Source organism: Cyprinodon tularosa, unplaced genomic scaffold, assembly GCF_016077235.1.
Source record: "Cyprinodon tularosa strain WSP-4 unplaced genomic scaffold, ASM1607723v1 ctg291, whole genome shotgun sequence".
In the NCBI taxonomy this organism is placed as follows: Eukaryota; Metazoa; Chordata; class Actinopteri; order Cyprinodontiformes; family Cyprinodontidae; genus Cyprinodon; species Cyprinodon tularosa.
The window spans coordinates 257,564-392,927 of NW_024038998.1; the positions used below are offsets into that span (position 1 = coordinate 257,564).

At 39.0% G+C, this 135,364-nt stretch overlaps 8 protein-coding genes across 11 annotated transcripts; 3 read left to right on the plus strand and 5 right to left on the minus strand.

Moving 5' to 3' along the window:
• Positions 1-2,531: 2,531 nt before the first annotated feature.
• Positions 2,532-14,344, minus strand: pdp1 (pyruvate dehyrogenase phosphatase catalytic subunit 1). The gene is made up of 9 exons (XM_038291030.1): positions 14,251-14,344; positions 11,763-12,054; positions 11,513-11,680; positions 10,893-11,104; positions 6,499-6,580; positions 6,020-6,114; positions 5,761-5,929; positions 5,445-5,663; positions 2,532-4,707 (listed from the first exon to the last, which is right to left on the minus strand). The coding sequence occupies exons 2-9, from the start codon at positions 12,003-12,005 to the stop codon at positions 4,330-4,332; spliced, it is 1,566 nt and encodes a 521-aa protein (XP_038146958.1). The 5' UTR covers positions 12,006-12,054; positions 14,251-14,344; the 3' UTR covers positions 2,532-4,329.
• Positions 14,345-20,498: 6,154 nt separating this feature from the next.
• tmem67 (transmembrane protein 67) lies at positions 20,499-29,196 on the minus strand. Of its 2 annotated transcripts, XM_038291007.1 has the most exons (29): positions 28,866-29,196; positions 27,806-27,900; positions 27,601-27,691; positions 27,352-27,451; positions 26,980-27,043; positions 26,808-26,879; positions 26,661-26,723; positions 26,418-26,572; positions 26,191-26,299; positions 25,988-26,074; positions 25,508-25,573; positions 25,249-25,402; positions 25,046-25,166; positions 24,870-24,975; positions 24,491-24,547; positions 24,284-24,382; positions 24,108-24,206; positions 23,909-23,917; positions 23,709-23,795; positions 23,488-23,587; positions 23,265-23,404; positions 23,035-23,175; positions 22,856-22,936; positions 22,653-22,769; positions 21,469-21,585; positions 21,269-21,376; positions 21,018-21,120; positions 20,790-20,932; positions 20,499-20,704 (listed from the first exon to the last, which is right to left on the minus strand). In XM_038291007.1, exons 1-29 carry the CDS (start codon positions 29,068-29,070, stop codon positions 20,624-20,626), a joined length of 2,970 nt encoding a protein of 989 aa, XP_038146935.1. In that variant the 5' UTR covers positions 29,071-29,196; the 3' UTR covers positions 20,499-20,623. The 2 variants fall into 2 exon arrangements, with proteins under 2 accessions (XP_038146935.1, XP_038146936.1); XM_038291008.1 differs by lacking the exon at positions 23,909-23,917 and having other exon boundaries at positions 28,866-29,194.
• Positions 29,197-33,956: 4,760 nt separating this feature from the next.
• rbm12ba (RNA binding motif protein 12Ba) lies at positions 33,957-40,586 on the plus strand. The gene is made up of 2 exons (XM_038291060.1): positions 33,957-34,258; positions 34,411-40,586. Exon 2 carries the CDS (start codon positions 34,460-34,462, stop codon positions 36,284-36,286), a length of 1,827 nt encoding a protein of 608 aa, XP_038146988.1. The 5' UTR covers positions 33,957-34,258; positions 34,411-34,459; the 3' UTR covers positions 36,287-40,586.
• On the minus strand, positions 36,895-48,662 carry si:ch211-197h24.6. Of its 2 annotated transcripts, XM_038291061.1 has the most exons (12): positions 48,518-48,662; positions 47,696-48,122; positions 46,728-46,755; positions 45,944-46,021; positions 43,946-44,085; positions 43,732-43,857; positions 40,489-40,534; positions 40,292-40,357; positions 37,808-38,154; positions 37,622-37,726; positions 37,393-37,492; positions 36,895-37,198 (listed from the first exon to the last, which is right to left on the minus strand). In XM_038291061.1, the coding sequence occupies exons 2-12, from the start codon at positions 48,110-48,112 to the stop codon at positions 37,155-37,157; spliced, it is 1,497 nt and encodes a 498-aa protein (XP_038146989.1). In that variant the 5' UTR covers positions 48,113-48,122; positions 48,518-48,662; the 3' UTR covers positions 36,895-37,154. The 2 variants fall into 2 exon arrangements, with proteins under 2 accessions (XP_038146989.1, XP_038146990.1); XM_038291062.1 differs by lacking the exons at positions 46,728-46,755; positions 48,518-48,662 and having other exon boundaries at positions 47,696-47,835.
• Positions 48,663-48,977: 315 nt separating this feature from the next.
• On the plus strand, positions 48,978-71,056 carry tex10 (testis expressed 10). 2 transcript variants are annotated; one of them, XM_038291058.1, is made up of 16 exons: positions 48,978-49,221; positions 49,400-49,605; positions 51,938-52,125; positions 52,205-52,531; positions 56,501-56,713; positions 56,804-57,056; positions 57,152-57,264; positions 60,777-61,024; positions 62,565-62,697; positions 62,847-63,016; positions 64,733-64,910; positions 67,723-67,939; positions 69,620-69,700; positions 69,817-70,001; positions 70,467-70,677; positions 70,769-71,056. In XM_038291058.1, exons 2-16 carry the CDS (start codon positions 49,423-49,425, stop codon positions 70,889-70,891), a joined length of 2,823 nt encoding a protein of 940 aa, XP_038146986.1. In that variant the 5' UTR covers positions 48,978-49,221; positions 49,400-49,422; the 3' UTR covers positions 70,892-71,056. The 2 variants fall into 2 exon arrangements, with proteins under 2 accessions (XP_038146986.1, XP_038146984.1); XM_038291056.1 differs by having other exon boundaries at positions 48,997-49,221; positions 62,562-62,697.
• Positions 71,057-72,472: 1,416 nt separating this feature from the next.
• invs (inversin) lies at positions 72,473-100,443 on the minus strand. The gene is made up of 19 exons (XM_038291059.1): positions 100,296-100,443; positions 97,947-98,099; positions 88,780-88,879; positions 87,487-87,653; positions 86,238-86,411; positions 84,511-84,678; positions 84,215-84,395; positions 82,859-82,968; positions 82,499-82,670; positions 81,967-82,122; positions 80,345-80,466; positions 78,777-78,884; positions 78,564-78,670; positions 78,273-78,482; positions 77,561-77,742; positions 75,591-76,098; positions 74,934-75,085; positions 73,162-73,248; positions 72,473-73,086 (listed from the first exon to the last, which is right to left on the minus strand). Exons 2-19 carry the CDS (start codon positions 97,947-97,949, stop codon positions 72,971-72,973), a joined length of 2,823 nt encoding a protein of 940 aa, XP_038146987.1. The 5' UTR covers positions 97,950-98,099; positions 100,296-100,443; the 3' UTR covers positions 72,473-72,970.
• Positions 100,444-100,525: 82 nt separating this feature from the next.
• Positions 100,526-113,609, plus strand: erp44 (endoplasmic reticulum protein 44). Its single transcript, XM_038291063.1, has 11 exons — positions 100,526-100,684; positions 104,560-104,632; positions 105,717-105,756; positions 105,989-106,104; positions 107,900-108,084; positions 108,195-108,310; positions 108,402-108,576; positions 108,756-108,867; positions 108,985-109,126; positions 111,786-111,888; positions 111,993-113,609. Exons 1-11 carry the CDS (start codon positions 100,625-100,627, stop codon positions 112,101-112,103), a joined length of 1,233 nt encoding a protein of 410 aa, XP_038146991.1. The 5' UTR covers positions 100,526-100,624; the 3' UTR covers positions 112,104-113,609.
• A 3,435-nt stretch (positions 113,610-117,044) lies between these two features.
• On the minus strand, positions 117,045-130,977 carry stx17 (syntaxin 17). Its single transcript, XM_038291064.1, has 8 exons — positions 130,800-130,977; positions 130,545-130,604; positions 127,197-127,428; positions 127,041-127,106; positions 122,958-123,281; positions 121,891-121,941; positions 120,330-120,416; positions 117,045-117,528 (listed from the first exon to the last, which is right to left on the minus strand). The coding sequence occupies exons 3-8, from the start codon at positions 127,317-127,319 to the stop codon at positions 117,286-117,288; spliced, it is 894 nt and encodes a 297-aa protein (XP_038146992.1). The 5' UTR covers positions 127,320-127,428; positions 130,545-130,604; positions 130,800-130,977; the 3' UTR covers positions 117,045-117,285.
• Positions 130,978-135,364: the final 4,387 nt, after the last annotated feature.

Consider the following 135,364-nt stretch of genomic DNA (forward strand, 5'->3'; position numbering starts at 1 on the left):
CCATAATAAACACATTTTTATTGTTAACTTTTAATTTCTAATTTTCTTTTAAATACTGTCATTTTCAAATTTCTATAAATGCTAAAATGTCCTACATGAGTACTATGATGAAATTATATAAATGATTAAAAAGAAGAGCAACAGAATAAAATAAAGTTTAAAACTTATCCTGCTGGTGAGTTTATTTTCATAAAACATTGAGGGCACCCCATGTGGTCCTTGAGGGCCCCTTGGTGCCCACGGGCACCGAGTTGGTAACAGCTGATCTAGAGTAATGGTCTTAAACTTAAATCCTGGAGGTTCGCTCTCCTACAACATTCAGATGTGCCCCTTTATCCTACATACTTTCATTAAATGGCTGAACTGCCTCACTAGCCTGCAGTCAAAGTATTTCAAACCATTCTGTATATTTATCATTTTATTTTTCCCACATCGCTAAGATTTATTTGAAACTCAATTTTAAAGTTAAAGTGGTTCTAAAATTCAATTCATAATAGAGTAATAAAGCAGTATAAGTTCTGCCAGATTATGATTGAGATAAATGTAATTTTAACTCTGCTGGAATATTTTTGGTCAGGTGAGTCATCTTATTAAGTGGGATGGTTCATTGTTTTTACTACAGAAGCTATATCTTATTTCCACAGAGACGTTTAAGTACGTAAGAAAGAACGTCACTCAGCCATTCTTCTCACAAACTCTTCCTGAAAACGTCGGAGTGCCTGCGTAACCGGGGCCTGTAAAATTACAAAGCGGAGGTGTTTATTTTCAGTAAACCAAACTGAATGTCATCTAAACACAGCAGCGCTGGGTGGTTTTGACAGGATGTCAGTGCAAAGATGATTAACAATCCAAAGAATGGAGAAAACTGGAATGACGTTTCTAAGAGCCACAGTCAACCTTTACCAATCAGTCTTCTTTTAATTTTATTTTTAACCTGGAAGCATTATAAAGGCATTTTAAACTGAAAGATGGTCTAAGGCAGCACCTCCTATAAGTAAAACCAGCTGAAGGTTTCTGAAAGAACTGATATCTAAATAATAATCACAGAGCGTTACGTAACAGAAATATGTAGCAATCACTTGTTTTTGAATTGAGATGATGATAGGAACTGACCTCTGTTTCGTCAGTATAACCTTAAAAAAGGCGTTGCAGAATGTACAAGGGAAGGAGAACAGGGCCAAGCACTCGGCCTTGAGGAGCTCCTTGAAAGGATCTGGTGCAATGCCCTTCACACACACTGCCCCCTGATGTTAAAGATATGTGAAAACCTTTGCCATTATCTAATACAAAAAATGCTGAAAATATCTACCTTTACCGTAATTAGATTTGTTTGGAGAGTTATTTAGTGGCTCGCATCGATTGCAGTTTGAGTAAAATTAATAAGACAGAATCAGACATTCAAGAAACATTCAACTGATAATCTATCCAGTTTTATAAGGTAAAAATCTGAACTGAGTAAGGCCCCATTTACTATACTACTACTATCCTAAAATGTGGAAGACCAGTGAGGAGGCTATTTAAATAAGACAAATCTGTGCTACTCTGGTCAGGACAGGGTTGCAGAACATTCCAGCTCACTTAAACCTGTTAAAAATGTTTTTAAAAACAGGAAGTGTCTAATAAAGATATGTGAAAAATGTGTGGGCACACAGCAAACAGGGTAGAAGGGGTCTTTAAAAAAGTCTCTAGAAGAAATATCTCCAAAGCAACTTGGTTTGAGAGATGTATTTTAGGGTTTATGTTCCAATATAACACAGGACATGCTTGTGGATTCCATAGTATCTTTGGAAAGCACATCACTATCATAATCAGCTAGAAATAAAACAACTGTGGATGTATGATCTCAGAGACTTTAAGCAGCAGACTGTACCAGAACCAAGGGTTTGATCCTTGTGCCGGGATGGTTTAGGTCACTGTCTTATTTCCCTCACTCTTTAAAAGTAGTTCTGCTTCAAAACACATGAATAAAATGATAATCGCATTTAGATATCATTGACTAGAGATGCATTTAAATGTTGCAGGACACACCAACGAAAACTGGAGTTTAAGACGCCACCTTCAGTTTAACTTTAAACAAATTCGCCCCAGAATCTGATCGTTTAGAACAGAACTTCATTTAGGTTTGATTGGACCCGTTTATTACTAATACTTGGATAACAGTTGCTTTTATTTGGTCCCCTATACATTTAAGTTGTGTACTTTTTTGAATGATAAATTAAAGGTAATTAGGTAGGTAAGACATTTTGAAATATGTTAACATTAGTTGGCGATATGAACTGCCGTAATATATACTGGCTATAAATATTTCACTGAATGATTACAAAATAGAGCATTTTTATTGTTTAGATTTGATTATTTTTTATAGGGGGCTTGCGGCTGTTGTTAGGTCCAGCGGCACCATCTTGTGGTGAGAATGATCTCCAAATACACCCTGGATCCTGACACAACATGACCTTTAGGGGGTTTCTGGGGCAGCTGGATGTCCTGCAAACACCAAGGGAATAAAAATAATAGAAACCTTCACAGGAAGATGTCTGTTCAGCATTTTATTCCCCATTCAAAACCCAACCCCCATAAGTTACAATTTATACATACAACAGAGAAGATGTGTAACATGCTGCTGAGGCACAATAAATATTTGATGTTGAAACAGCCTCCTTTTAAAAACACACGTCCATCATAAATACCAACGTTATACACAGCAGCAACCATTGATTAAGAGTAAGTGAAAAATCCAGGAGTAAAATAAACTCGTAATAAGCTGTCGAAAGAAATAACTAATGCAGCTCCTTGACCCTTATGTTTAGAAAGAAGCAGGGGAGTGGAGCTTAGCGACTGCATCTGCTTGGTTATATGAACACACCCTCTGCTCTTACATAAGAGGAAAATAACTCCCCTCATAGCGCCTCTCCAAGTAAAGAAATGCAGCCGTCAGAGAAAATAAAGCTGCAGATATCAGAGGAAAACAAGTTTTGTGCTTTGCTCTCTTCAGATTATGTAAATATCAAGTTGTGAGCTAAAATATTAGACTACTTCATGTTTAAACCAGTAAAGTATTTTGTGCAACCTCTCCCAGTTTCTAATGCCCAAGGTGCTGCCCAATAAACTGAAAGTTCATTATCCTGAACAGACAAATTCGTTTTCCACCTAAAGAGCAGCAGCCATGAACATCCCATCAACATCCAACCAGCTACATGGACTAAAACATCTCTGAAAGTCTTTGTAACAAAAATAATGTAACTTAGCTTTGAGGTGAAAAGAGAAGCAAAAAAAAAGTGCTATAAACCAGTAAATCAAGCATGGAGCAGTTAATGGTTTAAAGGAACCAAGGAATTAAACGCCCTGGTTACAAAACTGCAAACATTCTCCTTAAGCCTTCCTGTGGTTCTTAAAGACACCAGAGGAGCTGGAGTGACCAAAACTAGCAGACTGCTAAAGTTGGTCAGGTGGCTGACAGAGTCACTAAGCTTCACTAAACATCACTTATAATCAAGACACCACGGTTTTATAACTACAGCTAACAAGCTAAAAGCAGTGTGTCTTACAGCCCGACTAGCTAGCTAACTTTAGCTTGTTATATGTTGTAAGTCGATTAAGAAGAGAAAAGTGTAACATTTGGCCCAAAGAACATCAGAAAACTAGTATGTTTAAAACCATAAATAAGCTGTATGTACATCACTATGATTGTAACAGTTAAAGTTATGTCATTTATGCAGCTGTGAAAATAACAGTTGTAGTTGCTAGTCTGCCGGTCAAACCTTAAAGAAAAATGAAAACCGGAATCTGCCAAGAAAAAAAGTCACCTCAGTGCGTCTGTTATTAGATCATGTGGAGCGTCTTAGCATTAAATTTGGGAGTCAGTCATGTGATACCATAAAAACTGAGATGTTGGTAACTAGTTTGCCCTGAGAATCTCAAACCAGCAGCTTCCTGGTTCAAAGTCGGACCTGTTGACCAGAACTGCTTAGTTGTTCTCCCCCAGAGGAGTTTCGGCAGACAGAAAGGATAAAGCTATTTTGGTTCTAAAGTGAAAATAAAACCAATAGACACCGATGTGTATAAAAATGGCTGCTTAACAAGACTTGCAGGGATATAAAAAAACAAAACAAAAAAACGGCAAGTTGATCTGATTACCTGTTGACTAGTTTAAAACCATAAAAAGCTGTCAGTTTTGCTGCATGCCATAAATAGTGTTTAAAAAAAACTTGGGCAGATATATTATATGGCCTGTTGTGTTAGCATCCTGTGTTCTCCGTTTTTAAATCTGTGGTGCACAACTGAAAAACAGTCAGTAGAAAAGAAATAATCAGGAAATAACTTTGGAGTAGCTCATGACTCCTCCTGTCTCTGTGCTCCAATCACATGAGGATTGAACTGAGTGATGATGATGGTGATGTCATCGCGGTACATTCGAGCCAGCTCCTCGGGCAACGACAGCATCTTCGACAACCTCTCGTGGTCCACCGTGCCAAACTCGTTGTTTCCCACCGCGTGCCGTATCAGGTGCGTCGCCGAGTTCTGGTCTTCGAAGGCTGAGGACATCCGGGCCTTTCGCTCTTCTAGCAGACCCTGCATCTGTCCCAGAGTCACCTTGTAGCCTCCCACTTTGAGTGGCTGACGCTGGTGAACCCCTGTCAAATACTCGCCGACGATACGGACCACTTCCTGCCGGTGGAGGGTCTCCCAGAGACCATCTGAGCCAATTACCTGCCAAGGGAGGAAGATCACAGTATTAGATTTACAGGGTTTGGTTTGATCAGCAAGATACTGAAACTGAAAAACTGTTTCCTTATTTTTTCCTCTCACCAAAAAACACATCAGAAAGGCTTTTGCAAACCAGTTCAATTAAAAGAAAATCTGCAATGGGCCAAACATGAATGACTCCAGGTTACACTTTACTTGTATTCTTCTTCTTCAAAAAAAGGATCATGACATTTTTCCATAAAAAAACTTTTTTTAAAAATGGTAACGCTACACACTTGACCAAAAAAATGAATAAATGTCGAGGATCTCATACCTCTGAATAACATTCAAAATTTCGGACTCATTCCATAGATCCAAATTATGCCAACTGTAACGTTACATTTTTCATTAGTTTGCAAACTCTTTTTGTTTTCCTGTGCATTATATAAATACAATTACTATCATTGGGATAATGGAGGGTCACCTTCCTTGTTAAAATGATAATAAGTAACAATACTTTTCACTTAGAGCAAGTATGCATAGGTTGGTCCACCTTAAAAAAGGAATAAATTAATGACTAAAGGAAGGCATGATCCATGAAATGCATAACTGGATGCATAAATAAAGGTGTAATGAATTCATGATTGAATATATGCATGGATGAATTAAACGGTCTCATGAAGGAATGAATGCAGGAAGATCTTAGCGAATGCCTAAATCCCAACTGGCCTGTGCTCCAACTCTAGTAGTTGTCCTCTTACCAAGAAGCGGTCCTGCGGCCGCAGCCTGTGGTATGTGATCTCTGGCTCGGCGGTCAGGTAGGGGGGTGTGTGGTAGTTAGGAGGGATGAACTTTGTGTGCTCGTTCTCGTGAAGTTGATCAGGTCCAGACTCCAGAACGCGCTTCTGTAGTTCGATGCTCCACTTGAACTTAACGTCCCCAAATGCACGGAACGGCATGAGCAAACCAAGCAATCTGTCCTAAAGTGGACGGAAGTAAATGAAAGGCAGGAGTTTAAATTGATTATTTTTACTATTCTTTTAAACCAGGACAGAGAGTATTATTTCAACGAATTACCTGACGAATGACGGTCTTCCTCTCAGAATGAGGGTGCTCACTTCGTATACGTGCAACCTCCTTCTCGTTCTGAGCGCTGTGGTCGTAAGAGAGCGTGTGAGCGCTGAACGAACCGTCCTCCTCCTGCACCCCCAACACAGCTCGAGCATCCCCTGCATTGGCTATATAGCTTAAACAATAGGCAGAGAGGAAGGGTATAGATTTAAGCTATATAGGAATAACTGCCTGCACAATTTGTTGTAATGTCTATTCTCCGTACAGGTCAGGTCCATCGATGTGAGCCACGCAGGCTGTAGCTCCAGAAAAGGCCACTCTCAGAACCCAGTAGTGCAGAAACGCATTTGAGTCTCCAACCTGTAAGAGAGGAAAAATCCTGAATCAAAAATAGGACATCTTGGCAAGTTTATCTCACATGGAGATGAAAGTGACACCTCTGGTCTATTTAAGTTTAAATGCGGATGATTTCATTCCTAACATTGCTGCTCCTGACAGATAGATGCTTTAATGACTTTTAATGATGGAGGTTTTCCTAGAATTTGACACTCTAGACTTATGACATAACCTGTAACTAGAGTTTCTATGAATGCTGCTTGGCAGCAGTGGTCAGCAAAACAGGTGATCTTAAGCAGCCGATGTTGTTCAGTTCAGTTCGGTTCAAAAATACTTATTAATCCCAAAGGGAAATTAAATAAATATAAAAAGGAAAAGCGTCCAACTTGGTTCTTTTATTGTTCTTACCTGTGCTTCCAGAGAAATGTCATTGTCCAGCCTCTTGAAGGCGTTCAGAAGGGCCTCACGAGTGTCTGGAACCTCACCTGGGCTAAAAACAGACGGACAGAGATTGATCTGTGTGAAATAGATGCAGAGGAAGCAGAGAGGTCAAGCAAACCCAACAGCAGAAGGGTCAGTGTTGCTCTGGGCATGTTGCTGCTACAAAGAGCAGGACGAGAAACTGGTGGGTCCTGTTTGAAAGATTTTACCCAGAACAATGGAAACATGCACTTCCACTAATCTGTCTGATGAGGACGGCCAAAAATTATTGGTAAATCAATGTACTGCAAAAATATAGATATGTTACAACCACAAATGTAGATCTATTTAAATTCAACCACACAGTCAACATTTTGTTAAAATACCTTAGACTGCAGTTACAGCAGCAAGTCTTCACACATCCCCCTTCAGGACTTCTGCAAATTGTTCAATTAAAACTGACAAAACCAACCACCTATCAAAACATGGCAGCCATCCATTGACAGGAAGGAGAAGATAAGTGCTGATCAGGGAAGCAGTCAAGAGTGGCAACTCTGCCACAGCTGCAGTGACTGACCATTTGTTAAAAGTTTGTTAAAATGGCAACAACTCGTTTTGGACAGCACATATGTGGCCTTTAAGGAATACAGAAGGAAGAAATGATTGAAGGAAAGCCATAAGGAGTTGGAGAGGTCTCCAACACACATCCCAGGAGTCATGAACCTGTAAGTTTGGGCGTATTACCTGCTGTCAACACCCAATTCAACTAAATGGGGATTTAAATCCGTTCTGCTCAATGGAGGAGACATCAGAAACATGTAGGACTGGAAGGCCTTTGGACCAGGGTAGGGGAACCAATGAAGAAAGGGAATAGTGAACATGTGGAGTACGGTTCTCTTGGCCAGACAAGACCATAGCTAAAGGTTCAGCCCTGCATGTAAAACGCTGTATGGCAGCAGCATTATGCTACGTTCATACCTGACATGTTTTGAGCAGCAAAAAGCACCTGCTGCTTCATATTTGATGCTTGTACAAGTAAAGGTGTGTTAAACGAGGAAGTTATGTCCCCTAAAAAGGCCGTTGCGCCTCGGGGGCTTCCTCACAGTTTTTTTCCTGGGAGCAAGTTATTCACTACTCTTAACTCAAACTGGGTAAAAACATATAAAAAAGGACTATAAAACAGGAGTAAAAGTAACAGAGTTTATTCCAGATCAGGTCGTTACAGGACAGAGAAAATGCTTGGAGCTTGCACAGCTGTGGACTCAAAAATCACATCCACGAGCGTCCGGCAAAGATTGAGCCCCGAACAAGGTCATCCCCTGCTTCTTATAGCTCATGAGTCTATGTGTTGCATCATGTTGATGTTTAGCTGTCCGTATCAGAAACTGACACGCCATCCATGTCTTGAACTTCATGCAGCTTGCCTCTATGCCTCAGGGTTACAGATAGCTCTCCTCTATCAGACCGGCTCCAAGAAGTGCCCATATCCTGTGTATTTTTAAAGACAAGAAGGCTGTCCTGATTAGATGACCTCCGTACACACAGTGACATCCACAATGTGACGGAAGGCCTTCTACTCTGTCTAATCTGGCTAACAGAATAACAATGCACATGATGTATAAATATTAACCTAACAGGTGAGACGAGCCTCAAGAGCATCTGATACTCCTGAATTGCGTCCAGTAAAGTATGCACAGCTGCGTCTGATGCTCCAGAGTTCAATAGCAGGGAGCGGCTTTGCTATATTTGCTGTGAAAAGCTGGTAAAAAGTAGTTTTAATATAATTTTAAGTGAGAAACTATACCTGAAAACATCGTCTGTGCATTCAGTTCATTAAGATTATGATCCTGCCTTAAAATATTTTTTCTCTGTCGGAGACGCTCCGTGCTCCGTCACTGGAAATCCCCAGCAGCTGCTGCCTCTTGGGGGTTTTCCCTACAGTTCGTGGCAGCTGGAAGTACAATAGGGGGTTTTCAGGTGACGTCACGCTCACGTGACTACTCAGCGCGTCCGCCATATTGGGTGGCAGCCTTAGGCAGTATTGACAGTGAAAAATGGTGAAAACGTGTGTAATTGTTGGTTGCACGGCCCGTGGAGGTGGAGATCAACGCTCTTTCTATCGCATACCAGCCGTAATCGTGAATCAATGTGAAAAAACAAAACAGCTATCTGAACAACGCCGTCACCTATGGCTGACACGGATATCCAGGTCCGATTTGGACGGTGTTAAGCTGGAATACGCCAGAGTCTGCAGTGCTCACTTTGTCACAGGTAATTAACTGTCAAGCATTTAAAACATGTAAGAATATATTAATAATAGGGCTTGGGCGTCATGACGTATTACTTTCCGTGGCCGCAATGTTGACTGCCTCCGCCGCCGCTACTCAGCCTACTGCCTATGACTACCGTGTATTGGACTCCCTCTCTCAGCCGTGTTTTAATTTGATTAATTTCACCTTAACTTGATTTCAACCAACGGGAAAAGGCTCAAATATGTGAGAAACCCGGAGGGTTTAGGGAGGTTTGGCAGTTAACGTTACTAACAAAACCTTTGAAACACATAGCAGCTAGTTAAAAGTACATTACATGCCTGAGTGGTTGTTAGCACTAACGGTTAGCACTGTTTGCTGGCTTTATGAGCTGCAGCTTCTGAACCCATCCATTCGTAAACTGCACATGAGACTCCAAGGACTTGTAGCTTTGGAACTGTTCGCGCACCGCCGGCCGTTAGCCACATAGCATAGCGAGCCCTGCGTCGGATTGTTTACATTATTACCATCTTATTAAAACTCACCCGTCCACGTATGATGGCGATTTCCTTCATGTACATCCCTTCGACATCTCGTACCCAACCAGATGTGAACTGGTTGTGAGCCTCTAGACCCTTGTACGCTCTCATTTCCTCAAGAGTGTGCAGAGGGTTTTCACTGAACACCAGGTAATGAACTATGTCACCGTGCTCTACATTTGGCCAATCATCTGGATTAGTGCTAAACAAGGCACCGTGGAGGGCATAGGGGTCCATATGGTCGATCACGGAACATTTCCTCAGATATGTTCCATGATCTGGTGGCTCTAGCGTGCTGGCTTACTTATCCATTCGCGACATGATATATATGATATACGATAATATGCCACCCAAGATGGCAGACCGGAAGCTGGCCAGTGAGGTCACTGAAAACCCCCTATTGTACAAACTTCGGACAACAGCATAATTAAAGTGAACATATTTTTAAAGGCAATTTTGGAATTAATAAACTGTTTCAAGGGAGAGATCATAGCAATCTGCATCAGCAGCACTGTGTCTGTCTCCCTGCCAGCCTCAGATCCGCTTCTCTGATTGGTTGATGTGGCGCGTCGAGCAGCAAAAGTTAAATTTTCCAACTCCAGCAGCTGCTGCTAGTGAAGCGCCTCACACACCTCAGATGGTTAAGCTTCAGCTCCGTCAAGATGCCTCAAAATGTAATGCTCTAGACGTGCTGCATGACCTGTTGATGCGCGCCAACCATAAACTTTGCATGTAAATCGGCTACTTGAACATGGCATTAGGCTTTATGCTGCCCTCCTACAGGAGGATCAGCGAGGCTGAACCGAGTTTATAGAAATAAAACCTGGATAATGTTGTAAGACTGCCGTTTAGAGGCTAGAAAGGCTAGACACTAAGGATGTAGGGGTCACTGTCACTTTTTTTTTTTTCCAAAACAGACAACAGAAGAGGCATATTTGATGACTTCACTTCTGAATCTGGATGTTAAACGCTCACAACCAATACGCCTCAGAAGGAAAAAAAAACTAAAAACATTAGAAATAAAAGAAAAACTAGTGATTGGACAGTTAGTCCAGCAGGCGCTCACAGTCTTCCTCCACAAGGAGGGTAAACCCCTGCCAGTCAATACTTGACGCCTGAATTGAATTACTGGAATCTGCGGACATTAATGGAGGCTTTATAGGAAACAAATATGACCAAAACTAAATGAAAACAAATCAAGGTTTAGGTGATTTTTCTAATGCACCGAGAAGCACACATGCCCTTGACAAGCTTTGAGATAGCTGAGAGGATGCTTTAAATAAAAACAAATGGGCATTATACCTTATGTGTTACATTTTGGTCTAAATACTGAAACATTTTACTAAAGGTTACATTATAAACGTCACATTGGCTCATGCCATGGCAACATCTTAAATTTAATGTTATTGGTGTACCCTATAATACTGCCATAGTAAAACTAACTGAAGTCTGTGCTTGAATCATGATAAAATGTGGAAATGTTTAAGGGGTAATAATGCATCCCAGTGCATATATTTGAGAAAAGCCTTCACTGAGATTAAAAATATTGTTATTTGATACAATATCATAAGGGTGTGTTAAGGTGAATTCTCACCTGGTTAGGTCAATCAGCTCCTGCCAGTAGGTTCTCAGGCTGTTCAAGTAGAGACTCTGAGCCTCCCGGCTGAAGTAGTCATTGGGGTGTTTATGCCACTGCAGGATGGGAGTGAGGGCTCTGCCGGCCTCCATCGCAGCCTCTAGTTCACACAAGGTGTCATGGGGGAGCAGTGAAACCGCTATATAGTAAAACAACCTCTCACTCAGTGCCTGGAGTGAGAAATGACGAAATTAGTTCTTAGGGGAAATTTTAGGCAAAAGTTTCCAAGAGGTGAGAGGTAAACAAAACAACACAAATCAATTAAATTTAGTCTCTGGGATTCCTAAACATTCAATGTCAAATTTCCAGATGTTTACAGAACAATTTTATGTATAAGTAAAACAGTTCACTCTGAGATTGAAGCAGAATTGTTAACGATGATCAGACTGTGATAAACTGAGCCTGGAAAATAAACAGATTGAAAGGAAAGATAAATAAGACCTGTTTTGGAAAATGTCCATATTAGCTTTAAACTAAAGACATCATCATACAAATAGTTATCAATGTGTGAATAACCCTTTGAAAAAGAAAATGGGATTTAACTCCCAAACTACAGCAGTAAAGCTGCAGAGATCTACCTGTGCGCAGGCACAGCCGGCGTGTCCATCAAACACACCCAGGAGCATTCCACGAGTCTGGAGGCAAGTAGCTGCACTCCTGCGATCCTCGATGGGTGCGTTGGCCGGAAGTTGGTTGCTTTCAAAACCCATCACAGATGACACATTTTTCCCGTCAAACTCTGGTACCTGGAACCAGATCAGAAGAAACAAAGGGACAAATGAGAATGTAAACATACGGATGATGAAGCATAACCCCACCCACACTAACCTTGAAGCTGTACTCATTGGCTTTGAGAATGGAGTTGACCTGTGGGGGGGACAGGATGTAATTGTGGGACACAGAGGACGTCTGATAGCATCTTCCTGCCCGATGTGTAAGCCACGTGTGAGACGGCCCTGTCAGGGCTGGAAGGGAACCAATGTGGGACTGGTGATGTTGGCATGGTAACAGACTGGTGGCAAAGACCTTGGCACGGGGCAAAGCCCTGAGCAACTGGGATGTAACAGGCATCGCTGACCATGCACCGCAGGTAATCAAAACACCCCCGATGTGCACACACCTGATGAAGAAGCACATTACGAGCTCAGGCATATGCACCCATAGTGAACAGGGTGTTCTATGTTTGCACCATTGAGCAAATGCTGTGCAAACAAGCAGATCTTCTCCGATAAGGTTGAGGTAATACGAACAGCGTCAACAAAACAACCAACTTTGAGCCTGAAATTCAGAAATCTTCAAATGCACCAACTGAATAATTGTGTCTATAGATGTACTGATCAGACCTTTATGGCCGATATTGTTATCTTTTCAGTCGGATCGGCTAATTTTTGTCTGGGACTGAAACCAAGGAGTACAAAAAAGGAAGGTTATCTGAAATTTTGAAAACATTTATGCAAATTCCCTGAACTTTTATATGATTTCCATCAAACTATGACATTGACTGATATATTTTTAAATCAAAGTGGTAGGGGGTAGTTTTTACCTCATGAAAACCAAAAAAAAACACACAAAAAAAAACAAATCAGATTATTAAGTATCAGGGCCAGTCAAAGAAAAATGAGCTGATTGATTTGTGTATGAAAACTATTTGTTGTTCGTCAATTCCTAAAACTACACCCACTCGTAAACATTAGATCATATCAGGTTAATGGTTTGAAAAGGCTGTTGATTAACCACATTTTCGTTTCCTGGATACAAGCAATCCCGCATGTAAAAAAAATAAAAAATAAATAATGAGTCATAGGGATAATATTTTACAGCTGATACAGCTCAGAATATTTCTGATCATTAAAACAGTTTAAGGTCGAAACCATACTAAAGGGAAATCTAACACCAGAGATGAAAAATGCGATGAAGGGGAGATGAAGGGTATATCTGAGCTATCCATAGATGTTTTATCTAGTATAGATCTTTTTATCTAGCATACACACAATGCTCATACACCCCGTTCTGTTTGCAGCAATTTCAAAAATGTGATCTATTCATGTAACCTGTTTTGGAAAACAAAACAAACAGATTTAAATACAAATTTATAACATCGATACTACAGTTCTAACACTTTACAACTGTTATCTAAAATTTAAATAATCAGTGATGAAGAGAATATAGCAAAACATATAAAAGATCTCACTATGCAATAAGTTTTTTTAATGCATTTAGTTGGGCTATCTGCCCGAACAGTGGGCCTACAGTAGTATTTAAATTTTTTAACATGAAGGTCTCACTTCTTTAGGTTCCTCATCACAACTTCTTATTTTCAAGAAAAGGAAACAATTCCAAGATGTTGGATTGGTATTTACAAAATCAATGGGAAAGCATTGAATTCTTTTAGCCAGCTGACGGGAAGTGTGCTGCTACATGTGTAAGCTGCGTGTGATACAAGCAAAGACAACTCTGGTCAGATATACCTCAAAACTACAGAAAAAAAAGAAAAAGAAAAAAAAAAACTGTTTTGTAACTCTAACCCAGGATAACATAGTTAGAGTGAGGGGAAGGTCTATATAGTATTTACAAATAGGCATTTTTGGTAACCAAAATTAAAACTTTGAATTGGAGGAGCAGTAGCTGTTATAGCGGCAGCCGTGCAGACTTCTGCATATATAGGTCAGCTGTGGGTGTTAAAAATAACCCAGTACTGGCATTTGTTCCTCTGGAAGTTAGGGCTACCTCTGGCCAAGAAAACTCAAGCCTAACCATGACTTTGAAATACCTTGCTCCCATGTGTCAAAGCAGCTGACTAAAAAGAAAACACCCAATGCAGCAAGGCTACTTAATTGTTTTTGTTTTCATCTGGGCCATTTTAGTAGATGTTGCTACATCAGTCATCTATAGATGGCCCCGTTTTGTTAATGTAAACAATTATAGCTAATAACCACCGTAAAATATCAATCTCCATGAGTCAAACAGAACACACAGGACCGTGTCCCATCTCTGCAACTTGTTTGTTGATATCGTTAGCTTCTTTAGCTAATTACAAAACAGACAGAGAGGAGGCACTGACCAACGTCATATAAGCAACAGCAGCATTACACTTTGACACGACATGATATAAAACGATGTTTAAATAAACTCTTACAGATTAAAACCTACTCAGTCACATAACCACATAAATGAACGCTATGCTAGCAGGTTACACCCACCAACGTTCGACTAAAACTACTCCTCTTAAACGACACGTAAATATCTCAGGTACATTAAATACTACTTTATAGAGGTCAGGGTGAAAAGAACAAAGTCGGAAAAAATATACTCTTACCTTAACTGAAAGATGTGAAGTATGTATTTAAGTTCATGACTTAAACCCAACCCCGTCAGTTTGTTACTCCAAAGCGCCGCACCTCAAACTGAATCCTGATTGGTTGTGCGCGAATCTACGCCGTGACGTCAGGCCTCCCGCGCTCACTACGTGTCAAAAGCTACGCTATTATGGCAAGCCGTTTTAACATAAATTCGGCTGCTCCACCTTTACATTCAAGATATCTCAAATTGTTTTATGACTAGACGTTTTAGTAATTTAAGATATCTCTAAATATATTTTGACTAGTCAAAATTCCTATTCGGGATATCTCTAATTACATTCTGACTAGTCGAAATGACGTCAGATTTACCATTAACTTGTATGGAGACGTCAATTTAAGATATCTAGAATTAATTACTGACTATCTGAAATACACATTTCAGATATCTACAATTAAATTACGACTAGTCATAAAGGAAATTGAAGATATCTCGATTTTAGTTTTGACTAGTCATAATTCTAATTAAAGATATCTCAAATGCCACCATATTTCAAGATATCTTAAATGTATTTTGGGATAGGAGATATGCAGTTTTGACTAGTGAAAACTCAATTATAGATATCTTAAAAGCAAATAATGACTAGACAAAACAAATTTAAAGATATCTTGAATTGTAATTTCGACTATTCGAAATTCCTTTTAAGATATCTCTAAATGAATTAAAGATATCTTGAATTATTCAGCTTTTCCATTAAAGATATCTTAAATTGACATTCTGACTAGTCAAAATGACATCAGTGATATCTTGCCATAAATCAAAAACGTCAGAGATTTGCGTAGCGTTTTGGCGGACAGGTGTTAGCCTTGCTAGCTAATTGATTGTGCTATTCAGTGGTCCACAATAGCTGCGTCTCAATTTGCAGGCTGTGTTCTTCGAAGGACCCAGCCTACCCAGCCTTAGGAGGACCCAGGAGGATGCTCCGATGGCTGTGATATGGAAATTTTTATTTTATTTTATTTTTTATTTACTTATTATTGGAGGAGGAGAGTCGGCTTTGACGGCTTCGGCGGCAGCAAAACCGTCGACGGATTTTTCTCAGGCTGGGAGAGCGCAGTGGAGAGGTAACATCTAGGCTACATGTTATTATTTTCCCCCACAGGGGCCTGCTAATGATCAGAATATACCAGCTATTAAACAAACGTTTGTCAGCAGATTGACGAATATGTTTATCAAATTTTAGATTCATTTGTATGACTTGGTATAAGCTTGTTTGTAACTTTAGTAATTTGAATTGCATAGTTAAATGTGTACAAACCCTGTAAATAACTGACTTAAATCACTACTTTCACCATTACTAATGTTGTGTTGAGAACCCAAACGGTGTTAGATTGAGAAATAAATCATTATTTGTCTAAATTATCCCCTTACTGCCTGATTTTATTTGCAATTATATAACAAAAACAGAAAACAGGAAAAAAAAATTCTAAATCTAAAAACGAAAGAAAAAAAAAAGTTAAATAGTGGATCTAGATTAGGTAAAATAAAATTTCTAATAATTCATGTAGCAAAGATAATGAAAAAAGATAGATGACTGAATAAAAAAAAAAAATTTTGTCTCCTTTTTTCTACAGGTCATAATGGCATGTGCTGTCCTGCACAACATCTGCCTGGGAGCCCGTGACCCCCCAGATGATGTCCCACTCGCAGTCAGAAGACTCCAAGCTCATCTGTGTGGCATCGCATCCCATCCAGTCCAGCAGCACCACCAGGGACTCCTGCTCAGTGACAATTGTGTATATATATATATGTTCTCAAGTAATAATTATTGTATATCTTCCGTAAATAGTAGTAGTTAATTTTAAAATCTAATGTAGTTAAAAATGTTTTTAATAGTTTATTGTAAATACTTGCTTCTCTAAAAAATAAACTGATGTTGTCACTGAGAAGTTGTTCTAAGTTTACTTAACTTCTTACACCCTCGGGGGGAATAAATAAATTTCCGCCTGACAAAAACACACAAAAGTAAATCACTTATAGCCTCACAGCTATTAGATTTAAGAAGAAACTTTTGGTACCTCTGTAAAGGTAAGATGTCATAGAATGGTTTTCTGGTGTCAGCACCATTGTAGCTTTGACCCTGCCTGAAATATTAGGGACAAAATATTTTGCATTTTTTGAACCTCGCCAAAATTTTCTTTGAAATAAACATTGCAAAACACTACCAAAATATTATTTATAGCACAAAAAAGTAGTACAGACTTTTAAATCTAAATGTTGTGTAAAAATATACCAAATTTGGACTCAATCAGATGAATCATATTTATTTTAGAATGGTATTAGTGAGAAATTTCTTAGGCGGAGAGGCCATTTTGGCACATTTATCCATAAATGTCACCAAACTGTGCCAAATGTGTTTTTTACATCAATACTGGGGGTTTGGTAAAATTACGAGGTCATGTAGCAGCTGGACCCGCCGGTGGGTCCGTAGGGTTCAAGGGGTTAAATTGTAAAGAAGTGATGAAACAGATAATGTAAAAAGGTTAAAAGACACACCGATAACAATAACTTTTATAAACAATTTAATAATTTAATTTAACAATAACAGCAACACAGAACCTCCACTTGTAAAAGACAAAACAAAACAAAAAATCAACATCTGTCCACCATCCTCTCCAATAAATGAAATAATCTGTCCATCCTTTCCCGCCTCCCTCTGCCATCTCATATCCTCCCTCATTAAATCAACCAACTCGTCACTCCTTCTTCTCTTCCTCCTTTCCCTCCTCTCTCATCCTCATTCTCTTCCTCATCTTCACCCTGATGCTGCTCAGCCTCTGCAGCACCTGGCCCTGTTGTGTCCTCAGGGATGGAGGCAATTAGGACAGGTGGGTTTAACAGAGGGCCTCTGTCCTAATACCTCATCCATGAGGACAAACCAGGGCCAGGTGGTAGCAGTAGGATTCCCACTGACCCCCTGCTCTGTCTCTGGATCTTTGCATTACTAAAGTGGAGGAAAACAATTTGTGTCAACAGATGCTTTTTTCTGTAGTGTTTCTTTAAAGCTATAGGAGTGTTTCATGAACTGGATGGATTGATGAAATTCTACAGAAAAAGACTACTTTGGAATGATAACCTGGAGAGGAATTTTTTCAAGCTTACTAAAAGTGTTTTAATGTAATATTATATTCATTATTGGAAAATGGTTTATTCTCAAGTGAAGATTCTTTAAAATGTCTCCCAATTTCCAAGCAAAACGTTTTCATGACTTAAGTTACTGTAAAATAAAGAATCCTTCAGGTCTTCAGATTTTATAGCAGTATACTTTAGCTAAACCTGTGTTACTTGTTTTATTTTGTTTTTCTTTTTTTCTATTTTTTCCTTTTGATTCTTTAAAATTTTTTGTCTGTTTAAGTTTATAGTTTTTTATCTTATAAAAACCATTATGGATTGCATCTGTTCAATTGTACCTTTCTGCTGTTTGAAATAGTATTTTGAATTTGTTTTTCAATAAAATAAAATCTAAGTGTGAATCAGACATGAAGCGGAGGTGCGCTTTTATTTTCAGAGGAGCTGAAGGAGGGTGCTGTAATGCTTTGTGCCGTCTAGCAAGTCAAAATCAAAAGCTAGTTGGCTTTACTATAATTTCCGAAGAGGCAGAAAGCTTTACCACAGTATTAAAAACTGCATCTGGTTATTACCTGAACCGGCCTGGGCTGCCGAATATTCATTGTTTCCAGATCGGACATGGGTCGATATTAACACTTTCAGCTCCTCTAAGCCGTTTTTAAGTGCGTTGTGTGTGTCGGCAGAAAGTTGATCGGAAATTCTTTGCAAATTCCGCAAGCATTCTTCAAGAATGCTTTTTTCTCGCTCTCCACATAACCCAGAATGAAAAACTCTTTCGATATTGTGGCATTTTCTCACAATTTTGTCCAAAACTGCCAGCACCATTGAATCTTCAGGCAATTGTTTGAACAGCTTAGTACAGCCAATAAGAGGCTTACACGCAATCTCTTACTTCAGATATCTAAAATTGTAATACTGACTAGGCATAATTACGTTCGAGATATCTTAAATTATAATTACCGATGTGTGACGCTTTAAATGAGGAATCCGGTGACGTAATTTGAGATATCTTGAAAGGAATTTTGACTAGTCAAAATGTGATTGAAGATATCTTGAATTATTATTCTTCCTAATCAGATTGTAAATAGAGATATCTTAAATTACTGTTCCGGATAGTCAAAATGTGGTTTTGTCTAGTCAAAAAGTATTTTAAGATATCTGGAACGTAATTATGGATAGTCAGACGAAACCGAATTTATGTTAAAACGGCTTGCCATAGGTTTTGTCTAGTCAAAAAGTATTTTAAGATATCTGGAACGTAATTATGGATAGTCAGACGAAACCGAATTTATGTTAAAACGGCTTGCCATAACGCTATAAGTGAAACTCCTATAATATATTTAGAACTTAACCTTTATACGGAAGAGAATTAGGGCCACAGAAAACAACAAAAAAAGTTTACTGATTTTTAAATTTCATTTTAGTATATTATGAGAAAAAGGTCAAAATTCTGACTTTTTCTCAGAACTCTGACATTTTTCTCAGAATTCTGACTTTAATCTCAGAATTTTGGATGTTAATGTAGATGGCACCAAGAAGGAAGAGAAAAAACAAAAAAATTAACAGATTTTTTAATTTTATATCAGTATAATATGAGAAAAAGATCAAAATTCTGACTTTAATCTCAGAATTCTGACTTTAATCTCAGAATTCTGACTTTAATCTCAGAATTCTGACCTTTTTTATCAGAATTCTAACTTTAATCTTAGAATTTTAGATCTTAATATAGATGGGAACCATGAAGGAAGAGGTGTGTGAGCCATATGGATATCTATGGTGTGAGCACTCAGCTTCACTGAAAAAGAATTGAGTTGTTTGGGAGAGCCAGTAACACATTGGTGAAAAATTACAAAAATAGGTGACTTTTTTCATGCCTGAGGGATCCTCAGTGATGCTATTTCATCAGTGGAAGAACAGAAGGTGATTAAAACAAGAGAGCTAGTCTCTAAAACAGACATGGCTACAGCTTGATGCTTACATGCAGAGATGGGAAGTAACGAAGTACAAATACTTCGTTACTGTACTCAAGTAGATTTTTCTGATATTTTTACTTTACTTTACTACTTATTTTTATGGCGACTTTTTACTTCTACTCCTTACATTTTTACACAAATATCTGTACTTTCTACTCCTTACTTTTTAAAAAATTGGCTCGTTACTTTAGTTTTGAATCATTTCAATGGAGTTACCGTTATTATTTTTCACGACATCAATACCAAATTCAATCTAATTGGATGGGAATCTACGTTGCATTTGACGCACCACTACAAGATGAATCGACAGATTATTCATTCGCGGCAAATCATTGCAGCTTGGTGGTGGTGGCGTTAGCATAGTAGCATGGACGACGAGATGATTGAAAATGAACACAACGGAGATCTAGTCCTATTGGCAGACACCCATTTAAAATGTAGGCAACGGCATGAAAAAAGTGGTTTCTACTTTTACTTTTATACTTTAAGTAGATTTACAAGCCTGTACTTTGTTACTTTTACTTGAGTAAAGAAGTTTAATCAGTACTTCCACTTTTACCAGGGTATTTTTTAACACAACTATCTGTACTTTTACTCAAGTACGGAAAGTGAGTACTTTTGCCATCTCTGCTTACATGTTTGTTAGCTGTCAAGATTCAGTCAGAATTCTGAGAAAAAAGTCAGAATTCTGAGAGTAAATTCGGACTTTTTTCCCAATATTAAACTGAAATATTTAAAAATCAGTTAACTTTTTTTATTTTTTCAGTGGCCCCAATCCTCTTCCGTACCTTTATGACAATTGTACTATAAAATAATGCTTTAAAAAAATGCTTTTAAGGTGACACTATCTTTGAATTATAAAATATGGAGCATATTTCAAACACAAACATCCCTGAATTATTCGACTAAAAGTAAATAGTTATTTTATGCATAAAAACTTTGAGCCCTAATTTGATGATTATACACCTAGTAATGTTTTATTAACATTTATTTATAAGTTACAGTACTTGCTCATGGATGTGTCATTCTCTTGTAAATGTGTGTCTACATCATACCTGTAGAGGGTTTTCATTTGATGTAAGTCTCTAGTGAGCTTTATAGTAACATAAGGAAATAGTTTGAAAGAGTTTTACATTTATTTGTGATTTAAAAACAGAAGTTGAGATTGATTTTGTATTAAAACACTTTATTCAGTATAAAAGCATGTAAATATTTCCAAATACATTACTTTAAGAAAAGAAGCACAAGTGAACAATAAACATCTTCTTAACCAAGAACAGACACAGGAGCTCATATCAGAAATCTTTGATCCACCAGTGTTTTGTTGGCAAGGTTCCGCCTCCCAAGAGTGTTACGGATGAAGCGGAATATCTGTAATACACAAATACATTGTGGTCTAATGTGCCTTTTTTAACTTTGATGAAGATAAGATACGGCAGATATATCAAACACTGACCATTTGCTGTACGTATGTGAGCACCGCTGCCAGCACAAAGTTCTGGGATCCCAGGTCAACAACACAGAAGAACAAAGTGTCAAAGATCAGCAGCGTGGCCTCATTTCCATAAAACAGGACATTACTAAAGGAGTGAGCCTGATCTGCACAGAAGAGAGAGAGAGAGAGGTGCATTAGACATACAAAAACACGCATCAACCAACAAAGCAAACAAGGAGAGTTTGATACCATTATAAAAGTAGCTTTTATCAGAGGGTTCCATAAACTCCATTCCGATGACGCGCTCCAAAGTCAGCTTTTCCTTCACCATGTAGTCCATGTCAGGATGGCCCTAAAGCAAACAATTTCGAATGAGGGAGAAAAAAAGATTTCTGTCAAATAAAACCTATCTACAAAACAAACAAAAACGCAATCAGGTCAGCCAGACTCCAAGGCCAAATACAGCTTCAATGAGCTAATTTATGGATGTTTGTACCTACATGGTCTATGATGGATCCCAGGAAATGGTTCATGGTGTTGTATGCTCTGAACTGTAGATCTGATAAGTTGGCCGTGGATGCATCCATCAGCCGTGATGGCCTGTTCCTCTGGAAGCAGAGAAATTTAATCCCTCTAACAGTAAGTGGAAGATTTTGTTTTTTTTTAAAGTTGAACAAAGATGACAGAGGGGAGCACATACCCTGCTGATAGAATCTTGTATCCTGTCATACTGCAATCTCAGACGGTTGGTGATGGACACCTGAAAGGTCTGAATGTCCGAGTTGGGAACCAAACCTCGCTGGCCGCACAGCGACTCCTAAAGACAGCAGAAGACAGTGACCAAAGGGACATGTTAAATCAGATTGTGTCCACTCATCACAGGTGTCTCCAACCTTGTAATTTGTCAGCTGACCAATATGTAGGTCACTATAGAACACGATATGTCACTGTGCTGTTTGGGGACATGTTGTGTAAAACACTTAACATGAACATGAGGAAGCTAAGGAAGTTTTCTCAGGAGATTAGAAGATGGATATTTCTGAATAATATGTTCAACTGTAGTGACAGGAAGATTCTATTTGCTTGAAGACGGTCTTATAGCCTTTACATTTAACATGCTTATCTGTAATTAGGCCTTAAATATTCACCTGTTGACTGATTACAAGATTATTAAGACACTTGTGATGCTAATGACCAAACCTTGATTTAACATGTTTCTTTGGTGACATTATTTTGTCTTTTCTAGGTGAACCATCATTGTTGTCCAGACCTGTTTCGTGAGTTTATTCTTTAAAATCATTCTGTTGATGCATGGTTGAAAAGAAGTGTCTGACTTTCCTTTGTACATTCTAATAGACTTTTTTTTGTTATTATTGCTTTTCTCAGATTGAAATTATTTCTGTGACCCTTGTGGGTTTTTTTTTTCTCCATTAAATGACGATTACCAACAATTTTGTGCACATGTTTTAATACTTAATACTTGGCGTTGTGAAAAACATCAGATCTGGAACTTGCTCAACAGCAGATACCGCACAGTGACGTCACAAACCAGTAGGTGGCAGTAGTGTTCTTTAAAAAACACGGATGCCTCCAGTAAGGCATATTCAAACGAAAATTACTATTAATTAAAAACACTTATGATTTACTAAAGATTATTTAATAATTTTATATTTAAAGTACTTTCAGAAGTTTGAATTCCGAAAATGACTGGACTTTTCCTTTAGAGCCTCTGAAGTAAATGAAGCCAACTGAGAACAGTTTGGAGGATTCAAAGAAAGATTGGCTTCTTGGGAGCAACTTCATCTGTAATGCTGAAGTTGTATGAGGTACCAGAATTAATTTTAAAAAGTATAGGACATTCAAAAGATCTGTAGCTGTACATACACTTTCTCTCTTTAGGTTGTTACTCATTTCCTCCATGTTTGTGTCTGCGTGTCCATGCACTGAGCGTCCGTGGATGTAGTAACCAAAACAGCGATTGATGAACAGCAGCACAGAGATCTGCAGAGTAAGAAAGGAAGGACATTTATTTGACGCATTAATAAACATAAAAAAAAAGTAAGATAAAATGATGGCTGCATACTTACATTACTGACAGAGCAGAGATCCACAAACTGACGCATTTTGTCCTCCACAAAGTGTTCATAAAAGACAGTGAAGAATATCACCTAAATATAAATATTAGTGTCAGTTATTGAATCTAAAAAAAAACAATCGAAACAGTAAATCAATTGGATTGAAAAATCAACTTGAAAGGCCCATTTACCTGTAGAAGGCCAATGCAGAGCCAAAGCGTGGCTGCAAAGCCGTAGCGCAAAATCAGGCTGTAAGGAGGGGTGTACGCCTCTGGGGAGCGCTGTAAAGTTGCCATGGGGTCTCTTAGAGCTAGGTTGGAGAAATCCAGGACCTTAACACAAAATTGGATATAAGAGATGAGGAAATTGGATTTATTCTGTAAGCGTTCCTTCAAACAGAACACATAAATGTAAGACGTACTTCGAGAAAGAAGAGCACAGCCATGATCTGAAAAGTTGGGCTGATCTTTCGAATGGTCTGAAGCTCGTTCCACTCGTTCGCCACAAAGTAGGTCCTCCAGATGCTGACTGGGGAGGGGTCGCGTTTAGTTTCCCCGTGAGCTGAAACAACCCAGATTAAGCTGAACAGAGGAAAACCCCTGAATGCCTTGTTTGCAAGGAAAGCAGATCCACCATGTTGGTACCTTGAACTGTCCTGTTCCCTTTGCTCTTTGGTCTCTCCCAGTCTATGAGAAATATATCCACTGTCACCTGCAGGTAAAGCTTGTGCAGAAACTGGACGGCCTGGATTCAAACACACAGAATACAAAACCATGTAATTGTAGAGACATGGAATGGATGGATGGATGGATGGATGGATGGATGGATGGATGGATGGATGGATGGATGGATGGATGGATCTAACCTTGAGAGCAAAGGCACACCCTATGTATGTCACAAACTGCTCCTCTTGAGAAGGCAGTGGAAGCAGAACCGATACAAACTGTTGGGCCTGTAGACACACAGAAATGATCTATGAAATAAAAACTGTCAGAAAAAAGAGAGTTAAATCTGTTTTTAACAAAGAAGCTGGAAAGGACTAAACATGGATCCACAATAACTTGCCTTTAGTGTCTAAAATAAATGCCATGGAAAGCAGAAGAACAGGGATAGAAGATCATGCAAAGAGAGTATGTAAATGTTGTAGATAATAATGTAAAAAAAACAGGTTTGAGACAAATAAATCACAGAAAAAAAATTAATGAATAAATGTGATAGAGAACTCATGCATGACAAAACATTTCTGCAGTTTCTTCGACCCTACCTTATAAAAGATTAGCCAGTAAAGGCCAGTTCCCACCGTGACCACAAAGAAAACATTGGCTAAATCCCCGGAATAGAACAACAGAAACTTCAGCATCGTCTGCGGAACAGAAGAGAGACCAGAAACATGTGAGCTCCAACACTTACATAGGGCACTTTTAACAAGCGGCGACATACCTCCAGATCAATGACGGGCGAAGCAATCCTTCTCTTCCAGCTCACGGTCTTCAGGAGGGAGTAGAGCACGGCCACACCACCCAAAATACCGATAGCGGTCTGTGTGCAAAGAAACCCAAAGGATCGTTGTCATTTTATGCTACACCATCCGTCCTATTAACATATATTTCATCACGGTTTTATAATTTCAGCCAAGTTTATACTCACATCTGTCTTTGCACGAGCCTCTGTCTGATCCATCTCATAATCCATAGCAAAACGTACCTACAGACATATAAATCAAAGCGTAAAACTACTTGGCTGGCATAAATAGTAAATACAATAAACTTGAGGGTCCAAAATTCCTTATATATATATATATATATATATATATATATATATATATATATATATATATATATATATATATGTTGAGTTCAAAATGTATAATTCCTTTTAACAAGACAACACAGATGTTCTACAAAATATATGTAAGTCCTTCAGGTTTAGATTAACCAGCAATTTTCAATGTGTCACTGAGACAGCAGCATATTTAAGTTCTTTATAATTAAATTATTGAAATTTGCAAACACAGACATATACTCACAGACACAGTTTGAGTGTTGATGTCCGTGATGAGGAGATCTGTGTAAGTCACGGTCATCAGAGGGGGAAATATTTGCCCTTCCTGGGTTCGAGGAACGAGTTGAAACCTACAAAATAAGACGTTTGAAACACTCTGTAACCTTTTTCTTTTTCCCCATTTAGAAGGTTGGATTCTACCTTATTCGGACACTGGTGGCGACCCGAATTACTTTAGGTGAGGATGTTACGCTCTTCTCTCTGCCACCCAATGCGTCCACGAGAAACATTCGACGAGACAAATACCAGTTCCTCATATCATCTGCATAGAAAAACAGAAACTTAAATGGAGATCCTTCATGCATTTAGAACAAGGTTTTGTTCTGTATTTAATGAAATCTCACCCTGGTTGATGAACCGCCCATTGTATTGCTGGTTCTGAACCAGCGTTGGCAGAGGAAGAAGTTTCCTGTTCTCTCCTCCTCCGAGGTCCATGTAAACATCGTAGAACAACGGTTCCGGATGGGAAACGAGGAGGTCCGCCACTGAGAGGTCGCACTGCAGATCCACAAATCGCATACAAAACCTTTTTAGGATCTAATCTTTCCCTTATAAATCAGTTTGCTGTTATTCTCAGAACCGAATGAGGTTAGAGGTACTCACACTTTCTTCGTAAGCGGTTCCAAAGCTGAAGGCGGACGCCTTCTTTGGGGTCGGTTCTGGACAAAGCTAAGGGAGAGGTGAAGAAGAACACATGAACATTTATGAAGTCTTTAAAATGGCTGAAAACGCTGCTTCTTGCTCCTTTTTTTAGCATCTTCTCACATTAAAACTGCAGTTAAAGCCCTTGTTTTGTTTCATAATATGAAATCCAATCTGGCTGAAGTTTGATAATATTTGAGCAGTTTCAAGTGGTTAGAATGTTTTTACACAACAGTTTTTAGGAAGGAAAAAGTAATAAAAAAAGGCATGTGAGGACATTTTATCTTTTTCTGCAACTGAAAGAAACACTCTAATGTCCGGACATAAAAATCTGATCTGATTACTTGCTTGGGGGTGAGTAGTCTCTTTTAAAAGAGAAGATCTAAGACACAAATCTTTTTTTCTTGCAGTTGCTTAGTCTCAAACAACTTAAGATCTTACCATCAAGTTACGTCCTCCAACTTGCTCCCATCTCAAGAACTCTCCCCTGACATTGTAGACAGCAGCAAGCAGCTGAATCTCTGTGTTCTGCCAGAAACAACAGATTTTAGCTTCAAGGCTTTATTCCGAATATCTGAAATGACTAGGACCCTATAAATCAGCTTATCTTTTTTTCTTTCCTATTTAATGCTAACAAATCTTACCTTGTTTCTTCCTCTGAAACTGAAGACAGTAGGAACAGGATCTGTTTGAAGAACACGACTCGCCAGCCCCGGTTCGTCTCCGTAGAAAAGCCACGGGAGATTCACTCTCCTGTGGATAAAACAATCAAAGCTGCTGGTTTCTGTTCTGGACTAAAACTAGAAAATTCTGTCTGAAATTCATGACCTTTGTCAGACAGAAAGAAAAAAAAGAAAAGAAACATGGTTACCAATAAGAAATGTCTTGAACTGAGCTCAGAGCAGCTTTTGATTTGTACACGGTGTTAAAAAGACCACAAGCATCTGTGGAGAGTCCACCGAAGGAGTGCATGTTCATCACACACATGTTCCCCAGAGCCTGGCATGCTGTCAGGTTAGAGTAGGCCTGCAACAAGAATTTATGCAGTCATATGCTTTAATCTCAACATCCATCATTAAAAATCTTGGTTAAAAACAAGGGTCTCTTTGATTACGAGGCAAGCTGCTGAGGAGGAGTAGAGATTTTCCACAAACCAGGCAGACTGGACGCTGAATTTCTGTTCAAACAGGCGAGGAGGAAAAAAATCAGAACTGATAATTTTCTTATAGCAACTAAGAAACAAATAGCAAAGGATTCCTACCAGCTGAGCATAGTTGACACTGGGATTCACGTTAGTGGAAAGGATTCCTGTAGGGAAACACAATCCTCCAGCCTAAAACAAACAAAACAAAAAATAATCAACAAATTATGTGTTCTTCTAACAATAGTGTATCAAACTTATTGTACTTTAACCATGTGAAGTTTAAACTCACTGGGACATTAGGAGCAGTGCACACACAGGATGTATTGATGAAGGTAGGTGTGCATCTCTCACACCTGAAAGATAATTTCAGAGTGTAAGCTGAGAGTAAAAATGAACACTTTTCATTTTACTACAGTTTGACCATGACCAGATTAGACCCAGAGAAGCAGCAAGTCAATTTCCTTAAGATGAATTACAATCACTTTTAGCAAAACCAAACTTTAATGTATTTTGTCATAATATATATATATATATATATATATATATATATATATATATATATATATATATATATATATATAATATATATATACACACACATTGTTCATACAGAGTTGCCTTCAGCATTTCAGTATCTTTAAGTCTGTGTCATTTGAGGTACCTGTCTCCTTTGTTGTTTGCTATGGACAAAGCAGGGCTGTTGTTGTTGCATACTTCACATCTTGGCTCATTCAAAGGATTGCCGTTGATATCCCTTTCCACTAGAAAAACAAACCATCAAGACCATATAGTCGCAGCGTCATATAAGAGATTAAATAATCAGTAGCATTCTTAGTATTCAGAATCCTAAAAATAGAAGTGAATGCTTCAATCTAAATTACTGTTAAAGAAAAAAAATGTGGTGACTCACCCAGGATAAGGCCTGGAGGACACTGACATTTTCCCTCATCGTTGACGCTGCCTGGACAGCGAACACACCCAAACCCGTCTTTTGTTACTGCCTGTAAATAAACACTGCATCTCACTTAAAGCAAAACTGTTATATCTATTATCAGTTGTATAAGTGTGATTTCATGTTAATATAGTAAGAGGATAATGGGGGAAAATTGACATACAGGCCTGTCTGAAGGACACAGCTCACAAGTGATGGACACACTATTAGGGGAGACATTTGTGGTTCTGTAGCCAGTCTGGCAAACGCAGCTCAATCCTGCAAAAGAAAGAGAATCAGAGAAGTGGCAGTGGAGTGTTAATTTAATCAAACAGCGAATCAAAATCAAAAACAGCTTTACTGCCAGGTATTATCTAAAACGTAGGAATTTTCTTTCTTTTTTTTATAGAGTGCTACATACAGCCAACATAAATAAAATTGGAAATACATATCGTAGAATAGAAAAATAGAGCAACACTTTATTGGGTTGCAATATTAACTCCTCAGTTGACCTACCACACACTGGAGGGACTGAATAACCCTTATGACCTGACAGCTTCATGAGAGATATATGCAGAGAGGTAGATCCATGGGATGATTTTGAAGTCCATACCTTGTTGATCACTTTTCCCCATTTTCTTATATTTCTATAATTTTAAATCTGTACAAACTCTTTTTTTTTTTTTTTTTTTTTTATAAAATAGAATTTTATTTACCTTAATTTCCAGTTCCTAAAGAGATTCGGCTGCTTTGCTGCTATGATTCATTATTTTAAGTAATTATTTAATAGTATTCCAATAATATTTGTTAATCTACACCTTCAGGCTTCACCTTTATGACCACATCAGATTCTTCTAGTTGGTTATATCTTCAGTAAATTTGCTCTGAAGGTTGTTTGGTTTTTTTTGTTTGTTGTTTTTTTTTTTTTTTTTTTTTTAGTATTTATAACAGTTTATATTCTTCAATTGTTTCGGCTTTAGTGCAGCCTTATTGACCGGATCAGATGAGCCAATCATTTTTTATTATTATAACAGTTTTTTGGGGGGATTTAGCTTTATCAATTCAAAAAACACTAGAGTATCTTCCTCACAATCTCTAACAGCTAACAGCTTTTAGCTAACAATAAACTATATTAGGTGACAGACTTGCACACTTATCAAAATACCCTGCTTCAAAGTATAAAAAGTAAAACGTATATGGTTTAAGGTTTGTTTTTGAGTCCGAGATAATTGTAAAAAACCGACCTGTAGAGCTTTGGCGCTGATTTGAACCACACCTGGAGCACGACAAACTGGATATATCGAAGAATTCATCTACGCCACAGTCTGAAGGAGCTTTAAATGGGATAATAAACTGCTGGCAAGAGAGCAGATTTAAGTATAACAAAAATAATAAACAAGGAAATCCTCTCATGGGTCTGCTAACAGGCAGTAGCGTCCCTGTCGCCATGGTAAGCGACCGTTCTTTATTACCCACAATCCTCCATTCTTGTTTAGATGAGAATTCCGGGGCTATGGTGGGATCCGAAACCTTTGACCGACTCTTTCCGTTCCCAAACGTATCTTTACCGCTATCCTACTTCCAGCTTTGGTTATGATGGTGACTGGTCCAAACACTGTTCTTGTAACACCCTCTTGTGGTTGTGTCACGTCATGAAGAAGAGAAAGCTTTTATGGTTGAGTCAGATTCTTCTTTCTTTTTTTCCAAGAAAATGGACACATGCATCTGTGCAATGATTTTACTTCCCTCTTTTCCTCTAGAGCAACAATCATTAATATGTGGTCTTAACATGTTCCGATAAAGGTGAGATTTGCAGATATTAAAATTTGATTAAAGAATAATAATTCCATTAAGATCTCCGAACACGCTCATTTGAAGACCTGACCAGCTATATTTGCTGTTATACTGTAATTCCCTTTCTGTTCTTTTGAAGAAGTAAGAAAGCCCTAAGAATTAAAGATTTGGATGATTAAGACTATGAAAATCAAGTATGCGGTCAGAGAATGTAATAAAAACAAATCAAGGCTAGATTAGGAAAACGGTTGAAGAGATTAAGCTAACTGTTACTAAAAGATGACACCAGGAGACAGATGAGCTTATTAAGTAAACAAAGAAATAATTAAATGCAGAGGAGGCCAAGCTTGCCTGATCACTTTTATGCAATAACTCTATATTCAGTTCCCACCACAGTGGATCGGCAAATGTTATTTCATTGGATACATTTTGGACTATCATGTGTCTCTGTCAGATTTCTGTGTCTTCATTCTCAACATTTTCTCCTCCAAACAGAGTTAAGATAAGTCGTATGCTGGCCTTCCCTAAAAAAAACTCAGAGTCTGAACATGTCTAAGCATGTTCCTCTCATGGTTCAGCTTAATTGTCTATTCTATTCTGACAAACACACATGCATTTAAAATAAAACTCATACGTTCATAATAACAGCGGATACATCTTTATTTCATCATGTAACGGCTTCATACATTATGAATAAATAGTCCATATTTCCAAGAGAACTCTTATTCTACTTTTTACCCTTATTTCTCATCTCAATGAACTACTGAATCAGAACCAGCAACAGAACAGAAGCATCTGTTGCATTTTCCTAATATTTGGAAATCAAATTCCCAAAACTTGAGAGTAAGAGAGTAATCCACACTGCTTGAAGTGTACTTAGCTTTTTCAGCAGGCAGTGATGCCATGTGATCTGCTTTGGAGGAGGCCTGTTGTTTGCCTGCTGGTTCTATTTAAGTTATCTCTTTAGTTTTCATTAGTTTTATTTCCATTTTAGGTTATTCTAGTTGTTTTGGGTTGTATTTAAGTTCTTATGTATTTCTTGTTTACCCTCTTGTGTCAGTCTCCTTCTTCTAGCTCCCTGCTAGATTCTTCTGCCCACACCTGCTCCCAATCTGCTGATTAGCCTAGTATTTGTTCAGTCTGCCATTTATACTACTTCTCTTCAGTTACCGTTTTGAGGGTTCCTTGCTGTTTCTTTGTTCCTGATGTGTGTTTTCCCTGATGTCTCCTGGAATTTGGTTTTCTGTATTTTGTTGCCACCTTTTGCCTATCAAATCTACAAAAACCACCTCAGCCTCCGTCTCTCCATTTGGGTCCTCTAAAAACCTACACACAGTATGAACTGTAGTTTTTCTAAGGACTAGGCACACCTTGGACAGGCTCACCTCCTCCTGACCCCACCCGTCCTCATGACCTTCTACAGTAGCATTCTGACCAGCTGTTTCACTGTTTGGTTTGGAGGCTGCAGCACCACAGATTGGAAGAACATAACAGTGCTGAGAGAAGCAGAGAGGATCATCGGGGCTCCACTCCCCTTCTTAAAAGACATTTCATCCCAGTGCTGCATTTCCCGACCCCTTACATCTCAACCATGTACTGTTCTCCCTGCAGCCCTCTGGAAAGAGGCTTTGCAGCATTCGATACAGGACCAGCAAGTTCTGTAACAGCTTTTCCCCCGTTGCCATAAGACTGTTGAAAACTCTAAATCAACTCACAAATTGAGACTCTGCATCACACTGATAACATCACATTTGCATTACACGGTGCAAATATTTATTTATTTTAATTTATTTAAATAAATATGCTGTAACCCTTATTTTATTCTTGTCTTTCTCTGGTTTTGTTTTTGGCCTTATTTTATTATCTTATTTGTACTTGCAATCTTATTTTTCTCTCATCTGCAAATGGTTGCCCTGCAAGAAAAGAGTTTCCCGCAAGGTATTAATAAATTAAGTCTGATTCTGACAGTGGCGTGCACAGACTTTTAGAAGGGCAGGGGTGGAAATAGAAAAGGAGGCATACAGTGGGTATGGAAAGTATTCAGACACCTTTAAATTCTTATCATCTGGGAGACTTTCATGTGTTTTTTTTTTTGGCAAACTCTATGTGGGCTTTCATATGGCTTGCACTGCTTCCGTCAGGCCACACTGCCATAAAGCGGAGTTTGCCTTTCCTAAACAAGTCCAGTCAGCTTAATCAAACACAGCTTAACTCCATTGAAGGAGCACAGCCATCTCAAGGGGGATCAGAAGAAAAGGACAGCATGTGAGTTAAATATGAGAGTCACAGCAAAGGGTCTGAATACTTATGACCATTGATATTTTAGTTTTCCTTTTTTTAATAAATATGCAAAGAATTTTATATTTCGGTTATTTTTGTCAAGACAGAGTGCTAAGTGTTCATTAATGAGAAATAAAATGAACTGTTTTGATTTTAGAATACTTTCCGTACCCACTGTATAAAGTGTTTTCTCACTACAGTCGAGGGCACTTTAATGCATTTTCACTCCCAAGGGGGCACTTTAACATGCAGATGGGCTCCTAAAGGGGCACTTTAGCACACATTTTGACTTCCCAGGAGGTCCCCCATTTGGCTAAAAAAGGGGGCATTTTAAGGTATTTTAAATAAATACTATATTTTTGAATAACATAATCAAGAAAATCCAATATAAATCAGCTTCGGCCTCTGCTAGGAGGCAGTTTTTCTTTTTGCGGAAAAATACTTTCATCTTATAACTATGATTTTTGAAATAGAATACATATCCATCGATTTAATAGTTTTGAATTTGTAAAAGCAGTACAAGATTAATACTGATAAAAATAAACTCAGTACTTGATGAGTATCAAGCAGGGGTGGTTCTAGAACAAATTAAGAAGTGGGGCCAGGGTGGGGCCCAGTGTTTTTTCATGTGAGCACAGAAAAGCATGAACAGAACAATAGTTAATTATATATTTAAGAGAGCCATAGGGAAAACAAGTTAATTGTGTCTCTGCACCGAATTAGGTCAAATTTCCATGTAATTTTTTTATTTAAAATTAATCTAAATTAGTGTTTGTCTAGTGTTCAGAGCAGTGTGCTTGTGTTCCTAGAAGGTTGCAAGTACCCGGTTCGATCCCCACAGTCTCCACTCTGGGTTCCTGAGCAAGACCCGTAACCCCACACTGCTCCCCGTGTGCCACACAATGGCAGCCCACTGCTCCCCAAGGGGATGGGTCAAATACAAAGAGTGAATTTCCTCATTGTGGGACAATAGAGGGATTTACATTACCTTTGAAATTTTATGTTTTCCCAATTGAAAATTTGTATTTTTGAGAGACAATGCTAATTTTATTTAATCTACAATTAAATAAATCCTTTACAAGGGGAAAGAGTGACTGAAATAATTAGTTGCTAAATATTTACTAGGGTTAGGGTTACATTTCAGTTAATATTTGGAATATTAGGTCAATGATAATTCATAGTTGACGTATATTACATATTTTTGACTTATTTCGAATAAAAATAATCAATTTTAATCAAATTATAAGTAAAACAATTCAGCTGTAACAAATTAGAGATTTTTTTGTTTTTTTTTTGGTTCAGAATAATATTTGGATGAAAATTGTGATCCTTTCTCAATACGACTGAAACAATCACCTTAATTTTTCCAATCATAATGAAAATAAATCGGGTCTGAAGGACCATTCAGTTACCATATCTGTTCCAGTGCATTTCATCTTTAGAAATGCAGTTATTATTCATGGGTCATGTGGGTCAGAAAATTTTAATAACGGTGGCCAAGCAATAACCAATGTACACTGAGGGGTGGCCAAAAGTAGATAGGTGCCAGAACCTCAGGCTCAATCTACACTGTTGCAACAGGATAATGAACAATCACGACATGCATATTTTCCAAATAAAGACAAACTATACTTTCCTACAGCCTGTGCTAACAATTGGACGCATATATTTAAACATCCATGCTGTCTAAATTAAAGGTGTAGTGGACAAAATTCTTTCAGTTTGAGTTCTGGGGCTAACATCTTATTCATTGTCATTACTAACCTACTTTTATTAAAAATCATTCAGCATAAAATTAATAATTATATGTACTAATATATACATTGAATTGATTGCTTATTATTAAAGTAGTTATTTATCTCTGATTTCAGTGAAGATTCCTAGATGACTTGCAGAGACATAATTTTTTCTTTACCCCATAAAACACAAAATCTAGTTCTGAAAAGAGCATGAATTCTGTATTCATCTTTAATGTTAGTATATTGATGTGCATAATTAACCACAGTGTTTTTGTTGTCAGCTAAATGTTTACATATAGAAAATTAAAATGTTGAATAAGTTAGAACATTCCACTTGAAAGTTTTACTGCTGCCACCGTCTGTATTAGAGGGAAAAATGGTAGGGGTGGCCAATGATTGAATAAGGGTGGCCATGGCCGCCCTTTTTTAGCTCCGCCCCTGCTATCTTCACAGTGATAGGACTGAAGAAGGGGTGGGGTTTGATGAAAGCCTGGAAAGTCCCTAGCAGTTGAGTAAATATTTCCAGATCGATCTGCTTGGTAGAGTATCGAATATGTAGAGGTCTTACTTTCAGAAATAATTAATAAAAAACCCGATATTTTCCACTTCGTCAACTTCCACCTTTACATATTTTCCTTTCCATTCCGCTAGAGGGCAGTATTGCGGTAAATCCGAGCCAATAAAAGGAGAAAACGCGGCTCAGTGCAGATCAGTCGGAGGGAGGGAAGACACAGCTGCCTGCATCGTTTCGGATAGAGTTAATTAAAACTGGATTTCTGCTCTGAGGGTGTCCTTAAACCGACTTTTAAACGTAACGAAGCTACGTGAGTATTGGCGGGTCCTTCATGCTTACATAACAGCTCACCACACTTTCCTTCTCTCTCATCTCCGTTTGTGACGCACGTGTTTTACTGAGGCACAGGTCCTCTTTATAAGGCTTCACAATGACACCTTTGTTCTCCACTTTTCCTCCCAGAGTCCTCCGAGTTCTCAGCAAACACCTAGGCTGAAGAAAGAAAGAAGGAATGAGCACAATCCTACGATTGGAAGGCCTGGATGTGAAGGCAGGCACTCAAGATATAAGGGAATTCTTTAAATCCCTGCATATACCTGATGGAGGGGTTTACATCATGGGGGGGAGTCTCGGTGAAGCATTTATTGCATTTGCCAATGAAAACGACGCACAGATCGCCTTGCTGCATAATGGTAATTTCCTGAAAGGCTCCATGGTGTTTCTGCACGCTAGCAGTATAAAGGAGATGGAGCAGAAATTGGAATCCTTTGGGAAGAAGACCGTAAGCCCTGAAAGGAAAACTCAATATCCAGCTGCAGATAAAATGCCAAGTCCACATGATGGCAGCGTTGAATTTAAGTCCAAATCCAACCCAAACGATGTGAGTAAATCTAAGCTGAAGGACGGGAGAATGACTAAGATGAAACCCAAACCCAGGAGGGAGGATCCTAAAATGGCTAAGGGGAAAACAACATCCAGGTCGCACTGTACTTCAGTTGCATCTTCATTTGATCCCGAAACTACCAGTCTGCCAGCTGCTTATGCAAAACATTTTCAGCTGAGCACAGTAAATAAGCAATTTTCAAATGAAAAACCTTTGGATACTAGTACTGCTTTTCTGCTTGGAGTTTGCTCTGTTCTTAAGAGTCTCAAGTCTGAAACCACTGTGCCAGCATTTGAGTTGAACAAGGATGTTAGCACAACCTTATCTGGAGATGTCAGAAGCCCAAAGCACACATCGGATTTGAAACCAGGCTACGTTCGACTCTTTGGGCTGCCATCTTCAACTACTAAAGAAGAAATCTGTACTTTTTTCAAAGGGTTGCATGTGAAAGAGGTTATAGTCAACGTTGAACTTGGAAAGGGTCATGGCTGCCTTGTGAAGTTTGCAAATATGCAAGATGCATCTGATGCTCTTAGCTTCAACCTGAAGTTGCTGGGCTCATTCTGTGTGGAGGTACGGGGAGGAGATGAGAAAATGTGGGACAGAGTGCTACAAGAATGCAGGAATGCATTAGATGCCTGGCCAAGTAATCAATACCAAAGATCTAAGGAAAGGGAAAAATATGAGAGAAAATCTGTTTCCCCTCTGCAGAGGAAGAGGGCAGCAGACAATCAAGTTCACCTGGAACCGCTGAAAAAGCCAAGACGTGACACTGAAACAGACTCTTCATTATTAAAAACCTCAGAATATACAGTCATGGTCCGAAACCTTCCCAAAACCATAACCAAGACTGAAATCAAAGAGCTATTTGCATGCACACACATGCCACACAGAAACGTGCTTCATCTGCTGGATGAAGCAGGAGACCTCACAGACACGGCTTTTCTGATTTTTAACCGCAGACAGGACTTTGACTATGCCATAAATCTCTCTGGCTGCCATGCAGGCTCTGGTGCCATTGAGGTTACTTCTATCACCAAGCAGATCATGTGGGGAATGATAGCCAAAAACAACCCTAGGAACCGTAGGACCGGTCCTACCGACCCAAGATTACACATTCACCTGAGAAAACCAGATGAACAGAAGACCGGGACGCAGCGGCGGGAGAGTCAAACAGACATGGCTCAGAGGTACATTTTTATTAGAAACATGCCTGCAAATGTAAAAAGAAGTCAGATCAGGAGCCTGTTCTGTAAATTTAATAATCTGAGCTTGGACGACATCATGTTACTGCATGACAGCGAGGGCCGCGGCAGGGGGGAGGCCGTGGTTACCTTTGAATCCGAGCAGCAAGCTGCCGAGGCCCAGAGGATGCACGGCGAGGAGTTCCTGGGGACAAGCGTGCTGCTTACTCTCATAAATGGCGAGCAAGTGGAGAACATTTTGAACAACTGAGAAACTTTGCCTGATCTGAGGTTGTTTTTGGCATTTAAGTCTTACGTCAGGATCACCTGTACATTTGCGTTTTTGTACTTTTCTTTTTGACAAAATGAATAATAAACGTTCCTGTTGATGCAAGATGCTTCAAAGCCTTTTATCCGACGATGAAAAGAAGACCAGGCGAAGTGTACAGATATTTTTTGGAAGGGGTGACTGGAGATTTTCTCACCCATGACAGAATTCAGATTTTTTGGTTTTGACTTTGAATCAGCATGGCTTAATCATTAGAATTAGAATTCTAAAGGAAGATCAGTTTTTGTTCTAACAAGTTCTAAAGCTCCAGGGTTCATATTTGCCTTTTGTTAAAACAGGAGAAACAAACTTCAACAGGATTTGCAAGCAACTGCTAAATAAAGAAAAGGTAGTTTAACCGCAGACGGAAACGGCTGCACAGGAGGAAGTAACATGAAAACGTAAATAAAAGTTGTCGGGGAGAACGCCCTGGGTAATATGCATTCAACAAGATGGAGCAAGCCACTGGAGGCGGAGTCTCAGGGCGTGAGGAAGACCAAGCCATTGGATTTAACAGTATTACTGTAGTTTTGTGAGACCAGGAAAATGACTTTTACAGTTACTTCAACAAGACCTTTATTAAACCTGGACAAAAACTAACAACTAATACAATTGGTCAACTAAAACATGTCCTGTTCATGTTGTGAAAAACTTCCATTTATCTGAGGAAGTAGGAAAAAAAACTTTATTGGTGGGAAAACAAGATGACACATTCAGTATATATAAATGTATATACACAAAAGGGAAAAAAGACTCCACGTCTGTTGTGCATCTGTGAGAGAAGGATGAGTGAGGCGCCATCTTCTGCTGATCATTTGAAATACCTCTTTGGACCATCTGGATATCTGGATGGACCTAAACAACACAGGAAGAAACAAAGACGACGAAAGGTTCAATGTTCATTCAGTTTTTTTTCTTCCCTAAAGCGATTCTGTGAATCTTTGTAAGAAAGTATTAAATCTTTTTTTTTTTTTTTTTTCCAAACTTGCCAATTTGAACAATTTTTTTTGTTACCCTACCACACAACTAGAATTTTTTTTTTCTTGTACCTGAATGATTACTTGGATATCGTTCGTTGTTGCCTTGCAATCTTGGAGGTGGTTTGGAAAAGTCTGAAGACCTCATGGGAAAGCTGCTAAATGTCGATGGCTGTGGAGGTAAAAGAAGCAGAAGACCCAAACTTTTATCCACAGTCCAAAATCCAGCTTGAAGTATTGAATCATAAAGTGAAGCAGGCTGGCTTTAGCTACTTATTGAAGAGAGGAAAACAGGCTGTACCTCTGGAATGCTCCTCAGCCTGTAATCCATCAGCGCGTCGGTTAGTTTTTGTGTCACTTTCAGGACCAACTGAGCATCGTTTTCGGTCTCTATTCGGAAAGAGTCCTAAAGACAGAAATGACAAATAGTCTTTTATATATATCATTTGGTCAAAGGAGCGGAGATGCAACAGGAGGAGATTCGCACCAGGTGTTTGAGCAGAGCGGGAATGTTTTTACTCTCCGGGGCTTCTCCAAATAATCTAGGCTGGTTCACTGGTTTGCTCGTCGGTCTCTTCGTAAAGCCGTCCTGGAACTCATTAGGATACGCTGCGTTTGTGTTTTCACCCATCGGTCCGCCCCTTCCATAGCCATCTGGTCCAGGACCCCTACTGTCCGGGTAAGGACCCATATTCATACCCCCGTCAGGAAACGCTGGTCTTGGCATAAAGCCTCCATACCCAGGTTCTTCATATTCTCCACCTTGATAGTTGGAGGGAGCACCTCTATGAGGGGGGAACTCTCCTTGAAACCTGGAGTTATGGAACCTGGGACCTGTAAGATGCACAATAGCTCCATATTAATCCACATTCAATTCTTCTGTTTCATATCCTGTGAAATAGAACATCTAAGAAGTTAATTATTGCACTTATTCAAAAAATATAGTAAAACATGGAAAGATTTGTTGATTTTTCATGGTAAGCAGGCCACCAAACCCAACATTTTACAGAAGACCTACTGAATGCACAAGCAACAGTGATAACAGTAGCTAACTAAAATTTGCATTGAAGATAACCAAGGAGTGGAGCAAGGCTGTTATCCCACATAAATGTATCCAGGACATGGATCCCACTCACATTTGTCCAGAAACAGAGGCCGGAGGTTTTAACCTCAGCTAAGGAAAGAAGGAGCCTGATCGTTCACCCTTTCAGATGGAAGTAAACTGCAGAGACGTGAGGTCTGAAGTAATCCTCCTGCTAATGACGCACAGTGGGTAACCAGTTTTTTTATATAAGCAACACAAGGCGTCAAGATGAAGCAGGATCCTTTCATATACCTATACTGAGAATAATTAGAGAACGTGGCTCAAAGAATTCTCACATCTACCGTTACGTTTAAAGAAGATGGCTTATGAACGTTTTAACCTTTTCTTTTTCCCCCTCAACAGCCAAATCATACAAAGGACCATACAATGAATTGATGTGTTATAATTTACAGTTAAGACTAGCAGTGGATCAATGAAGAGTAGACTATACATAGTTTTCTGTTTTGTGAATTGCATTCTTCATGTAATTTTCTTTTAGAACAATGTTTAGGGAAGACAGAAAAGGTACAGCTAAATGTTTTATAAGTGTTTTTTTCTAACTGTATAACATGGAATTTTATATAGTTCTATGTGCACCTTGCATTAAGCCAAAACCTTTGAAGATAACATGTCTGTGGTCCAATTTCAAGCTGCTTGAATAAATCAAGTCCAGTTTTTTAACAAATGTTAGGAAATTGAATGTAGCTGAATTACAGCTTATAGAATAAATAAGCTGGATATCATTGAGAAAGGACCACAGGATGCAGATGTATGAGAACGTCACAATCCTTGAGAATAAACTCCATCATAATGAGGAGGTGTGATTAGGGAACTAACAAGTAGTTACAGCTAACCACATGATGGGATGAAGATCGGTGGTTTAGGGGAGTTAATGGAGCCTTGAATGGGACTAAAGATCCTGCATTAAAAGGGATTCAATTCATGAGTCTGAAGATTACTGATGCTGGGATAAGGTGGATGGGATCCAGTTACCCCAATCAAAGTACATGGAAATCAGACACTCCTGAACATGATGTGGCTTTTTCTTTCAGAGCACAATAAGTTTAAAACGCACTTGTTTCTGTTGCTGAGTTCTTAAAAAAGCAATTATATTCATTAAAAGAAGTTGTGGACATTCAATTATTGACTCACTGATTATTTCTACATTTCATTGCTTGAATCAAAGAAATTTGGGATGTGAATAAAGTTGTATCAGCATTTAGCTGAAACCTATGAAGGCCACATGCTTGCTGCCAATCAGCAAGCCGTCAGAGCTGCTGTTAAGTATGTGGCTGTGTGATCTAGCTGACCGCAACGCTGTGCTTTTTGGCTAACTTTATTATTTGAAGGGTTTAGCATTAAGACAAATCGATAAAAAGCAAACCACTGAAACGGAAGAATAAATTATGTGAGATGAAAAAAGGGAAGTTACAAAACACAGCAAAGGCATTAGCAGGCAGAGGAACCATTAGTCGTTGGTGAATAAGAATCACTTTCAGATACAGAAGTGAGGTTAGCTCTAAAAAGGCAGATGTACCATCAAAGAGAGGACATCTAAATGGCTTACGACTGGGAGAAAAACAGAAGGAAGAGAGGCCACTATGGACGACAATAGTGGCATTAATGTAAAGAAAAAAAAAAAATCTTGCAATAATGGAGTAATTCATTCAGAAAGAGACCAGAACAAGTAATGGGTGTAAATACAATACAGTACATGCGTATGCTTGTGTTTTAAACCAAATTTTGAGGGTTTTATCAGCTGTAAGCCACAATACACAGAAATAAAAAATGTCACTGTGGGTAGTTAATCTAATGAACCTTAACTGAACTGAATAAGTGAAACAATTGTACCATAAATGATTTTCTAATTGACCAAAAGGAGCTCACCAAATGAAGGACCCATTGGCCCCATCCCCTTATTCGGTGGAGGCATTGCTGCAGGAGCAGCAGAACCTGTGAGAAAATAAAAACGAAGAGACACATAAAATCAGAGGAGTGCTGCATAAAAGCATTAGTAAATGTAATCCATTAGTTCTCTGCATGTAATAGTTTAGCACAGAAGGAAAAAAAGCAAGATCACTCACGGAGTCCCTTAAAAGCAGGAACCAGATAGGGCTCCTTCAGAATCACCTAAAGGCCAGAAGAGAAACAGGGAAATGACAATTTACATAAGCTATTGCAACCCCCCCCCCCCCCAAAATAAAAATAAACAAATAAACATATATATTTACTATTTCCCTTTGCCTTTAAAACAAATTTCTAAATGTGATAAATCATTTTAATTTTTGTGACCAAGAAACAGAAAGGTCTCAACTTAATATCTGGGGAAACATTAAAGAAGAGAGAAGTTGAAAATACACAGGTGAATAAAATTGTTGGTACTCTCCATTTAATGGCTGAAAAAAGAATAGTCACAGAGATAAGTTTAATCTGACAAAAGGTATAAGAATTTTCTGAAAATTACTAAATTTAAAGGCACACTATGCAACATTTTTCAGTTAATTAATGTGTTCCATAACGTTTTGGATGATTAAATTAGTCATTTCAGGTTGAACAAAGGTATTCTCGGCCGCCCTGGTGGTCTGTGGGGGAAATACCGCACTTGCAATTGCAGGAGCCCTCGACCCACACCCACAGGCTCAGAAGTCTCGCGAGAGTCAGTCTTGCTTTACGGCGAGAACTGCTACACGCCCCCAGTTAAAAGCATGCTCGTTGCTAGCACAGTGGCGATCTTTGTGCAGTTATCATGGCGGAACCAGCGTGAAAACAGCGAAAGCCCATGTCGGAGCAGGCAAGAAAGAGGAAAAGGGCTCCGGACAGAGAGAGGAGTCGTACACGGGTGAACATCTGGCAAGCTTTTTCCGAATGGCGAGAACTAAAATAAAAAGAAGGCTGCAAGGCTGACGCGGACCTCGCGTTTCTGCTGATGCGATTGTAAGTAACATTGGAATGGTTTCTCTCTCTCTCTGTGTGCATGTTCATATTTTCACTGTGTTAGTCATTCGTTGCGTTCGCCTGTCTGCTAAGCTCAAAACAATCGCGCCTGGCTTGACGGAGAAACCAGGAGAACAGCTGTGCATATTTACGACAGTGCACTTTTACTTTCGCCCTCTGGGGGGAGCCTCGCTGGAAAATCAACACCGGTTGCATAGTGTACCTTTAAGTTAGGCATTTTGCTTTTCAACTACACTTCAATAGAATGGAGCATTTCAAATAGTTTTTATAGAATATAGAAGCAAATTAAATATATCTTTTAAAAACAAAGCGGAGTGTGTATGACATCATCCGCGCGCGCCGGCTACCATTCATTCATCCTGTTCGCTGAACTGCTGCTAGTTTTACTCACATGTCTAAGATGTCTAGTTTTACTACCACAGATGATCTCGCTCTCGAAATGGAATTGAACGATTCAGATTAGCTAGCCGAATAAATAGAAGGGGTAGAGCGTAGCTGCCTGTGGCCCGGGCTGCCTGTCACAACCGCAGTCCGGCGTGTGGATGACATCATACATGTGCCGCTTTGTTTAAAAAATATATAAATATAAAAAATATAACCGCGGATGTCTGGGGGACAGTGATTCGCCTACATGTTATGAATGCTGGCGTACCATAAAGATTATATTCTGAACAGTTTAGTTTGTGCCTTCAACTCGTTGCCCATAGGAAGAAGTTACTTGGATTACAAAACCTAATATCTTCAGAACGGCTCCAAATGAAACAAAACTAATATAGGTGAGTAGAACATGATGTAATAACGTAAAATCAAGGGCCCAATGTAAAAAAACAACAAAACAAAACGGTGTCCCCCTTTAAAAGCATTCCTACTTCATCCTTTGTCAACATTATTTTCTCCATCTTCCATTTTAATAATAAAAAAAGGTGCTCTCCGCTGCGCATCTTCACTGTAGCTCACAGCCACATCTAGGCCCTGATTGGATTTAACGACGGGAATGTAAACAAAAGTTCAGATCTTTCAACTTCATTCGCAGGTGAGGCGACAATCTTTTACACCCTGTTTGTAAAAAGGAGCCTGTACAATGATCCTACTATAAAAAAAAAAAAAAAAAAAAAAGCTGTGATATGTGGACGCATTGTGTGTACTGTATCTATCCCATGCAACTTTTTCTTCCTTTGACACATTCTTCTTCTCTGACTATTTGAGCTGATGTAACAAGTCAATCAATCAATCAATCAATCAAATGTCATCAACTTCACCAAAGTTATGCAGTTCACCTCACAGTTTCGCTCCAGATCTGCCCTTCAGCATAGAGATAACATGGGAATTCTTTGCTTCAACTGCGAAATTCATGTTCGATGGGAATGTGCCTTTAAATATTTGCTATAACGTATTAAGCAAATATACAATAATATGAAATGTATGTGCATTTTTTAATGTATGACAAAAGTGCTAAAATCGAACCTTTGTGTTGATCATAATAATAAATACTGAGGCTGAACTGTGGACACGACTTGATGGCATGATCAGAGTCTGGACATTGGAAGGAGAGCAGAATATGATTAATCTCAACTCCGACCTAAGGATGATAGTAATATTTTGCTGCACAAGGCAAACACTTATCAAACAATTCTTGTCAGTGACTTCTGTTCCTCTCAGCAAACATTTTGTTTCCATTTTTTAAGAAAAAAACTGCTCCAGTTGTCTCTGGTTTGAAGGAGCCTTTTTCAGACGGGATTTTTCAGCTTCATCCAAAGATGCTAAATAGGATTTAGATCAGGGCTCATAGGAGGCCATCTTAGAGTAATCCAATGTTTTCCTCTTAGCCGTTCTCGGTTGTTTTTAGCTGTGTGTCTGCGACCGACGTACAGCTCTCTGACACTGGGGAGGAAAATCCCTTGATAGTCTTAGGATTTCATTGCACCAAGCAGAGACTCTAGTCACCCTGTGCCAGATGAAGCAAAGCAGCCCCAGAGCATAACAGATCCTCCTCCATGCTTCTCAGTAGGGACACTGTTCTTTTCTTAATAAGCTTCATTTTTCCACCTCTGAAAATATAGCTGATTTTTGCTGGCAAAAGGTTCCATGTTAGTCTGATCTGTCCATAGGACATTCTTGCAGAAGCTCTGAATTTGATTTATTTGTTTTCATAGAATTTGTATTATCATAATTATGCATTCAAGTTACTTTTGACAATTATGGGTTTATCTTTCATTAAAAGAGGTGCACCAATTTGGTCAATGTGCGCATATAACTTAAAAACCTGAAGTTTAAAAATTCAGCTCTTAATGTGAAAAACATTAAATCACTCTAAACCAGACTGATAAAAGAAGCCACTCTTAAGTTGCAGTTATAATACGTTAATTACATACCTTAATCTGTCCCCTTCCCTCTGCTTTTTCCACTTCTGCAGCAGCAGATTTAATTGCCTTTCTGACCACAGGGTCTTTGACGCCATCCTCCTCTTCCCAGGTTACCTTATCAGGATGAGTCTTTTTCTGTTTAAAAAAACCCAAAACACAACACATTGAAATTGGTTGCTTTCAACAAAGAGGCTCTGTGGCTTAGGGAAACAGCTGTACTTACCATATATCTGTAGCTGTGCTTCCAGCCTTTGACGTGATCAATCATGTCATGCTGCACACGATGCAGGGAACACAGTTTGCACTGGTAGTGCGGTTGGACAGCTTGACTTGGGCTGCGGTACTCCCACACATACTGAAGACCTGCAGACAATTATCGATAGTAAAAAAAAAAAATACATCTAAAAAAAAAAAAAAAAAAAAGTCTAAAATACCTCACAAAAAACCAAAGCTGCTTTTTTTAAAACTACTTTTTTGTTAACAAAAACAGAACACAACAAAACTCAGGAGACCGGTCGGCAATTAAGTTGTTTAAATTATGAAACAGTATCTGATGGTTTGAACTTCTCCTGGAGCACGTTTCAGTGCATAATCTAGAAATAGAAAGACTATGGCACAACCCTAAACCTACAAAAACATCCACCCTAACTAACAGGCTGGTCAAGGGCAGCATAAATGACTGAATCAGCCAATAGGTGCTGGGTAGGGATGGGTAAAAAAAAAAAAAAAATCAAAAAAAAAAAATCGATTTAATCGATTTTGGATCGACTGCAGTACACTTTTGCAAAATTGATGTGTAGGGAATGAGATTGATTAATTTTTATAGTGATGCATGTGAAGTTCACATTCAAATGAGCAGCCGTGTGCAAAGTAAGTAACACACCGCTCAGCAAAGCTGTCCCAACTGAAGTCTGATGTCTGGAACCAATTTGGATTTAAAACAGCTAAAGAAAATGTGCTGGATATGTGACATTAAGGTGACTTCCCACTACAATAATAATGAGTGGGGCCTTGCATCTCGTGCTACAGGCCACCAAGATGACTTCAAGCCAAACAGCTGCAGATATAGCCAATAGGCTGACTGAAGACATTAACAAATTGGGTCTGACCAGCAAACACCCTGTAGTTGTTACAACGCTGCAAATATGGTTTGTGCAGTGGAGATGATGCAGCTCATGCATGTCTGCTGTGTCCCCACTGTGTCACGTCTGCTTGCTCCGGTGAGGCCTCACTTCACTTCACCATTGTGGAAAACGACTCACGAAGTTGAACTAGCTAGAAGAGCCTTTTTACACCTGAATCCCCGCTATTTTTTTTCCTCATGTCCCTCCATTGCCGCACAAACCTGCCCCCACTTCCTCACTGCCTCAGCCGTATCTAGACCCACAGCTAGTTTGTGATCGTCCCTCTTGCGTTGTGGTGTGGAATAATATACCACAGAACATGCTTCAATACTGGGCATAAATCAAAAAATATCAGCGACAAGCTCACTGCGACACATTGCTGCAGGAGGATAACCAGCGCTTTACAAAGTAAATTGTAACTTATGATCAGGTAAATAAAACATTATAAAACTGAACTCAAGTTACATATAAATAAGAGTTTAAAGACTCTAGCAACTTCTAGCTTTGGTTTTCTGCTATATGCCAAGTAATAAACTGCATTTTACTAGATAATAACACATTCATTTATTGCATAGTGCGCTACTTTATCAGTTGTGTGTATGCATTCAAGAACAAAAGTTGTTTAACTGATGTCAGTCTCACTGAAATAAGAAGCAAAAAAAAAAATTTAAATCCAGATTTTCAAGAAAAAACCTGTCTCAAGCTCTGAGTAAAGATTAACTGCACAACTAAGCCTCAACAACAACCCAAAAAACCATATATATATATATATATATATATATATATATATATATATACATACATACACAAATTTTTTTTTTTTGCTTTTTAGAATTATATACAACCAAAATTCTGACTAAAGATGCATAAAGGTAATAGAAATATGACCCCAAAGAACTATCATAGTTAAAAAACAAGTACGGAAAACATGATTTTTATTTGCTGAAAATTGTTTAGAACAATGTTTTAATTTTCTTTCACAATAATGCATTATTATTAATTTTTTTTTTTTATCATCCAAAACTTTTTAAGAAAAAAACTGAATTCATATTAGCACCATGCCCTGTAAAAAGGGGGGAAATTATTCATTTTCTTACCGATGATAGTTTCTGTGGCGTCCTTTAACAGCTTGCTCAGTGAAGGCATTGTTTGGAAAGAATTTCCTTTGGAGAACACTGCAAAAACACAGCAGTGGTCAGAACAACATAACTTTAAACAGTAATCAAAATAATTGCTTGCCCAAAAACTACCAACTATTCACTGCATTAATGATACGCTGATGGAGCCTGCAAGATTACTCCAAAATTTGCAACAACTAATAACCAGGGAGCATACTTTCTGATTAACTGAACACCAACAGGCATTCAAACCCCTTCAAACTTTTGAAATTCTCAGAGAAAAAAACAAGAACAGCTCTCCGCCAATCCCCACTTAGGCCCACACTGGTCTGTGAGACACTATAGATGCAGTGCTTCCACCGGACTCACTGCTGTGCCACAGAAATGAAGCATCTGCCCATTTATAACATGATGACCAGGTGAAAATTGGGTCCATAAGAAAGTTACCAGTGTAAACACTGTATTTGCCAGCATTTAAACGTTTAAACACTTATCCAACTAAAGTGATGCTGCTTATAATGCTGCAACACCTCAGGAGAATGTGTCGCCATTGAAGAAGTTTTTACCATCTAAACTGGCCGCCTGTTGAGTCAGACAGGAACCAAATAGAGAGTTAAAAACTGTGTGAATGGCACCGAAATAGTCCCCCAAATGCTGAGCAGTGAGCATGTGCCCCCACCACTCATAAGCTGAAGCAGAGAGACCAAGGTCTCAAGCTTCAGCTCTCAGCACAGGAAGTGGTGCCGTGTGTCAGAAGACTTACCTATATCACCAGACTGCGGTGGCTTTCTCTGTCAGCACGGAGGGAATAAACCCACAAGGAGGAGAGAGACACATACAGGAATTAGTGACAGAATGACACTCAGCAGAGGACTGGACACCTCATCCACGTCCCCTACACCATACATGCCGCAGAGCAGTTTAATTCCTTCATTCTCCGTGAGCCCTACGTCACGCAGAGACTGCCACGGGAATCAGCTTTTCTTGACTCCGTACAAGTGATGAATACTCATCACATCAGAACAGCAACATTAAGTTACCGCTTCTCCAGGGGGAAACGTAGAGCTGTAACACTGAGGATAACCAGTGTTCAAAACACATCCTTGTCTGGAGCAGCCAGATAACAGAGCACTGAGGTAAAGACCTGCCTGCTCCTCTGGACAGACAGATGTATTAATAAACAGAAAAAGATGCAAAAATAAATACAGTTGCAGCCCTTCATCCAAGGACTGATATGAATGTTGCTACTTTTATAAGAAGATACTGCCCACTGGTGTTACACCTGGATAGTACAACAAATCACACTAGAATTAGTTTCTAATATTTACCACATGTACCACAAAAAGTCATGGGGCAAACGATGCACTTAAGAATGGTTTTAAAGGACCATGTGTGGTTGAAAAACAGGCTAATTATTAATTTTGTCTCGACTGCAAGTTAGGCAGCAGAAATCTCCTAAAAGTAAAGCTCTAGGCTTCAATAATTGGCAGCCAAACCCCTGACAACAATCAGTGCCAGTAAAACTGGGATTTCTGCACAACAATGTATGGAGAGATTTGCATTGAATGATGCTGCAGCACCAGGGTGTGATAAAACCAGTAGCCCAGTTCCATAAAAACCAGGGGCTTGGACTGTACTTCTTAGGATGGTTCCTAGACAGATTGAAGGCTGAACCAAAAAAATAAATAAAAAAATCTGAGGTTTATGAAGATCCAAGTGCAAATTAAATACCTTCTTCTTTTTCTTTTTCTTAGGATGATGTTGCACATTATTCGGTTGCTCGTTAGTCGTTTGCTCATTATTTGGTGGCCCATTATTCGGGTCCTCAATTAATGATGGGTCCTGAATCGGTTCCTCAAGAAATGGTGGCCCTTGGATCTGTTCCTGAAGAAACTGTGTCCCTTGGATCGGTTCCTCAAGAAAGGGTGGCCCTTGGATCTGTTCCTGAAGAAACGGTGGCCCTTGGATCGGTTCCTCAAGAAAAGGTGGCCCTTGGATCGGTTCCTCAAGAAAAGGTGGCCCTTGGATCGGTTCCTGAAGAAACGGTGGCCCTTGGAACGGTCCCTCATTAATTAGTGGGGGCCCATTATTTGGTGCTGGTTGATCTTCAATGGGATTAGCCTGCGCATCCATTTGGTAAGTCTCCATAGTTTCACCACTGCAACAAGAAACCGAAACATAATCAAATCTTAAACAACAGGACGGGGTGTTAATATCTATATTATACAATCGAAATTGTATTTTTCATTAGTGGGCCGCTACCATGACGATGGTATACTGATGATGTAACTATGTCATTTTCGCTATTAATAAATTATCTGAAATATATATTAGAACCAAAGCAAGTATTCGAGGTTTGCGTATATTTTCCCCTAACCCCCCCAACATTTCAGATTATTTTAGCGTCGATTTGCATCAGAGGCCTTGCTAACCGTCCATGGAACTCGTTTCCCTAAAGATCAGCGGTGTCTGTTTATAAACTCAAAGTCATCAAAGCTAAAACTCATTAAATGGCACATAACTTGGACAAAAAATATGCATCAGCACTCATACCTGAGAAATTGATTGCAAAACCAGAGTTTCTATAAACCAGCAGACGGTCTGTACTGTTCCTTTCGGAATAAAATGGGCACTTCTCTGACGAGTTTAGGTAGACAAATATGTGCCCATAAAATAAAACGAAAAACAAATTAAAAGAGATATTTTTTAAGTAAACGAACAGCTAAATGGGTTATTTTCCAGAAAATTTTAACACATTTTCATATTTCGTCTTTTATATTAGAGTAGTTGATCTTAAACTATTTTTATTGATAAGGCGCTTGTGCGGACACCTATAGGGTGCGTTTGATTCAATACCATGACGTACCGAACTAATGCCCAGAAAGGAGCTTGTAGTGTTATCATTAATTAAAACGACTTTTATTGTATCTCCTGGAATGTTTGTGACAATTTGTTTAATTCCATTTATTTCGGAATCAAAAACGTACCCATTAACTCGCCAGTCACATGTTTGTTCTTTAGGGGGGGCTTTTGGTCATTAGCTCCACAACCGTAATTTGAACAAATCTAACGGGTTAATGAACAACATGACCCCAACGCATTGAATCACGGACCCAGTGAACAACCGAGAGGAAACCGAATAAATACTGTTAATCTAAAATGAAAGCCTCAAACTAGGTTTATAAGTGTTTAGTAAGATTTAATGTTTGATCAGGTGAGGGGTGTTGAAGGCTGAAGCTAGACGCTGTATCCTTGTGGTAAGTTGAACACATGCTCCATGATGCAGGGATGTAAAAAGGTAACTGCCAAACAATAGTGCAGGCGCTCTGATATTTTTTTTATGTTAATTCCACATCCCTGACAATAACAACAACGTTTTTACTCTGTCTCGGCTTAAATGCAGTCATTTGATTCGGTATAATTTTTGTTTTACAGATTTCTTTTAAGTGTACTTTAAGATGAAGGCCAAAAAGAAGAAGAGGCAGGACGATTTCCAAAAAGTCAAGCTTAAAGTAGGAAAGAAGAAGCCCAGAGCTGATAATGCCACCAACACCAACTTTCGTACAAGAGGAATCAGTCTGCCTGAGCAGCTAAAGAGAGAAACAAGTGGCCCCACAACTCACAAACAGCTGGGCATCAATGTAAGTTCTGCAGAGATCCAAAACCAACATTGTATTAACTGTAAAAGGATCAACACTATTCAAAAAATGCTGCATGGACAGACACGTCTCAATTATATATTGTAGAACAGCATAGGTTTCATTATTTTAATACATTTTAATACACTAGTGAAGAGTCTCAGTCATCCAGGTAATAGTCATTCCAAAAAAAAGTTTTTTTCCCCCAAGATTGAATACGTTTCGCTTCCCATCCAGCAAGCTTTCACAATTCAAAATGTCTGGGGCCTTCTTATGGCTTAGAAAACTTTTTTTCCCCCCAGCTTTATTGTCATTACACTGTCACAAGCACAGAGCAAAGAAATTAACACTCTGTGTTTAACCCATCCCCTTGTGCGGCGCCCGAGGAGCAGAGTGGGGTTAAGGGTCTGTGGGAGTGGGGCTCGAACTCAGAACCTCAGGATTCCAAGCTCTAGGCAAGGCAAGGCAAGGTAAATTTATTTGTATAGCACAGTTCAGTACAAAGACAACGCAAAGTGCTTTACATGATTAAAATATAGGAAAATAAAACAGAATCAAAGCAAGTAGGAAAAAAAAAACAAATAGATGAAGTAAAATAAAAAAAATGCAGAAACAAAAAAGAACATTAAAAACAGTTGGACTAAAGAAAATAAAAAAGTTGAACTAATGATGTTTCAGTTGAACTGTTTAACTAGAACAGTTCATGTTCTATGTTCTAACCACCAGGTCGCCACTCCCCTAAATGTTGCATTTTGCAGTTGCTTTTGTATATAAGAAAAAAAAAAGATTACAATGTTACCACCCAAATGTTTGTCAATTGGGAAATTTCTCTGTCAGCTTTATACATTTAGAGACTGATATTCCTTTTAATTTCTCTGTCTATAACAGGGGTGCTCAAGTCCAGTCCTCAAGAGCTACTATCCTGCAACTTTTTGATGCACCCCACTTTTAACACACCTGAATCAAATGAGTGGCTCATTACCACACCTCTGCTGGGCTAAATGAGGGGATTGAGCCTTTTGATTCAGGTGTGTTAGAGAAGAGATGCATCTAAAAGTTACAGGATGGTAGCTCTTGAGGACTGGACTTGAGCACCCCTGGTCTATAACATACTTCCAGATGCATCTGCTTCAGATGGTAAATGGACTGAATTTATATAACCTATCTAGTCATACCGATCACTAAAATAGTTTAAACTCAGGGTTGATGCTGCCTTCATGTGGTCTGGTAATGATGACCCTTTCCTCTTGTAAAGTGGAAATTACAGTAGATAAGAGGAACATGGTTCCATAGACTACACTGACCTGCTACTTGGACTCATCTTCTGGTTCCACTAAATCAGTCCTCGATGGACTGCTAGCTAGCTAGCCTCTGATAAAGTCAAACATCAATGGTTATTTTGAAACCTTAAAATGGTGATATTGTGAAATGAAATGTATGTCACAGCATTGTGTAGGTTACAAACACACCAACAGAGAATGTTTAACAGTGCAGTACTCATCATAGAATCTGTGCTCTCCGCCATGTTGAGAGGTCAAAGTTCACCTAGTCTCTGACAGCTTGGATATCATACAATTTTTCTAGCTTTTCATGTCAGTTTTTGATATTTTTGGTAGTACCATAATTTACCAACAATACCGCATGAACGCACTATTTCTCCCTCGCCAATATCGACATGTGACAGAAGGAGAAAGAATCGGAGAAAAAAAACTAAAAGTTTGAACCTTCAGATACAAAACTTTCTGCTTATTGACCCGCAGCCACCCATCAAAAACAAAACACCTGAACTAATCAATCTGTGAACCCTTTTCCAAGGTTAAGGAGTCAATCTAGCAATTTGAATTCTATGTGTCAGAGATGAGGGGGGGCAAAAACTTTCTTGAATACATAAGGGAGGCCAGCAAGGACATTTTGGGAGCCACTGCTCTGAATGATTAAATTCAATTTGGTTTATTTTTGTAGCTGCAATTCATCACACGTGTCACCTCAAGCCACTTTACAGAGAGAATTCAATCAAATCCAGGCAAAGTGGTTTAAAGTTTATTTTTTATCCAAAAAAGCAACAGCTGAGTGCATTCATTTATTAACTTTGCAGGATTCACTCCTTCTGGATGAGTAAGCAGCAACAGCTGACATTTGCTTGCTTTGTGTTACTGACTGAAGCAATCCCTCATAGCGAGCATGCATGCAGAGACGATGCTCTTATCCCTTTGCCTGTCGTTTTGGTTGGATGGTCTTTTATTTGTTGGGTTTAAGGGGTGTGAATACTTTCCTGTGGCGCTTTATTGCTTAGATATTACGTTAAACTTCAATTCAAAATTTCTTTGATTTCCAGGAGCTTCTGTCTCAGCTGCATCATTACAATGCCAACGTGAAACACGGTGCCTTGTTGGGGTTGAAAGAGTTGCTGTCTCTGAGTCCCTCTTTGTTAGATCAGCATCTTTCACGCCTGCTCTCAGAGGTCGCAGCTGTTCTCACAGACAAGGATGGAAACGTTCGCGTGGCGGCTACCCGCGTTCTTAGGTTAGAAAAGGCACACATTGGCTGAATGATGCTGGTGTTAGGATCTTAACCTAAACACATTATCTGAAACTTCTTACAGGTTTGTTGCACAGTCTGTGCCAGCAGAACGAGTGGCTCCGTTTTTTCCACTCCTCAGCGCTCACCTCACCTGTGCTATGACCCACATTGAGCCGGGCATCCAGGAGGACGCCATGAATGTTCTGGACATCTTCCTGGAATATTACCCCTCTCTGCTGGCCTCTCGGCCTGCGGTGCTCCTCACAAACTTTCTGGAGCAGATCTCTCACAGGCAGAGCTCTGGAGGCATCAGGAAGACCCTGGATGCCAAAGGGCGAACCTGGGCGCTCTCAGTCCACCCGGACAGGAGGGTGACCAGCCAGCAGTGGCGGCTGTCTGTCCTTCTCAGGTACATGATCAAACTAGGGCTGCATCTAATGATTATTTTGTAAATTGATTAATCTGTCAATAATTTTTTTGATTAACTGGTTAATAATTTGATAGCTAAAGGTTCCTTAAAGAAGATCTTTTTTAAGAATACAAACCAGGTAAAACAAAAACTTTACCACTCTGGGAGTTCTGGATAGAGCATATTGACAAAAAATTGATTTTTTTTTTTTATCTTTAATGCAAAATATTTATATATTGTCTCACAATTTGGATGTAATTACTGCTCAAAGTGGGTCGCTCTGTCAGCTGAAGGTATGTTTTAGAATCTCTATAATACAGTCAACGATTAATCGATTACTAAATTAGTTGACAATTATTTCAATAAACACTTAATCACAATTAATCCGATTGTTTCAGCCCTAGATCAAACAAAATAATAATAATAATAAGAAGCAGCTTTATTGTCGTTACACTGTTACAAGTACAAAGCAATGAAATTCACTCTCTGCATTTAACCCATCCCCTTGTTGGGCAGTGGGCTGCCATTGTGCGGCACCCAGGGAGCAGTGTGGGGGTTAGGGATTTTATTATCAAGTGGGAATGCTTATGCATTCCCACTTATTGTTGTTCACTTTAAATTTTTTTGACTCTAACTAGTCCCGCAGTTTTCCAACGATTTCAACAATTTTGGTATCAAAACGTTCAGCTTGTTCAGGAGAATTGTGCTATGTCTTTTGGTAAAGATATTTTTTGTAGTTTTCGCGATATTCAACTTTTTCTGCGATTTTTTTGTCCCATTGAAATGCATGTAGAATTCTTAGATTTCAGCCAAATTCAGCTAAGACTTCATCATCTTTGACCTTTAACTACTTCAGCATACTTTCAGCTAGAAACACCATTCAACTTTTAAAATGTTTCCGTATCTTTTTGCTATTACTGTTTAACTCGGCTTTCAGCTAACTTTTACAGTTTTGCTTCAGTGAAGCTTCAAACTTTTAAACAATTTTTACAGATTTTCAAATTTATAATGGAAGTCTATGGACGGAATGTTCAGCTGCTAGATTGTGCCACTCTAGCGTTTTCAAACATTTCACTCATGCCGAACAGCTTCAACTCACTCGCTCATTTTTTACTCTATCTAGATACATTTTACATCAAAACGTAGGGATTTTTGTCAGGATTCAGGAAATGTAACCCTCATTTGTGTGGGATTTACAGTTTTCCGACAGTTTGGCCCAGACCACGAAGAGGTCCACACTTCCCCCATAGAAATCCAATGAGAGCTCTCTGAAAATCCGAACTGAAAATTAAAAAAAAACAGAATTTTTCGTATCGCTCCCATTTGGGAACCATTCGACCTAGCAACATGAGCCTGGTGGAAGTTGTTCCTCAGACCTTCCTAGCACTCACATTGAAGGAAGTGTGTCGATATCTTTTATCGTTTAGCTAGGAAAAAGGTTTGTTCGGGGGTAACAAATCTGTCCGAACCCCAAAATCAGGATTTTGACAATTATACACTTTTTTACATCGTCACCACGCCTAGACCAAATATTGTAGAAATATGAAAGTTACACCAGTTCTAGTCCAAAGATTGCCAACGCTCACGACGTAAGAATTTTTTGAATACCTTTTACGGTTTTGGCTCACCGCTCGTTTGTTCGCAGGGAAAGTTTTGCTTTTGAGAGTTCTGCTCTACCATTGAGCTGCATGTTATTTAATGAGACCAGCAGGATTTACAAACCTTTATATTTCTCCTTCCCATTAAGGCTGTGAATGAGCTACATCCATGAAAGTTACCCCAATTGGAGACAAAGGATAGCTCTCGCTTAGACTGAATGAATTTTTTAGATACCATTTACGGTTTGTCTTCAGCACTTGTTTGTTCGGAGCTGATAATCCCATTCAAAAAAGCCTGAGAACTAAGGAACGAAAGTGATGCGCGTTTCTCTCTCTCACTGACAGGCTCGTTAACGTCGTCAAGGTAACCGTGCTTCAAAGAGATTTTACCTCCACCACTTTAAACAGCACATTTTAATCTAATGGAGGGAGACAACACTGATTTAACATTAGGAAGTGGATACAATATGACTACTGACCATGACCCTTCCCTTCACACGCAACCCTGATAGACTTTCAAAATAAGACTCCGGGGACCCTTCAAAATAAAAGCTCCTACATTAAACTCATATTTTTTCCCAGCATATGGCTCAACATTATGACCCAAACTCAACCACTTTTTAAAAATTAGACTTTAGGGGGCTTTTCTAAACACACCCCACAGCAAATTTCAAAATAAAAGCCTCCCATTGCAACTTCATCTACTGCCCTAATAACAGGGAAAAGAGTGATTTAACGATTGGAAAGTCTTCAAGTATAGTTGTTGGGTCTGACCCTTTTCTCAACACACAACCCTGCTAGACTTTCAAAATAAGACTCCAGGGATCCTACAAAATAAAAGCCTATGGTATACTCGTGCATTAATTGATGCAAATGGATCAGCATTATGACTCAAACTCTACCAGCTTGATTCTATTAGACTCTAGGGACCTTTTCAAAACATACCCGAGCGAATTTCACAATAAAAGTCTACCATTTATGCTCTAATACAGCATCTATTCACCCAATAACATGGAAAATCAGTGATTTCATATTTAGAAATGGATTCTATATCACTGCTGGGCATGACCCTTCTCTTGACACACATCCAGGGATAGACTTTCGAGATAAGACTAAAGGGAGTCTACAAAATATAAGCCTCTTCCTTACATACACTCATTCATTGTGCCGTATGGCTCGTAGCTATGACCCAAACTCAACCAATTTCTTCAAATTACACTACCAAGGCCCGTTGACCACACACCTCAGTGCATATTTCTTAATCAGGTTCTAAGATTTACACTGTAATAAAGCATCTGCTAACCTCGTAACATGCAGCTTAAGCCTGCCAACGGTGCTGTCATCAACACAGCGGCTCGTAACATGCAGGTTAAATTTTTTATAAATTCAGCTCCTTAAGTGGTATTAGCTCTCTTTCTATAAGCTTCTCTCTCTGTCCTTCCTCTGCTTGTCATGGTCGGTCTTGCACATAGGTTTTTAGATTTTCAATCCTCTAAGGATGACACTGTTTTCTTTATGCTGATCAACCGACACATTTTAAATCATTTCAAATTGTTTTGCCAAGTCTTGACATTTCCACATATGATTTGAAAATTTTGGTACTTATTCAATACCATCTTCCTCAACATTTTACTTCCCATCCTTAAGCTACTAATTTTTTCTTCAACCAGATAAGATTCAAGTTTTTCTTTGTAATTTCTTTTCTAATTCAGCTAATTTCATACTTTTCAGCCTATGTTGTGAACTTTGGCTTCATTCTGCTCTCTTTCTGGACAGGAATTAAGCTTTTCTGTTTGCTGCTAATTCATCTGACATGTTTCTGGAAAGTAGATGCCCCCCCTTAAAAAATTTTTTAGAACTTTTTCTAGAAACTTGGGAGACATTACATTTAGACCCTTCTAGTGCCCACATTTAAGACATTTTTTGATATCATGTATGGTTTGGCTGTGCAGCTTTTAAGAGGAGTCTGTTTCTGCCATTTTACTGCCAAATGATTCTACCCTACAAAATCTTCAGATGATTCAAATGTTTTCTGCAGTTTGAAGTTTCTGAAGACTTCCTATCACATGTTCATATGTTCCTCAGCTAATTTGTGCTTCTTTTCCTTCTTGCAGTTTCTTTTGCTAATTTTTATTATTTCGTTCAGCAAAAAAAGCATTCCCACTTTGCTGTTTCTGCGAAACAGCTTTTTCTAGTTATTATTATTATTTATTTCAGAAAGTTAGACTCCTATATTTTACCTCTAACCTACTTTCTAGCCCCATACTGTACCAAACAAACAGATCTTGGCACTTTCCAGGCTTTCAATAAGGGAATAAGGGAGGAAATCCTTTTTCATAATAAAACCCTTTTTAACTTAATCATCTTGCAGACTTGGGAACTTTCTTCAAGCTGTTGTTGAGGAAAGACCCACAGAGGAGGGGGACTTGTCTGTGCGAACCGAAGGAGTGTTTGGTTCAAGTGGAAAGCACGGCCTTAGCCCTCTGAATCTGAAGTGGGAGGAGTTGATTTACAAAAAGATCGACGTTAAGGTGTATGAAAATTCTGGGGCCAAACCCACTCCCCACTCCACCTTTAAACTTAGGTATGATGTCATTTAGGAGAAGAAAAATATTCTCTTACAGTCGTGTGAACGGTAGATGTAAAGCTCTTTTCCCTTTAAACTGGTGCACAGACCAGAGGTGGACACTGGCGGTGTGGGCAGTGAGAGTCTGGAATCAGCAGAGTCCATTCAGATGTTTGCGGCTACGCTGGTACCTCTGCTGCTGGAGGTCTGGGTGGAGGCCTGCGCCGGAGACCGCACCTGGAACAGCTCCGAGGGGGCCCACCTCCTCACACCCGACGCCATGTCTGTAATGTTCCAAGTCTTAACTATTCTACAGCTGCTTAGAAAACTTCCCACCCAGCGTGAAAACCAGGACGCACTGGTAAGATCAGACAGGCACTTTTCATTTCTATTTTATTTTGTGTTGAAATCATTTCTAATGATTCAAATAATGACGCAAACCATTGTTTTGTTTAGGATGCATGGTTCCGTAAGGAATATCTTGGAGATTTTAAACAACACTTCATGAAAAACTTTCCCTATGGTCTTCGGGACACACCCAAACATAAGAGAAAAATTGATCTCAAAAGGTAGGAATACATCAACGGTAACCATCAGACATCCATCTACTGTAGCTTTCTTCAAAGTAGTTCAAAGCATTCCAGCACTTTCCAGCTTTCCAGCACATTTATGAGATTCAAGATTATTTATAGCTTTGGACCCAGTCTATAAAATGCTTTTTTCTAAGCAGCTAAAGGTTTCAGCTTTTTTTTACTCCATTATTTTTTTGTCCACCTCTTGTTGCTTATACGGCATGGAGGTTTGCACACATTGTGTTTATGTCACCATGTTCCGATTAGACCTCCATGGCAGACTTCTTAAAGTTTCCAATGATTGATAAGAGAATAGAAATGTCAAATATCTTATTTTATTGGGGAAATTCAGGTTTTACCAGCAGAATTTACATTATGAAAGATAATACTCAGCATGCTGGAATCATTGAAGAAGATTAACATTTAGATTTGATATTTACAGAAGCTTTTCTTCCTCTGATTTCAAAATTTTGAGGTCAGAAAACTCTGACCTGTTATCGGTGATTTTAGGCGATTCTGATTTTGCATTATGTAAAGGAGAAAATATAATATGCACCTAACACTTCTGCCCCACTGATCTCTATTCACTGGATTGCTGATAGGCCGTTGGTAGTACACGGTACTGTGAAGTCAACAGACGCCATATTGGTACTCCCTAGTTAGACCCCTTGGAATGTAAACAATACGTGCACTACAGCATCGAACAACGATGATTTTCATTTCCGGGGCGGGGCTTAAGACTTTTAAAACAAAGATAAATTAATCACTTTGACACACACATAAGTAGATCACTTTAACTTATGATAAAAAAATGGGCACATCACATTGCATATTCAACATCAAGTCTATGAAGTATATAAATCATGTAATATAACATATTATACAAATCCATCACATAGCATAATAACCCAGACGTGCCAGAAGTACTACATTGATTATGTATATGTGATATACATGTATTGATTACATTGTTATGGTAATTACACAACATCACATTAAAGGCATTTTTATGGTGTGACTCAGTGAGAGTGGGGAGTACCAAGATGGCTGCAGATGACTTTAGTTTATTCACTCTATCAGCAATCTAGTGAATAAGTAGAGATCAGTGCACTGCACCTATTCAATTAACAAATGAGATTGGTGAAAATGACCATAGTGGTATTTTAATAATAAAATTCATATAGAAAGGAAAACAGAGAGTAACCAAACCTGAATCCTAGTCGACCTGTTGTGAAGAAACAGTGGTGTACTAACTTCTCTATACCTCTCTCACAGCAGTAGATGCCATAAAAAAAACACAAAAGATGAGAGAAACCAGTCCTTGGGAACAGATACCTAATGGAGCAGCTGAGAAAAAGGAAAACAAAAAATCTCCTGTGAGGAGGAGCCTGATGGAATGCAAATAAAGGAGGGAGTAGAGAGATCTGGCTGAGGGGGCATAAACTTCACACTGGAGATAGTCACCTGATTTGGCACATGAAGTAACAACTAGGGGTGTGCAAAATAATCGTCATGATGATGCATCTTGATTCTAATTTTCATGATCTACTGCATCGATTCTTGATGCCAAGTATCGATTATTAATTTAAAAAAATGAATAAATAAAATTGCATTAATGGTTGGCGAACATCAGCCAAAAACAAGTGTAATACAACTTCCAGTCCAGTAGATGTCGCTGCGGATGTGTTGACACACGCTGCCTTGTGTCACAAGCATTTCTACTGCGCCGAGTCGTTCAAAAACAAAACATGGAGGAGAAAATATTGCAATGCATCGCAATAATTCAAGTATCGTGATGCATCGTGATAGAATCGAATCCTGGCCTGTGAATCATGATTCGAATCGAATCGTGACTTCTTTGGCAATACCCACCCCTAGTAACAACATAGAATATCCTAAAGATGGTCAGAGGTCTGAGTTGCTTTTAGCTGCTGACATGACTCTAAGTGATGTTAAACAGCTCAGCCAATCTGAACGTTTCCTGGAAAATAGAATAGCAACTCTAAAATTTCAAGCAACAGTTTCATCTTTTGATCATTAAGATTTGTGATCAACATTGAAGGCAAAATGAAAATTACAAATAGAATTTAGTGTATTTCTTGTCATTTCTGTAAAAAAAGAAAATACACACACACACACACACACACACACATATATATATATATATATATATATATATATACATACACACACACACACTCATTCAACACACTAGGACCATGTGTTGACTCCCATTGACTTCCGTGGATTTTGAGTTATTTTCAACACTTTCTATCCCCTAACCCTAAAACCAACCATAAACCTAACCATTAGCAAAATAGCATGTGAGGACCTGCAAAATGTCCTCACTTTGCAAACACTGGTCCTGAATTTTATAACGAAATTGGAAAAAGGGTCCTCCCTCCTAGGGCCAGACAGGTACACACACACACACACACAGTTGATGCATCAGAGTTGAATGTGATTTTTTTTTTTTGTTTGTTTTAATGCTTTGCCATCATAGTTGCCTAATTACTACAGAAGTTTAGAAAAAGAGTCAGTTTATAAAACAGAGAAACTCAAGCTAAAACTTACAACAGAGCACTAATTGAACTATAATCTAAGGGGCATTTACTAGGTAGGTTGTCAAGAGGCCTGTTGTAACTTTGGAGGAGCTTTAGATCCACAGCAGTGTGGGGTTAGGAGTAAGGAGTGGGACTCTTGCCACAGACTGTGGGAGTGGGGCTTGAACTCAGAACCCTTGGGACTCAAGCGCAATGCCCTAACCACTAGGCCACCACTCCCCTAGGTGATTAAACCAGGTGAAACTAAAACTTTTCAACTTGTTTTCTGGATAGAGCATATTGATAGGCAAAAAAAAAATGTTTAAGCTTAAATGCAAAATGTCCATATTATTTTTTTTTTTTTTTTTTTTTTTTTTACAATTTGGATATAATTAGAGCTCTAAGTGGGTTGCTCTGACAGCGGAAAGTGTATTTTACGGTCTATTCTCCAGTTCCAGTTAAATTAGTTAACGATTATTTCAGTTATAATTATCTTCAATCGAACAATCACCATTAATCCAATTAATTGTTTCAGCCCTAGTCACAAAGAAGGCCTTTAGAAATCCTGTTTGCAGTTTATCAGAACCCATAGATGGGGCAGCAACATGATAAAAAGAGCTGTGAAATTCTAATAATGTAAAAAAAAAAAATGTTTTACGTCACCTAGAAAACACCCTTCATTCAGTTATAGGTGGTGGAGGTAGAGTTATCATTTTACAGCGGGGAAAGCCTCTAGGCATTCCTTTCAGACTTTTATCAGCAAAACTTCCAAAAGGATTGATCCTCTTCATCCACTTTGCTAATGAATGCAAATAAAGTCAGAATAAAATATACTGGAGTTTGTTTTAAATGAGACAAAATGTGAAGCTGAAACCAACTAAGGAGCTTTTTTAAAATCTAGCTGTATTCTGTGGTTGGATTCTGATGCTGCTGGTTTTGCTGATTCCTCTATCTTCCTCTCTCCAGGAGCAAACAGAGTGCGGCCATTCCTGCCCCCACTGTGGAGCCCCTGGCCTTAAACATCACCCTCTGCCAGGTCATGGTTTCCCTAAGCCAGAAGCAGGGTCCGGGTCAGGAGGCTGACGGAGACTGGCTGTCTCCGCTGAGGGCTTTTATTCGGGACACCCTGGGGAACGGTGTGAGGTTGAGCTACAGGCAGCTACACATGCTGCTGGGCACCGTGTGGAAGATGGTGCTCACGCAGAGGAGCAGAGGTAGGCATGCTAAGGATTTAATCAAAGCAGAGGCGTGAGTTTAACACAACCACAGGAGTCCATTGTGGATTGCTTGGACGTATGCGTCAAGCTCAACCCACTCAACGAGCCATTATGATCATAATATGTAGCTCCAATCCAGGGGTTTCTCTGCAGTTTTGGAAATTTTTGATGTGTGAATAAAATAAAATCTTGTGACTTCCACTTTTTTTCTTGTTCTAACTTAGGCTTTGTTCACACCGCAGCCTGAAGTGACCCAAATCCGATTTTTCTTGCCCACACGCCACCTGGATCTGATGTTTTCCTGACAGTCTGAACAACACAGATCCGATTTTTTTTTCCAATCCGACCCAGGCTGCTTGGCCATGTGGTCCTGAATCTGATACAAATCTGATCTTTTTAAATGTGACCTGTGTCTGAAAGGCCAGGTCACATTCATCCGACCTGAACACCTTTAATACCAGACAAAGGTCACTATTCTGCGTCTTGCTACACAGAAGCGGCAAGAAAAAGAAACACCATGGCGGATGATGATGCTGAGAGTAGTATTTTTTTTTAACCATCTTGAAAAGATTGAGGTTTTAAGGTTTGGAAAGATCGCTAGATGCGCTCCAGCGCTACCATCCATGTTTACTTCCGTATACATAGAGCACGCCAGCTTGTGATGTCATTGCGTCCTCTACTGCACATGTGGGACACTTAAGCTGTATGAATGCAGTTCACACAGGAGATCATATACAACATGCATATATTTGGAAATGTGAATGGCAACGTAAAAAAAATCTGATTTCACAAAAAAATCGGAATTGAGCATCAAGGCCTGCAGTGTGAACGTAGCCTTAATTGAATACTAATAAAAAAAACTCTGAACTCTGTTTTTTGTAACTAAGAGAACTCAGAGCTGGTTTTAAAATGGTTTGCTTCTCTTGCTTTCATAGATCAGAGCTAGGTTTATGGTTGGGATGTTAAAAAGAGCTTTTATTTTTATTTTTTTAATTTGTTTTGTTTTCCTACTACCAGAGTAAAGACTCTGAATCTGCATCTAAAATAATCCAGTCCATGTGCTTGACATTTATTTATTTTTAATCTTATCTAAGTTAGTTTAGATGTCCAAAAAGCAGTGAAAGAAACCCTTTAGCCCATACCAAACTATAAGACAGTTTCAGCATTTTTTCATTTCATGAATAAGGAAACATAAGGATCATAAAACCCACTATGAAATTATTATAAAAACTGTTAGGAAATCCTCAGACTGTCTAAGCAGGATGGCAGCTGATTATACATCAACAATGCTAGCTGTAGATGTCAGTTATGTTGGGACGATACATGCACCTGTAAATATCATACAAGTGTAATTCCTTTCTTTTTCTGTATTTGTTTTTAAGTAGAATCTGCAGTTTGCATTTTGCAAGTTGTGATGCATCAAATCAAATATGCTTGCTACCTCCAGAGCTGGATGAGTTCCAGATGTTTTAAGGGATTAGCCTTGATGTGCGTGCAGACGGCTTAAAGGTGTTGCTCTGTGTTGTTTGTTTAGCAGTGACAGAGGAGCTGCTGGCAGCCGTTTACATCTACTATAAGCAGAAGAACCTGCCGCTTCAGACCAGATCTCTGCTGCTCTCCTTCTACAGCAAACTCTACCTGCAGGAACAAGGACACGCACACATTTCCAGGTTAGATGTTGTCAACATATCGGTCCTAATTATCTAAGATTGATGATTAATGATTTTATCTCGGGTCAAATTTATGTGGTGGAGAGGATGTATGGGTCCTACTCTTTATTCACTGAAGTAACAAGTTTACGCTTTCTCTCTGCCTGAAGGAGCAAGGTGCTTTGCAGATGGCTGGCCTCTCTTCCTGTGCAGTTGTCCCAGCTGGGCCACCGTAACCCGACGCTGTCTGCTCAGCTGATCATTTCCATCCAGGCCGCAGCCTCTCGGGGAAATAAAGACCTTCTCAACAGTCTGCAGACATACGCCTGCAGGCTTTATGGTGAGCTTCCCTGTTTAAAGGAAAGATAAGCATATGGGAATGTTGGAAACAGCTCTGTTTTGAATTGCCACTCTTAAAACTCAGACAAAAGTTAGTAATATTTTTTAAACTTTTCATTTTTTCCTAATCACCAAAATTTAAATGAGGTATTGAATTGCAGCCGGTCTTCTATTCAGCAGCTGCAAAATTACTTCTGTAAGTCTGACTGGGAGCAAAAAAATCTGAATTTGGACCTTCTTCCTAGAGACACAGTCTGGTATGCATATCCTAAACATTTAGATATTTATAGGAAAAATGGAACACGGAAATCTTTTTTTTTTTTTTTTTACTTAGAGAATCCAGACGTTATTCCGTCTCTGATATTCTGCATATAAATGGAAATATAACCACTTAGATGAGTCCAAACAGTCTGGTACCAAAAAATGTATTGTTTTTCAGTATTTCCCAGGTTTGAAGAAGTAAAGAATAAAAAGAGTTTAGTGAAATGTCTGCAGATCTAGATGATTGTATGTCCTTTACTGTACTCCATGGTAAGCTCTTTATGTTGTATATTATTTCCATAATATTAATTTTGTTCTCTTTTTATGTAAAAGTCAACAAGCTCAAAATGCTCCATTAATTGAATTATTATTATTTTTTAAACAATTTATTTGGTTTTCCATATCCTGTATCGATTTGAATATTTTACCCATCAAACTGTTTTCTTTGAGTAACTCATTCAAAAAATGTAAAAGGACCAAATAAAGCTGCTGTTATTTTAGTTTTGATAACAGTGCTATTGTTCCCAAACTGCTCTTTTAGGAATCTGCATGTGATACGTCTGTGATCTCAGAATGCTTGGATGGTGTGTCATTTTTCAGCATACAGTTTTCTCTTGATTTTTGGGAACCTACAGATTATAAGAACTGATAGCTGTTCATTTGTTAAGATTTTCTTTTTCTCAAGAGGACATTGAGATTTATTTAATATATTTTCAATTGAAAATATATCAAAAAACAAAACAAATAAACCAAGATGGTGGATAATCCTGTAGAGTCTACAGTCCTCTCAGTCTGTGCCGTGATGTTAAAGTTAATAACAGTTAGAGAAAAAATCAACAAGTAGGTTCTGTTTGGATTCTGCAGCAGAGGGTTCTGTAATGACCCATACTGAGGCCAGAGCAGAATCTAGTTTGGTTGTTTGTGCTACGAGACGAACATAAATGAGCCTATGGTCATTAGAGGATGGTATGTAAAGGTTGCTGCTGGAACTGATGCTACAAGCTAATTTTTCCTAAACTGCTGTTTAGATTTTTGTGAATGAGCTTCCAACAGGCTGTATTCATTCAGAAGCTTCTGAATGTTGTTTTAGCTTAGAAATGAGGTTTTTACCGTATCCTCTAGGGGGAAGTATAACTCCACATTTCCTTCAGACTGCTTTCAACTGAAGTTACAAAACTGAAAGCGTGTTCATGTGCACAGCTCAGCGGATAGTTAGGTGGAGAGGCGGCTGTGTGACACAGGGCTGGGGGGGTGGGTGGATCAACCGCAATCCACCATCACAAGACTCCTTTTGTCTGTGGTCTTTGACATCAGCATGTGCGTCAGAGAAAAAAAGCCTCACACGCATTTAAATTATCTGCAGATGTTAATATTTTTCTAAAATTTAATTTCTCTGTTTTTTGTGAATATCTGAGGGTATCAGAGTATTTTAAAAAAAATGTTTGTTTGTGTGAAGATCCTCAGGATGGGGTTGTGGTGCTGCTACCAGCAGAGTCCCAGCAGCGAATGGTGCAGCTGCTCTATTTCCTCCCCAAGATGCCCCAACCTCTGCTGGCCAACCTGAGCGGCTGCTGCACCGCCGGACGCATCTCTGCAGGCCTCGCTGCCTCTCTTATCCGTATCATACACTTTAGGTGAGCCAACAACCCGGTATTTAAATAACACATTTTGAATTACTCTGCTACAGAATCATGCATCTCTTTCACATTTCATATTAGTGTATGTAGGTACAGCTGCAGACTGACTGAATATTTAGTCAGTGATGCAATTTAATGGTAGGCACCAGACAGAACATGATGGATCCTAGATTTTAATACAAAATTAACTGTATATTGATTACGACTTAAAAAAACAAACAAGACAAAAAGGAAAACGGTTTTCTCTATAGGCTGCTCAGGTCCAGAGCTGAAGGTGAAGAATCTACTCCTCAAATAAAGTGTTTAGAGAAGAGGGCAGGCATGATGCTTTGATCAGCTTTAGACCAAAAATATGCATTTTGTAAGGAACACCCCAGCAGTGGAATCTTGCAGCACCAACCTGCAGGGATGGTTTTCTACAATTGCAGCTGCAGCTCTTGAAAAGTAGATTTCACTATCCTTTTTTCTTGAATAAGATGGAAATGCAACCATCCACCACTGAAGTCAACTAATAGGGTAAAGAATGTATGGAATTCTGTGAGATGGAAAACTGCTGCTTCACATCACTTTGGATGTACCAACTCTATGGTGAAACAAGGTAGTGGCAGCATAGTGCTGTGCTGTTCTTTAGCTAGGATAGGGGAAGACAAGCAGATTTATGAGTCAAAGTCTGAGACTTGATCCAATGTGTAGTGAGACCTCTCTATTTTATCTAACACATATTGCTCAATGTTCTTTTCATCATAGCTCCTATTCAGTCTGTAGATGTGCACTAGCTTTAGACACCTAAAGACTAAATATTTAGTCGGGAGGTTGAATAGAAATGCAGATTTTTCATTTGCAAAAATTTTGTTTAACTTGGTTATGAGGTCCTAATACACTATATTGCCAAAAGTATTTGCTCACCTGCCTTGACTCACATATGAGCTTAAGTGACATCCCGTTCCTAATCCATAGGGTTCAATATGACGTCGGTCCACCCTTTGCAGCTAGAACAGCTTCAACTCTTCTGGGAAGGCTGTCCACAAGGTTTAGGAGTGTGTTTATGGGAATTTTTGACCATTCTTCCAGAAGCGCATTTGTGAGGTCGCACACTGATGTTGGACGAGAAGGCCTGGCTCTCAGTCTCCGCTCTAATTCATCCCAAAGGTGTTCTATCGGGTTGAGGTCAGGACTCTGTGCAGGCCAGTCAAGTTCATCCACACCAGACTCTGTCATCCATGTCTTTATGGACCTTGCTTTGTGCACTGGTGCACAGTCATGTTGGAAGAGGAAGGGGCCAGCTCCAAACTGTTCCCACAAAGTTGGGAGCATGGAATTGTCCAAAATGTCTTGGTATGCTGAAGCATTCAGAGTTCCTTTCACTGGAACTAAGGGGCCAAGCCCAGCTCCTGAAAAACAACCCCACACCATAATCCCCCCTCCACCAAACTTTACACTTGGCACAATGCAGTCAGACAAGTACCGTTCTCCTGGCAACCGCCAAACCCAGACCCGTCCATCAGATTGCCAGATGGAGAAGCGCGATTCGTCACTCCAGAGAACGCGTCTCCACTGCTCTAGAGTCCAGTGGCGGCGTGCTTTACACCACCGCATCCGACGCTTTGCATTGCACTTGGTGATGTATGGCTTGGATGCAGCTGCTCGACCATGGAAACCCATTCCATGAAGCTCTCTGCGCACTGTTCTTGAGCTAATCTGAAGGCCACATGAAGTTTGGAGGTCTGTAGTGATTGACTCTGCAGAAAGTTGGCGACCTCTTCGCACTATGCGCGTCAGCATCCGCTGACCCCGCTCCGTCAGTTTACGTGGCCTACCTCTTCGTGGCTGAGTTGCTGTCGTTCCCAAACACTTCCATTTTCTTATAATACAGCTGACAGTTGACTGTGGAATATTTAGGAGCGAGGAAATTTCACGACTGGATTTGTTGCACAGGTGGCATCCTATCACAGTTCCACGCTGGAATTCACTGAGCTCCTGAGAGCGACCCATTCTTTCACAAATGTTTGTAAAAACAGTCTGCATGCCTAGGTGCTTGAATTTATACACCTGTGGCCATGGAAGTGATTGGAACACCTGATTCCAATAATTTGGATGGGTGAGCAAATACTTTTGGCAATATAGTGTAAATAAGGTAAACTGACTTTTTGTGATGACAATATAATCATAAATTCATTTGCAATGCAAAGTATTGCCACCGGATGGCAGTAGTGGGCTATGTCCGGGTCCATCTAATGTCTCAGCAGCATTTTATTCACTTTGGAAGCAAACATATTTTATATTCCACATGCTAGTAAAAGCAGATTCCTCACCTTTCCCTGCTATGTTGCATCTGACTTGTTGCCCCGCTCAAACTCCCGCCTTTCCCTAACCCCACGGTGTCAGTGGGCCAGTGTTACACAAATTTTGAGCGGCAGGATTGTGGAGTTCACATGGGATGGGATGTGAACATAATGGATTTAATACAAAGAGTTCTTTGGAAGGTTGGAATGCAGCATCGTCATGGAGTATTGACTGCACTGCCTGCATGTGCCTCCCAGGCTTCACCAAACACACGGACAGTTGTTCAGATACATTTCCTGCGGTTACATGTGCATCCTCCCTAAGGGCAAGGAACCATTTTCATAACTCTATTTACGTGTGCTTTTGGCTCTGACATATATTTTATTCTGTTATGAAACTGATCATCTCTAGATGTCATTAAAGGAAGAATGGCATCGTTGTTTATTTTTTTTAAGTATTGTAAAACCAGAGGCTGTTTAGGTTTTGGCATCTATTGTAAAGGACTTTATCCAATTGCGTTCCTCAGGTCGTCTCTCAGTGGCTGGTCGGTCGGGACCCAGGAAGCGGCTCTGCAGGACGTCGACTACATCAGCTTCCTGTTCTCCACCCTGGCAGGCTTCTCGTCCGAACACCTCTCTGCCCTGCAGGAGGACGAGACGGCCCTGCTTGCCTCCTCACTCTCACCCCTCTGCCTCTACCAAACACCTCAGGAGCAGTTTACACATCACTGGGATGTTGTGGAGGTGCAAACTCCTTATTCACTGTCACCTTTATGCACATAGTGAAACTTCCATGAATACAGGTCTGAAAATTGTCAAGTTTTGATATTATGGACACTGCTGTGGTCTTTTAGTCCCCCCTGGTGTCTCTCTGTCCCTCAAAAAAAAAGCTCAGAGAATGGAAGTTTTATCACTGCGCTCCTGCTGAGAGGGGACCCTTTATCGTGTTGCGCAGGTTGAAGATGCGTGGTTATCGGGCATAATGGATATCCACAAATGCTAATGAGAGCCTGTGGCATGATGGTAGAGTGACATTTCAGCACAGAAATTACCACTAACCTAACCGCGCCCCGGGGCAAGTGTGCGTGAGCTGGTCAGGGGGGGCTTATAATCACTAATTCAGCCCCCCTCAATTAAAGCCTCAGATCCCTCTTCTCTCATCTCCCTGTCTGAGTCAATCACAGCCAGGGCGAGGCGGCAGCCAGGGTGGGGGGGAAGCACAGCGGCAGCATTAAAAAACGGACCGTGTCAGGTCTGGTTGGGCTAATGAGACGGGATTGTTTTTAATGACGGGGAGAATGCCTGACAGGTGCTGCGTTTAGACGCGTAGCCTCACACAGCTCAATTTGATAAAAGGTAATGAGAAATTTGATTTGGATTTTCAAGTTAATGAGGAAAAGCAGAGTCTTATTTTTCCACTTTTAAAAAGTTGAGGGTAAGCAGGCCGTCTCAGGTCTGAAACTAATTCTGGGTGGAGATAAATGCACACTAAAGCCGGCCGTCTTAACGTGGCAGCCTTAATTGTTCAAAACATCATTACTTGATTTTTTTTTTTTTTTTGGCATATTTAGGGAGAACAAATATGGATGATCAGGGACAGGATATTTGGCTTCAAACCTATGTTAAAATGTTCTACAAGTTTATAAACCTTAAAATATTAAGGCCATGATTTATTCTTTACCTGTACCTGCAGGTGTCTCTTTAAACAGAAACTCAGCTTAAGCACCTTTCTTAATTTGTGGAATTCAGTTTTCTTACATTTCATTGCAACCATTAAAATATTGTGATTCTGCTTAAGGCTACACTGTGCCAAGAGGAGAATACTGGATGCTTTGTTTGTCCAAAACATAATAAAAAATGTGAAACAGTCAGGTATGCTGCCAACCACCAACCACCGCATGCTGTCTTCGTCAAATGCCTAAATAAAGAGAGGCTTTGAGACAGAAGCCTTTTCTTTACAGGCCTGGTTAAAATCTCCTGGTCTGATGAAACCCATTTTTTGGCATAACAGCATAACTTATAACCTAATAATAGCTATTATTCAGATAGAATTGAGATTTCTTTAATCTTCTATCTGGTTGATAAAGATTCCCTAGAATTTAGGTCAAGTTTAAATTGAAGAAGACAGAATGCTGAAACTGGATTAAAATGTGTTTAGAAAACTGTATTAAAGTTGTTTTGATATATTTAGATAAAAAAAAAAACTCTTGTCAAATATATATTTTTAGTTTTAAATGTGATTTGTGTTGGGTATATTCCACCATAAAGCTATAAAAGCTTTAGGAGTGATTTAAGCATTTGAGGACAGGTCTCTTCTTGAAGTGTCAGTTATTCAGTAGATCCCTTTATGCTGTCCATTGTTGGCTGGACATCTATGATTAGCGTCTCTGTAAATGCTGTTAACACGTATGTTTTGGTCCACAGGAGGTGTGCCACTGTCTGGAGACCATCGGATCAAAGTCTCAATGCTTTGACATTCTGCAAAATGGCATTTTCAAATACCTGGTGGGAACTGTTATTCGTTAACCCTTAAAAATCCCACAGAGATTCTTCTGTTCAGTTCTCACCTCTTTACAGTATTCCCCATTTTTGTTCATCTATTATTTTTTGTTTGTTTTTAGATGAAGTTGGAGGTGGTTCCTGACAGCATGGCGGCTGGGCTGCTGAGAGCCGTTTCCAGATTATTAGATCTGTCCATCCTGCCTGTTGAGCAGTTGCTGCGTTTCTTGTCCCAGTGCTGCCTCAGCCTGCTGGTGCTCCTCGTCATCCTGCAGCAGCATGTCCCCACTGAAGCCAACCACAAAAGGTGCATTTAGGGGGGAGGGGTTTGCTTCCCACCACTAGAGGGTTCCTAGACTTTAAGGCCAAATACCTTTTGGGCAAAACTTGCTTATAGAAATGCAGAAGTGGTGAGTGTAGAAATGTGTAGGATGGATGAATGATTGATGGATAGATGAGCAAAAGGATAGATGAATGGGTGAATTCAAGGATAGACAAAAGGAGAAACATGATGGATGGAGGGATGAACAGAAGATGGAGAGGGCTTTTGGTCAAATGAAGGTTAATGGAAAAAAACTGCATACTAATAAAAAAAAAACGAATAGTTGAGTATACAGATGGATGATTGCAAATGATTGCAAAGACTATATGGAAGGTTATAGCATTAAAAAAGGAATTTAAAGATTTTCCATGATCCCCAAGTTATTAAGAGGAGTGGATAGTTTTTTCATAGACTCTGACACTTTTATGTCTCTGTGCTTCATATCTACAGGGAAGCCATCTGGACTTCCTGTGTGACGGCCCTCAGCAGCGTTCCTCGCCTGCTGCGGATGGTTCTGCAGTCCATGCATGTAGGGGACCTAAGTGCGGAGGAGCTGCCGCAGCTCGGGCAGATCCTCTCCATGCTGCTGCAGCATACTCCACTGCACAACCAGCTGATGGCTAACACCGTGCTGCTGCAAGAGCTCATCCAGAATCTGACGGTAAACATACAGCCTCTGACTTATAAGCTGAGATGATTTAGTAGTTTTTGTGGACTGTTTAGTTACCGTTTACCTGTTTCTTTATTTTTAGAGGTTCTCCAGGGGAGCGCCCAGAGAGCAGTGGCTGACAGATTTGCTCTACTGTTACAGCGTCACCATGGCCCACGGCTCCTCTGCTCACCGTGGAAGTATGGGCCTCAGAGACATGTACTAACTTCAGCCGTTTAGCGATGATGGGGGGTCAACAAACCCAACTCTCATTAGCACACTTTTTTTTTCTGCTTCATGTTCACATAAAGAAACTTCACCTTGTCACTCCTCTGAGTAACATTTTCCCAGCAGGAAACTTTTGTATTAAAATAAAGGAAAATAAAGACAATCTCTTCTTTTTATTTAATGTTTTACATAGTTACATAACATTAACTTCAATATTGTCTATATTTATGAAATTGCACAACACTGACACTTAAGACTTCATGCAGAAAAGCCTGATTGTCTTGAAAGGGAAAGCGTTTAAAGAGCAGACCGATGCATAGTGTGTGAGAGTGAGTGTGTGTGTTGACGGCTGCAGGTGGGCTATCTGTATGACCGGCTGTTGATGGACTGTCTCATTCTCTGCTGAGGGGAGAAAGGTTATCTCGGTCTGTGTGTGCGTACAGGACGCCGATGGAGAACAGTGTGTACGCACTCCCGCCACAATGGATGAAAGGTTATCTTTTACACACGCTGTTTTTGTAGACTTAACCCCCACCCTGTGAGGTCACTGCTCTGATGTCACACGGCTTAATTTTAGAAAAGGCTCGGTACATTGAGCCAACATTGTGTGGAGAAACGTCTGATGAGGTAAAACTGCCAGGCAGCTGGGAAAACAAGAATTTCTATATGTTGCCTTGGAGATGCATTAATAACCCTGAAGGCCGTCACATGTCAGCTTATTACACCAACCTCAGTGTTTTCTTTTATGTATAATATATAGTGATGGGTGGTACGTGTTTATTCCCCACATTAGATTGGTCTCAGGTAAAGAGTTTGAACTTAAGGCATCATCCAAAAAGGTTTCATAACTTCAAACCTACTTTGGGAAAGCCTCCAATAAACAATTTTATTAGGGGATCTATCCATAGCATCAATTTGGCCTGCATTTCACAATCACAAATCCATCATAAGTCCTCGCTACAAGCGGAAAGATAAGGCTCGATATAAAATAATGGGTTCAAATTTGAATTAAAACTACACATTACTTTATATAATCCTTTAGGGCTAAACAGGATTTAAAAAAACATGTTCGAGGCTGAAGAAGACTTGCATGGGAAATAAAAAAAGTTGGTTCCCTGTTTAATAAAAGAAAAACCCACAAAGGTTACAGAAATAACTCTACTCCGAAAACAGTAATAAACATTTTATGAAAATTAACAGCTGAAAGTCAGACATTGCTTAGCAGCCATGCTTTGTTTTGTCATCAATGTACCCTTTGTGTCACATCCAGGAAGGGTGGCTACAGTCCAATGGAGCTTAAATTTCTGAATAATGTGAAGCTGTAGTCACAAGAACATCAAGCTGCTTGGAGATGCTCGTCTAGCCTTTACCTTTGACATCTTTCTAACCTCCTAAGACAACTTTTTCCTTTGCTTCCTCTGGTCCATGTTGAGTGTGGTATACACCATGTCACTTAACAGCACAGTGACCACCTGCAGCCTTACATATAGACCCACTGACTGATTACAAGGTTGTAGACACCTGTGGTGCTAATTAGTAGACAAACCTTGATTTAATATGTTCCTTTGGTCACATTTTCTGGGACTACCATCTTTTTTCAGGCCTGTTTCATGAATTTATATTTTAAACTTATTTCGATGAAGCATGGTTGGAAATAAATATCTTATTTTTTCTGACTTTTGTCAGACTCAGTTTATTTCTGTGACCTTTGTTGGTTTTTCTTTCATTAAACGAAGGGTACCTACATTGTTGTCTATTCGTGTATGACTGGTGCAGAGGTTCAAACTAAATTAACGTACAGAGCTATGAAGGAGGGTTTATATCAAAGCATATTGATGTGTAAGAAGGTCCCAGTCAAAGTTCAGCTGTTTATATATGTGAAATTCTCCATACAATCTGATTACGCTTAAACTATTTTGTAAAAAATAAAGAGACCAAAAATACTAGCAGCTGATTACAAAAGTACATATTTTTGTTTGTTTTTTTTTACTTCAAAATGATGTGGTAGTCTATAGCACAAAAATCTCAATAAAACAGTTTTTTTAAAGAACCGGTAGTTTATACTGAGAGGCTGTGCTTAGTGTTTCCCTCGGCCTCTCGTACCCTGTCCTGCACTCTGTGGCCTCAGGTGGTAGGAGTACAGCTTGGCTTGACTCAAGGCATCAGTCAGGTGCACCAAGTTTAAACCGCCCACTGAAACACAAGCAGAAGGTCAACGTTAAGAACCTGCTAGTGTAAAGAGTCTTGTGGCAGGATGCAGGGACTTACGCTGACTCCGTGCGCGTAGGGGAACGTCATGCGGGAGGGGAGTCTTAGAGCTCTGAAAGGTGCGTCCTCTCCGTGCCACAGAGCTGCCTAAATGAGGCGACATAAAGGACATTTAGATGACATTGGAGGCAGGTTTTGTTTATTTTTACATCATTTCTAAATGCAATAAGATGAGGCTGCATGAATCATGTTCCACTAACTTCTACAAATAAGTCCACTTGTCTTGAAAGTATATAGATAGATACTTTTGTAAACCAGTTTATTCTTTGCCTCAGTTAGTCTTTTTCACATTAGTGCTGGTTGCAAACTTTGAGGAAAATCACGAAATGAAAGATAGTTTGACAGGCTTTGAATTATTTTGCACAATTTGAATTGGAATAATATAGTGGTCAAATATAAATTATGAGCTGATGTTGATTTCTGCAGAACAGTGAGAAATGTTTTAGAAATTCTGGATATGTTCGTAATGCTTGGCTCAGTGGAAGATCAGACGCTGCTGACTTCAAAGCAGCTGATACAGGTTCGATTTCCAACCTGAGCCATTTACTGCATGTTTGTAATGCTCTAGTATAGACACTAATGAGTAAAAGCCACTAGTGCCACAAAATCCTGAGGGGGCAAAAAAGAAAACGGGTCAAATGGTTGAAGGGAGCAGCATAGTGTGTCAAACATTCTTCTGCTTCTTGGAAATAAAAAAAGGACGGAGTGAGAAAATCCGCCCTGTGTGTGTAACATAGTGAAGTGTGTGTGTTGGGCGGAAAGCCCTACGCAGTCGTTTGACATTCCCTGTGACAGCTCTGAACTTTTCACAGTGCCAGGAACTGTCAGGTAGGGAGAAGGAGAGACGGAGAGAGGAAGGGGAGGGGGTGCAGCCGGACCGAGGATCCTTCTGAGGGTGAAGGGAGAGCACGCAGGCTTGTGTGCGTTTCTGCCTGTCCTCCTATCATCACCTAGTGATGTGTGGTGAAGGTCGGGCCCGTCTGAGGGAGCGAAACCACGGCAGAAGGACCCGGCTGATAGAGTCCAGATATGAACACTGCTGCTTTACACCTGAGAGCTTTTCATCCCAATCCCCAGGTTGGACTTCACAGGACTGCTGCTAACTGCTTTATCAATTTTAAAAACATGTTTTTCTTTCCAGAGAACATGTTTGTGCAAATGCAGTGACGACAATGACATAAAACCAGCAATGTTGGATCATTCAAACAGCCGCTGTGTTTAAATTATCTCACAAAAATCTAAACATAACATTTAAGGATTTTAAGAGTCTATTAGGGAACAAAACAATTCCATTAAAAACTAGATACACACTATTTCATGAGCCTTCAATAGTTTTTTAGTTTAATGAGACACACTAATAAGAACTAGTAGATAGTTTTCTGGTTATATATACTGTCCCTTCAGCAGATTCCATCACCTGAGCTCTGGTTCTCTGCAGCTCCTCCGGAGATGCACTGAGCCTTCTAGTGGCTTGTCTGATTAAAGCGCTCCCAGCCTGTTAGTTTTGGTAGGTTGAACCTTTCCAATGTTTATCTGATAGAGCAGAGCAGTTTTCCAGCCAAGGCTGCATTAAACCTGTCTGCTGTGTTAATTTGTGAATGCTTCCCACACTTTCCAGATTTGTTTAGAAATAACGTTTTTCTCATGTTCTCGTGAATATATCACTCCAAATAAAAAAAAAAAAATCACTCAATTTGGTGAATGTAAGTTGAAATTTTTATAAAATATTATTAAATGCACTGGGAAAAAAAATAGTATCCTTGCTCTCTTACCATAGATGCTCTGCAGCACAGAGCTCTTACTCGGTGCAGGTTTACCGAGCGCAGTTCTGTTTTCCACTCTTTTCCTATTGTGGATCTGGTTCGACTTGCTTGGCCCAGCTTCTTCACAGCCTCTCCCCTCCCTCCTCTTGCGTGCACGAAACCTGAAACACCCCCACCCCAAAAAAAAATAAAAAAACATCTCAGGACGGTGTTCAAAGACCCAAACGCAGGCAAGTCCCCCACGCTGATGCTCAGAAAGCTTAAACAAGGTAAACAGTTTATTCAGCGCACTTAATAAGCAGCATGTAGACAATCCGAATGTGAAAGTTGCAGAGAAACAGAGGGCCTCCTGCTGAGGACTGGCATGCTCTGAGAGAAACACAGCGAGCTTCAGAGGGAGAAAGGAGCTGCTGGCAGCTATTAGAGCAGCGCTGCTGAACTTTTAGCCTCTTGTTAGACTTTTATAAAAGTTTTAGATTATAGCCTCCCTGGTTTGACTCTCTCCCCTTTCCCGCTGAAGGCATCCAGAGCAGTTTAGTTTCGGGGGTGGGGGGGTTATTACAAGAGGAAGAAGACACATGAGGGCACCACATGAAACCTCCAGTATCCCACAGTTGAACACATTGAATTTAAAGAGCTCCGGTCCATGTATGAACAGCGACTCACCTCTGCCACGCTTGCTGAATGATACGGGCAGCCTCATTCCTCCTCAGGTGCTCCTTCTCACGCTTCTCCACTAATCCAGGTTGTGTGACACCAGGCTGCGTTTTTCTCCGTGGCCTTTTGGGATGTGAAGATGAGCTGCTCCTTAGTGATGGAGTTCGGCCTCCGAAAGCGACCTCTGAGGTTGCCTCCTTGTGGTTCTTTTGCTTGTTGGGGGAAGAGTGCACATTGTCCTTCTTTCTACCATCTCCAGAGCTCACCTGGGTTTGGTCTGAGGAAGCAGCGGAGGCGACTGAGTGAGTCCGCTCCCTGGCTTTGGGAGCTTTGGAAGGTGTGGGTGTTAGACTGGGGGGCTCTTTGGAGGCGGCAGGAGAGAGAAGTTTCTTCAGCCTGGTGTGCTGCTGAACTTCAGGCTCAACACTGACGCTCTGTAGGGAACTACTGCTCACAGCTTCTGAAGCTTCAGGTCGTTCAGCTGCAATGCTTCTACTGGGAAACGTGCTCCTCTTGGCTGTAAGGCAGAGTCAAAAGTCAACCATATAATTCCAATAAAAGGTATTAAACCAGTTTTCTTCATTTGTGCCAGTTACCTGAAAAAGTAAATAGTTACTTCACTAGTTACTTAAATCAAAAAGTAACTCTGACACCAAAAAGTAGTGAGTTTCCATTAAAAGAGACGTTTTTGTTAATTTTTAAAATGAAAATTCCTAAAAATGTTATCACTGAAGCTTGTTGTACAAAGAAAAAATAAATTAAACAAAAATAAAATTTTCAACACTCAAAAAAACAAAAATAACCCAAATGCAGGTTTATGGAAGCCAGGAGCACGGGTGTACCTGACCACTGTGGAAAAAGAACAAGCACACAGCTGCTGGCTGAAATTTCTTAACTCAGCCGGTAACCAGGAGCAGACTGGAAAAACCTGCTTGTTCGTTGAATTTCTGGCAAATGCTGCTTTTTTTTCTTCCTCTCAAACACATACCTTGGACTAATGTAAATCTCATCAAGATATGTTTGGTGATGTAGATACGAAGGACTGTATAAGTCCATAAATAGTACCTGAAGGTTCCTGCTTAGACTACTTACTGCTAACCCCCCCAACCAACCAAAAACAACCCAGAATCCCAATATAGGCAATAAACTCATTAACCGGCTCCCTAAATGCACTGGCAGAGGGCAAATATGTTCTTAATCTTAAATATATTTTACCTGGTAACCTAAAGGCTATATGCAATAATATATAAACATTTAGGAAGTTTCTGAAGAGCCGCTACAAAGAAAAATCTGAATTTTTGATTTGCAGAATTAAAGATCGTTTCTCAATACCCGTAATATTTCTATTACGGTATTTTAAGTATACATTTAAAACACTTGTTTTTTCCTTTCTAAGGTTCGTCAACTGAAACTAACCTCATTCTTATCTTAAGCCACTTATGCTGAATGGGCTATGTTAGTGTTTTCTCCACTAGGTGTCTGCTTTTCTCTAATTGCTGCTGCCCTGCCTGCCAGAGACCCAAAGTAAAATGCACAAACAGCATTGATTGTTTTCTTTCACAAATCTTGTGTAACAGACAAACTCAGCGTAAGGTAAGAGCAACTGAGCTACTTTAAAGAGAAACTCTTTCGCTGCTCCTCGTTTATGGAATAGCCTCCCGCTGCACCTTACGAAGGCTCCTTACCTGAGGAATTTTATAACAAGGCTAAAGACTTTCTTTTATTAACTGGCTTTTAACACTGGCAGGACTTAGATGTTGTGATGTTGTGTATTTAGCTTAAAAAATGAATGCCTTATTTCATATTTTTATGCTGTATTTTATTATTTTATTGTGTTTTATTATTTTAGCTATGCTAAGCACTTTGTTTTAAGCTGTAGCTGTTTTAAAGCTCTCTACAAATAAAGATGATGATGTTGATGAGAAAGAGGTTACAGAACAGCCCAACACTGTTAATAAAACAATTGAAAGTGTTTGCACCTTTATGTCTCCCCTCTTTGATTTTTCTCTGTTTCTTTGAATCCACAGAGGAATCATTCATGCTTGGATTTTCCACGATGTTCATTAAGAGCTCCGCCTGCTTTGCTCTCTGAAATGAACCCCTTGGTTTGTCCTGAGATTGCTGCGCTGCTCCTCTCCTTCGCTGCTCCTCTTCTCTCTTTCTACAGAAAAAAACAAAACAAAACGGAATAATTCGTACCACATAGATTCCACCGCAGGTAAACCTAGAGAGAGAGTTTTAACATTTAGCCATGCTAACAGTAACTCTTTTTATTACTCCATCCAGAGCTTCAAACAATAAGCTAACCCTGCTTCACTCTTGTGCTCACCTCTCCTTCCAGTATTTTCTTACACTACAAAAAAATAAAACAAAAATTTTCACTTATCTTGTAATATTTTCTGGCTTAGCAAGTATTAATAAATGTCATTTTTAATCCCCCTGTTTGAAACAAAATCTATCAGTTAGAACAAAGGAGAAACGGATGAGCAAATAACAGGCAAGGAGCAAACTGCAGGCCAGAGACAGTGGGAAGATGCATGTGTTTACAGATGACAGAGAGATGGATGACAGGGACAGACAAAGAAGAGTAAAACTATAATAAAGGACAAATAGGTTGAAAGACCCCCCCCCCCAAGACACCTCATCATCAAACATCTCAGGTGTGTGTGTCTCTGTGTGCTTTGTTCTCACTTGGCTGCATCTTTGCGCAGTTGCTCGTGCCGCATTAGGAGCTGCTTTCTCTCCCTGAAGGCCTTACGGACGGTGTAGCCCTTGTAGACAGCCTGGATGGTCGCAGCGGCGATGTCCTGGATGGCGGCTATAGACAGAGCGCCGTGCTCCAGCATAAACTGGGTGACCTCACTGTGCCCCCCTAGTAAAGCGTAGTCAAGAGGGGTATATCTGCACAAAGCAAACAGAGTTATAGAACTCCCTCCCTAGCCTCCTTACCTCCCCTGCCTTCCCCCTTGCCTGCCTCCTCACCTCTCCTCTGTGTGCTCCATTTGGTTTGGAAAGGCATTGTAGCCCAGGAGCAGTTTCACAGCATCCAGATACCCGTTGTTACAAGACCAGTGGAGCGCAGTCCGCCCCTGTCCTCCCATACAGAACAAACAAGGCTCACATTATTTGACCTCTTTTAGACCCCGACTCAGACACAAGTGTGACTGAAGGACATATATACAAGCGAATCTTCACCTCCTTGTCCTGAATATTTGGGTCGGCGTTGTTCTCCATGAGAACAGCCATGCATGTGATGTAACCACCATATGCGGCACACTGCAGCGGAGTGCGTCCTGCGTGATCCTGAAACCAAATTGAACAAATGGAAGGTTAGTTCAAAGGGCCACATATCATGGAATACAAATGTTTTTACGCTTAAATATACCTTTCCATCATTAAATCATACCCAAAGCATCTGAATTTATGCATTTCTGAGTAATCCTCATAAATGTTGCTTTCTGAACGGCAGACTCCTCCCTATCTAAGTAAAAACAAGTTTTCACCAGATAATTGCTGTTTTATGGAGGACAGTTATTAGCCACCCCCTCAGGAACCATCTACTGTGACCAAGCTGTTCCTGCCTGGTATAAAACACACCAAACTTCACTGATCAGTGAGTGGTGATGTGAGGTAGAACGGTATCGTTTCAGCTCACGGTTAAGATGAAGTGGCTCTATAGAACCTAATCTAATCACAGAAGAAGTTCTTCTTTAACTAGTTTGCCGCTGCTTGGTTGCCGATCTTTGAATTTTTGCAGCCTGGCAGCATGCACATTTCTCCATTCAGAATAAATGAGCTGCAGACTTTTCACGCACAAATAACTCATGACTTCCGAAACAGACAGAAGGGAGTCACAGGAAACAAAAAACAAAGTCAGAGAAAAGCAGGAGAATCATGAGTTAGAAAGATAGATTGTACATAGTTTTACAGTTTTATATCCTTTGCAAAGAGGACAAAAGCCTCCAAATTTAACCTCTACCGTGGTTTTACTCAGATTCTAAAACTTTGAAAGAAACACAATTATTTTGAGAAGAAATAATGCTGATTTTAATGTGGACTTAATCAACAATAGTTTATGCTATCTTGAAGATTTTGTTTTGGACGGTAGCTGCCTTTTAAAACTAGGAACTCAAGGAAAAGGTTTTATTGTGCAATTTTTGAATAATTCAGGCTTTAATAAAGCCTCTGAGGCCCAAGAATGAATAGTTGGTGTCTACAGGTAATGTTAAACAGATTTATAGGCATTACGTTTCAACCAGACTTTCAAAACACACAGTCAAAAAAACAAACAAAGAAAAAAAATCATGCAGTTTAACAGAAAATAGTAGATATGATTACTCTGAAATGTGCTGTACTATAAATGATAAACTGAATCATTCAAATAACCCCATACTGAAGCGGTCTTTCTTTTACATTTGTCATTTACAATTTAAACACAGTCCCAGATAGAAGAAAGGGGAAAATAAAGGTAGATTAACTGATTTATTATACTTTAAATTCCACCTGTAAACTGTATCTTAATTTCCTTTTATGCAAGATTACGGGGGATGTTTGCTGTCGGTCTCCAGCAATTTCACCTATGCATGCATGAAATGAAGGTGCAAACCCTTTCACGTCAAAAGTAGCAACAAATGCACCACCCTCCGGTCCTTCATGAAATTATCCATTTATATACAATCAATTCTTGCTGTGCACTGAAAAAGTGACACAAAACTCTAAAGTACTTTAAGCTTTTGAAATCGGTGAACTATTTAGACCTGTACCTGTACGTTGGGACTGATCCCGTTCTCCATCAGTATCTGGCAGACCTCAGCGTTCCCCCCCAGAGCTGCCCAGTGGAGAGCAGTATGACCGTCCACATCGACCAGGTCAACACAAGCAGAACCTGCATTTCGTGTGTTAGGGAAATACATTGAACAAAATGGTTCATTGAAAAAAATATCTGAAAGAACCGATTTTAACAGTGACAGATGTGATTAACACAAAGGTGGAAAAAAGATGCATAGTTTTTAAAAGGATTTATCACAATGACTCAAACATGTTCATGCATATGTATTCAGCCCCCGTGACTCTAATATCTCTAAATAGAGGCTGTCTGATAAGCAAATCAATCCCCCACTGTGTGGCTTAATATCAGTATGAATAGAAAAAAAATAAAAGAGGATATAAAGTAATTCTGTAAAGAAACAAAAGGTCTGTTAAAAAAAAAAAAATATTAGTAGAAAAGCCATGTATGGGAAACAAGCAAAGATGGAAGAATTTCCTCTGCTCAGATGAAACCAATGCTTTTTAGGAGTGGACATCACACTAACAACATCGTCCCTCCTATACAATAAAAAAAGTGATGCAGCATGATGCTGTGGGGATCAGCTGGAATGAGGAAGCTACTTAGGCTACGTTTACACTGCAGGCCTTGATGCTCAATTCCGATTTTTTTTCGAAATCCGATTTTTTTTTGTTGCCGTTCATCTTTCCAACTATATGTGACTTGTATGTGATCTCCTGTGTGAACTGCAGTTATACAACGCAAGTGTCCCGCATGCGCAGAAGAGGACGCAATGACGTGAAAGGCCAGCATGCTCTTTTTTTTCTGGAAGTATACATGGATGGTAGTGCCGGCGCGCATCTAGCGGTCTTTTCCAACCATAAAAACAACATTTTTTCAATATGGTTAAACATAAATACTGCTCTCCGCATCATCATCTGCCATGGTGTTTGGTTTTCTTCCCACTTCTGCGTAGCAAGACGCAGAATAGTGACCTTTGTCGGGTATTAATGACGATCAGGTCGGATGAATCCGATCTGGCCGTTCACACACGACGCATTTGAAAAGATCAGATTCGTATCGGATTCAGGACCACATAGCCAAGTGGCCTGGGTCGTATTGGAAAAAATCGGATCTGTCTTGTTCAGACTATTCATTAAAAGATCAGACACAGGTCGCATATTGGCACAAAAATCGGATTTGGGTCACTTCATGCTGCAGTGTGAACGTAGCCTTAGATGGAAAGATGAACAGACTTGAGATTGAGCCAGACGTTCCCCTTCCAGCAGGATGACAACCTTGAACATACAGACAGAGCTAGAAGGGTTTAGATCAGCACATATACATGTGTTGGGGCTAAACCAATATTAGCAGACATTCTTTATCCGATGACTGACCTAAAGCTTAAATTTGTAAAACAACATCTGTTTCAAGTTGTTAGTGGAGACAAACCCAAAAAAAGACCTGCAAATGTCGTTATAGAGCATGCTTATGGGGGAGAGAGCTAAATGCACATGTGTTTATCCAAAACTATACATTACATACTACTTAGTGTAGGTCTATCATATAAAATAAAAAAAGTATCAAAAAGTGAAAGACTTTGGAGAACTATGGCGTCACCTTTGATGAGAGTGAGGATAACATCTTTGTATCCCATCTCACAGGCACGAAAGAGTGGTGTGTGCTTCATGACATCCAGTGAGTCGACTGTGGCTCCCTTCTCCAGCAGCAGCTTCACTGTGCTCACATGGCCGGACAGGGAGGCTGCATGAAGCGCTGATTAAACACAAACAGACAAAAATCACCTTTAAAGATCCAGCAATCGATACTAAACGCCTTCCTCTTCTCCCTCTTTCTTCACTTATCGACTTAAAATCAGCTCTCCCATTGGCTGGAGCTAAACAGAGGGCATCTAATGAGCATCCAGTCATGTGAGTGAAAACTGATTTGGGATCCGGTCATTTCTACCGCTGTACAATCCAGCTTATAACTATGACTGATGAAGATGTTTATATATATATGAACATTGCCTGCCTGGCTGCTGTTCAATGGGATACAGCCATTTTGATCATACAAACACAGTATGTAATGGATTTGAGCACTATGCTGGCCTTATGCAAGGCTTGGTTTGAAGCGGTCCAGCGTTTCTCACCGGTGCCGCCGTATTTGTCAGCCATATTGATGTCGATCCGGGTGGCAAGGGCAAGCATTGTGCGGATAACGTCATCACTGCCCTTCCCGGCGGCCCACATGAAGGCTGTCCGTCCCTCCAGGTCAGGTTCATCTTTCACAGATGGGTGAGACAGAAATACACCAACAGTCTCCTGCAAGTGCAAAGAAAGACAGCAGCAATCTATTGATGGTCTTCACTGGACTCACTGACATAAACCTTTTTTTTTCTTTGCTGAGCTTGAGCATAAAGATGCACCCAAATCACCAGCAGGTTTTTAATACCACAGGCTTTTTCTTCCCTACAGCTAGAGAAGGTTAGAGGAAACCGTGTTAAACTCACAGCATTGTTGCTCTGAGCCCCATAATGCAGTGGCGTCGCTCCTTGGCTGTCTGAAGGAATTGTCCCCGATGTGTTTCTCTCCAACAGCAGATGGACAATTTTTGCATGTCCTGTGTTTATTAATATTGGGAAGATATGATGTTAGAGGGGTAGAGACATGAACCACACTGTCAAAAATATCCAATAAAATCGATCAGGAGGGGATTCAAAAAGTTTGTGCGTTCTCGCTACCGCAAGTCATTCATCCCTGCTCCCATCAGACTTTACAATGTGGTACTATAACTGCAATAACTTCTGCAAAAAGTAATGTGCAATCACTATTTAATACCCTGTGCAATATCTCAGTGCAATAACCTGTGCAAAAATCCTATATATATACTTTACATATACTATATACTTTTAGTGATCATAAATCTTGTACATTTAAATTCCTTGCATTACAATGAAACATAAAAACAGCAGCAGCTTATACTAACATTCTCAGAGAGCCTACTTAAATATGACATGTTAAAAGTTTGACTTTTCCAGACACTATTACATCTAATAAGAGATGTTAATCTATTCCATTTTTCATTCACAATTTATCAATTATTTTTTTATTGAATTGAGCTGGATTTTCAGAGAGCTCAGGCCTTTAAGTTTAGTTTAAAACGTAAAATAATAAGGTTCACCATGGCTTTTTGGCTTGTGTTTCTAAGGTAGAAAGTAGTTAGAACACACAAAAACATGTATACAAGCAAGAAAATAATTAAAGAAGGGAGGAAGTAGAACACAGAGGAAATAATAGAAAAAAATAAATGAAGGAGACGGGAAGGAAAAAGGACACAGGTAAGGAAGGGAAGAAGGAACTTCATGAGGAAGAAAGAAAGAAACTAGACAAGTAAGGAAGAACAGAAGGAATGTAGCGGGGCATGTGTGAGGAAGTAAAGATACAGAGCAAGAAAGGAGACATTCAAGGATCAGCGTAAAAGGAGGAAGGAAAGAGAAGGAAGGGAGGTAGGATTTAAATTATGAACGAAGGACAGAAGGAAGGAAAAAGGATGGAATGATAGAAGGAAGGAAGGGATGCAGAACCACAGGAAGGGCACAAGGATGAAAAAAGTTAAGAGAGAAGAAAGGAAAGAGAGAAGGGTAACATTTTAAAGGATCTGATTGGGATTCAAGCCAGGAATATACAGGTTTCTCCATAATCTCACAATAAACTAGAACACTAAAATCTACTTTCTCATTTTCCTCTGAAGGAACTGCATCATAAGTGTCCACACAAATTGTCATCGTCACTTATCTGACAGCTGCTGGGATAAGTCGGTCCAAACCACAGTAACAGAGAACCTATAGGGCTGTGTTTTTACTCACCAAGCAGTGCTGCCCAGTGCAGTGGCGTCCTGAAGAGGTTATCATACGCTGTGACATTGCAACCCTCATAGGACGTTAATACCTCAACCACTGCCTTGTTACCGTCGGCAACAGCAAAGTGCAAAGGCGTCCGGCCCTCATAGTCCTGCCAGTTCAGCAGGGACTCTGTGGGTGCTGCTTCCTTTACACACAACAATACAAAAAAAAAAAAAGAAGAGGAAAAATATATGCAGTCTGATGGGAGACGGTGTGCAGATCGAGTTAATTTCTGCATATAAGTGCCCTTTAGCATTTACCAGTATGCAGCGGACAGTTTGTGTGGCGCTGGCCTCCTGACTATGAGCAGCCCAGTGCAGAGGAATCTTCCCCTCACTGTCCGGGATGCCAATGTTGGAATCATGCTTGATGAGAAGGCGGACGTGCTCTGGTCGGTTATAAAACGCTGACCAGTGAAGAGCAGTTTGCTGTAAACAGGAAATAAAAAATATATAGATGAATGAATGAATGGATGAATGAAGTCTTAGGAGACAGAGAGCTTCAGAAAAATGACTCCACTATGACACGGTCAGGGAAAATAAAGGAACGTACAACACAAAGCTCACACTGAAGGGCCGAGGCGGAGATTCTAACCAAGATACAAACTCCATGACGGCTGCTCGGCTATTTTGAGATGGGCTGAAACCACCATCATCTGACGCGATGATGCATATTGGATTATTACAAAACTAAATACTGATGTCAGATACCCATCAGCTCCTGCAGACAGAGGAGACAGTGTGTTTGTGGTCTTATCAGGAGAATAGAGAACAAAGCCGCAGATTGTTGGAGCGCTTGCTGTTGTGTGCAACGATTTGAGGAAACCGTCTTGAGCCGGTCAGTTATCTCTCTTCAGGTCATTGGGTAGACGCCTAGACTGGATGTTTTCTAACTGAGACACTACAGCGGAAAAAGTATTTCATACCGTTATGATTTTTACATTTTAGTGTATTACAGCTTAACTTTTCAATGCTTTTTTTTTTTTTTTTTGGAGTTCATGTGATGGATAAAGGTTGGTGCAAGTCGGTCCAAGCATCTTCTGCTCTGTTCTGGTAGGTTTAGAGTTCTGGCAGAAATGTTCCATCAGTGCTTTTTGAGATGTTCAGGACTTCATAGCAAAAAAATGTAAATCAGTCAATTTTTCTTCAAATAAGTGCATTTTATTTCTTCTTCTTGCTCTGATTGTGTTTTACTTACCTTATTTTAATCATGTAAAGCACTTTGCATTTGTCTTTGTACTGAATTGTGCTATACAAATAAATGTGCCTTGCCTTGTTCCTTGACTTGAGCAGGTAAATGAGACACTGCCAATGGAATAAGACAATTTACATTTAAAATAAGAAATTTCTGACAAATTTTCCGGAGGTTTTTGCAGTGTTGCTAATATAATCTTATAACCTAATCTAGCTATAAACCTCTCCACAACCGCTGAAGCTTTGACAGAGCAGCTGGCTGTAAAATGGGGTTAAATGAGGACCCCATTTATGATTACTCTGGAAAGTGGATGCTTACACTGAATTTTATCCAGAGGTGTCAGAGTAAGGGGAGCCGAATACAAATGAAATAAAACATTTTCAGAGTTTTGATTGTAAATTCGTTATTTTCTTTACACTTTAAAACTATGGACTACTTTGTTATGGTCTATGGCACAAAAACCATGCACCATATGCCAGGGTTCTGAAACCTTTTCTATAACTTTTTAATAAAACATGTATTATTATTTCTGTTGCCATCTTAAACAGCCAACAGTTTATTTATTTATTTTATCAAGAAAAAACATAAAACAATGCATAAAGATGTAGCATGGATTGACTTCTTTAAGGTGTATACATTTTTTTTTTATAATAAAACATAATATCCAAGCTAATAAAAGGAAAATAGCTCTAAAAAATATTTCTGGTTATTAAAATGTCATTCTATTCAGAAAATTCAATTAAAATAGTCTTTATAAAAAGCTTCTATTATATCTGTGTGTGTTTTCTAGAACCTTATTCTTATCCTGGATGTCCACCTCTCCAGGCCCGATGTGTTTCAGCAGCAGTGCGAGGGCTTTAGGAGATGGGTGTCGGGTGGCCAGGTGGAGAGGGGTCATTCCCTCCAAATCCTTCTGCAGACAGTTGGCCCGTCTGGACAGGAGTAACTTCAGGAAACGCATGTTTCCCTGCAAACACACCAACAAAACACACCATGCTGATGAGAAATCTCAGAAATCAGCCATTCTTCTCAATATTATGAACCAGTAGCAGTGTCACCCATACTCCCCCCAACCCCGGGGGCCCCATGCACCCTGTTTTTTTTTCAGCCGCGTCTGCTTCAATCCGCAGGTCATCCATCTTCGTTCCCGTCCCCCTGCCTCGGTCCTCAGCGCTTGTGATGAGCTGTTAAACAGTAAACAGCGGCCACGTCTCTGCCTGTCACCCCCCCTCCACATCATTATCACCCTCACTCCTGGCCTCTTTAACTACCAGGCCCCCTGGGTGATGCATTGCAGCGAAGAGCTCAGGCCGTGCACACATGCGGGCGCTTTTTGTATATTTGCCTTTCTGAGATCGCAAAAGCCACAGTCTGACAGATCTATCTTGTGTGTGAGCATGCATCTGGACTGTGAAAGAGAGCACGCGTGTTTGTATGGGTGGATCGGTGTGTGTGTGTGTAATCCTGTCCTCTCCATTCTCAGTCCAATTAGATCAGTAATCCCTGGTCTCTCTTGCTGTCTCAGCCGCTTATTGATCAGATGTCAAAGAGACAGGGCTTCCAATCACTTGTACCTCCCCCCCCCCCAACTCTCATACACACACACACCCCTACACACTTGAAATCGCTGAGACCCTAACCAATAACCTATTACCTTCCATCTCTTCTTCTTCTCGTCCTAACGATATGATGATCCAGCGTTAAAAGTAGACCCTACTTGGTGATAAAAGAGGTGGTGAACATTTTTGCCACATCACTTCCCAAAAAGGATGCTCCCACTTGTCCATTTTAACATGTGGGAGTATGATAGCATGATTTAAAAACTCACAGCTGCAGTGTTTGTGTTCAATCAATACATGTCACTCAATAAACCCTCAGGTTATTGTTGCAGCCACTAGGGGGCACTAGTTCCCTACTAGAGCTGATTTAACACCACTTTCATCTTGACTGACATGTTTTTTTTTATTATTCCTTATGGTTTACCAAATTTACAACAAACATTTTAGACGTGAAAAGGTGAATGTTTGAGGGTGTGTCTGTACCTTCTGCGCTGCAAGGTGCAGAGCGCTCCTCTGGCTGTGGTCTGTTTTGTTGACCGAGGATCCGGCCTTCAGCAGAACCTCAGCACAGTCCAGTCGGTCGGCCAGCACACAGTACATCAGAGGGGTGCGCCCAAACTGGTCCTCATGGTCCCTCAACTGTGGCTCGGCTGCACACAGATTTGGGAGGATATGTTAAGATGGGATGCAGTTTGTTTTAGAGATAGAGCATCCAGACATATGCAGAGGCTAACTCCTAACTCTGAGAATCTTTAATGCATGTCCTCCCCTTTCCTCTCTGCTCATTTCATCCCTGCCTAATACAGATAAAGGCTACTAGTTCCAAAAAAGTACATTTTGAATCCACAAAAAAACTCTGCTCTGACTATTACAGCTTTCTTTGGCCATCTAAAGGAATTCATATAATTATTCTATTACTATTTAGAGTTTTTTATTTCTTTATACTTTGCATTTTACGTTAATCTTAAAGCGTTTAATGATTTATCCATGATTTTCCAAATCCTTGGCGTATGATATAAAACAGGAGCTTATCTTTTCTACTAAAAATAGCAAAGACAAGATGAGCCATTTAAGTTAGGTAGTTTGTGCTGATCATTTTTAATCAGGAAATGCAATAGGAGAGACCGCTTCTCATTTAAACCTTCCTATATACACAGACTAAGTAATAATTCAAAGCTTCACAAAGCTGGAGGAGGATAAAGAGAAAGGGTAGTTAGTTTCTTTAAAGGCATACCAGGAATTAGCCTTTTTTTTCTTCTACAAAATCAAATTTAAAACTGTGCATTCTGCCAAATTCAATTGAGATTTTAACTGAAAGAATCTTGTTTTGGGTTTAGTCTGAGCAAACCACTGTCATTTATTTTGAATCACTAGACTGCAGTCTATGTGCTTTAGTTTTTCAAATTTGAAAATGTTTTCAAATGACCTTAATGTCATCCACAAAGTTTCTTTATTCTCTCCTTAAATAGGGCGTATGTTTGTTCTTTAACCTAAAAACGCAAATCAGATGAATCAACGAGGTATCAAATGTTCACACTAAAAGAAAAATTCCCGCTGATATTTGTGACTCTCTGGAATATTGTTCATCGCAGATTGAGACAGATTATGTAATTAAATGTTGGGCTGTTATATATTTCTCAGTTGCATGAAGCTGCAGCAACTGAGAACACATTTAAGTCTTTTTACTCAAATCCAGTAGATGTACTGAAAGGGTGCAGCGATAAGGAGAGGGAGCAACTGAAGATTCAAGATGAATGCCAGCCAGCCGTCTCTGACCTGTGATCAGTTTGACGAGGGCGCTCCTATCCCCATTGACAGCTGCCGCGTGAACCTGCGAGCCGGGGGAAGCTGATCCTGAGCTGGACACCGCTGAAGCCTGCAACAAAAACACGCCGAAGGTTACAACTCAACCTAAAGCAACACAGGCTCACTTATTAAATGGGGAATATAATGAGCCTATACAGTTTTATGTCCGTCCACCTCGCTCTGAGCAACATCACCAGCTCTTTATAAAGATGGCCTGAATTAAGACAAACTTTGGAGAGCAGATACATACATCTTTTTAGCTCATCTGGAGTGGAAGTGGGTTTTAATTAGCATTTCCTCTTTAGCCTGAACAAATAGAGTAATCTACAGTAGATCTAAAAAGCAATACAACTCTATCAAGCCTAGGTTTAAGTGACAAAACAATTTAATCAAACTAATAATAATATGCTCCACTAATACTTCTACATGGTTAGAGCAATGTTGATCTTATCTTTAGCGTTTGGTCTTCCTGGGTTCACATTTACCACTAATTCTAGCTAATCTAGTCAATTTGAAACAAAGTTCAGGTGTCCTGGTTGGTCGTTTCCTGACACTTTAGCTACAGCTTTAATTCACAGAGAGGTTAAAAATGTTCAAAACATTATATCAACCAAAAAAGGCAAAGAAACAGGTAACAGAGTCTGCAGAAGGATAGAAGGCAGCACAAAAGGTATATACATAAAATAACAATCTTCTATATTCTCCTTATATCTGATTAAAGAGAGCAGTTCTTCAGAAAAGACATTGGCCTGAAGTTTTACACAGGGGTGGTGGTATCATGGTATAAGGCTATTTTTCCTTAAAAAACAAGAGTTGGACTGAATATTGAATATTTCCATTGTCATTGTGTGTCCTTGTATTAATCTAAAAAAAAAAGTCCACTAGAATTGGAATAGGTAAAGCTGAGAGACTCCAACTAAAGAAAATTGAATGCTGAAATGAAATGTAAAGGTCCTTCAACGACGTTTTATTTAGAGTCATGCCGCTCGCATTCTTTTTGATTTGTTTTAATATTATTGCCTCAAGCACATTTTTCAGGCTTAAATGTATAGAATTATTTGAATATTGAAAGCATTTTTTTTTTTACATTAAAATGTTTCTATTTAATTTATGTCTACATTTTAAAGCTGTTAGATGACTTCGGTTACCATCTGGAGTTATTCATTCACACCTCAAGCACATTAATACGCTTTTTCCAATAACTTTATAAAAGAAGTGATGTGGACTGACAGCATAAGGTGTGTGTGTCTGCACACTGATACATGTATGCTGGGTGTCTCCTCCTGCTGAGGGGGTTAAATCTCTTCCTGGCCCCACTTAACCAGAACCCAGTGAAAGCTGGGTAATCTGCAGACAGGAAGCATCTGGGGAGGGGGGGGGGGGCCCTGTGTGAGCATGTAGGAGGGGGGTCTCTCTTCATGTCTTATTCATGTCTCATTAATACTGCAGCAGGCCTGGCTGTGTTAGTGTATGTGTGTGTTGGGGTTGGAAGATGTGGGATGAGCCCTGTGGGGCAAAACATAGAAATCAATTATTGCCCCTAAACACATAAACGCTCGAGGCACAAACTCTTCCTTACAATAAGATGTTGTTTTTTCCCCCCCAAAACTATTTCATCACTAGGCCTGAAAAGAGAACTGATTTAACACTAAAGATGCAACAATCAATTACCCAGAAAGAGGAATCTGACAAATGTTTCCATTTCAGGGCTCCAATTAGTGAAAATCTGGAGTCATAAAAAAAAAATAAAAATCTAGATTTATTAAATGCATGAAAATGAAAAATATCTTTACATTCTTATGAAATAAAATAATAAAAAACTTGTTTGATGCCAAAAAAAAAAAATCAGATAAAAGTTTGATGATTAAAACAGCCTGGTTCTACTGAAGTTTTTTTTTTTCCTGTAAAATGGGATTTTTTTCTCCTCACTACATGTATGCTCAGTGTGAAGGATTGCTGTAGAGTCAATGACATGATGCAAGTGAACGTCTACTGTTTCCACATCCTCATCCAGGAGGAAAGAATCCTGCAAGTCTTTGACTCAATACAATGTCTGGTTTTTCTTAGAAAACTTAGAACCAATCTGACTGCATGATATGTTTAAATTGTCTCTGTGAAGGACCTTAGGATGACACGTGTTTTGAATAGGCACTATATAAATAAAGTGAACAGAATGAACTTGAATTATTAAATTGCATCATATGAATAAATCAAACTGAATTGAATTAAACGGGAATGGATGGATGCAATCCTTTTATTTTATTGGCAGCATTATAACAAAGTGGCTGCAGATGTTTATTATTAAACTAGAAAAAGTCTTGAAATATAATTTTTTCCCAACCTTATCTAAACTACTAAAGTTTTTTGATAACTAAATTCTTAAAAAACTGATCAATTAAATGAATGAAAGTACTTCAGGTTGATGCTTTATTTTCCTCTCTTTCTCCCTTTGGTCCCCCTCATAAACAGCGCTAATGTAGACACTGCGTGCAGCACGGCAATTACTTGTCATGCTTGTTGTTTTCTCACGCTCTGCCAAGCGGTGGTGGGGACCTGATGCAAAGAACATCCTTGTGTGTGAAAAAGAGGATGGTAGAAAAGAAATGGAAGATGCCGCATTGTAAAGGTGTGTGTGTGATTATGTCGCTGCGTGAGTACTTGGCCCATGTGCCGCGTCATGGAAAGCGATCTTCCGTGAGAGGCAGAGAGTTTTTACGGCCACTTCACCAAGATTAACCACAAGCCTCTCTAAACATCTCTAATTACCAAGGATTGCTCAGTCAGAAATGCGCACATACACGCATGGAGCCTTCTATTACTAATATTAAACATGTGCAGAAACAACAAATGCTTTATTACTATTTTTTAAGTTAAACAGTATTCATCACCTAAATTTGAACTTTTAAGTGTCCTGCAAAACGATTCCTCTACCTCACATTATCTACCTAAATTACATTAATTTGTGTATTTCACTGAAATGTTAGACAAACAAGTTTTCAGACTCTTACAAATAAAAATCTGGAAGTATCCTGAACATTTGGACTCTGTTTATACTTAAGGGGGAACCTAGTCACTGTAGTAAATGAATGTGCTTTGATTAAAGCCACTCCACTATACAGTAGTGCTGGTTGGATTAAACCAGAACTATGCCAGAGGTTGGACCAAGTCATTGGAATAAATACTGTGTGATCAAATCTCAAATAAATCTTAAGTTGATAAAATCATATCAAAACTAACAAATCCAAAGTCTGGTCCAAGACCTGTTGTTTAAATTCTATGTAATTAAGAAGTCATAATCACTCAGGAGTCACTGAAACATATATATAGCAGGGGAATTATATTTTAATACTCTGTTCTTATTTAGATTATTTGGACTCAAATAAGAACTCCAAGTTATTTCAAGTTAAAAAGCCCATGTCCACATCAAGGAAGAAGAAGCAAGATGCTTCAAGAGGCCACCTGACAATCCAATCTGGGGCAAAGGAGCTATACAGTTTCCCACAATGCTTTGCAAGGCATGACATAATGGCACAGCCTGCCTCATGGAATTATGAAAAATACATTATTTCTTCTCCTGTACTTTGTGTGACACATGCACATTTACACAATTTCATGTGTTTGGGGTTCCAGTCGTGTGCTATATTTGTTTAAGTGGGTTTTTGTAGTTTTTGTTTCATGACCCTGATTTGATTGGCAAGGCTTTACTTTACATAGCACATTTTAGTTGCAAGATGATTTAAAGTGCTATAAATTAAAAAAAGAAAAGTACATCAGTGACATTAAGTCAAGAAAAACAAAAATGACACATTAAAATAATAGGATTACATATAAAAAATGAAACTAAATTATTGATATTTAAAAGTTTTGCCTGTGAACTAAAGTAATATTGTTTACCATCAAAGGAAAATCTAAACATAAAAAATGTGTGTTTCCTTCGTATAATGGAGTCCGCAAGGCTGACCGAATTCAGCACAGCAGTCCAGAGTTCCTTATACCCATGATAGTAGTAGTTTTAGAAAAATAATCTTGCTGTAGGCTTGCCAAAACCGAAATCAGAAATGATTCAAACAGAATTCCACCTGAGATTATTTTACACTTTTGAATGGAGATATGGTTGCAAAATGCAACATCAAGCAGCATCAACTTCTCAACCAAATATTCACAATGTGCTAGGAAGATGAAGGCATTAAATAAGACAGTTGTAACATAATATAAAAAAAATACATTATATACATTTTGAGGGGCTAATATAAGTTGATTCACTTCATGGAGCCGTTTTAATAGTCCTCCATTTAGAAGCATTACTAAAACCACAAAGTGTTAATCCATCCTCTGATTGCTTTACTGTCTTGAAAACAGACAGCTATATCATAGCTACCTTCAACTTCAATTTAAAAAAAAAGGACAGTAAAGTGTAACAGTCTGTAAGAGCGACATATCCTGTTGCATATCTGTTCATCTGTTTTTTTCTCTTCCATAACCTTATAGGTTTCTGTTTTGTTATATTTAAAACAATGTGTGAAAAAAAAAAAACTTTTTTTGGATGTTCAGTCAGTATTTAATGCAGTTGGTAAAAATAAATCAATAAAAATAAATATTTGCTTTTATTATTCAGCATATTGTAAAAACTTGAACCTGTTCTGGTATGGAAAAACCCTCTCGATGCAAGCGAACATTTAGGTTAAGATATTATTTGAGAAGAAGTAAAACAAAACATGCATTATTTTATTTGCGTGGGTCAATAAGATAAAATCCTGATAAGATCCAGAGATTTTTATTTTTTATACAGCATGACAAAAATAGAAAAGTTCAAGAGGTCTAAACACTTTTGCAAGACAGTGGCTCTTCTTTACATTTGTCAAGTCTACCTGAAAGGCTCCAGCTGCTGAAGGAACAAAGCAAATCAATTATGAATAATCTTAAAAGCAAAAAAAAAAAAAAAAAGTGATCATTCGGCCAAAAAGTGACATGAGAAGTACAAGTCAATACCTGAAGCCGTGTGTGGGACATTCATAACCGCCATACGCAGCCAGTTAGAGTTTCAGAAGGAACGCGGCGCTCTAGAAACACCCACCGTGCGTCCAAATTTGGCTAAAAAGGCTCTTTGAGATGCAGTGTCTGCAGTCAAACAAAGGAGGGTGTAAAAACAACACAAGTACCCGTTGAGAGGTTTGGAGTGGTCTCATTTAGCTATTCATACGTGTTCCTCGGGGAGCGCTCGGCTTGTTAATAAGAAGACAATAACTCAGAGCAAACCATCGATCAGCGGCTGAGGTCCTGACCAAGTGATTGTGCATCTGTATGAGTATCGACTCATGCTGATGCTGACATTATTTAGTCTTTATTCATATTCCGGCTCATATAACCACTTTATGACTTTAACAAAGAATCCAGACACTTCCCTGAGACCTTTCAGCGACACTACAGGTGTGCAGCACACAAACACACTGGGCAGCCTCCACATGCACTCAAACCCTAACCAGCATGTCAATAGATGCCATTGAGACAAGCAGGTAAAGAAACCAGTGCATTTGTGCAGTGCGTTTTTTTTTTCTGAATGGTCCTCTGGCTGTCCATCACTGTGAAGGTGTCTGCTTTTGACAGACGAGAGCCTTGACATGCTGGGTAAACCTGGGGGCCACACAAACCCATATATAAATTGCTCGAGTAAAAAACACACAGATTTACAGTTTATGAGTCATGACAGAGTGTGTTTAAGTTCTCAGTCGACGTGGGGTTATTATATCTGCTGTCTAGGCCACCTACATGTTCCTCTGTGCGTGTGTTTCAGAACAGGTCTGTATGTCTCAGATAAAAAGATACACGCTGCAGGAAACCAACCCCAGGTTTTGACTGACAGGTAAAGAGGTAGGAGGAAGGATAATATCAGTCCAGAGGGATGGCCAATCTGCAAAGCACTATTTCTGGGGGACTCCACAGATCCCCAAAGACCAATGAGCCGGCTCCCTCAACTGGTTGGGGGCCGAGCCCCGGGGGCACAGCGGGGCCAATCAGCAGGAGGCAAGCGGGCTGAGTGACATATAGATCTGCTAATTTACATCATTACCAGAGTGCATCCCGACAAATGAGCCCCTGGGGCGTGAGCCAATCACCTGGGAGAGTAATGCAATTAGGCGGGACTAAAGCTGTCAATCTCACAGCCACGGGGGTCAGCGTGCGATGCCTATGGCTAAAACATGCTTGCCTGCTTCCTGTTGTTCCACACATGAAACAGTCAGAGGTTTCCATACACTCATCAACATGAAAACGCTTTTTAGTTAAGACTTTTATCCATTCATCTAAAGTGCTTTTCCCTGTTGGTAGGCTGTATAACTTTAATGTTTGCTGTAAAAACACCCCAACGAGCATTAGTTTGAATATCACTTAGCATCTTGCACCTCAATAATATGGCTTTAATGTTTGGTTGGATGTTTGATCACTCCACTTCTCAGATTTAAAATAGCAAAGACGTTTAAGCACACACACTTTTAACACAGGTGGGATCAGGATAAACAAGGACAGCGGTGAGCAATTAGCTGCATCTTTACGCTTTATTCATTTCAATGATGAATGATGTAAACTTCGGACTAGATTCGTCGTCCATATTTCTAGTAATAGATGTTGGTTTTGCATCGTTTGGGTAGGAGTGGGATGATGCCGTGTTTAACTTTGTTTTATGTTTGCACAAATAACCAGGTCTATGTGTGAGTATTTGCATACATCTGCATGTGTTGGTTTCTATTTGCGCCTACTGATAAACAGTGGGCAAAGTGTTGTGGAGCATAGAGTCTAACCTACATAGAATAAACAACAAAGTGTTTATTTTGTCCTCCAGGCATAGAGCAGGCCTGCATTTGATCGGCATGTTTTTAGCTTCATCAGACATTATATTATACTGGAACACTGCACTGACTCAGAAGGGTTGAGTCCAGTTCACGGTTTTTAGTGTGTTTATGTCTGCGTTATCTGCTGGAAGAGAAGGACCACTGTCTAAAGACATGTTAACCAAAATCAGCGATAGAGTCCATCTCAGATTGTCTATGCATCTCAGCCACTCCTCCAGACACTTTCAAAGTAAGAGAGGCGGTGCATTTAATGTCATTGCATTATATCGCTAATGAGACGCCTGCAGAAGAGAAGGGGGTGGACAGCAAGGCGAGTAACAAAATAATGAAATATAAAAAAGAAGTGGAGAGAACATGAATTGGGGGGTTGGGAGACAGATAGATCAGCTTGAGGACTTTTTCTCTCTTTCCTCCTCCATCCACTATACCCATCCTCCCTCCCAAACACCTCTGGTCTAATTGGACTAAAAGTGTGATCTAATTAAATGGCCAATTAAAATGCAGTGAGGAATCTGCCCAGTGGCGAATCAGAGGACTGAGATGTAATCAGATGGAAAAACAAACAAAACAAAAATCAATGGGAGGGGAAAAGGTTTAGGAAAATGAAAAGAAAAAAAAATAGAATGAAAGCTTAGAAGTTGGAGCTGTTACTTACAAATAACAGCAAAACATTTAAAAAAAAAATTATAAAACAAAAAAAAAAAAAAAAAAAAATATATATATATATATATATATATATATATATATATATATATATATATATATATATATATATATATATATATATATATATAAATAAAGTGCTTGGGTTTGACAAGCTTATGGTAAAAAAGAAAGGTATCAAATATTCTTTTTAATAAATTATAATTTTTCCAATTTAAATTAAAAGGTAGAAACCAGCATTTCAAAATAAGCAGTAAAAGTTTGGAACAGATGAAGTGTCTCTTTCTGATTATTGGTTTTGATTGACCATTTCAGTCCAGTTAGCCAAAATCTAAGCATGGCTTGAAATGTACATCATGTTATACATTAAAAAGAAAAGAAAAAAAGGCAACAGAAGTAACAGCATTCATTTATCAGTATTGCTCCAGTTTATCTTCTAGGGGGAAAAAATAGGAGAGACTTATACAAATTGAGCATCAATGAAAAGTCAATTTGAATCTTGCCTCTTGAAAGGGATTACATTTAGCTCCGGACTTTGACTGGTCCACTCTATTAGATGACTCTGCTTTGCTTTAAACTCAAGTCCAGTCCTCAACTTTTTGATTTGCCCCATTTTCAACACACCTGAATCAAATGAGTGGCTCATTACCATGCCTTTGCTGAGCTATACTACAAGATTGAACCTTTAGATTCAGGTGTGTTAGAAAAGAGATGCATCTAAAAGTAACAGCATGGTAGCTATTTAGGGCTGGACTTTAGCACCCTTGATTTAAACCATTCGACTGTAGCATTGGTTGTATATTTAGAGGCTTCGTCTTTCCGGAAGGTGAACTTTCGCTCCAGTCAACAGCTGTTCTTCCAGGATTGCTCTGTATTTAGTTCTATCGCCTTCCTAACAACTTTGACCCACTTTTATTTCCCTACTGAGAAAAAACACCCCCACAGCATGATGCTGCCCTCTCTGTGTTTTCATATGGGGTAGGTTTGGTGCAGCACTGGGATAGGTTTTGTTCTAACCTCTAAATCCAATATAAAAGTCATTGAATTTGGTGTGGGGAGAATGTAGAACGTAGGAAAATGAGGGATAGGTAAAACCAAGAAATAGTCACCAAAAACTGAACTGCAGTGTATACCACAATCTGTGTGCTGTAGGATGGATAACAAGAAATCAGTCTCAACTTGTATATGCGTAAAAACACTGCTTAAACCCTGTTAGAGTGGATGGATTTGTTCTACAACAAATGTATTTAAAATGTTATTCTAATGCAAAAATGGAAAATTCATTAAGGAATTGAGGTGGTTGATTTTCTTTTAGGGAGCAGAATCTTCCTCTTTCCATCTGTTAGTAGCTTCCACACTGGGAACCGCCCCCTATGGACAGCTTTAGCACATTAAATATTAATGCTAGGATTCAATTCAACATTTCCCTCTAATCTCCTTAACAATTAGAGAGATGCAGAAGCACCCATAATTAGCTTTGTCACAAAGGGTTTCTACAGTCTTAACTCCTAATGGGATAATTACAAACCAAAGACACCAAAATGACCAACAGATATACCAACTATGAGCACAGAGGAAAGCCTCTGGGATTTGGATGTGTGAAGCTGCTATCTGAGTTTGGATTCTTACCATATCTTTGTTGAGAGGGGATACCTTGGAAGAGTCTTCCCAGTTCAGAGCATCCTCAGTGGGTGTGAAGTCACATCCAGGTCCCCTACCTGGCCTGATCCTGGCTCCTGGCAGAGCAGAGAAAGCTTCTCACTCACGCTGAGACCCACCCACCTGTCCACACAAATAACTGCCAGTAAAAAGCATGGATGGGAATGACAGTTTGCTTTTTATCCTTCATGCTATCAATCGTGCTCCACCTTGCTACAACTGCTTACATGTAGAGGTTTTAAAAAGTCACTGCTAAACACCCTTGGCTTTATTATTCCTTTGTTTTACTAGTCTTTTCTGGTTTTTCAGAAAAATACATTCTAAACTGCTAAGTCATATTATGCCCTATATAATTTTAGGAAAGAATGCTTATTGAACAGTTGTCCTGCAGGCAGTCACCGGCAACCTTTGGAGAAGGGAAAGCCTCATAATACTGTTTCTTAAGTAGAAGCTGGCTGTAACCACGGAGTTGTGAACCAACAATTATAATAGAAAGTTGAGTGAAGGGAAAAAGATGTACACAGGAGACACATCGGTAACATTTCACACTGGTTTAAATGATTGTGGGTACCTATTTCGAAGGAACAAGTTTAAACTGTATTAAATACTGAATTTCAATTTTCTAATCGCAGGTTGTAGAGTCCGGAAGGGTGACAGAATCAGGAAATTTTAGAATATGTTGTGCTTTTTTGCCGTGACAAACATATGCTGATTTATTTTCCAGTATGACTTGGACATCTGAAAGAAGTATTATGATCTGATGACCATTATATAGGTGTGCTGGACCAACTAGGAATACCTAAATCCCATGAATAACTTTTGGAGAATTTAATTTATTATTATTTATTAGTTTATATATATATATATATCTAATACTTCACCAGCATTACATATTTGGGTGGTGATCAGATGGCTTGGTTGCGCCTGTGTACACTTCTATCAGTGTGTCCCAAGGTACCTCTGGCTACAATGTAGCTTACCACCATCAATATGTGAATGTAATTCAATATAAATCTTTTTACTGTCCCACAATGGGGAAATTCATGCTCTGCATTTAACCCATCCCCTCCCCTTGAGGAGCAGTGGGCTGCCATTGTGTGGCGCCTGGGGAGCATTCTGAGGTTAAGGGTCTTGCTCAGGGACCCAGAGTGGCAGCCTGTGGAAATGACTGGGACTTTAACTAAGAACTTATGGAACCCAAGGCAATGCTCTAACCACTAGGCCACCACTAAATAAATGACAGAAATTAATGAATTAATGTAATCTAAAGTGATTTGAAGTCCCCTGACTTGTAAAGGCACTACATCATTATAGGCTATTTACCATTTTTCCTTTAATAAGTAGGTCCCACTAAAATAAAAAATCACCAAGGAATCTGGCCAATGTAGCTGTCATTGTGAACCCAAAACTATAACAAACATGCACAATGTATTGGTTACTTTGAAAAAGAACATAAAACACAACAGTTTCAACAATGCAGACAAATTTAAGGCCACTATTATGGCAACATGGGCTTCTATGACACCTCAGCAAAGCCACAAGCTGGTCACCTGTACACCACACTACATCGAAGCAAGTGGGAGTGGTGGCCAAGTGGTTAGGGGACAGGGAATGCTGAGCTTTTGAGTTAACATAACATAACATAAACCTTTACCATAAGGATAGAGACCTTCTATACATAAACTATCATCTAAATGTGTATAACAGATAACAGTAATAAAAGTCAGAGCATCAACATATCAACGTATATTATATCAGTAGCAGAAGAAGTTATGCTCGTTTTCCACATTAGACAAAAAGCATTTATATATATTGACAAAAATCTGATAATAACATGTTTTAATAAATAGGCAGGGAATTTATTTTATGTTTTTACTGAAGCTTTAAAGCTTACGGACAGATAGTTTGATATAGAAGCAGCAATTACTTATAAATGTTATAATATATGGAAAGATTTGGAAGAACCGTTTTTTTGTTACACCAAAGAGTCTATTTTTTAATACCTAAAAGTTTATTTATTTATTTATTCATTTTTGTCACTCTTAAGGTTTCAGATCATCAACTCGATGTTAACATCAAGAAAAGATAACCCGAGAGAGCTCAAAATCAACCTTTATCGAGGATGTATCAATGGAGAAAGTGGTGTAACGCATCAATATAGGAATAACAACATCTTAACTACAATGATGCAATTCTCCTGTGATTCGAGAAATACATTTTCGTAGTCGCAACATTGCAGAAACGAGTCAAATGGTAAAGCCACTCGAAAAGCTGATAATGTACCAAACTATATTTGACATATTTGCAGTCATTTTTTACCTGTAGGATCAGAGAAAACTCTTCAAAAAGTTTTCCTCCAAAGCGTCCCGTTGGATCTCGGCTGTAAACACTACAACTCCCGTTACACTCCTACATCAAAATCCACTCGCCATTTTTAGAGTTTTTTAGGTAGAAGCTGACGCTTGTTTAACTACGTCAATAAAACTACACTACCCACAAACCCATGCGCCAACCCGGAAGCCCGGCTCGGGTTTCCGTGGCCACCGTGAGATCTGTTCGCCGTTTGTTTCCTGCTACAGAGAAAAGCGGTGTCGAGACTGACCGGGAAGGCTGAACAACACCACCTCATTCTATAACCACAGTATACAATGAAACTGTTAGCAATATCTCCATCTTTGGATATCCGTCTCGCCACTGTTATACTGCTGGTAAGGGTCCTTTTAGTTTAGTTGTAAAGGGGAGAGGTTACGGTCACTAACAGATGTAGCTAATGTCAACTGCTAAATTCTGCCCGCTGATATACTGCCCTGCTTTTACAAGCTTTAAATATGCTAAGACATGTGGTATATTTACTACATCGAGCAATTTAGTTATATAATTTTACATTTGATTAATTATACTATTAACTTATAGTTAGCAGCAGGTACTACCCACTCTTCTGCATTGAGCACTGATAAATTAATGCTAACTGCTAGCACGATTTTCGAAGCTTTTTGGTTGTCTTACTGTTTAAAGGGATTAAGCACATTTGCTGTTCTATTAAACACTGTTATTATCCTACTTTTCGTGTCATTATATATGTGTCTCCTAATGATGTTCGCCGGTTGGTAAATTCCTCTGTTGTGGCTCATTCTCATTGGCCAACAACCCGGAACTAGAGGTGAGCTTAGTTAGCCCTGAAATGAAAACTTCTCTGTGAGGTGCAGAGCTATGGTTTGATAGGTTTAACCGCGGCGAATGTGACAGTTTGTCAGTGTGCAGCTGTCACACCACCTTATGTGAAATCAAAAACACAATATGCATACAGAGTAGACCTTGTTTAAAGCAACTATGGCTCTGCAGCTACTGATATTTAATAAAATGACCACAAAGGACGTTTTAATCTTGTAAAAAGGCATCAGAAAATGCTTTTTTATGAGTTTCTTATGCTACATCTGCATTGAGCTTTTACAATTAAACCTACTAGTACAAAATCCATTTTAATTGCTTAAATTTATATTTTAGTTTTTTATAAACAAGAGAAATTGGCATTTGGTGAGGTTCAGCGAAAAGCTTTCTTATCTTGAATGTTTAACTGTTCTGTTTGGTCTAAAGATAGAATAGGGCTGGACAGTATGGCCAAACTGTGTATTAGGATGGGGTGATTAATTTTGGTCAATATGATATACTTTCAATATGAATATAGAACAATTCAAAGCCCCAGACAGACTGCTAAGAATGGCCACAACAGTTGTCTGTACAAACTTTGACATTTATTTTGCGAGATATCCTAAAAAAACAACCCTAAAATAATAACAAATTCTGCCAGGGTTGCGGTGGGGCCGTAGTCTATCTCTGGCAGTCTATGAGCGAGAGGCGAGGTACACCCTAGACAGGTCACTAGTTTGTCGCAAGGCAGCACATAGACACATAAGGAAATACAACCATGCAGACACTTACACCTAAGACAATTAAGAGAAGCCAGTGGCCTCTATGCACAACTTCAATACTTCCTGAACTTAAGGCAGCTCTTTTGTTTCCTGTCTTTTCCGACTGGATGAACAGATTAATCCAGGTGTGCATGTATTAGTTAAAGACCTTCTTACATTAAATTAAAAGGACTTTAAACTGTTGATGTCATACGACAAAGAGTTTTACTGGATTTGAAACTGCCACTTTTCCCAGTCTTGGCATGGTATGAAACCCATTATTAACCATGCTTAGATTTTAGAAGCAAGGCCAGATATTCAAGTACCAACTTAAGTTTTCCTTTTAATTTATTGACTTATTGAAATGACACTGATATTTCAATTTATTTGTTTATTAAAATATTTAGCCAGCTCTAGCTATCATAGTACTATTGTTCTCATATTCTGGTTAAAGTGCATATTGAGTCATCACTGATCCTACCTCATACTATACGCACCATTTTCAAGACTTTTCTTTAATAAGTATTTGCACTAGAGTTTATATGATAGAGGGAGGCGTATAAACCTGAAACAGAAAAAGGAAACTCGAAAAGAAAAATCTATTCTGCTAAAATTTGATCTTTCAAAAGTAAACCATAATGGGTGACTAGGTGAAACAACTATAAACTGTTCTCCTTATGCGCTCTTTTGATTTGTTGAACATTATCATCATAATGTTTTGGGTTAAGTTCTGCAGTCATTCATGGACAATAATAAACATGGCCCTGCTCAAATTGCAGCCTTGACATGATGGGCTTTAGTCTATCGTTTGGCGTTAGGTGTATATTTTTTAAGTGTTAAATGCTAATGCACTTAATAGACCATCTTTAGTAAAACATTGAACTAAAAAAAGCATTTTATCATGCGCTATAGCTACATAAAACAAGTGCTTCAACAACTAATTTAGTAATTATAGTCAAAGTTAAGTTGGGAGTGTCATCATGTTTATTGTTTTTCTTAGTTTGATAATCCAATGCGGAGCCTGCATGTTTTCAAAACCTGCACTTCTGGTTTAAGATATCAGGGCTTTGTTTTAAAGAACTGAATGCCAATAAGGCAACTGATGCTTCATCTTCAAAATAAAACTCAAAACTTTGCTTGGCACAGGAACTCTGGATAAATGTTTTCCACTACAATTTCTGTCCACTTTACCTCTTAAAGACGAGGTTTTTAAAACTATTGTTTCAGATATTTTTGCAAATGTATTACTGATAAAACAAAAAAACCAAACAAAAAAAAACTGTTAATAATTGCCCACAGACTTTGCTATGAGATTTGAACTCAGGTGTAGTTTCTATTTCTGCGATTTATCTTTAAAATATTTCTGTAAATTGTCTCAATACTATCAGTAATAGATTTGGTTGATTGAATGTGGTTTGAAAAAAAATACAAACCCAACAACATAATGTCCCACAGTTGACACTTCATCTTGGCGCACAAAATAATTGTGTCAATAATTGTGCGCCAAGAAGAAATAGCTGTGATTTCCAACATTTGTCTGTAGGCCTCCAAGACAGTATTGTATCAAGGCATATATCCTGAGAGAATGGTAAAAAATGTGTGGAGTACTGAAGGTCCTATTGAGCTTAGTGGTCCTTCTAAACTGATTTGGATCCACCATGTCACTTCCTATAGTTGGCTCTCAAAACAACTCTGAATGACTGTAGTAAAAGAGCCTCAGTATTAGCTGACCAACAAGCCGCTGGTCGCTCTAGCAGAGCCCCATCCTTGCTCTTTGAAGAAAGAAAAAAGTTCAAATATTTATCTGCTGATGAAATGAAATAAAAGATTCCCCTCTTTGGCCTGAATCCTAGGCATTATATTTACTAGACACATCTTATCACTAAGTGATTAAACAATGAAATGGGTGTTAACGTTCAAACTGAGAGCGATGTCATTCTGTAGCAGGAAGTGAGACACTACTCAGGCTTCAGGGGAAGTTGATAATAACATTGCACAGGGACATCTTTGGCAATAACCTGCTCCAAACAACCTTAGTATGGGGTCAAGGTTCATCTTCCAGCAGAAAAAGGAGTGGTTTACGAAGGAGTCTGTGAACAACACTGAGTGAACCAGCGACATCACAGACGTATACCTGTATAATCCTCGCTGGAAAGATCTGAAAAATGTCTGTACCAGGACTTCCCATACAACGTTGTGGAGCTTGAGTGTTTCTGCGAAGAACAATGATAAAATATTATAAATAACACGTTTAGTTGTTATTACACTCTCTAGTAAAAGAGTCAGTATTTCCTATCAAAGAGGTTGAACAAAGTATTTAGCAAAATCTGTGGATACTTAAATACTTGTCAGCTTTTTTTTTTTTTAACAAATTAGCCAAATTAACTGTTTGTTATATAATATGATAATATTTGTCAAATTTAGAGTGTAAAGTAATTGTTCATTATCTAATAAGGATATATTAAAATAAAATGTGAAGAAAGGGAAGATGTGTAAGCTTTACCAATGCAGAGTTGATAAGAATGACTGTAACAATCTATTAGTATGTTATTGGTCCAGAGACGTGCATGCCACGACCTTTGATTCACTTTTAGAGGTGCTATTGGTTTTAGCTCCCTATATCCATCTTTTCCTATCATGTGCTCAGCTTCAATTAACCGATGTTCTGTCTGCAGGTGATGGGCCTCTCTACTCCAGGGCAAACAGAAATCGTCAGTTTGGACTCATCCAACATCGACGATGTCCTAAGTAAGACATTGTGTTGTTAGCTGCAACAAGTATAACAGTTTTGGCCATCGTATTTATGCTGATACTGCTTTTGTGCATATTTTTTTCTTTTAATTTAGCTTTAGTCAATACAGTTATATGCTTTTATCTAAGTAAATTGTATATTTATTTATTTATTTTGTTTTACCAGAAATAATCATACTAATGATACTATTAATGGCTGCCCACAGTTTCATTGGGTTTTTGCAATGTTGACTTTTGCAGCAACCCCACCTCCTGTTTTTTTTTTTTTTTGCTCTCTTTGTATTACATATGGAAACTGAGAATGTGCAACTTTGTTTTAAATATCGTTATTTTATTTTCTCTTTCAAAAGCTGTCATATTTGAGTTCAAAATTGTTATGCACATTGTTTTTTTTTCAGTGAACTTAAGAGCCATTGAACTAGACTAGACTATAACATTTATTTAAGGAAAACTCTGTAAAATAATAAAATAGGAGCTTTCAAGCAGGGCTGTGAATAAATATTTTAACATTGCCCAGCCAATGTAGAAGGAATAATGCCGTTTAGAGGGTATTTAAAAGTTGTCTGACAATCTATTTGCATTTATAGCAATGGAGATTTCGCTGGAGGCGTAAACAAGAATAAAGTAGTCTGAAAGATAAAGGGAGTGAATTATTAAACTGATCAGAAAATAAGAAGTGTAGATTTTAAACATTTATCATTTTATGATTTCAGAAATTTACGCTTTATTTCACCAGGCGTATAGGTATTGAATTTTAAGTTGAGTCATGAAAAGAAGAAAATTATTATTACTATATGATGACTTATGTGATATGTTACTCATGTGATACTTAGATGAGTGAATCATTCTCAGTTTTTGTACTGAAAATGTTTTATATATATATATATATATATATATATATATATTTACTAGCATCCTGTCCCAAGTGTTTTCTCTGCGGGTCTCTTTACGAAGGGATCTGTTTAATCTATTAGATTTAAGATGAGATATCCTAAATCAACATATGCAGTTATGAGTTTTAACATATAGAGTTGTTTTCATATAAATGTACAGATCTGATGACTTTGTGTTTTTCTTATAGATAATGCTGGTGTAGCCTTAGTCAACTTTTACGCAGACTGGTAAGTAATATTTTTCTTCTTTTCCAGCTTTTAGACCTTTTTGTACTTTTTTAGTCCTGTTATAATGGACATTCTTTCTAAGTTTTTGGCTTCCTGTCCCTCTTTCATTACACTAACTATACAACTATCTCCTAGATTTACCATGTAATTTCTTTTTTGACTTTTTATTTTCTTTGTACTTTATATACATCCAGTTTGTGCTGAATTTACCTTTCATCTAAACTTTCTGCAGGTGTAGATTTAGTCAAATGCTCCATCCGATTTTTGAAGAGGCGTCAAACATTGTGAGGGAGGAGTTCCCTGATACCAAGCAGGTGGTGTTTGCTCGAGTCGATTGTGACCAACATTGTGAGTAAAATCTTTCTTATCTTTATGTTGTGTTTTCTCTAACTCTATTCAGGATGTTACTAAAAATAAAACTTATAAAGTACCCATGGGACATACAAACACATTTTTCTTCATGAATGTTGCACCAGCCCAGATTTTTAGATGATAACTGGATAATTGTGGAGAGTTTTTTTTGTCTTTTTGTTACAAAAAAAGATGGGGATGGTATTTCACTGGGATAGGTTAAGCATTTTAATCCTTGGTGTAAAAACTGTCAGGCTCTTGATGGGTGCCCGGTCTGTCATGGACCTGTTTTAGAGGTCATATACAGTCAAATCTTTTTCAATGTTTTTGTTGGGACTTAAAAAGTAAGAATCAGTCTTTAACTAAAAAAATATATAGTTCCAAGCATTTATAGGTAATAGAGTGTAGGAAACAAATTAGGGTTTGTCTTTTCAGCACTGTTTTCCCAGTGCTTTTTAGCCTTTACATATGCACATAAGGCTGTAAATGTGCACCACTTCCACTGTTGTTACACCTATTATTAAACCACCGTATCGGGCAGATTTTTAGTGTAATTTTGACACCTTCTGTTTATCCAGCATGTGTGCTGAAATGAGCTGGACAAAGCTCTGGGGGACGAACTCCAGATGTCAGTCATAGTGCTGATGAGCTCATCAAAAATGAGTAGCGGCCTGATTATCAGTGTTATGGTGACAAATGAAAACCGGCGTGGCATAGTCATCCACTTACAGGGAAAAAGAATATCAAAGAAAAAGGAAAAGCTCAACCTGAGATGCAAATAATATCTCAAAGACATTGCAAATTTAAAAATAACTGTTTTGTCTCAGTTACAAGGTTTAGCTTTAATTTAAAAAAAGTGTTACTTTATATTTCTGATCAGTCTCAATACAAAGTTTTCATTTCTGATACATTACCAATATTGCCTATGGGATTTGGCCGATACTGATATTTACCTCAAATGATATTTCTATGAATCATACCAGCTTCTATTACTTATTTTATACTATAGAATGTTAGAAAAGGCTTGATCAAGTAATATTACTAAACCAAGGAACAAAAGTCAACTGAAGCTATGAAAACAACTGACCCTAGTAAAATAACCAATTACTTACAGAAACTTTTAACAGGAGTGTTTCTATCAGCATGAATATATTGGAGATTTCAGATGCAGGCTGATAAAATTCAATATTAGTTTTTTGGCTAATGGACCGTTATTAATATTGGATCAGGACACCCGTACTGATCAGTTTTTTAGCATAGGCATTAGCAACGAGAATTTGCCAAAAAATTCTAGAATTCTTTACATAGAAAATAAGAGGTTAACACCTGTGCTCTTACTATATTTGATGCACATGTGCACACAGAGATGCCCATCACAGCAGAGCTCCCATACGTAAGCTGCCAGCTTCAGCCTTTAGAGATAAAGCAAATTAAAGAGAATTATTGATGACCTGCAAACTGTTTGAAGACTAATGACAAAACTGCTCCATCCTGTGAAGACTGGAAGCTTAGAGACTCCCCGCAGAGAGATTGACACCTGCCACGCATGCACACACACACCCATTCACTGTGTGCAGCGAGAATATTTACTCCTGGCGGGGGGGCTTTCATGTGGGAGATCAGAGCTCGGGGCTGACTGAGGGGCTGTGCTTTTAGACTCTGGTTTAACTGCTGTCTCTGTCACTGTGGCGCTCTTCATCTCCATGTGCTGTTTTTTTCCTCCTCAGCATCTTGCTCTTTATCAGTTGATTTACTCGTCTTTGCTTTGCTCCTCCCATTCCTCTGTGTGTAGCCGATATAGCTCAGCGTTACCGCATTACCAAGTATCCAACGCTGAAGCTATTTCGCAATGGAATGATGATGAAGAGGGAGTACAGGGGTCAGAGGTCAGTGACAGCCATCGCTGACTTCATCCGTCAGCAGCAGGTCAACCCAGTTAAGGAGATGCCCTCCATTGAGGAGGTTAATACCATAGATGTAAGTGCTAAATCCACACATTCTGTTTATTCACTTAGGAGCCATTATACCATTGTGGCTAAATACCAAGGAGCTCTATTAAAGACTTGTCCTACATTGTAATTCAACAGAGAAGCAAAAGAAACATTATCGGATACTTTGAGACAAAGGACTCTGATAACTATCACACTTATGAAAAAGTTGCCAACATCCTGCGAGATGACTGCACCTTCTTAGCCGCGTTTGGGTGAGCGCACTGCCATCTCTACATCTCCATCTTTTCTGTTTCCTTTACTGTTTTCCCTCATACATGCTTTTTTTAACTTCTATCCATTCAGTGCCGTGTCACAGTCTGAGCGCTTCAGCGGAGACAATGTAATCTACAAACCTGTGGGCGAGGGCGTTCCTGACCTGGTCTACCTCGGCTCCCTCACCAACTTCGACCTGACATACGCTTGGGCTCAGGACAAGTGCGTGCCTCTAGTTAGGGAGATCACCTTTGAAAATGGCGAGGTTTGTTCCTTCAAGGATTCTTTCTGGCACTTTTTCTATTGCATATAATTATACACACATCAGTTTGTGTGATTGCTAGAATGGAAGTCAGGAATCCATGTTTTTTGTCCATCGCCCTGACTTCCCCTTGACCTCCACCCACCTTTAAACCTTTCCCTGTATATGTGTGTGATCTCCAGGAGCTGACAGAAGAAGGGCTTCCCTTCCTTATCTTGTTTCATCTTAAAGAAGACTCGGACAGTTTAGAAAAGTTCCAAAATGAAGTTACCCGACAGCTAATCAGTGAGAAAGGTAGGGCTTTGTAGTATATAGATAATGTAGCTTGATATACAGTACATGATTTATTTCATTCCCTCATACTTTCTACACAGCAAAATGACGTTTGTGACATTTTTGCACCATCTTCAGGGTCTATAAACTTCCTTCATGCGGACTGTGATAAGTTCCGCCATCCTCTGCTCCACATCCAGAAAACCCCTGCTGACTGTCCTGTCATTGCAATCGACTCGTTTAGGCACATGTATGTCTTCCCTGATTTCAAAGACCTCGCGTAAGTATGGAGTCATTCCAAATGATTCAAAATGTGTTAAATACTAATCTATAACTAATTTTAGAAGAAATTAAATGTCAAATTCGTATTTGCACATAATACAGTTACCAGTAATTTAAAGAGGTGAACACAAGATATTCCTTTCTTGTTCTGTTAAAGCACCAACAACACTCCTCTGTGTTACGGTTGGCTAATAACTTTAATTATGCTGTGCTTGTTGATTCGCCTTCTAGTTACCAGTTGGAAAATCAGCGTTCTCTGATCCTTTAGGTACTAAATGATATAAGGACATTATAGGACAACAATAATGTATTTCTCTCAGGTTTAGGCGTTCAGACAGGAAAAGAGCAGTGTGTGGAAAAGTAGCTTCTAACTTCAACTCTTCAGAAACCTCTTGCTGACTTCCAAGTACAAAACTGTTTCAGGATATGTGCATCACATCAAAATCCACTTTGGCTGCAGCACTTGCAAAGCATAGTCAAGAGTTTAAATAAAAACGGTTCATTTGTGTTTTTGAAATCTTAAGTCATTGCTACACATGTTACTTTACAACCTCTAGTCCAGACTCACTAGTAGCAAATCCCACTGTTTCAAACGTTTGCTTTGCTTTTAAATGGGAATAAAGAATTCTGTTCTACAGTTATTTCGATTATTCTGTGTTACATTACCTCTGCTCTTAGAGAAAATAAGCAGTCATTGCAGCAAGGCTGGAAAATATTATATTTTCAGAGCTACTGATTACACTTCTTTAAAAGAAACCAGAATTACCTAAAACTGGGAATGACAAAAAACTAGAGATTTAAGGTCAGTAAGGTCTAATAAACATTCATAAAAATCTAGCTGAAATGGCACAATGCAATTCTCAAGCAGTGACCGACATCAAACATTCCTTTAAATTGCTCTGATTAATGAGTTGCATGGTGCATTATTCACCCATTTGTAATTGTTTATAATGAGATCTGTTCAGAACCAAATGAATTTTATCACTCACCACATACACACTGCTATGCTCTGAGCTGCAGAGAAATGCCAAACCTACTAAAATTTTCCCTTTATGAATGGGCCAGGACACCGGAGCTAATGTGACATGATTTGGCACGTGCAATAAGTGCTAAACTAATCCAGTCTAATCTAACTTAATCTTATTTATTCAGCCACCCCCCAACCCCACCACACCCCCTACAATCATTGTCTGATCAGATAGACCGTAGCCTGGAGGACCTTACTAGATCCTCCACAACCTAATTTCATTACAACAGCTCTGCATGCGTAGCACACAGCCTTTAATTACATTAGCACATTATGTTATATATACTTGTTTGCTTAAGTGTGTCCTAATCTGACACCCATAAACACAGTTAAGTTAAACCCTGGGTCAGAGCTGCCTATGTGACATGGCACCAGCAGATTCCCCCCCTCAACATCACTTTGACCAACCAGATCTGATCTGTTTTCATGCTTCAACAGAAGGCATCAACTGCTGCCACTAGTTGTTCCGTCTAATAGCGCTTAACTCTGGGCTGCACCTCATTGTTAGGGATAAAGTGATGGAATGTTTGAAATAAAAACATGATGCTGATAATAGAACAATTCATTTCTTTCACTCTCCAGAACTGCCTTTCTATACAGAATAGGTAAGAACGAAAGATGACATAAATATTACGAAGGTGAAATAAGTGAGGAAAAATAAAACGGTGAATTGAAAAATCTTTTCATTTCCAATATTTATTTCTCTTCTGTTGTCTAAAAGGTCTGCAAAAGAATGGAGGCATAGAATCAGACCTTTCTTAAACATTGAATTTTTTAGCTTTTGCAATTTTTTTTTGTTTAAATTCACCAGCGCAAATTACACCTGTAAAAATCCCACAGCAGCAATTTGTATGTGTATAAAATGAATAACCTGCAACAAAATACTCTTTGATTATGCAAGTCAAAACAGCATTAGAGCAAGTCCAGCTGCTTTTATCTAATTACATACGCTCATTTCATCACAGCACACATTAGTACTTTGAACAGAGAGTTAGGTTTTTTAACAGTTAGCTTGTAGCGCACCGTTTATCATACAGCAAACGTTTCACCCATTTAGCTCTCCTTTTGTTTTTGAAATGGTATGGTTCGGGTACTGTGGAAATTCAGTGCTGTATTACCTGCTTTAGGGATACCGTTTTGGGAACCCCAGCCTTTGTGCTCAGCAGGGGTTGTCATGTTACAGAGCTGTGTAGCACAAAATACTAGAAGGTCAACACTTTTTGCCATTTTAATTTCTGGAAGCAATTTATTGTTGAAGATATTTAAAGTAAAAATAATGAAAATCTATTATTGCCCAGGATAAGAATTGTTAGAAGTTGGTATCTGACTTTATTTCTTTCATAAAGGTCTGCTAATCCAAGCTAGGGTTGAACAATTTTTACCTTAAAATTCAAAATAGCTTCTTTTCTTTTGTTTTACCATTACTGTGTTTTTTATTTGCTATTCCGCTGTACAAACCACAAACATGCAGATATTTCACTTCAGTTTCAGTGTTCATTACCTTGATCTCTTATGTCTAAGTAGCAATTTCTTTTTGCTTAAAATTCGCATAAGAATTTGCATGGGAATTTGATGGAAATTTGGCTAAATGCATATTTCATCTGTTTTCTTTTTTTTTTCTTCTCCTTAGTGTTCCTGGAAAGCTAAAACAGTTTGTTTTGGATCTTCACTCTGGAAAGCTTCACAGAGAGTTCCACCATGGTCCTGACCCCACAGACAGCACGCCTGGACAGGTGGGCCAAAGGGTTCACTTAACTCTGTTCACAAGATTTTATTCATTTTCTTTTTATCATTTTGAAATGTTCCCGTTTTGATTGAATCTTACTTTGGTTTTAAGGAGGAAACAGGCAAAGAAGTGGCCAGCAATCCCCCAGAGAGCTCATTCCAGAAGCTGGCACCAAGTGAGACCCGCTACACCATCCTCAGACGGGACCGTGACGAGCTGTGACCTGAACAGCCTTTCAGAGATCCTGAGACTCAATGCCACGCCCCGGGGTCAGGGAGGGGGTCAGGGTTGGGACAGGCCAGCAGGACAGAAGAATAACACCCAACACCCTTACTAGAGAAATTGAGAATGGACAAGAAGGAAGACTGAAAAGTTAACAAACGAAGATCATAAAGCGGTGGGGGGGAGGGAGAAGGAGAGCGCAGTCCATAACACAACAATGTTGGAGTAATCTATATTTTCATAACTTAACCATGCAATTTTTTATTTTGAATCAGCAGGATTGGTAATAAGAAGCAGATGTGTTTGGTCAGGGGGTATGGGGCATTTAGGACTTAAAGAGAAGTTTTATTTCTTTGGAGGTTGTAAATATGTTTGCTAAGTTGGAATCACAATATCGGTCTAAGTTAAATGCAGAGTTTTCTTTATTTTATTCAGTCTCTTTTTCATGATGATCAACGAACTGTCCTCACTCCATTTGTACGGTCCTGATCTGTGGTTTATTCAAATTTAGCCTGGTCTCCATACAAGATGATCCTTAAATATCATTAACCTCATGGCTGCATCTCAACACGATCAACTTCTGTCTGATTTCATTTATAGAGCACACGTAAAAAAAAGAAAGAAAAAATACCTGTTTAAAGTAGCTTTATTTTAATTTCTTTTCATCATACCGACATTAAAAACAGCTTGTAGGAGTAGCAACATTTCTAACTGAGACAAGAAACTGAGCTATTCCATCCTTTTGTAATATGCCTTTTTTCCTCTCTCTGGTACTGTTTGTATTTTGGTTATGGCTAATGAGGTCTGTTCAGATGCTAATGAGAATACCCTTTAGATATTTTTATGTTCTACTTTTTACAGTACGGTGCCACATTGGACTTAATTAATCAATTTATTTCAAGCTAATCAGACTTTCCCTGGACAACCCAATTAAGATTTCTGCTATAACACAAAATCCCAAACCATTAATCAGCAATTAAAATAGCCGGTAATGGCAGCATCATGATGTGGGGATAAAGCTTCATTTGAGTTAAAGACCCGAATTCTTTTCAAATAAGTCGCAGAGAGATTATAAAAGGCTTCTACATGATTTCCATTAATATCATGAATTTGTGTATTTGTTGTCTGTGTGCCCTTATGGTTGGGGGTGGGGGACATTAAGAGTCGAGCATTTTTAGGAGGAAACCCCACACGGTAAAAATGGTGGAAATGAAGCCTGCCACTTTGTACGATTTTTTTTTTTTAACTGCATTTGTCTCTACGTCTATAAGGTTTTCTCAAATTTCAGAGAATCAAGACGTCGGTTTGAACATGCTTGTATCGGGGGTGGGGCTCATTTGTGTTGCGTGTCCTAACCTTCAATGTAGGACTAGCATTGAGACATATCTGCCCACATACAAAGAAACAAGGGGGGTAGGGGGTCTGATGCCATATTTCAATCACTCATCTCAGAGGTGAATGAGAACAAAAAAAATAGATAAAAGGAAATAAAAAAGGTTTTACAGACTTGTTTGTGTCTGAACTCTATTATTCCTGCACCCCTCCCCCTTTTTTATATATATATATTTTACAATAAATGACATTACATAAAAACAGGTGTGTAGTAACTTGCTAGATTTACTTGAATACGTTTAAAATAAGAGTACTTTTAGGAGCTGTACTTTACCTTTTAAATTTACTGCAGTAATATTGAGTAACATTTCTAGTTTACCTACGACAAGTTGAGCTATTTGATATCAAGGGAAATTGCAGAAAACTAGGTCTTGTCAACATTTCATCTTTTCCTAATATAAATGCATTACTTACTGGTCTCCATGTGCATGTTAAATAATCTGAAGTGTTTCTTTTGCACAAATTTTCGATATTGTAATGTTTTTATTTCGATTGCATCATTTTTAATATAAAACGGACTACTATTAGGTGAAAAATACTTTTTTTTTTTTTACTTTGCTTCTATTTTCTCATTACTAAGACACCCTATATTGATGAATGCCCACTACTTCTGCCATCAGAACATTTTTATTTTCTGGTAAAGCATAAAAGCAAAACATCCTAAACTTAAAAGCCTGTTAGCAGCATAATTCAGAGGGGGCTGCACATCCTGATAAAGGTTTATTGGCAGTAAAGCTGAAATGCATCCAATATGAATACTGTGTCTAAATAAATCTATTATCAGTTTATCCAATGAACAACAATTTTGTTTTATAATTTTTTTTATTGGACAGAAGTAGTATGTCAACCTCAAACATTTCAGTCTGAAGTGGTCTGGACTTTGGCACCATTAGTGGTACATCACTGCATACATATAAGAATTGCTTCTTTAATTTGAAGCTGTTTTACCCACATGAACTGTCAGCTGTTCACATTTTCCAAGATACAAAAATACTTAGAAAAAGACATTAGTAAAACCTTCATGTGAAAAAAGAAACATAGAATGTGGATACTTGTCCAACTGGAACAAAATATTTCGAGCTAAGATGAATCTCTCATACATGGGCGGATCTACAGGGGGGCAAGGGGGGGCAGCTGACCCCCCAATATGGAGCCTTGCCCCCCCAGCTGCCCCCCTAACTTTGATGATCCAAAAGCCGTACCTGTAAAAACAACCTGCCACTATGTTCACAGGCTTCTCAAAACAATACATTTACCAAAAGGTTGCAATTTAGTTTTTTATTTTTAATGTATTATTTGCCACCGTCCCTCAAATACTTAGCTACGCCCCTGATTCAAACGTGCAGAGCGCAGTTCGCGCTCAGTCTGTCTGACACACACACAGTCTGCAGCGTCGCGGTGGCTCTGTAGTGTGCAAACCAACTGGAGAGACTGAGCTGTCCCAGGGCATCTGAAGGTGAAGTGACTTTTACCAGGTGTAGTTTAAACACACGTTTCACTTAAAAGTTACATTTGTAGTCAATATCTGCTAAAGACGATTAGCAAAAACAGCGAGTGTGTCGGTCAAATCCTTCCCTCGGGATTTGTAAGAGCACTCTTCCCTTTGATTAATGTTAAGAAAAAAACAGCTTAATGAAAAAATACAAAATATTTTTTTTATCCATAACGTTAACTGATTTACTGATGGTAACCGTTATGCCGCCGTTACGTTACAACACGCAGGCTACAGTGTTGATTTGATTAGCTGAGCAGTCCTATAAATCCAATTCCTCTCAGATAACGCAGCAATGAAACCAGGTTATAACTGGGGAAATAACAAATACAATAGAATTAAGTAGTCTAAACATAACTGGTGTGTGAATGTGATAAATCTTTCTCATTTATATTTGTTATATAGGCTATACTACAATACCTATATATATATATATATATATATATATATATATATATATATATATATATATATATATATATATATATATATATATATATATATAGGTATTGTAGTATATGCTACTTAACTTATAAGTTCCATGGCCCTACAGTGTAGGCTAATGAAATACAAGGATAACCAGAGGTTTTCACATATTGACCTTTGCATGCAAATATTACTTCATAGGCCTAGCCATGAAAAGGAAGGCTAAAAGTGGGGATATAACCAGCTTTTTTGCAAAGAAAATTCCAACAAGTACACAAGAGGAAGAGCGCAAGGGAAATGAGGGAGAAGGCAGTAAACTGGAGAGCCCAGGAGGGTCAGTGCAGGAAAAGACTGAAGGAGACACAGAAATAAGTGACGAAAAAGAGGAAATACATGAAGGAGACACAGAAATGAGTGAAGGAAATGAGGAAATAAGTGCTTGTAGTCCACTGCATCTTGGACACAATTATTATAACAAATAAATTAAAGGGATTTTGCTTGTTAGACTTTTACTTTTTAAAAGATGCAGGTTTTTTTTGTTCGATCACTGCACTTTGCTTATTCTGTTGTAAATTTAAAAGAAAAACTTTGTAGTGTGTAAGGGCATGATTAAACAACAACTACTGTAGTTTAAAAGTGTTTTGTGTTTATTTGGTTAAAGCAGCTCACATATAAGGATTCCCATGTACCGTCTACTTCTGCCACCCTGCCAAGACCTCTTGCCACCCCTTCGCCCCCCCATGTAAAATTTTCTAGATCCGCCACTGCTCTCATACAAGGCTACATCTCTATTGATAAAAGAAAATATACATTCAATCCAACAATTATAAGCTGTAGTGTGCTGTGTTACTGTCTGTAAACACAACTTAAATAGGAAACCATTCACACCTGGATATTTTTACTGCCTGGACATTTTGAGCTAATATTGAAACGATTGGCCAACGCCCAAGACAAATGTGGTTTCAAGTTAGACTTTGCCTTGATACGTAAAGTTTTAAAAATATACATACAGCAGCTACAACATTTTTGAAAAAGGCACTTCGACCTAAGGCTTTCTTCCTGGGGTGATTTGGACAAAATATTTAGTTGCTTTTCTTTGCTGTAATTGTAGCACTAATTTACAGTTTCTGGCTTCCTGCCACAGGCATTGTTTTATTGATCATAGTTCATACATTTTACATTAAGTTTAGTTAGGATGATGCTTTAAAAGACTGACGTCAGTCAGTTTGACCAAATTTAAAAGCGGTATTAACCTGTCTTCCTCAGACGAATAGAAACACTCACTTTATTACATGGAAGTGGTCGAATCATGAAGGTGATGTTTGTTTTTTTATTAATTGTTACTTTAACTCAATTCAGCAGCTAAATGATTAAATCTTAAGACAAACCTCATTGTATAATCATCCCAAACAAAGAACAAATAAAAAATGGACTGGATCAAAAACCAAACTTATAGGAAACCTGTGAGCTTTGTGCCAGGAAACCAACAACCTTCAACCAGCTTTACCGTCTATAAATAGCAGACCTGTCCAATATCCAGCCAAAAACTCTGAGGTTGAGGAATAACTTTTGGGAAAGATTTATGTGGAGGTGTATGTATAAGTTTGAGTTTGTATGTGAGCATGGATTTAAAAAAAGTTAATTTTTGTGCTCAGTTAATGTTTTAAAAAATTAATTGAAGTTGTGTGTTTTTTTTTTTTTTTTGTAGTCCACTCTGGGACAAATATAAATAAAAATATCTACAGCGAGTTATTCCTTCTGATGATGAGAGAACATGAAGCTCCAGAACTTCAACTCCTAATAACATCAGGTCAAAGTGCACACATTGTCTAACGCCGAGTCTCTTCAGTCCACATAGAGAAATCTTGTGGGTCATTTGTCCTTATTTCTCTCAGGTTGTTCCCCTTCTTTCAGCGTCAGTCGTTCCATCCCTTGGTCCACTTGAGCTTGGCGGTGTTTGCGGACCAGGTTACCGCCTGCAAAGCCGAGGGCGCTCCCTCCCAGAGCAGCCACCCCGGCAGCTTTGAATCCAACCAGCAGGCCGAGAGGACCTCCTAATGCACCGCCCAGCAGAGCCGCGGCGACTGGCAGCATAGCCAGCTTGTAGCCAACCGCCTCGAGAGACAAGAAGAAGAGATACGCTTCGGTTTTAATTTACCTCGCACACCTTTAGAGACATCAAGACATTGTGGCTTAAAGGCACCCTGTGACAGAGTGTGCATGCATCTACCCTTTCATGATCACTCATCAATACACAGAAGCTTGAAGCTTAAAGGAAAAAAAACACCAACAAGCCTGCATGTGTAAATAGAAACATTCGCTTCCACAGCTGCATCAAAGCCTTTTTTTAACTATCTTCATTTAGGAGAAATCAGAGAGATGTGGCCATGTGTTATTACAGCGGTTATCATCAGAGTAGAAGGTGCTTTTTGCTGATGGCAATTAATGATTGATTCTCTGACCATCCTCACACACACACACTCACTTGATTAACACTTCACCATTAAATTAATCTAGTTCAAAAGCCAGCATTGCTGGTCCACACCCCTGTGGCAGTAGAGGGAATTTTAATTTCATCTGAGCTGAGTTAAAAGGACTCTGGCTATAGAAGTCATGGAGGAGGGAGGAAATGAGCGGGTTGTATATATAAGTCTGTGTGTGTAAAATAGTGTTTGACCCGATTATAGATTACAAGCTTTCAAACACGTTGAAACATCTGACACCTCTCTCATCTGTTTAATCTCTCAGCAACCTCTACTGTGCAGCTTTCTACACCCACCCAGCCGCCTCACATGACAGGGAAAGCGTTTGCTTGTTTGTCTTCACCTCCTGCAAAATTTCTTTGAAAAACATCAATGTAAAATCATTGTTTTATCTTATTATATTGACCCTTAAGTTTCATGAAAAGCTTGTCCCACCAAATACAGGGTTTTGGGTTAATTTTCATATTAATATGATTGCTTCTATTAATCAAGACAGCGGTGAGAGAATGCTGTTTAAACAGAACTGAAAGGCTATTAAAATAGGTAGATATTTTTGCCTGTAGCACTTTTTTTTAAATGCATTATATCCCTAAAGTAAAACAAACCCTAGGCTACAAAATGCAACTACCTGGATCTAATGAAAGTATCCACAAAAATTTGCATCCCTGTTGATCAAGAGTTAGAACTTTAAAATGTTTTAATAAAGTCAAAGGTATAGTGGAGGATTTTTGTGAGTCTAAAAAAAAAAAAAAGAAAAACAAAAGTGCCCTCTGCACTTAAAAAAAATGTACATGAGCAACCCTGTATCCGCTCCTAAGAGGGAACGCCTATTAAACGCGTGCGAGAGCATGCAGGAGCCCATTTCTCCTCGTGCACGCCTTGTTTAAAAGTTACTGTTTGCATCGCTCATACAAGCTTACTTTCCAAAAGAAGATTTATAAACTTCCACTATCTCAGACTCACTACCGCTAAGTGAAAGTGGGGACGAGCACATAGGATGGCCTTACATCAACATATCACCGCAATGATTGACAATTAGGAGGACCACTTATTTAGGTGATCCACCAAGAAAAAGAACACCCTCCACTATACCTTTAAGAAATAATTCACAAAAACAAGCACAAGTGCACCATTAACCATTCCTATGACGTAAATGCAACTATAGCATTTTATTGCAGTAGTGGTTTTATTCATTAGTAGTCTGACGGGATGCAGGGCAAAGAGGAAGAGGGGAGGCGTGCATTGGGGGAGGCCCAGGCAGGAACTGAAACAGAGATAGCTGGGTCTCGGACTATAGAGTAGCTACTGTATCTGGTGCAGCCGCTCCATCACTGAGCCACGCAGCACTCGCAGTAAATTTCCTCCTACTATTCCGCTTTCCTGGAGGTAAAAATATATAGATTCATAATCTCTTTGGGCATCCCTCAAAATGGGAGAGATACAAGAACACATCCAATCAGAAAGAGCAAATGTGTTTGGTTTGTGATCAGCTACTCTCCAAAACTTGCCCCAAATCAACTTTAAGATTAAAGTAGATTCACATGTTGGTGGGACAGGAAAAAAAGAAAAACAATCACTGCTGAAAAGCTGTGTGTGGTATAATGTTACAGCTGAAAAAAATAATGCAACCACTTTTGGCATTTACTTAATCATATATAATTACTTTAACACAATTGTTTTATGTCCTTCCCTGCTAACATGAAACAATTGTGTTAAAGTAATGAAATATGATTAAGTAAATGCAAAAAATGGTTCAGAGCTTTTACGTGCTAATAACGGAGGAGTTAGCGGTAATAAAAGTTAGAATGAAAGCAAAGTATCAGTATCACCCAGCTACACAAGATTTGTATATTTCAACCAATATAACACAAATAACTTCCTATATTTAAAATGTTGAAGTTTATAACAAAAGATAAACATCAAAACAAATACTGATGATGAGCTGCCTTAAAAAAAAAAAAAAGTTTAACTCGAGAGGCAAACTTTTAAACCAGTGTGTTACTTAGGTTTAAAGGAAGGGTTGTTTAATTAATGTAGAGAAAAATCACGCTAGGCTAAAAACCTTTAGACGTATGAGATTCATACGGAGGGCAGTGACTGTCCTCTAGTTTACATTACAGGATGGAGTAACTGCTGAGGAAATGATGAAACAATCATTTAAATCTTGCACACATGCACCAACATGTAGGTCCTGCCTTGTTAGCCCCGTTATCCAACGTCTTTATCACTCCCCCTCCCCTCCTCTCCCTATTTCCTTAATTGCAGCTTTCCTCCATATTCGAAGGGATCGATGGGGACAAACGCTGTGGAATGGCTGGGAGGCAAAGTGCCATCGATCTCCCCATCTCCCAAACACCATGCAGACCCACACATCAACACACACCCACCCACAGGGGATCATCAGGACATAAACACAGATACATAAACACCCACCTTCCCCAGGTTCCTGGTCCCCTCCTCCACGTTGACTGCTGCTGCGTCAACGTTGTCCTCTATGCTGTCAATCGTCTCCTGCTGGGACTGAAGCGCAGGGTGTGCACATTAAAACACAATCATATTCCAACACACACACACTCAGCTGAAGTCACCACCTGTTGTGTTCAAAGATTTCTTTTTTCACCTAAACAAATTCTGCTCTACAGAATGATACGCAAAAGCACGTGAGGCTGGTGTAGGTATATAAGAACTGGGATTTAGTCCAACTGTGAGCGCTATTGTGTGGATCTCATGAAATATTCAGAAAGGCAGCTGTCTCTCTCTCCATGTGAGGACTGAATGGACACAGGGGCCAAACAACAAGTAGAGCAGAGCTTTACCTTTGTTTCCACTTCCTCCTCAGAGTCAACCCTGTGCCACCTTCACCTGCTCTTACAGCACTAAAGGAAACTTCCTGTTTTTTTCTGATGGTTTTGCTAGTATTACGCACATTCCTGCAGAGCCTCAGACTTTTGTGAAGCCGTTCTGTCATGTTTATCGTCCTAAAGGCTGTTTTTATTTTGTCTTTGAGCATAAAAGCTGAGACTAAGAGCCAGGCATAGAATCTCTGCCATAAACTGATATATTTGTCAAGAACCCATTAGGGTTTTTCCTCATTTCCTTACAAAATGCAAATAGAACAGATGTCAGATCTTTGTTGATACAATCAATTTTGATAAAAAAGATCTAAAAGTGAGGCAACTACATAACCAATTCATCTTAGAATAAACCAACGATGTTTTGGTAAATATTTAACATTAGTCAAAAATTTTTGGAGGAAAAAAAGCTTGGACGATCGACGGTTGGTGGAGAAACACTGATAACCGTTTGTTTCTTTCATCTTTAACAACATCAAAACCTAAAAAAAAAAATCTATTTTCTAAATAGATAATCTAATGACTAAAGATTGGTGGAAAGTTCTGAGGAAGGCAGACGAGCAGAGAAACTCAGCCTGTAAGGTGACACAAACAAAGAAACAACCACACAGTCACTCAGTGTTTCCGCTGGGGCTCAGCCTGCTGGAATATTTCTCCCCAGACGGCATCTCTCGCCCTAGAGACGCCACTACATGTCTATGCTCTTTTTGCCTCCTGCGTTTTTTTTCCTTTTTAAACCAGCTACATCTTAACCCACACTCTCACCGTTGTTAATCTCTCCTGCCTCTCAGCCTCCCTGCTCCTCTCCTTCCATCCCAGAGGAAAGAGATAATCTGAACCGTCTGTTCTCCACCTGCTCTGTTACATCCCTCTTCTCCCCCATATGACGACCTGCTATCCTCCCAGCAATCCTCCCTCCTTCCTTCTGCAGAACTCTTAGGTCTCTCCTCGGGCCCCTGCCTAGGACCTCTGGGGCCCTTCACTCCTGAGCTGATCTCTGAGGAGTCTTTCCAGGCAACACAAGCCTGTGCTGCTCAAACATACTGAGAGTCTCCTGCAAACACTGGAGGTGAGATATAGATGGAGAAATGCATATAGTGCAGAAATATGGGTGTAGCAGCCTGCAGAGCGTTTCTACTCACATGGACGAGCATAGAGAACTCCGTCACTAAGCCGCTCAGCTCCTTTAGGTCCTAAGGAGAGAGAATATAAAGTATCATCTGAAGAAAAAATGTACTACAACACCGGAGACCTTATTACAAGCCGGATTGTCATAGACGGCGTCACGATGAGGGAAACTGTAGATCCCACTACAGTCCTCTTCTTTTTTGCAAGACAGCTTTCCTGTTTTATGTTCAAGTTTTAAGTCATAATAAAGAGCTGCTACAAAGTAAAATATCTCTTAATATCTATATAATTTTTTAATAATTATATGGTAAATGTCCTGTACTTATATAGTGTCTTTATTCAAGTTAGGAGACTTGACCAAAGCGCTTTACACTACATTCATTCACCCATTCATACACACACTCACACACTGATGGTGGCAAGCTACATTGTAGCCACAGCTGCCCTGGGGCTCACTGACAGAAGCAGGGCTGCCATACACTTGCGCCACCGGGCCCTCTGACCACCATCAGTAGACAATGCAGGTGAAGTGTCTTGCCCAAGGACACAACGACAATGAAAGTCGGAGTCAGGGCTTGAACCGTCAATCCTTCGATTTCAGGGCAAACTCCTACAGGGCAAACTCCTACATCCAACGCCACTGTTAGTTTTTCTAAATATTTAAGACCATCAATCTAAAAGGGAGAGCAAAGAACAGGAGTGGCTTCCTAAAAATGACCCCAACATCACCTTAAAGACCCCAAAAGAAAATCTAAAGCACCGCAAACCTTGCTTTATACTTTAACTATAATGAAGAAAGTGGTAAAAACATGACATAAATTGGGCAGTAAAATTCCAAACTACCTTGAACCCACATTAAAATAAGCTCCAGAAAAGATCCATTTCATGTGTCAGAAAATATCTTTATGAACACCAACAATTTAGGTGGTGTTTGCATTTCAGAGTAAGAAGATCATACAAACTGCAAAACGTTTTTGTTTTTTTTCTATACTGAACAGATCTTTTAAAAGTCACGTTGCAATTTTTCTAAGCAGATTTTGGGGGTTATAAGCCGACCCCACTTTGAGCCGCTCCACTGTACCTCCTCCAGGTTATCCCAGGATTCAGCCGCATTCTGATCCAGTGGGATTTCGGGAAGCTGAAGCTGAATTTGCCTGTTCGACAGCAAGTCCTCGATGGCCTCCTCAACATCATGGTAGCTGCTTGACTGAGTGATGGAGGGTCTTGCAGCCGGTTGTGCTGCAGGGACAGGCGGAGGTGGGTTGGAGTGCAGAAGCAGGAAGTCCTGTGCGGCGGCTGACGCTCTGTCCCTTATTGGCTTGACGAGCGCTTCAAGAGCTTCGCTGTCTTCTGGACGGACTCGGCTGCAGAGCTTCTCCATCTCTCTGATGTTTGCTCTGAGTTGCTGCAGAAGGACAAATGACTCCAAGGTTACTAAGAGGGAAATTTGATTATATTTGGTAAACTTGTAATGAATAAATAATTACATAAAAATTTTAAAATAAAGTAGTTATGAACTTTTAAGGAACTCTTTTCCTTAAAGGAATAGTACACCCAAAACATGATTAGCCTTCATTTTCTACTCACCCCCATGCTGAACAAAACTCTGGAGTACTTTTTTGATATCTCAAATGCATCTGGAGATCTGGGAGGCTTCTTGCTGTCTGCTGACATTCAAATAATGGAGGTCTATTGTGCCCGAGACAGAAAGGTCCACAAAAGTCCACAAAAACGTGTCAATATTCCTCCATACTGCTCGTCCAATGTAATCCAAGTGTCCTGAGTGGGTAGCATCCAGAATTTACTCGAAACGAAGTCATTTAGAACGTTTTAGAGCCTAAACAGTAGTGTATAGGATTTCCTAATAGCGCCCCCATGCGCGCTCACGATTCTACGGAAGCCGGCAGACCAAACCGGAAGGAAGTGCGCATTCAGCGTCTGCTCTGCCGATAATGCAAGCGTAGAAGAAGAAATGTGCTGTTTACCTGTGCAAAGAAAGAAACAACGAAAGAAAAATGTCTGAGGACTTCAGTGTTGAGGAAGAGCATGAGTTCTTTGCCGAGCTGAATGCGCTGGTTTGGTCTGCCGGCTTCCGTAGCGCCGTGAGCGCGCATGGGGGCGCTATTAGGAAATCCTATACACTACTGTTTATGCTCTAAAAACATTCTAAATGACTTCGTTTCGAGTAAATTATGGACGCTACCCACTCAGGACACTTGGAATACATTGGACGAGCAGTATGGAGGAATATTGACACGTTTTTATGGACTTTTATGGACCTTTCTGTCTCGGGCGCCATAGACCTCCATTATTTGAATGTCAGCAGACAGCAAGAAGCCTCCCAGATCTCCAGATGCATTTGAGATATCAAAAAAGTACTCCAGAGTGTTGTTCAGCATGGGGGTGAGTAGAAAATGAAGGCTAATCATGTTTTGGGTGTACTATTCCTTTAAGAGTTCATTAAGGAAAAGAGGTAGGAGAAGGAACCTAGATTTATTTGGTACTGCTAAAAGTATCAATAGCACTTATTTGTTCAGATTATCGCATTTTGTGTGATTCTGCTTTACTTTAAATACTCTAAATGAGACCATGAAGTGCTGCCTTCTCTCAAAGAAGACAAACATATATACCTTTCAAAGTAAGACTTTCTTTGGTGAAATTAATCAAAAGAGGATTTATTTCTTAAGGGCTTAAACCAGAAGTAATAAAGTAAATCAGAGCTCTTAAAAAAACAAAAACAACTAACAATCGGATAATGTTTGAAATAAAAAATGCTGACTTTTATTTATCTTCTATTGTTTCTTGAATAACTTTAAAACACCTAAAGGGATCAAATGCACCATAAGTAGGTTTAGTAAGTTGGGCTTTAAAATGAAGGCTGCATGTAAGCTCTTCTTTAAATCAAAGAGGAAACTTAAATGTTTGAATAACTCAAAAGTAAGCTCCACTTTACTGATAAATCAAATGTTTAACTAAAAAAACGAAAAAATTCAAAAGAAAGGCTTGATCTCCTTGTGTAGATTATTAAAACAAGAAATTAAACATTTTAACTGAAACCAGGTACCACAGAATTGGGTTACATTGGCCTTTCAAAATAAACCTTAAAGGTACTCATTAAATAAAAGCCTTCATAATTTATAAAAATAGATTATTGCAAAGTGAGATTCCACATTACCAAGTGAAGCTGCTGTCCTTAAATAAAAAATAAAAATAAATCAGAACTAAGATTTTAAAATAATCAGAATCAGAAATATTTCATTAATCCCTAGCGGGAAATTCTTGTATTGCAGTGCAATCGTTTACAGAAAAGAGAAAATAAAATCGTAAGTACAGATAAGATACAAGAATAAAATAAAAATAATATAAAAGCATTACTTTGTGTTTTTCTTTTTCAAGTTTGACTATGTGTGTTCTTTATTCAATCAACACATAGTTATACTCTAGATTTCTTAATTTTTTGAAGCCCAAAGGTGAGATATGCTGGTTCTAAAACTGTCTGGAGAATGCAGACAGTAAAAGCTGACAGTAGTGGACACCATCATGGAGTTTTCTAGCTGGTTTAGTAATTGGTTTACAGTGTGCATTCAATGCCAGGCCTGTCTGTGTGTTCTTGCTTACATGCGTCTGTGCCGGGTTGTTTGCAAGTTGATGGGAGCTTAATAAGGTTTAGATATGAGGCTGGGGAACACAGGAAGTGCCCTGAGGGTGACAGAAGGATTATATCCCAGCCATCGACCCTCCAGGCTAAAGCATGACCCGGGCTCAGTGGGCCAACCTCCTGCCGGTAACACACTCCTTTACTTATACAATATGAATAAACATACGCCCACAGTCGTGTCTTCGCGTGCATGAAACGGAAAAGACACACTAATTAACAGAGAGGCAGACACGTCTCACACCTGTTAGCCTGCAAATTAACCGCGCTTGCAATGTGAGCACACATCCTAGCACATGAAAGGAGAGATATTCTATGTAACACAGTGAAGACTGCTAAGAGAAGAGAGTGGAGCATGAATAAACATCTGATTTCAAACATCTCCTCTGAGGAGTCCATCTACCCGCCTATGTATGGGACATATGAACACAAAAACACCCACATACACAGACCAATATCTAAAGCAGGAGCGCCAAACACGATCCTGAATTACCGCCATGAAGACATGGGAAAGCACTCCATGAGCAATCCCAGGGGGGTTAGTGGAGTAACGGTGAGAGGATAGGTGTGTGCCTGTTTGGAGTCATTTCACCTTCAGAGACACGGAGGCTTCCAGGCAACATCATCCCAGGAGGCTTTTCACACCAACCATGTGAACAAGCACGCAAAGAAGTACATGCAGGAGGTACGGTTCTCTAGACATGGCTTTTACTTGTTGTCCAGATTTTGACTTCCTTTAATTCCTTACATTTTATAGAGAGGGAAATCAAACATAATCTACAGACTGAGTGTGAAATATATTTACATTTAAGACATTAGCTGTTGGAATTTTTTAGGAATGCTGGAACATTGATAGGATGTGTGTTATAAACACCGTTAAAATACACATTTTTTGTTTGTCACAACCAGGAATTTCTGTTTTGCTTTACATTTTATAAGTTATAAGATATCAATCCTGTATTCAAATAAGAAACTTTTCAATGGACTTTTTAAGATAAAAAAGTTTTTTAAGATAATGTTGGTAGGTCATTTTTCTTAAGAAAAACCTTCTTTTTCTTAGTTTACTACAGTATAGATAAGCTATAACTTATAGAGTATAAACACCTGTGGTATAAAAATAGAAATACACACACTATATAAAGTATATAAGTTTTGCTCATATAGAAGAAAATTAGTGTACAATGCATTAACAAAAACTTACTAGGAATCGTTCAGGCGGGCCACATTCCACTGCTGCCTGTGCTTAATAGGATAAGGCAACCAATAGCTGCCCTTAAACTATGCTTTGATCTTTAAATTGGGAAACTCATTTGTTACAAGTGTAGGAAATGTTGAGGTCTACATTTAGATGGCCACAAAGTTTAAGACCATTTCTCACCAATATAAATTAATTAGATGAAGAGTAATATGGGTTAAGGGACATAGCAGTAGGTTAGAATAAAAATAAAGCCTATTAACTACATTCCTAATCTTAAAAGGTCATCTTAGCTTAAATGTTTTATAATCCACCTGAACAGTTCTGCTGGCGTTTATGTGCTCGTAATGAAGATGCTCCCATTGCTGGCACTGTTGATACTGTAAAGATAAAAGATCATAAATGTACTTATTCATTTTGATTCAACATCCTGGGTGTGATCATTTGAGCTGGCAGAAATAATCCCTGACCTTCAGTATGTTGCCGTGGTGTTTCTGCAGCCTGTCCAAGTCCGTGGGCAGAGCTACTTTAATGAACTTGTTGATGGGTCCCTCCAGACGCCTCAGCGTTAACTTGTTGCCTTCCTCTGCCATGTGTCCTGCAGAGTTACCCACAGCCGACCCCTCTGTGAAACTTGTATGTTGCAGCCACTCCGCTTTATCTCCTCGTGTCAACAAACCGCATGTACCGGCAGAGCTTGATCTGTATTAAATACACAATGCGAAAAAGTAAACCTTATGATGCAATAAGCACACCATCATCTCTAAAAACTGAAACCTGACAAATTAAAGGGCAAACTAAAGCAAGGAGGAAGACAGAAAAAGAAACTAAAGATGGCAAACAAAAACACAAGGAAAGTAAAGGAACATAAAATAAGTGGTATAAATAGATAAAAAGATTAGAAAAACAGAAGGAAGGAAGGAAGGAAGGAAGGAAGGAAGGAAGGAAGGAAGGAAGGAAGGAAGGAAGGAAGGAAGGAAGGAAGGAAGGAAGGAAGGAAGGAAGGAAGGAAGGAAGGAAGGAAGGTCATTGTTTGATTGTATTTTGGCTTTTGCTCTTAGTTTTACAGAAAGGCGCATATCTTAACCTTCCCCAGCTGAAGAATGAGGTTAGATTCTACAATATTTTAAAATTAATTAGGCCACATGTTAAAAGAGAAACATAAAGGTGGGCTACTTTTTTATTTTACTTACAAAAAAAAAAAAAAAAAAACAGGATTCCCTAATGCTATTTGACACATTAAGATAATACTCCTTTTTGAAGCACATGAAGGAATTTTGTTAACAGAAAATCGAAAATAGATTTATTATGTGAATTACATTATATGAACACATCTTATTTCTTAAGACGATTTGTGAAGATATACAATCCCACATTATTACCTGCAAAATAAGTACCGGTACATGCATTTCAGTTCTAAGTGCACCTTAAACCAGTGGAAAACTATAGACTTACACAAAATCTTACACATTACCTATTTCCAAATATCCAATATGACAGTACTAAGATGTGTAACATGTTACTAAACGTGTTTGTGTGTTTAAGACTCTCTTTGACACACAAAGATTCAAAAGCAATGTGCACATACAGTAAGGGACCTAACAAACACAGCACAATACAATAGTTAAATTATCTCTGAGATAAGAATGTTAACACTTACAAAACAGTGGAGAAAACAGATTCAATTGTTAAAAAAAATAAAATATGAATTTTTCGGGAGTTGATTAGATTTACCTTTTGGACAGGATCAACCAAAGAAAATTAGCAGATTATTTAGCAAAAACACAAATTGGTAAAGGTATAAAATACTGTAATTCAAATGGTAAAATGGCTTTGTGTCGATATTATTTATTAGTATTATTAATGACAAAATCCAATTTTGTTCAATTTCATAAACCAGCTTTGATAGATTACATTTTCCAAAGATAGGAGCAAAGCAGAGTTTAAATGATTTGGATTTTACATCAAGCAGTATTGTATTAAGCAGAGTTTGTATTATTTGGAACAAGTTAAGGGATAAATATGAAAATATGTTAAATATTAATCTGGCTACATGGAACTGATCCTTATAGGCGTAAAAGGTGACTAGGATAAAACATTTTTTGTTTGCTTAATCTTTCTGAATCTTTTTGGAGCTGGCACAGGTTTTATACACACATAAAAAACATATCTAAATTAAAAATTATTGGATTAAGTTTACAGCTATTTTTGTCTCTAATCTAATCTAACCAAGTGGGTTTAGGTTTATTTGTAAGCTACAGCTCCTCAATGTGTAGAAAAACATTATTCTAAAGACAATCAGGGCTTTCAGATCTAAACACACTGACAGTATGACATGCATTTCATCAAGTGCACACGCTTGCATGCTGCACTAATTTCTCCATTTTAAATGCATACTGTGCACTTTAAATGCATGAATACTGTGATGTGTAGATTGATAATTACATAGAGTAGAGTACATCTGTATTGTCATTACACTGTCACAGTGTAATGACAATACGAAATTCACTCTGCATTTAACCCACCCCCCTTGTGCCTAAGCAGTGGGCTGCTTAGGCACTAAAATCTATTTTTAAATTCAAATTTCTATACTTTGGATCACTAACCGAATAAGTCAGAGCCGGGCCGGGGGCAGCGCAAATGACCAGGCCCTTTATTGTAGCTTAACATTATAACATCATTTTGCAGCTGACACATAGCAGCAGGGCTTACAAGCTCCAGGACTTGTCTCCAAAACAAGGCTGCATTACTCACCTTCCTCTCCATTCCAGCATCTATTGTGCTGCTGATTTTCCACTGCGCGTAGACAATGCACGCACCAAGATGTATTTGGTAGATTCCTGCTTCTCAACTTTTGTAGAAATCTGTTTCCAGCCTTTTATTCCATTAACCCATGCATTATGGTAATACGGTCATTTCGGTTGGCAAAAAGCCAGCTAGGCTCACGGAAACAGCAGTATGATTTGGGGGAATTAGTGGTAGAGGTATAACCACTTTCCGAGAAACACTGATTGTCATTATCAGAGGGAAATGGACCTTTGGGTCTGCTTTGACCCTTCTGCAGATTGAAAGTATTTCAAGGCTTTTTTAGTTTAATTACTCTCTTCTCTTGCGCGGGGCCTCTGAGTTACGGGGCCCAGGGCCTATTGACAGACCTCAACAACTCCCCATTACTAAGGGGTGGACCTGTTCTTCCGGTTTAATTTGCACATTTTCTAAGCCATAACAAGGCTTTTATGGGCTACTCTAGAAAGACTGGAACTCAACACTAATCCAGACATTTTGAATTGAGAAAGATTCCTGGATGGGAAGTGAAACATCTTCAAACTTGGAAAACAAAGTCCAGTGGATTGTTCTTTAACTTTTTTTTTTTTTTTTTTTTTTTATAGAGCTGTTAATGATATTTAATAAACACAGCAGGTGTATTTGCAAAATATTAGTATTGCCATTATCAGACTATATTTTAGTCAATACTGGATCGTAAATAATATCAGTTGTATTAAACAAATTTGGGAAGTTGATTTAAGAGGCAGAATTTGTTCATATTTATATAACACAATTAACTTAAAGACATGAGAAAATGTATTGAATTATTCTGTTTATTTAGCAAACGATGTTGCTGTCAGCGCTGAAATTTTCATAAAAAATCTCAATATTGTCAAAATAACAATGTAGAAACTTGCCCTTAGTCTTATTTTAAACTGTTTAGCAACATGAAAATTAAATATCTTCTGGTAGATTGATTTATTAGAGACCGAGCTCTCAAAAAGTAAGAAAACCCCGCAGTGAGGCAACATAATTAAAACGCAATACATTACCTCTTACTGTTCCTTTCAGTTTTAACTACTGGAACCAGGTCAGGTCACTTTTCAAGAAATCTAAAGAGAAAGTGGAATCAAATTAAACAGACATTCACTTTACTGACAGCTCGGTCGGTAGCCTGAACGACTATACTGAAATGAAACATGTCTAGCGTCATTAAAAAAGGAAAACACGTTTAAATGAACTCAGATATTGGCCTGCTGCTGACAGATTGTAAACACCAGCGATAAAAGAGAAACTGCGAGTCTTACCCTTCTGAAAAAAAGCTCATTTAGAGGATTTATACCGGTGATGTTCGGCCTAAACCGTCAAACTGCTCACAAAATCAACTGTTATATTCAATACGAGAGTTTAGTCAACTATTTCTAATGTTCGCCCAACATTATTAAGTTATTTGTAAACAACGCTCTTCCCGGTACGGCAATGAATAGTTTCCGACCATGAATGTCATCCACAGCAACAAAGTTCCTACCTCTTTACTCACTTTTTTTTTTTTTTTTTTTTTTGTCGTTATTTATAACTTTGTAAAAATCATATTTATTTGCATGCACTTTGAACTTCAAAACTAGTTATACTTTTTACACAAATATTCAAATAAAGAAACTAATATATTGATATTCTGTATTTAAAAACAACATAATATCTGCCCTTTATATCTATTCAGCTCTATTTACTCAATACCCCTAAAAATAAAAATAAAGCAACCAATTGCCTCATGTTCTTGGAACACAAATAATCTATTGCTGGGCACGTATGGTATAAACATGATAGGCAGTTGTTCCCTGTGAATGCCTGAGAGATTTTTTCCAGAACATTTGAAAACAAACTTCAACTGAAACAAAATATTTGTTCTCATATTTGCCACCATCTAAACACCATCTTAAAGTGAAAAAAGTATGCCACAATTGCAAACCAGACAACAATGTTCAGCTGACATAATGAACAAGGAATGCATTATTTAGGGAAAACCCATTGTAACTCTGAGGGAGTTGCAGAAATGTCACAACTGGAAGAATCTGTCCACAGAACAATTACTGGTTGGTCACTCCGCAAATCGTTTTTTAAATTAGCAGCGGCTGAGGAAACCTATGGATGACTAAAAGTAAATTGAAGTCTTGTTTGGTTTCCTACAAGTAAAGAAGGGGACAGATCAAACATATAAATGAAAATGTTTGCAGAGAAAGAATATTTTTTATATTTCGTCCAACATGTGGAGGTAAACTGCTTCTGCATTCTGATGAAGCAGAGGTGGTGGCAGTATCATGTCAGTGGGAATACCTCAGCAGGGACAGCAAAGCTAGTTGAAGTAGTTTTGAGGGAGGACAGAGCTCCATTAATGACCTAATTACTTGATTCATATTTGCTGAAGCAGAGACACATATTGATGTTGTCGGGCACCAACCCCAAGGACTCGAGTTCAGAGTTCGCAGAGCAGTTAAAAATATAATCATATGTTAGTATTCAATGTCTGTTTATAAATACAATTGATAACTTATTTCACAGAGGTTCTCAAACTAGTCTAACTGAGACTGAGCAAAAAGCATCAGTCTAAAATTATGACAGAGATTTACCCCCAAAAGACTTGCAGTAGCTGTAATTACAGATAAATATGGTTCTACCAAGAACTGATTCCGTGTGGAAATGGACTCTACATCCAAGGATTTTTTTGTTTTGTTGCAAACATCAATTATATTCCTCCAACTTCACATTTATGCACAATATTTTGCTCCTCTAGAAAAGAAAACCCCTACATTATACATGGTTTGCAAAATCATTAAATTGGAAAGAGGTGTGAACGCTTTGGCAAAGCACAGTACACTGACATCCATCCATTTTCTTACACACTTATACTAAGGGGGTTCACAGTGGGGTGCTGGTGACTATCTCCAGGTGTCTATGGGCAAGAGGCAGGGTACACCCTGGACAGGTCGCCAGTCCATCGCAGAGCAACACAGAGACAAACAGGACAAACAACCATTCACACCTAAGGGGACTTTAGAGACGCCAATTAACCTAACAGTCATGTTTTTTTGGAAGCCAGAGTACCCAGAGAGAACCCACACATGCTCAGGGAGAACATGCAAATTCCATGCAGACCTGCAAGGCTTTGTCAAAGTCTGTTAAACATGGGAATCGAACCCAGAACCATCTTGCTCTAAGGCAGCAGTGCTACCCACTGCGCCGCCCATACACTGACATGTGATCCTAAAATACATTCAGTATTCAATTACTATCTTTTTTTAACCTTGTTTCCACATTAGTGGTGATGATGTGTTGTTTTTTTCAAAGGAAAAAAGTGAATGCAAATGATCCTGAGCTTTTAACCTGATAAATACACAATCCTCAATAACAAAAGTAATCAGTCTCCTGCCCCCTCTATCTCAGTACAGAGTAATGCACACACAGCAGGTTAATAATTTTTGATGATTTGCTATTTAAACTTTCACTGTCATTTTTGATCCTCCCCCTCAGTCTGCAAGTCTGGGAGTCCCCCAGAAAGTGGACAAAACACACTCGTACACACACACACACACAGACAGCCACACATACAAACATAACAACTGCAGCAGATGGGTATAACACCAGGGGAAATCCCCTGCATCTGGGGACGGCATGCTTCACTGCGGCCCCTCGCATGGCGCATCCGCTGAGGGAAGTGTGTTTGTGTGTGGGGGTAGGCCTAAATGTCAAAGGTAAAAGGTGCTGAAGAAGAAGAGAAATGGAAACATGCAATAGACCCACTCACACAGACTGATAGTCACCACTCATAGTAGAGGAGGGGGAACCCCAGTCCTGTCTTCAAAACACAACAAATAAAAATCTCACACTTAATATAACTTTCCTCAAGATCTACACTATTTATACACAAAGTAGGCTCAGACACCATATCAAAAGCTGAATGTCACATATAGACATCACCATTATCACTGAAGTAAGCTGGGTTTGCCATATTAATGTTTATCTTCTTCAGATATCTAAACAGAGAGGACTTTTGTTGCCCTATCATATGTCCAACATCTTACATGTGTGACCACAAAGATCTAGAAGGTGGAAATTCAGTGGTTGCGACATCTCCAGACTCGAGCCAGACGCCACCCACCTAAGAAGTTTTAGGCTGCCGCAAAGGTTATCCCTTCTTCTGCACCAAGGGTTTTTGGGCTTTGTTTTACAACATATAAAACAACTTTACATTTTAATATATAAAATGCATTTTGCACATGATCTGAAGAATAAATGGTGAATTTGTTCAGTTCATTAACGTGGCACCAGTTCACAAAAAACATGAACTTCAGTAACTTTACAAGTCTATTTGTTTGAAATCTTATCCATAATATGCATTCATGGTTAAAAAAATAAAGTTTTTTTTAGGATTTTGAAATTTTTGTTTTAATCTTTTTTTCATTCTGTTTCACAAATGTCAATTTTTTTCTTTTTATTCATAAAAGCTTTTTGTTCACACCATTTCAGTCTAATCCTTCCTAGTGCATTGCCCATCCATCCATCCATCCATCCATCCATCCATCCATCCATCCATCCATCCATCCATCCATCCATCCATCCATCCATCCATCCATCCATCCATCCATCCATCCATCCATCCATCCATCCATCCATCCATCCATCCATCCATCCATTTTCTTACACGCTTATCCCAAGTGAGGTTATGAGGGGTGCTGGTGCCTATCTCCAGCTGTCTACGGGCAAGAGGCAGGGTACACCCTGGACAGGTCGCCAGTCCATCGCAGGGCAACACAGAGACAAACAACCATTCACACACACACTCACACCTAAAGGGACTTTAGAGAAGCCAATTAACCTAACAGTCATGTTTTTGGACTGTGGGAGGAAGCAGGAGTATCCGGAGAGAACCCGCGCATGCTCAGGGAGAACATGCTAACTCCATGCAGAAAGAATTGAAACCCAGAACCTTCTTGCTGAAAGGCAGCAGGGCTACCCACTGCTCCTAGTGAATTACCTTTTGTGGTTATTCTTATTTTCATTATGGTCTGTTACACCGTTGGTTTGAATATTAAATTAAATTACAAGGCATATCATCTCTAGACACATTAAAAACACAGTTTAATCAAATTATACAGACAGATTGATTAAAATTCTATCTAACTGATTCTATTGACATATTTGGATAAGATTAACTGTGCCTTTGTCCAGGCTACGTTTGCTGTATCAGCTTACTTTGAACAGGATCTCCTCCAGTTTTATTTGAAGTATTGACGGTTCTCTTCCAGGATTTTCCAACATTTAGCTCCATCTAGAATTTAGTTAACTGTGACCAGCTGATCTTTTCATATTATTACAAAAATTCCCCATAGCATGATGAGCACCTCCTTTCATACTTTATTTGTCCCCTACATGGCCTGTCATATTTTAAATAACAGTTCTGATGGCTTTCTTTTGTGAAAACCTCTTAATGGATTCTCCTACCTCAGTGGGATCTGCAGCTTACAAAAAGTATAAATAAGATTAGATTTCTGAGACTTTCTAATTTGTTAGATTTACCTCCATTCTGATCTAAAATTCCCTGCAATTTAGGTTAAATCTGAACGGGCGCCTTTACTTTTCAGATTTAATTTGCAATACATGCTTTATAGCTTTTCACTTCCCTTTACAGTTCTTCTATGTATGTAGATAAATAAATAAATATTTACACATATATATATTACGGCTGCAACTAACGTTTATTTTGCAAATTGATTAATCTGTCGATTTTTTTTCTGATTAATCCATTAATAATCGGATAGCCAAAGGTTCCTTAAAGAAGATTTGTAACTAAATTAAAGCAAGTGAAAATAAAACT

Bases quoted from the DNA above. Each gene is read 5' to 3' on its own strand.
- pdp1 (XM_038291030.1), bottom strand. From the start codon at position 12,005: ATGCCTGTTACATCCCAGTTGCTCAGGGCTTTGCCCCGTGCCAAGGTC. The intron at 5,930-6,019 runs GTACGGAGAATA...CTATTGTTTAAG, and splicing joins CACATCGATGGACCTGACCT to CTATATAGCCAATGCAGGGG. The intron at 5,664-5,760 runs GTAATTCGTTGA...CGTCCACTTTAG, and splicing joins GGAAGACCGTCATTCGTCAG to GACAGATTGCTTGGTTTGCT.
- invs (XM_038291059.1), bottom strand. The intron at 73,249-74,933 runs GTAAGAGAGCAA...CGCCTCATTTAG, and splicing joins TGTGCTGCAGAGCATCTATG to GCAGCTCTGTGGCACGGAGA. The intron at 73,087-73,161 runs GTAAGTCCCTGC...CTTGTGTTTCAG, and splicing joins CCTACGCGCACGGAGTCAGC to TGGGCGGTTTAAACTTGGTG.
- stx17 (XM_038291064.1), bottom strand. From the start codon at position 127,319: ATGGCAGAGGAAGGCAACAAGTTAACGCTGAGGCGTCTGGAGGGACCC. The intron at 123,282-127,040 runs GTGGATTATAAA...GTCCTTCTGCAG, and splicing joins ACGCCAGCAGAACTGTTCAG to CAACTCAGAGCAAACATCAG. The intron at 120,417-121,890 runs GTGAGTAGAAAC...CCTGCGCTTCAG, and splicing joins AGTTCTCTATGCTCGTCCAT to TCCCAGCAGGAGACGATTGA.
- tex10 (XM_038291056.1), top strand. From the start codon at position 49,423: ATGAAGGCCAAAAAGAAGAAGAGGCAGGACGATTTCCAAAAAGTCAAG. The intron at 49,606-51,937 runs GTAAGTTCTGCA...TTTGATTTCCAG, and splicing joins ACAAACAGCTGGGCATCAAT to GAGCTTCTGTCTCAGCTGCA. The intron at 57,057-57,151 runs GTAAGATCAGAC...TGTTTTGTTTAG, and splicing joins GTGAAAACCAGGACGCACTG to GATGCATGGTTCCGTAAGGA.
- rbm12ba (XM_038291060.1), top strand. From the start codon at position 34,460: ATGAGCACAATCCTACGATTGGAAGGCCTGGATGTGAAGGCAGGCACT.
- si:ch211-197h24.6 (XM_038291061.1), bottom strand. From the start codon at position 48,112: ATGGAGACTTACCAAATGGATGCGCAGGCTAATCCCATTGAAGATCAA. The intron at 46,022-46,727 runs GTAAGTCTTCTG...GTGTTTTTGCAG, and splicing joins ACCGCAGTCTGGTGATATAG to TGTTCTCCAAAGGAAATTCT. The intron at 38,155-40,291 runs GTGAGCTCCTTT...TGCATCTTACAG, and splicing joins GCCAATGGGTCCTTCATTTG to GTCCCAGGTTCCATAACTCC.
- erp44 (XM_038291063.1), top strand. From the start codon at position 100,625: ATGAAACTGTTAGCAATATCTCCATCTTTGGATATCCGTCTCGCCACT. The intron at 100,685-104,559 runs GTAAGGGTCCTT...TTCTGTCTGCAG, and splicing joins TCGCCACTGTTATACTGCTG to GTGATGGGCCTCTCTACTCC. The intron at 108,311-108,401 runs GTGAGCGCACTG...CTATCCATTCAG, and splicing joins ACCTTCTTAGCCGCGTTTGG to TGCCGTGTCACAGTCTGAGC.
- tmem67 (XM_038291007.1), bottom strand. From the start codon at position 29,070: ATGGCGACAGGGACGCTACTGCCTGTTAGCAGACCCATGAGAGGATTT. The intron at 24,207-24,283 runs GTATGTCGCCGC...TCTGTTCCGCAG, and splicing joins CGCCCGTCATTGATCTGGAG to ACGATGCTGAAGTTTCTGTT. The intron at 21,121-21,268 runs GTAGGTACAAAC...TGTTTGCTTTAG, and splicing joins TGGGATCCATCATAGACCAT to GGCCATCCTGACATGGACTA.